The sequence below is a fragment of the Dermochelys coriacea genome, chromosome 9 (assembly GCF_009764565.3).
Source record: "Dermochelys coriacea isolate rDerCor1 chromosome 9, rDerCor1.pri.v4, whole genome shotgun sequence".
Lineage (NCBI taxonomy): Eukaryota > Metazoa > Chordata > Testudines > Dermochelyidae > Dermochelys > Dermochelys coriacea.
In genome coordinates this window covers 64,135,048-64,279,226 of record NC_050076.1, presented here as the reverse complement: position 1 = coordinate 64,279,226, position 144,179 = coordinate 64,135,048, and the positions used below count along the sequence as shown (strand labels likewise).

Here is a 144,179-nt window from a genome sequence, read left to right as displayed (position 1 = left end):
TAACTTATTTGGACCCAGCCCCTTAGGCTGCTGACGACACCTGGGAGAGGGATTATTATATTGAAGACCTGCTGCTAATCCCCAAATAGGACCATCCCCAACATGTGGGAGTGTTTAGATTCTGAAAATGGATTCAGATCCAAGTTCATAATGAGCTCCTATCTTTACAGAGAGTTAAAGCAAAAACCCCAGCTCTGAACACCCCTAGACTTTGGGCTGTTTGAAATCTGGATCCGACTTTGGCACCTTAAGCCGATCTATGATTTTAGATCAAATATTTCCAGCTCTGCCCCATTCCCCAACTCACCAAGAATGAGAAGGATGAAAAAGCAGCTCTAGACCCTCCTGGAAAACATTGCGTGTCTCCAAGCTCAGACAGTGGCCCCAGCAGCACCTATGCGGGAGGAGGATGCTGTGTCACTGATCTCATGATTCAAGCAAATGGCTCTGAAATTTCCCCTGTGCTGAGGAAGGAAGTTGTTACCACTGGGAGATTTAATGTCCTTTAAGCCCGTCCCCTCTTTTAAAACCTGTGAGTGACTGTCTTAACTGCTGGAGAATGTGTGTGAGGTTTTCATGTGTCGATTGAAAAGACTCTCTTATTTCCCTTGAGGTAGAGGTGAATCTCTTTTAGGTGTTGGTAACATAGAGTTGATGTCACACAGGTGAGCTGTTCTAATTCCCATCTGATCCAGAACATACATTTTAACTTAAGCTGCTCTGCTGTGCTACATTTCGCAACACTCTGGCATCCCTCCGTGGGGCTCATGTCTCACGCTCATTCTGTTCCCCTTCACCCAACCACATGGTGAAGCAGGTGTAGAGACAACTTTTTTTTTATTTGCGGGGGCTCGAGTTGAAAAATAATAAAATAATAGTTGTTAAATGTCACTTCATCTAGTAGTTTTGTACCATGACCACATATGTCCACTTTTAATGAAGTGAGATAAATGAGCTTCTCTTCCAAATACTTTCCTTTATTAGTACAATCGCTATTTTTGTTGGTTGGAAGCTAAAGCCCCCCAAGTCTCCAGATGTCTATGCCCATGTGGAGGGGAGCTGTGGTGCTTCACAAAATTTCCCTGTTCTTTACTCTCCACATTGCTTGAGATGAAGTCCAAAGAATCCTCTTATCTTTGCCCAACATTGCTATGGTCCCCAAATGGCAGGGGAAAGAACCCCTCTCTAATCACATTTCTGTGGAGCTTAAAATCTTTCCACCTCCCCCGAAGTGGGAGAGGAAGAAGGCCCAGCATTTCTAATGGTGCATAAATACATTAAACCAAATGCTGCTATACCCAGTACATATCAAAAATGTTGCGATACATCTGTTTTGATCTGCCCTCCACTATCCATTCTCCCTAAATGGAGCATTGGTCTATACTGTACATCAGAGGAGCCCAGAAATGAAGTTTCATAGCTAAAAATAAGTCAAGAGTGAATCTTAGAAATGTATTCACATTGCAGATGTTCAGATGAGCCCCATGTAATTTCTGAATTCCACATTGTCTGGAGGTACAAGACAAAAGGCTAAAGGCTGTCAGGTGATCTTGGCTCTCCCTGTTCACCATCCCCTTCACCCATATAGTTTAGTGCCATCCATCAAGTATCCAAACAGCCTGTGTGGAAGGTAAATCCAGGAAACCAGATACTATTTGCTGTGCACTGAGATGGTGTGCTAAACCACAACAGAAAGAAGGAGGAGACATAGTCCCTACCCTATGGAATGTTCACTCTATGTAGACAGTTCTGTTGCATAATACACCAGGTGCTAAATATTCAAAAGTTACTTAGACAGTGAAGCCCAGATCCTCAAAGGTATTTAAGAGACTAATTCTCATGATTTCAGTGCCTCAATACTTTTGAGAAGCTGGGCTTTAGGGCTAGATTATTAAATGTGTTTAGGTGCCTAAAGTGCAGATAGGTGCCTAGTGGTATTTTCAAAAGCACCTAGGTGCCTAACTTCCACTGAAATCATTGGAGTCAGGTACCTAATCTGCTTAAGGCAGTTTTGAAAACTCCACTAGGCACCTATCTGGATCTTTAGATCCCTAAATAATATCTTTGTAAAACTGGCCCTAGGTCACTTTTGAAAATAGGAATTAGGCTCTTAAGTCATTGAGGTGCTTTTAGAAACTTTAGCCCAGGTGACCAGAAGATGAATCTAGAGCAGTGGTTCCCAAACTGGGGTTCACAAACCCCTGGTGGTTTGCAGAACGTTACGGGGGTTTGCCAGAAAAATTTCACTAATGGTGGCCAGAGGACACCAGGCATTGGAGGCAGCAGGTGGGACCCGGTTTCAGGGTAGACAGCCCAAGCCCCAGGGAGAGCAGGGCCGGGCATTTGGGGCTGGCAGCCCGAGCCCTGCCCCCGTCAACGGGGGAGCCAGACACCTGAACCCCAGTGCTCTGTGCAGGGCTAGCAGCCCAAGCCCCAGGGAGAGTGGGGCTGGGCAGTTGGGGCTGGCAGCCCAAGCCCCGGCGGTCAGCAGGACCTGCAGCCCGAGCTCAGTGGAGCTCAGTTGACTGGGGCGGTCAATGAGGTCCAGAAGCAGGAGCCGCACGGAGTGCAGAGCCGGCAGCCCAGACCCCAGCCCAGGGCCAGTAGCCTGAGCCCTGTGGTGGGCAGGGCGGCAGCTGATACCCCAGGCATGCAGGTGGCAGCTCGGACCCCTGTCCTTGTCAGACAGGGGAAGTTGGCATCGAGGGTAGAGTGAGCAGGGGCCATGCTGTACTTGGGGGGTGGTCCAAGCTAATTTGTTCCTCAGAAGGCACCCTCCTAGGGATGGACCTCATGGTGGAAGTAAAGCTGTTTGCAAGCCAAACCAGCCGGAAGCACGTTGCAGCCAGTATAGCAGTGTTAAGGTGCCTCAGTAATTGTCATTTTTTCTGGAGTGCTGTTTTGCTTCAGTGAGACTTGAATGAATCTTCTCATTTTCTAGTTTGTTGGTTGCTAGCAGTCTCTCTGTGTTATTTTTAGTAGAACTTTTGTACACAAGTTCAATGGATAAGTGGCTGAAAAAGAAAAGTGTAAAGACACAAGAATCAGCTAGTGTTTCCTCAAGTCCGCACTTTGGAAAAACTAAGTCTAATGATCATGAGGGTCCTGGAAAGTCACTTACAAAGAAATGAAAATATGACGATTATTATATAAAATATGGCTTTACATGCATTGGTGATCAAGAACGTCTAAAACCACTGTGGTCATTTCTGGTGATGTTCTAGCAAACAGCAGCCTCTAACCTTCTCTACTTCAGCGCCATTTAGAAACTAGGCATCCTACACAATTCGACAAGCCTGTTGATTTTTTCAAGTGAAAATTAGCTCAGAGGAAAAGTGACATTACCAGTTTTATATCCAAAGCAAGTACTGATAATGAAAATGCACTTGAAGCATCATACCGTGTGAGCTACCGAGTAGCAAAAGCATCAGAAGCCCATACCATAGCAGAGAGCTTGATTGGTCCATGTATAAAAGACATAGTTCATTGCATGGTCAGAGAAAAGGCTGCAAAAAGGATTGACATGGTACCTTTGTCCAATAATACATTGTCACCAAGAATTAATGACATGTCAAATAATGTAGAGACCACAATTGTACATAGAGTGAAAAATAGTCCATATTATGCTATGCAGTTGGATGAATCTAATGTAGCTTGATGTAGCTAATCTAGTTATTTTGCTATTGTTTGTACGTTATATGAATGAAGGTATGGTTGAAGAAGACTTGTTGTTTTGCAGACCATTGAAAGAACGTACAACTGGAGAAGATATCTTCAATCTGACTAATGCATATTTTCAAGAAAAGGAAATAGATTGGTCTCATTGCCTAGGCATTTGCACTGATGGGGCCACATCAATGACAGGGAAGTATACTGAATTTGTAGCTCGAACAAAAAAGGTGCATGAAAAGTCTCTTGGACTCATTGCAGCATCCATAGACAAGCCCTCGCAACAAAATGCATGCCTGAGGGACTGAAGGAAGTGCTGGACAATGCAGTGAAAATGGTGAATTTCATAAAATCACAACCAACAAATTCCAGAATATTTCATGTACTTTGTGAAGAAATGGGTAGTGTACACAATTGTCTGTTGTCCCATACTGAAGTTAGATGGCTCTCATGGGCAAAATCCTTGTGCGCTTGTTTGAGCTTAGAACGGAAATCCTAGTTTTTTTCAACAGCCACCCTTTCCACCTTGCCAGCTGTATGGAAGATGTCTGGCTCCAGAGCCTAGCTTATTTAGCAGATATTTTCTCAAGAATTAATAACCTAAATTTATCTCTTCAAGACCTCAATATAACTGTTTTCAACATGTAAGACCGAGCTGAATCCATGATAAAGTTGCAGTTCTGGGAAAGTTGTTTGAAAAACAATCAAACTGAGTGTTCTAGTAATCTTCATGACTTCCTGGCAGAACATAAACTTAATTTGGATCAGTGCACTAAAACCAATATAGTTTTATATTATATTATATATAGTGTTATACCAACACTGTAACCGGGTGCAGACTCACGGGCAGCGCCTCCTGCTGGTCATCTCTGGGAATTAGCATTTCAGCCTCCAGAGCGCCCTCTTCAGTCCGGTGTCTCGCCTTGCTGCTGGCTCCTGTGTCCCTCCCAGGACCCCGGTGCCCCTTTCACTGGGTACTTCCCCCTGACAGTACCCCACAGTTCTAGGTCTCCCCCTCCCAGGGGAACCTCCCACCCACTATCCCTACCTCGCCTCAGTTTTAGGCTCCTGTCAGTCACCAGCTAGCCCCCGTGCCCTGGGGCAGACAGCAGTATGAGCCACTCATCACTGGCAAGGTTGGGTTTGGACCTGCTGCCTCTCCCTACCCGTGGCTGCCCCTGAAACCCCCATGCCTAATAGGCCTTCCCAGGCCTGCAGCCTGGGGCTTTCCTAGGCCAGAGCTCCTGGGCTCCCTTGGTCTTTCCCCAGCCCTGCTCCAAACTAGGTCCTCTATTCAGGTCTCTGCAGCCAGGTCCCTCCCTCTCAGAGCTAGAGAGAGAGTCTGCTCTTCTGCTCTTGGCTTCCCTGGCTTTTTATAAGGCCCACTGGTTTTGTTTGGGGAGTGGCCCCCATCTGTGGCTGCTCTGCCAACCAGCCCAGCTCTTCCCCTTGCCCCAGCCCTCTCCCAGGGCCATCTTAAACCCCTCTGGGCCCGAGCGCGTGTCCACCCCGCTACACACACCTAAAAAGACTTTGCACAACTTTCAGAGAAGATTTTCTAGCCATGTCAGGCAATAATGACTGGATTCGCAACCCTTTTGATGATACCACTTTCTCAACACAGATATTGAACACTGAGGAAAATGAGAAATTGACTGAGATCTCCTGTGATTACAAACTGAAAAGGAGTTTCAGAAATCTGTCATTGATCAACTTTTGGCTGAGTTTAAGAAATGAGTACCCCCTTCTGGCAGAAAAAACTGCTACAGTTTTGTTACCATTTTCAACAACATACTTATGCGAGAAAGCGTTTTCCTCGTATGCAAATCTGAAAACCAAATACAGAAACAGACTTGATGCCAAATCAGACCTGAGACTTTATCTATCTCAAGTGGTTCCAGACTTCCAGGAGCTATGTAGAGCAAAGCAAGCGCATCCATCACACTGAGGAAATTTAAACTTAAATCCCTGGAAATATTCATTTTTAGGAGAGGGTTCATGAGATTTCACAATATAGTGAAAGGGGTTCGTGGGCTGTTAAAGTTTGGGAACCACTGATTAGAGTAAAGCAGTGCAATTAAACAGCAAAGAATCTGAGCCAGATTCTGGCTGCATTGTGGCCAGAATTCCAGTGGGGGAGCGCACATTGGAGTGGGAAAGTGCACAGTGTATCCACACAAGTCCTCTGGGCAGCATGAAGGGATGATGAGGTCTTGGCCCTTGTTTCACCCTAAATTTTGCTACTGCTTTTGGGGAGACTAACATCCCTGGCCTAGCAGAGTATCTGCATTCCTCAACAGGTCTGTGGCTGCCCCCTTCACAGAATCTGCAGCCTCTCCTTCTCATTGTCCATAAAAGGCCAGCCATAGCCTTCAAGGTGGTAAGCTTTGCACAATAAGTGTGCTTGAGGAGTGATTTAAGTGAGGAGAGGATGGATGCTTAATAACCCAGGAACAAAAGGGAATTCTGCTCTACCGGAGAAAATGTCTCCAAAGAATAACAATTCACTGACAGCTTGATTAACATGAGGCAGTAACTGCCTCAATTACCAAAAGTTAGTCTCATCATATAGAGGGAAAGGCTCAGGTCAAATGGGACCACATAATGGAGTTTGTCCAGTGACTGCAGAGCAAGAGAGAAAGTGCAGTGTCCATGAGCATCTACAGTACTCCAATCACTCAATTATTTTCTCTGATCTGAAATTGTAGGCAAAGCACTACAGCATCTCAGTGCTCTTATGAGGTCCCAAAAGCAGAAGTACTAAACCAAGTTTTTCTTGTCACAAGCTATTTCACAACCAGCTTTCAACTTTCCAGTTCTGTTGGTCATTTCATCCTCGCCTTCCGTTCAGCAATAGAAAAAAGTTCTCTATAACTAGATATGTATTGGTGAACAGAATCTCCTCTTCCTACCATACAGATCTTCAGTTGGTGGGAATTAGTAAGGAATAATGCACAACCCCACCCTTTTGACAAATGGTTGAACATCCGCGACACTGGCTGGTTGGATGTTGATAACCACGTTCTGCTCTCTGTTACGCTGGTGTAGCTAAAGCCAGGATTCACTGCTACAGAAACAGAAGGTCAGGAGGAGGCGGTGGTCTCAATCTAAGAGCACCCATGCAGAAAGTGAGTCAGTTAGGTCAAAGAAGTGTTATTGCTGTGGTTAGCATGGCTCCTTGACTAGCAGTGGCTTAGATCATTCTGAATAGCATGAGGTAACCACATGTATTATGGGGACTTGGGTCATGCACATTCAGAATGTTACAGGAAATGTTTGCTGCCTTGAAACTGTTACACCTTGAATAATATTTCAACCATTTATTCAGGGGTCTTAATTTTACTGAGGCTATATCTCCACTGCAGACCCTACACTGGCATTGCTATGCTGGTATACTCCCATAGTGCACACACAGCAGATGCTGACAGAAGGAAGAGTTTTGCCAGTGTGGGAACACCCCTCCTTCCCCAAATGACTTTAGTTGTGCTGACAAAGGCACGCTGCCGTCAGCATAGCTGTGTCTACACTGGGGGTTTTGTGTTGCTAGGTGGGGGGGAGGGGTTTCACAGCCCTCACTGATGTGGTTGTGCTGGTATAAGTTTTAAATGTAGACCAGGCCTGAGAGTCCCCTTTGGACACTGAAAGCCCTTGCTGCCCCTTCACCAAAGGTATTTACTCTTTGAAAATGAAGGACATTTTTTGCATGTATCTAAAATCACTCACCCAGCCACCTGCCAGGAACATTAAGCAAGTGCTGCACTATAAAGAGCATCCTTTCATTCCTGGGGCAACTTAGCAAAAGGCCTTTGGATTGACTTTCGTGGAGACTGTTTGATGGAAGCACTCCTGGCAGGTTTCAGAGTAGCAGCCGTGTTAGTCTGTATTCGTAAAAAGAAAAGGTGTGGCACCTTAGAGACTAACAAATTTATTTGAGCATAAGCTTTCGTGAGCTACAGCTCACTTTATCGGATGCATTTGGTGGAAAATACAGTGGGGAGATTTATATACACATACAGAGAACATGAAACAACGGGTTTTATCATACACACTGTAAGGAGAGTGATCACTTAAGATGAGCCATCACCAGCAGCGGGGGGGGAAAGGAGGAAAACCTTTCATGGTGACAAGCAAGGTAGGCTATTTCCAGCAGTTAACAAGAACATTTGAGGAACAGTGGGGGTGGGGTGGGGGGGAAAATAACATGGGGAAATAGTTTTACTTTGTGTAATGACTCATCCACTCCCAGTCTCTATTCAAGCCTAAGATAATTGTATCCAGTTTGCAAATTAATTCCAATTCAGCAGTCTCTCGTTGGAGTCTGTTTTTGAAGTTTTTTTGTGGAAGGATAGCCACCCTCAGGTCTGTAATCGAGTGACCGGAGAGATTGAAGTGTTCTCCAACTGGTTTTTGAATGTTATAATTCTTGACCTCTGATTTGTGTCCATTTATTCTTTTACGTAGAGACTGTCCAGTTTGACCAATGTACATGACAGAGGGGCATTGCTGGCACATGATGGCATATATCACATTGGTAGATGCGCAGGTGAACGAGTCTCTGATAGTGTGGCTGATGTGATTAGGCCCTATGATGGTGTCCCCTGAATAGATATGTGGACAGAGTTGGCAACGGGCTTTGTTGCAAGGATAGGTTCCTGAGTTAGTGGTTCTGTTGTGTGGTGTGTGGTTGCTGGTGAGTATTTGCTTCAGGTTGGGGGGCTGTCTGTAAGCAAGGACTGGCCTGTCTCCCAAGGTCTGTGAGAGTGATGGGTCGTCCTTCAGGATAGGTTGTAGATCCTTGATGATGCATTGGAGAGGTTTTAGTTGGGGGCTGAAGGTGATGGCTAGTGGCGTTCTGTTATTTTCTTTGTTGGGCCTGTCCAGTAGTAGGTGACTTCTGGGTACTCTTCTGGCCCTGTCAATCTGTTTCTTCACTTCAGCAGGTGGGTATTGTAGTTGTAAGAATGCATGATAGAGATCTTGTAGGTGTTTGTCTCTGTCTGAGGGGTTGGAGCAAATGCGGTTATATCGTAGAGCTTGGCTGTAGACAATGGATCGTGTGGTATGATCTGGATGAAAGCTAGAGGCATGTAGGTAGGAATAGTGGTCAGCAGGTTTCTGATATAGGGTGGTGTTTATGTGACCATCACATATTAGCCCCATAGTGTCCAGGAGTGGATCTCTTGTGTGGACTGGTCCAGGCTGAGGTTGATGGTGGGATGGAAATTGTTGAAATCATGGTGGAATTCCTCAAGGGCTTCTTTTCCATGGGTCCAGATGATGAAGATGTCATCAATGTAGCACAAGTAGAGTAGGGGCATTAGGGGACGAGAGCTGAGGAAGCGTTGTTCTAAGTCAGCCATAAAAATGTTGGCATACTGTGGGGCCATGCGGGTGCCCATCGCAGTGCCGCTGATTTGAAGGTATACTTTGTCCCCAAATGTGAAATAGTTATGGGTGAGGACAAAGTCACAAAGTTCAGCCACCAGGATAACTGTGACATTACTGGGGATACTGTTCCTGATGACTTGTAGTCCATCTTTGTGTGGAATGTTGGTGTAGAGGGCTTCTACATCCATAGTGGCTAGTATGGTGTTTTTAGGAAGATCACCAAAGGATTGTAGTTTTATCAGGAAGTCAGTGGTGTCTCAAAGATAGCTGGGAGTGCTGGTAATGTAGCACCTGAGGAGGGAGTCTACATAGCCAGACAATCCTGCTGTCAGGGTGCCAATGCCTGAGATGATGGGGCGTCCAGGATTCCAGGTTTATGGATCTTGGGTAGCAGATAGAATACCCCAGGTCTGGGTTCTAGGGGTGAGTCTGTGCGGATTTGTTCTTGTGTTTTTTCAGGGAGTTTCTTGAGCAAATGCTGTAGTTTCTTTTGGTAATTCTCAGTGGGATCAGAGAGTAATGGTTTGTAGAAAGTGGTGATGGAGAGCTGCCTAGTAGCCTCTTGTTCATATTTCGACCTATTCATGATGACGACAGCACCTCCTTTGTCAGCCTTTTTGTTTATGATGTCAGAGTTGTTTCTGAGGCTGTGGATGGCATTGTGTTCTGCATGGCTGAGGTTATGGGGCAAGTGATGCTGCTTTTCCACAATTTCAGCCCGTGCACGTTGGCGGAAGCACTCTATGTAGAAGTCCAGTCTGCTGTTTCGACCTTCAGGAGGAGTCCACCCAGAATCCTTCTTTTTGTAGTGTTGGTAGGAAGGTCTCTGTGGGTTAATTTGTTGGTCAGAGGTGTGTTGGAAATTTTCCTTGAGTTGGAGACGTCGAAAATAGGATTCTAGGTCACCACAGAACTGTTTCATGTTCGTGGGGGTGGAAGGGCAAAAGGAGAGGCCCCGAGATAGGACAGATTCTTCTGCTGGGTTAAGAGTATAGTTGGATAGATTAACAATATTGCTGGGTGGGTTACGGGAACCACTGTTGTGGCCCCTTGTGGCATGTAGTAGTTTAGATAGCTTAGTGTCCTTTTTCTTTTGTAGAGAAGCAAAGTGTGTGTGGTAAATGGCTTGTCTAGTTTTTGTAAAGTCCAGCCACGAGGAAGTTTGTGTGGAAGGTTGGTTCTTTATGAGAGTATCCAGTTTTGAGAGCTCATTCTTAATCTTTCCCTGTTTGCTGTAGAGGATGTTGATCAGGTGGTTCCACAGTTTCTTTGAGAGTGTGTGGCACAAGCTGTCAGCATAGTCTGTGTGGTATGTAGATTGTAATGGATTTTTTACCTTCAGTCCCTTTGGTATGATGTCCATCTGTTTGCATTTGGAGAGGAAGATGATGTCTATCTGTATCTGTACGAGTTTTTTCATGAAGTTGACAGATTTCCACTCTATACGGCTAAATTCAGTGCCTTGCATAATGACAAGTTTCAGAGTAGCAGCCGTGTTAGTCTGTATTCGTAAAAAGAAAAGGAGTACTTGTGGCACCTTAGAGACTAACAAATTTATTTGAGCATAAGCTTTCTTGAGCTGCAGAGTGACATTCCTCTGTGTGAGCATTTCCAGATGACCTGTGTATTTATGATTGTGTGGCAGGCACTTTTTATATTCAGAGTGCAACGATTTTAACACATGCGCTTGTCTTCCTGGTTCTATACACAGTGATTTGTCACTTTCAAACTTGATCATCTATAGCCCTATGTGGATATCTACGGCTGGTTTCCAATGAAGTACTGTCCTTTAGTGACCTTGTTTTACCTTCAGCACTGAAGGCAGCTTTGAGGATTTAGTACCTTTCAAAGGTAACTTCTTTAAACCACAACAACACGCCCTGGGCCAAATTTATCCCTGTGATAAGGAGGAAGAAGCCCACTCTTCTTCTTTGTCAGAATTCCCTGGTACAATTTATTTCAACTCTAAGGATATTGCTCTGTAATGCAATACAGTGTGTAAGTTACAGTGTGTGTTACCAAGTTGGTAGAAACTTACAAAAGGAGGGATTGAATCTCATTTTGTCATTAAATATTTTCTTCAGATCACTTGGTTTGCATTTGAAAAGTCTGCAGTTAGCCTTGCTTTTCCCAAGTGACATAGGCTCCATCAACAGAAACTTCTGAAATGTCTTACATTCGTAATTGTCTGTATCACCGGCAGTGAAGGAAACCACTTGCAAGTTCTATCAAAGGTGAAAGATTGAAGGAAAATCAACCCTCAGAATGAAAGCAACTTCCTTCCTGGGAGGAGAGGGCATTTCAGACATCAGTAATGAGGCAGTCTCCTCCCACATAATTGCTGCCACACTTTGAGTGCAGAGAAACATGAAGTTTCACAGGAGCTGCCAGAGCTTCTCCTCAGTCTTCCTATTTATTGGTAAGTCTGAGAAGGGGAAAAAGCTGAAAACACTTAATAGAAATGTAATAACTGGAGTCTGATAAATCTCAATAACTAACAGGAAGAAAACAGAGGGAAGCATCATGATGTAGAGGAATGGGTACAGGATCAGCAGCCAGGATCTCCTGTGTTCTAATCCCAACACTACCAGTGACTTGCGGTGCAATATTGAACAGGTCATTTCACTTCTGTTTTCCTTAGTGTCCCCAGTTTCAAAATGAGTAGGATACTTACCTCATGGGGATGTAGTGTGCATGCCTTAGCTAATATCTGTACAAAGCTTGAAATGTGTTATTCTATATTTGTAATATGCCTTTTAAAATAGTTTTACAGTGTGTAATTAATTCTTTGTTTCCCTCTAAACACAAAAAAGGGAGCTATCCCCAAATCTTTGTATTAGTATTTAATCTAATGGCCTGTATTGTCTGTTTATATAATGACTGTGTTACAATATTTCACTCTGGCTAGAATTCTGAGATGGGGTTTATAACAAGATTAGCCCTTACACAGTGCTAGAGCACGGCTCTCTGTGTTTGCATGAAAGACACTATAAAGAATAGAGTCGTATTACATGGATGTTACATGGATGATAGCTGGTTAGAGCTGCATAGTAACTATGCGAATCCACCAGCCATTTCCATCTGTCTAGTGGCACAGCCTTTGTGGGAGCCACTGGGCCCTGTGAAAGTGCCTGGGGAGCTGCTATGCCATGGCCAGGAGATGAAGATTATAACTCACATGGAGAACCCCTGTACCAATCCTGTGTTCTTCAGCTTCTTGTGGAGTACAGGTGTTGCTCTTCCATTAATGAAACAGAAAGTCCATTCCCTGAAATGATGAGTTTACTTGTACTTTTCAATATGGACAGACCCAACCCAGGTGTGTTCTACTAAGACCCTAGGACTTGTTCGAGTCTCTAAGGAGCCTCAGGGTATTTGCTGTTATAAATGAACCAGATCAGTAGCCTGTTCTTCTATATATATTGGCTCAGAATTCATTATTCAGGGAATCTCCTAGGAATATTAACGCAGACCCTACATTCCTGGTACTCTGCAAAGGGACTGTATAAGCCGTATGAGATATGAAGTTAGCCTTATCTCATCTGTACTTAGTTTTGTTTTAATGAGACTTATTGTGATGTCTGGAAAATTAGCATTACACATAGTATTAAATTATCATTTTCTCTCCAGAGACAAGGGATTCTCATTATGATGTGTTTGCCACTGGTTTTGACTGCAGGTAATTTTCTGGTTTCTGTGTGTTTATTGCAGGTATTTCTTGGGCTCTTCTTATTGAAGTTCCTCAGGATTCACTCAATGGAACTGTCGGTCAATCTGTCCTTCTCTCTGTCACCTATAAACTCCAGGGATCATTTCCCTCTCCACTGTCAATTCAGTGGACTTTCAGCAATACCACCAATGTGCTTGTCACCTACACAGGGACTAACATCTCTGTCAGTGCTGAGGGGATTCCCACCTGCCATTCTGGAAATGTTTTTATACAACCCTCATATCAAGGTCGTATTATGTTTTTTCCTGAAAATGCTTCTCTGCTTCTTCAGAACCTGAGTCTCATTGATGGTGGAGTCTACACTGTCAACTTTAGACTACTGAAAAAAACTAGAGACATTGCATTAATTGTATCAGCTCCTCATTTTAACGATGGAAACCCAGGTAACCATACAGACGTAATTTATAATATCCATAGCATAAAGGGAGACTGACCTATCGCTGGTGCCATCTAGACAGTCATTTGGAATAGGTAATTTTTCCTGTGGGATGTAGATCCAGGGCAAAGCATGAGAACCCAGATGATGTTAGTCTGTGATATATGTGAATCTTTAAAAGCAGCAGCCCCTTTAACCCTCTTCCTCCAGATAAAACCAAAGATCCCAGACTTGTGGAGTATTTCATGGCTGTAGGTTTATGGCAAAACACAAAGAAAACATTTTGATTCACCCATCATAAAAATGCAAACAGTTTTTTGATACATCACCAGCTTCAAGTGAAACAGACACACGGGACCAGATTCTGCACATGGCATCTTGGTTATACAGCTATTTATTGTGAATCTAATCCTTGGAGCACATTTCAGGAGTGTTGATATTAATACAGAGTCTGTATGATTGATCTTCTTCCTTGGGAAAAGTTAACTATCCCTGAAGTCTTCATAGTTTTTAATCTTTCAGTGTCCATTTGCACTGCTGTGGAGGTATTTCCTGAAGGTTTTTTCCTCTGGGTTTTATACTGATTAGTAATTAGTTTGAGGCAATATGAATATTTTTCTTAGCTGAGCATGAATCTGATAGAGAAGGGGCAGAGACTTTTTTTTTCTTTTTAATTGTAGTTTTGGAGCCTGGTAGATCTTAAAACTTATATTTGTTCTCTTGGTCAGACTGGTGTGTGTCTAAAATGGCTGGCTACATTTCTTTTATGGGTGAGCTGTTGTTTTAAATAGAAAGACCAATTACAATAATTACTATAAACCACAGTATGTCATCTGACAAGATCCGAGTCACCCTAATCATGTCACAGCCATTTATGATTCTTTACTGTCAGATTACGGTGTATAACCTAAATAAAATCTAATGACAAACTCCTCTGAGATCCTGATGTGACCCCTACACTTTGCTAGACACCTACGATAAATGTTTACATAATAATGTAGAGAATGCTAGCTGTCCCTCTAAAACAATTCAGTGATAGATGTCCTGTAACTGTGAGAAAGATAAAGTCAGATTTTACTTTCAATGTACTGTATGCAAAGTACTGTACTATACTGGCCCACCTGATTCAATTACATGGATTCTTCTTATTACTGCTATTTTTTTAAGCATCTAGAATGTGCTTGGTCAAGAGACGTAAAAAGGCAGTGTCTGCCCAGAGGAGCCAACTGTATAAAAGACTGACACATCTGAGACAAGATCCATTGGGAGACCTAGGAGAGGTGTTAGATTAGGATGTGTTCTTCTCTTTTTTTAAAGATATACTTTCCTTCCTGTCTTTCCCTTCCCCTTAAATAACAATGGGATGGAGAAGGAATTTGACTGATGTGAGTGGGCCTTGTAAATTAACCTTTGGACACGGCAATATTACAACAAATGAATGTAAATCATATGTGTATTCACTGGAGAATACTCTACTGCACTGCATTATTCCCTTGGAGTGTGTGGTCTGGCCAGTGATGAGCTGCCAAAAGCTGAAGAACCAGTTCCTTCAGTTGCTCCGGGTCTTCGGTGGCACTCCAGAGGCAGGTCCTTCAGTCGCTTCGGGTCTTCAGCAGCATTGAAGGACGTGCTGCCAAAGTGCTGCTGAAGACCCGGAGCAAGTGAAGGGCCTGCCACTGAAGTGCCGCCGAAGACCCAGAGCGCCGCTGGGTGAGTAAAAATTAAAAAGGGATTCTCAGGGGAGCCTCCCCAGCCAAGAGCTCAGGCGGGCCAGAGTTTGTCCACCCCTTTAACAACTGGTTCTAAACCGGCTTCAAAATTTAACAACTGGTTCGTGTGAACCAGTGTGAACCGGCTCCAGCTCACCACTGGGTCTGGCATCAGCCTACAGCAAAGCCAGGAAACTAGTTCTGAGGCCTGAGATCCACAAAAACAGTTTGCATGGATATTAGGAAAAACTTTTTCACTAGGAGGGTGGTGAAGCACTGGAATCGGTTATCTAGGGAGGTGGTGGAATCTGCTTCCTTAGAGGTTTTTAAGGTCAGGCTTGACAAAGCCCTGGCTGGGATGATTTAGTTGGGGATTGGTCCGGGTTTGAGCAGGAGGTTGGACTAGATGACCTCCTGAGGTCCCTTCCAAACCTGATATTCTATGATTCCATGATTCTATGACTCATAGTGTATCTGAGTTGCCCCAAACATTGCTACCATTTGCTCTCCCCACATGTATGGGTCACACTGTGGAGTCAGAATTCTATAGACACACACATATTGCATCATAAATTATATCAGATCTTAAGGGGAATATGCCATGTAAATTGGCTCCTTCTCCTGTCCAGTGGGCTATGTCTCTTTTCCAACCGTGCAGCAAATCTTCATCATAAATGCTGTGCAGTGAGAGGGGGAGGGGAATAAAACTGCATAGCTGCTTACTCCCTGTGTGCCATCCTTATTGCATGATAATCACGTCCTTCTGCTCCTCTCTGCACTGCATGAAGGCATGAGAGGAGCACAGAGGCCAGTGTAAGAAAGGGAGCTATAAGCCACTCTGTGCAGGTTTTCACAGCTTCTCCCCAACTGCTGAGTACATAACTTTTTAGGGCCAACACTCAATCAATTTCTCCTAACTTCAGAAGAATCACTAACCACTACACTGAGGGGCCTTAGCCAAAAAGCTTCCTGACCTCCCCTATAGTAACTAGCTGCTGCCTATAACGAGAGACTAGACTGTGGCTGACATTTTTCCTGTGAAAAATTTTATGTTGAATGCAAACTCTAGCTACTGCTAGATAAAATACACAGACAGCTCATAATTCTTGTACTTCTCAGAGTCCAGTGAACCTACAGAAGATGACAACCTTGCCATCCCTGGGCACCCAATAGACTACATTGCTGGAGGCTGCTCTACGTTACTCTTTCTTCTGCTGCTGCTGTTGTGCTGCAGGTGGCACCGGGGTGAGTAAATCAGCTCATTGGTTTCACTTGCTAATATTTGTGCTTTAGGTTCTTCAAAGACATTTTTTAAAGCAAATTCAAAGCTGTGTTGGTGGGTTTGGAGGGAGATGGCGTCACTTACAGTTACAGGGCTGGCTGCTCTTCTATCCCCTTCTTGGTTTGTCTGAGTGAACCCTCTCTGCTGTCAAGCCCACTCGCAGACTGGCCCCATGCTACAGCCCCTTGTGCATCAACAGTGCTTACCCAGCAGCTCTGACTGGGCTCACGCCTTGCAGTTCTTGCCTTCTGGAGTCTGTGATCAGTGGTGCTCAGTAACAAAACAGCCTCCTTAAACCAAAGGGATGCTTACTGTAAAAACAAGCAAACAAACAAAACCACCTCGAGCGACATAGTTATGTCGACTTAACCCCCAGCGTAGGCGCAGCTATGTTGACAGAAGAGGCTTCCATCGACATCACTGTCATCGTTCGGGGAGCTGCTGTTTCTACACTGTGGGCTGGTCTGCACCGAAAAGTTGCTTCAGCATAGCTATGTCTCTCGAGTGTGAAAAATCCACACTCCTGAGAGATGGAGTTAAGTTGACCTAAACCCCAATATAGACAGCGCTAGGTGGATGGAAGAATTCTTCCATTGATCTAGCTACCGCCTCTTGGGGAGTTGGATTATCTGCAGCAGTGGGAGAACCCTTCCCGTCACTGTACTAAGTGTCTACACTGAAGGGCTACAGCGGCGCAGCTACAACGCTGTAGCATTTTAAATGTAGACAGCATGACAGAAAAACTTCTTCTATCGCTGTAGGCAACATCTACGCCAGAAGTGGGCAAAATACGGCCTGCAGGCCACATCTGGCCTGCGGGACCCTCCTGCCCGGCCCCTGGGCTCCTGGCCCGGGAGGCTAGCCCCTGGCCCCTCCCCTGCTGTTCCCCTCCCCCACAGCCTCATCTCACTGCGCCGCCAGTGCAATGCTCTGTGAGGCGGGGCCCTTGCAGAGCCGCAGCCTGACCCAGTGCTCTGTGCTGCACAGTGGTGTGGCTGGCTCCAGCCCGGCGGCAGGGTTACCTGTCCTGGTGCTCTGGGCAGCACGGCTGTAGCGTCACCAGCTACCGGTGCTCCAGGCAGCGTGGTAAAGGGGCAGGGAACAGGTGGGGTTGGATAGAGGGCAAGGGAGTTTGGGGGGTGGGCAGGGGGCGGGGGTGTGGATAGGGGGCAGGGCAGTCAGAGGGTGGGAAACAGGGGGGTTGAATGGGGGCAGGGATCCCGGGCGGGCAGTCAGGAAGGAGTGGGGTTGGATGGGGCAGTGGGGGCAGTCAGGGGTGGGAGGTCCGGGGGTGGTCAGAGGACAGGGATGGGTGGATGGGGCAAGGGTCCTGGGGGGGCTGTCAGGGGACAGAGAATGGGGGGGTTCGATGGGGCAGGAGTCCCGGGGGGGCCATCAGAGGGCGAGAAGCAGGGGGTCCAGATAGGGGGTGGGGGCTGGGCCACACCTGGCTGTTTGGAGAGGCACAGCCTCCCCTAACCAGGCCTCCATAAAATTTCGGAAACCTGATGTGGCCCTCAGGTCAAAAAGTGTGCCCGCCCCGATCTACACTATAGGGTTATGCCAGCATAGTTATGGTGATGTAGCTGTGCCTGTATAGTCTCCATAATGTGGACAAGCCCTTTCAATCTGTCTCCCTTCTATCTCTTCCAGCATGTCTCACTCGTAGTCTAAACTTAATAGGGCCAAGCTACTCTCCTTAGACCTGAATCTGCTCTCACTTACATTCATTTTACACTGGTCTAACTCCATTAGAGTTGGTAAAAAAATGAAAAATTCATTTGCACAAAAAAATTTGACATTTCAGAGTTGTTTGCATTTGGAAGGGTTTGAAATGGACCCATTTTTCATTGTTTGGAAAATTTTCACTGATTTTTTTTCAATTTTTTTATTAAAAATATTACTGCAAGTGCTATCACCGTGGTATCTATAATTTTGTTGTTTACTCAAAATCCAACTGCATAAGAAATATGTTGATAGCCGTTTTGAATTTTTTTATTTTAAAATGTTTAAAATGTCACAAAATGTTTCACAAACACCAAAAAAGTCATCAGGTCTGACCAATTATCCCCAAAACACTAATTTTCAAAACAATGCAAAATTTCACCTTTCTTTGTGCCATTGCATGAGGCTTTCATAAGTTACAGGAAGATCATGAGAATCATCAGTAATTGCCATCAGTACAAACATTACTTGTATATGCAGCACTGAGGTCACAAACTAATCATATCTATACAATATGGGCATAATCTAACTTATCTCTACTAACTATTAAAGTGAACTTTACAGGTGCAGCTGGATCACAAACAACCAGAATTATAAAGCAAGAGCAGGTAAGAAATAATAAAACTATGACATGGTAATTTGGGTGGAAAATAAACCCACACCTTGTGAGAAGACAGAAAGTAGGATCTGGTTCTAGCTGAATAGTAACCACATGGGGGAATTTCTTTTTGTGGCAGGAACATTAATGTGTGGTTGTGCTTGGAAAATTAACTTTGTGGAAATGGAGTTGAGGGGTCCCATTTTGATCATGTCCTGAGAATTTCTTTATCAGATGTGCTTAGCTTGCAAGGAAGAAGATAACTTTCCTAACTCCCAGCCCAGCAAACTCACAGCCAGCTCTGAGAATCAAGCTAGGCTCTTTCCATCACAAGCATCATCACCGGTGATACAGGTTTTGTAGGCCAACTTATACTCACAGTGCCACTTTTCAGAGTAGACTCAGGCTTCAATGAAACCTTCTCTTCCATCAGATAGTCTGGTTGGATCTATAGAATAGCATGCGTGCTCATATGGAAAGAGGGAATCTTAATTGATGGCTGGCATTGCACTCATAAGAGAATGTCAGGATTGTATTTATCTGCACCCTGTCCTTTTAATTGTTGAAGGTCTGCTGAGGAGTTTGAAAACTGTCCCTGGTCTGGGAGCAGAATACTGGCACAATGCATTAATGGATAATACTGTACTAATTCTGGGCATCAGTTAAATAGAGCTCATAGACACTAATATCTGAACTATAAGTAATAGGGAATAGTCTGGGGACAAGGTTTCCTTCCTATCACCCTTCCCAAACTCCAAAGCATCACAGCTGTAGACTGAGGTTCTAAAGTGGGCAGAGGCGGGGGAGGGGGAGAGCTTCACTCATTCTCAATGCACTGAAGTGTATTGGTTGAAGCTGTGGATGTTGTGGGCCTCATCATCAAACCCACAGCCTTTCTCTCAGAATCAATGATCAAAGCGAGATGGAGCTCACCAGAGCTGAGCTCCAGCAAATCTATCGTGCTAAACCCAAACCAGAAACTCGGCTTCCTGCGGACGTCATAGGGACGAGAACAAAGAGGCCAAAGGCTGAGAAAAGGAAATAATAGAAATTAATGTAAAAAATTGAAAGTGAGGGGGAAGGAAAGAGGGTCAGATCAGATCTGCTCATTGATGCTGCCTGCTCCTCTGCTTCCCTCTTCTCCTCCCCTCCTCCGCTCCCCTGCATTTCATCACCCACTCTCTGCTCTCCAACTCAGCCCTGTGCTTCAACAGGAAATAGTTTTTGTGCTTCCCCATCTACTCCCTGCACTCTGGACCCTGACTCACCCGCTACAGCATTAGAGACTTCCTCATTCCTCAGCCTGGCTCCACCTGACGGGTCCGGACTCACCCGCTCTGTGAAGCTGCTACTCTCACCCGCTGAAAGTCAGTGTGGTTTTTCTTGCAGCTGTGCGTGGTTTGCAATGCGCTCCATTCTGTGCTCTCATTGTGCTCTCTTTCCCACGCGCTCTGCTGCCAGTATCTGCCTTTAAGAGAACAAGCTGTCTGCTGCTAGGGATGGACAAAGTGCTTCATTTTAAAAAACAAACAGCCCAGCCTGAACCCTCCCCTGTTTGCTAAGCCCTCTGGAATTCTACTCATTCCTTCAGCGCTTTGCAGTTTGAAGAATGGGTACCTCTACCTCCATTGCCTCCACTCATGTCTCCCTGATCTTTGTCCTTCCCTCTTCCCAGTCTGAACCAAGACTCAGAGTCCACAAGGCTGAACTTCATTCTTCCAGATCCTTATTCATTTAGAAATGCATCACTAAACCACCTACTGCTTTACATCATTTAAAGTAATTATTTAAAGATAGCACAATCCATTATAAGCTACTCAGCTTAGTCTCCACGGTAGAACTCCCTTCGTGGTAAGCAAACATCAAATAGCCCACCGTTCCCTACTTTCCATAGGCAGGGCTCAGGTGATCTCCTTTTATCCAGACCGACTCACGGGCCTCAGAGTCTCATCTTGATAATGATTTTCTCTGTAGGTCCAGAATCCTGAGGACTCCCTTGTGGACAGTACTCTGTATTTAGAAGCTCAAGAACATCCTTTGACCAGATCAAAGCCAGAGACTGAGTATGCAACCATCGGCTTCTCTGTACATAACCTAGCCTGACACTGACAGCAGCAGATTTGGGGAGTGAGAAGTACGTGCTCTTCCATGACTGAAACTGTGTGATTGGAGGTTCTGTTGGAAACAAAGGAATTGTTCCTTTTCAGAAACATGGAAACTGGAGGCAGTAAGGAATGACTGAGGTCCCATGATGTCCAGTCCCTGAAATCACCCAGAACTGCCCAGACACTTTCACAGATTTCCCAGGCCAAAGGAAAACGTGTTTTAAATATGTTGAGTTTTAATGGACTAAAACTGAAGAGCTGTCGTGATCTCCAGGAAGAGCTAAATTCCCAATTTTGAGCACAAGAAGTGTTGCATGTTTTTGAGCTTGATAGCTCAGGAGCTAAAGTGACTTCTGCTCCTATACCCCTATGCAGGCATCAGTTCTAGCAGAGCCTGGAATATTCATTATGCATCAAGAATGGCAATCAGTCCATCCTTATAGCATATTCTTTGTTCAGTGGACTGTACACCTGCCATTGTGAAGCATTGGTTAAATATAAAAGAAGGGGTTTCCTTTTTTCAGCTGAAGGGACAGCTTTTTAAGGGACATATCTGTATGTTTCTTTACTGTTGCCAACTCTCATAATTTGATCACAACAGTCACAACATTTGGTGTATATCTTAAAGCCCTAGCTCCTGGAGTCATGTGAATGCAGAAGAATCTCAGCTTTCAGTTGAAAGAAAGAAAGTTTCTAGTTCTCAGGGTTGTGGACAAAAAGTGACCTTAGTGCGACTTAAAGGATAAAAACTCATAAGGTCAATAAAAAGAACTCCAAATGTATTATTATTATTATTTTTAATCTCAAGATCTCTAGCCCCTTTTAGGATTTTTGAATGTTTGGAGCTGGTAATACAGTTCAATTTTAATCTCTTCGTGTTCTTGGGAATGTGGAGGGGGATAGATGGGACAGGGCTGTCTGTGCTAGAGGAGAACAGGAATCAAACAAGAAAATGCAAATTAGGCTCTTTTACAGCAAGGTGCCTTAAACATGTACCTAACTTGAAGCAAATGAATAGTCTGAAGGAACTCACATGTGAAATTGCAGAACTACTAACTGTGGTATGTAACCTATCGCTTAAATCAGTTTCTGTACCAGATGACTGGAGGATAGCGAATGTGATGACAAGTTTTTAAAAAGGGCTCCGGAGGTGATCCTGGCAATTACAGACTGTGAAGGAGCAGAGAGACTGCTGCCGGGCACAGCAGGGGTTAAAGAACACCTGTGGGTTCAGCTAGCCCAGCTCCGTTATACCTGCAGCCAATACCAGGCCTGGAGGGGGAGAAAAGAAAGTCAGGCTCAGGGGCTGACTGGCAAAGAGGCAGGAGCTCTCTGTATGTCTGCCTGAAGTCACAGACCAGCAGCCTACCTGCCAACGCAGCCACTGGAGGCAAGTAAATCTTCCCCTGCCAAGGGGAATCTACAGATAAGCCCCAACTGTGGGGCAACTGGACTAGCGGGGCCATGCCCCAAACCAAAAGGATTTCCATAGGAAAATCAGGAAAACAGACCCTGAACCACCTCCCCCACATGGCTGGGAGAAAGATCCATCTCACCTATTTAGGGGTTGAGCGACACAGGATCCTGGGCCAGGACCTGAGAGAGAAGGAGGGGTCAAGTCCCCCTACAGCCCCCCAACCAATGATCTAGCCACTAGGCTCCCCAGCCACTGATGGCCCTCTCACACAGACCATTAAGTCTAACTTCAGTACCAGGCAAATTGATTGAAACTATAATAAAGAACTGAATGATCAGACACATAGATGAACGCTATTTGTTGGGGAAGAGTCAACATGGCTTTTGTAAAGGGAAATCATGCTTCACCAATCTATTAGAATTCTTTGAGGGGGTCAACAAACGTGGACAAGTGTACTTAGACTTTCAAAAAGCCTTTGACAAGGTCCCTCCCCAAAGGCTCTTAAGCAAAGTAAGCTGTCATGGGATAAGAGGGAAGGTTCTCTCATGGATCAGGTTAAAAGATAGGAAGCAAAGGGTAGGAATAAATGATCAGTTTTCAGAATGGAGAGAGATAAATTAAAGGTAGCCAGCCAGTCAGGCAGCGGCACAGACAGCTGCAGCGGCACAGGAGCTAGCAAACAGAGCTCTAAACAGGGGAGTTTGAGTGGGAGTTTGCAAGGGGAGTTTGGCTTGTGGTGCTTGTTTGGGGTTTGCTTTTGCTGGGGGGTGTGTGGTCTTTTTGGTGTGGCTTGTGTTTCCCAGATTAACAGGATTTAGGTGGGAAGGAGATGACAGATACAGAGGCAGCTGTGGGAGTGACTCCTGCAGTGAAAGACACATTGAGGATGACTGGATGTGGAAGCTGTGGTATGTACATGATCCTGGAGGGGGGAACCGGTAAGAGTTTTGTCTGCATGAAATGCCGTCTGATAGAGCTGACGGAGGAAAAGATCCGAGGTTTGGAGATGCAGGTGGAAAGTCTGGTTGAGTTTAGGAAGGGGTTTGAGCAGATGATGGAGCAAAGATATGAGGTATCTGAAGGGAAAAGCTCAGACTCACGGATGGAAGCAGGGCTGGGGAATTTTGAGGGGAGACTGGATGAGGAAAGTGGTCAGTGGAAACATGTGACTCAAAGAACCAGGCAGAGAAAAAGACGGGCTAGTGAAGGAGAAATAGAGCTTAGGAACAGGTTTGCAGAGTTGGAAAATGAAGAAGGGGCTCAGCAGGTAGTCGCTGAAGGTGGAAGGGTAAGGAAGAAGAGAAGAGAGGCTAGCCCTATAGAAAAAGGGGAAGAGTCAAGGGAGACTACACCAAATATGAGCCCCAGGAGGATACAGGATGGGTTGAAGAAGATTGTAAGGGAAAATAGGAATGGAAAGAACTTGCAGCCTGAGAGAACAGGGGAGACACTGGAGAATAGCACTGTCACCAGGAAAAGGCAGGTCTATGTGATCGGGGACTCTTTATTGAGAAGAATAGACAGGCCTGTAACTAGAGCTGATCCTGAGAATAGAAGGGTGTGCTGTCTTCCGGGTGCTAAGATACGGGATGTAGACCTGAGGTTGAAAAGGATCCTAAAGGGAGCGGGAAAGAATCCCCTAATTATCCTTCATGTGGGAACAAATGATACGGCTAGATTCTCGCTGGAAAGTATTAAGGGAGACTATGCTAGGCTGGGGAAGACGCTTAAGGAAATTGAGGCTCAGGTGATCTTTAGCGGGATCCTTCCTGTTCCTAGAGAAGGGCAACAAAGGTCTGACAAGATTATGACTGTCAACAGATGGCTTAGGCAGTGGTGCTATAAGGAGGGCTTTGGGATGTATGACCACTGGGAGGCATTCATGGACAGAGGTCAGTTCTCTCGGGATGGACTTCATCTCAGTAGGGAAGGAAATAGACTTCTAGGATCGAGGCTGGCACAACTGATAAAGAGAGCTTTAAACTAGGAATTGGGGGGAGATGGATGGGAGATGTCCAGAAAATCTCCACGCCAGATTTTAGCATTGAGAGGGAAGAAGATGAAGTAAGAATGGATACAGCCGTGGGTAGGAGAATGTATATAAGGAGTGAGGGCGGTGTGGATACTAGTCTAATAGGTTATACTGGATGTAGAATGACTGTGCCTAATAGGGTACAAAATGTGAGCGAGGCCAAACAGCAAAAATTAAGATGTTTGTACACCAATGCGAGGAGTCTAGGTAACAAAATGGAGGAACTAGAGCTACTGGTGCAGGAAGTGAAACCAGATATTATAGGGATAACAGAAACATGGTGGAATAGTAGTCATGACTGGACTACAGGTATTGAAGGGTATGTGCTCTTTAGGAAAGACAGAAACAAAGGTAAAGGGGGTGGAGTAGCATTGTATATCAATGATGAGGTAGAATGTAAAGAAATAAGAAGCGATGCAATGGATAAGACAGAGTCTGTCTGGGCAAAAATTACATTGGGGAAGAAAACTAGTAAAGCCTCTCCTACGATAGTGCTTGGGGTGTGCTATAGACCTCCGGGATCTAATTTGGATATGGATACAGCCCTTTTTAATGTCTTTAATAAAGTAAATACTAATGGAAACTGCGTGATCATGGGAGACTTTAACTTCCCAGATATAGACTGGAGGACCAGTGCTAGTAATAATAATAGGGCTCAGATTTTCCTAGATGCGATAGCTGATGGATTCCTTCATCAAGTAGTTGCTGAACCGACTAGAGGGGATGCCATTTTAGATTTAATTTTGGTGAGTAGCGAGGACCTCATAGAAGAAATGGTTGTAGGGGACAATCTTGGCTCAAGTGATCATGAGCTAATTCAGTTCAAACTAAATGGAAGGATTAACAAAAATAAATCTGCAACTAGGGTTTTTGATTTCAAAAGGGCTGACTTTCAAAAATTAAGGAAATTAGTTAGGGAAGTGGATTGGACTGAAGAACTTATGGATCTAAAGGTAGAGGAGGCCTGGGATTACTTTAAATCAAAACTGCAGAAGCTATCGGAAGCCTGTATCCCAAGAAAGGGGAAAAAATTCATAGGAAGGAGTCGTAGACCAAGCTGGATGAGCAAGCATCTTAGAGAGGTGATTAAGAAGAAGCAGAAAGCATACAGGGAGTGGAAGATGGGAGGGATCAGCAAGGAAAGCTACCTAATTGAGGTCAGAACATGTAGGGACCAAGTGAGACAGGCTAAAAGTCGAGTAGAGTTGAACCTTGCAAAGGGAATTAAAACCAATAGTAAAAGGTTCTATAGCCATATAAATAAGAAGAAAACTAAAAAGGAAGAAGTGGGACCGCTTAACACTGAGGATGGAGTGGAGGTTAAAGATAATCTAGGCATGGCCCAATATCTAAACAAATACTTTGCCTCAGTCTTTAATAAGGCTAAAGAGGATCTTGGGGATAATGGTAGCATGACAAATGGGAAGGAGGATATAGAGGTAGATATTACCATATCAGAGGTAGAAGCGAAACTGAAACAGCTTAATGGGACTAAATCAGGGGGCCCAGATAATCTTCATCCAAGAATATTAAAGGAATTGGCACCTGAAATTGCAAGCCCATTAGCAAGAATTTTTAATGAATCTGTAAACTCAGGAATAGTACCGAATGATTGGAGAATTGCTAATATAGTTCCTATTTTTAAGAAAGGAAAAAAAAGTGATCCGGGTAACTACAGGCCAGTTAATTTGACATCTGTAGTATGCAAGGTCCTGGAAAAAATTTTGAAGGAGAAATTAGTTAAGGACATTGAAGTCAATGGTAAATGGGACAAAATACAACATGGCTTTACAAAAGGTAGATCGTGCCAAACCAACCTAATCTCCTTTTTTGAAAAAGTAACAGATTTTTTAGATAAAGGAAATGCAGTGGATCTAATTTACCTAGATTTCAGTAAGGCATTTGATACCGTGCCACATGGGGAATTATTAGTTAAATTGGAGAAGATGGGGATCAATATGAACATCAAAAGGTGGATAAGGAATTGGTTAAAGGGGAGACTGCAACGGGTCCTACTGAAAGGCGAACTGTCAGGTTGGAGGGAGGTTACCAGTGGAGTTCCTCAGGGATCGGTTTTGGGACCAATCTTATTTAATCTTTTTATTACTGACCTTGGCACAAAAAGTGGGAGTGTGCTAATAAAGTTTGCAGATGATACAAAGCTGGGAGGTATTGCCAATTCGGAGAAGGATCGGGATATTATACAGGAGGATCTGGATTACCTTGTAAACTGGAGTAATAGTAATAGGATGAAATTTAATAGTGAGAAGTGTAAGGTTATGCATTTAGGGATTAATAACAAGAATTTTAGCTATAAGTTGGGGGCGCATCAATTAGAAGTAATGGAAGAGGAGAAGGACCTTGGAGTATTGGTTGATCATAGGATGACTATGAGCTGCCAATGTGATATGGCTGTGAAAAAAGCTAGTGCGGTTTTGGGATGCATCAGGAGAGGCATTTCCAGGAGGGATAAGGAGGTTTTAGTACCGTTATACAAGGCACTGGTGAGACCTCACCTAGAATACTGTGTGCAGTTCTGGTCTCCCATGTTTAAAAAGGATGAATTCAAACTGGAGCAGGTACAGAGAAGGGCTACTAGGATGATCCGAGGAATGGAAAACTTGTCTTATGAAAGGAGACTTAAGGAGCTTGGCTTGTTTAGCCTAACTAAAAGAAGGTTGAGGGGAGATATGATTGCTCTCTATAAATATATCAGAGGGATAAATACAGGAGAGGGAGAGGAATTATTTAACCTCAGCACCAATGTGGACACAAGAACAAATGGGTATAAACTGGCCACCAGGAAGTTTAGACTTGAAATCAGACGAAGGTTTTTAACCATCAGAGGAGTGAAGTTTTGGAATAGCCTTCCAAGGGAAGCAGTGAGGGCAAAAGATCTATCTGGCTTTAAGATTCTACTCGATAAGTTTATGGAGGAGATGGTATGATGGGATAATGGGATTTTGGTAAGTAATTGATCTTTAAATATTCAGGGTAAATAGGCCAAATCCCCTGAGATGGGATATTAGATGGATGGGATCTGAGTTACTATAGAAAATTCTTTCCTGGGTATCTGGCTGGTGAATCTTGCCCATATGCTCAGGGTTTAGCTGATTGCCATATTTGGGGTCGGGAGGGAATTTTCCTCCAGGGCAGATTGGAGAGGCCCTGGACGTTTTTCGCCTTCCTCTGTAGCATGGGGCATGGTTGACTTGAGGGAGGCTTCTCTGCTCCTTGAAGTCTTTGAACCATGATTTAAGGACTTCAATAGCTCAGACATGGGTGAGGTTTTTCATAGGAGTGGGTGGGTGTGATTCTGTGCCCTGCGCTGTGCAGGAGGTCAGACTAGATGATCAGAATGGTCCCTTCTGACCTTAGTATCTATGAATCTATAAACTAGTGGTGACCACCATGGGTCTGTACTGGAACCAGTGCTGTTCAACATATTCATAAATGATCTGGAAAAAGCAGGTAACAGTGAGGTGGCAAAATCTGCAGATGATACAAAACTACTCAAGATAGTTAAGTCCAAAGCAGACTGCGAAGAGCTACAAAAGGATCTCACAAAACTGGTTAGCTAGGCAACAAAATGGCAGATGAAATTCAATGTTAATAAATTAAAGTAATGCACATTGAAAAATATAATCCCAACTGTATTTACAAAATGATGGGGTCTAAATTAGCTGTTACCACTCAAGAAAGAGACCATGGAGTCATTGTGGATAGTTCTCTGAAAACGTCTGCTCCATGTGCAATGGCAGTCAAAAAAGCTAAAAGACTGTTAGGGACCATTAGGAAAGGAATAGATAATAAAACATAAAATATCAGAATGCCTGTATAAAAATCTATGGTACGCCCACACCTTGAATACCGCATGCAGTTCGGGTTGCTCCATCTCAAAAAGATTTATTAGAATTGGAAAATATACAGAGAAGGGCAAAAAAATGATGGGGATATGGAACAGCTGCCGTATGAGGAAAGATTAAAAAGCCTGGGACTTTTCAGCCTGGAAAAGAGATGACTAAGGGGGGAATATGATCGAGGTCTATAAAATCTTGACTGGTGTGGAGACAGTGAATACAGAAGAGTTATTAACTCTGTCACATACCACAAAAACCAAGGGTGACCCAATTAAGGCAGGTTTAAAACAAACAAAAGGAAGTTTTTTCCTGCTAGGGGATGTTATAAAGGCCAAAACAATAACTAGATTCAAAAAAGAACTAGATAAGTTCATGGAGGATAGATCCATTAATAGCTATTAGTCAAGATGGTCAGTGATGCAAGACCATGGTCTGAGTGCCATTAGCCTATATTTGCTAGAAGCTCGGAATGGAGAACAGGAATGGATCACTTGATAACTTCCCTGTTCTGTTCTTTCCCTCTGAAGCATCTGGCATTGACCACTGTCAAATGACAGGATTCTGCACTAGATGGACCATTGGTCTGACCCAGTGTAACCGTGCCTCAGTCAGTCACAACTGAGGATGCCAAATTCAGGACAAACTGCTGAGAAACAGGGCAAACACAACCCAAAACTGGTGGTTATTCTTCCATAAGATATACCAAACCAGCAACAAAAGTAAACTTCTATTTCACCACACTGGCTAACAACAACTCATAAAAGTAGTTTCCTTAGGTAATCCAGTCCTTGTATCACCAACAAAAACACTGGATTTAGAAATGCATGTTTCTTTAAAACCAATCTCTTCAAATAAAAGCTTTTTGTGGTACCAAAGGACCAGCCACACACCCAGGTCAATATATAATTCAGATCTTACCCAAAAATCACGCTGATGCCAATTCTTTAGTATCTAAAAACTAAAGGTTTATTCATAGAAAGAAAGAAAGAAAGAAAGAAAGAAAGAAAGAAAGAAAGAAAGAAAGAAAGAAAGAAAGAAAGAAAGAAAGAAAGAAAAGTGAGAGTCAGCTCCCATTAGTATAAATTCATATTCCAGAGGCTTGAGCAGAAAAGAGGATGGAGCAAGATAGAGGCCAAATGGAGGGGTTCCCAGGGCCTTTTATATCTTCTGCCATGTGGAGGGAACCCATTGTTTCAAACAAAGCCCTCAGCACAGCTAATGGAAAATTACAGGTGACAAGATAGTGTTTGGAGTCACATGGGCAAGTCACATGTCCATGCATGAAGGTTTGGACACAGTAGAAGCCATTACCTATACCTCAGACAGCACATCTGCAGAACAGTACATTCAGTGTAGATGGGTGTTTCCCATGGTCCATTGTCTGTTAAGTGTTTCTTGATGAGCCACTTAATTTGAATAGTCCCTCCAAGATGTGCTGGCTAACTACCTTGTTAGTTATCCCAGGAGCAAACATTTGAAATTCAGGTACGTATAGCGCCAATACTCATAACTTCAAATACAAAAATGATACATGCATACAGATAGCATAATCATAACCAGCAAATCATAAACTTTTCGGAGACATCTTAAATGCTACATTTTGTACAAGATTTGTTGCAAATATATAACAGTGGTTGCAACAATGATCTATATGGTCATATTTTAACTAGATAACATCACACTCATTATGGCCGTTCTTATGGTCTAATGTTCTTATGTCCCATATTGGGATGGGGAGAGACTATTTGCTGAATCTGGGCCTCCAAAAGTTAAATGGACATCCACAACTTGAAAGTCATGTGGTCATCTGAATAATTTCAACCTACAATTGTTACAAATAACAACTAAGACAGTTGTCAATGAAAAAGACTGGAAAACATTTTTTATCACTTCTCATTTTTCAGTTTGTGTGTTTGCAGCCTTTTCTGTTGTCGGTTTCACTGGTGTTTTTTGACAGTGGACTGTACTTCCTGTCTCATGCACTAGCATGATGACATGTACTGCTCTGGGGTAACTCACATGTGCTTTCTTCCTCAGGCTTCAAAAGAAAAATCTTTACCAGCAACAACCTCAGCAAAATTGAAACTGTACAGGAGGCAAGCAGCAAACAGCATGCTGAGGGGAAGGAAAGGAAGGGTACCCTAGCTTAACATGTAGCTTTCCGCCACCCCAAAGACAGTTAAAAAGCAGAGCAGCAAAACTCTTTAAACAGTTTTTAAGAGAATTTCAGGACATACTATTTAAAGGGTATGTGACAGATATGACTAGGTCCCTACCAAATTCACAGCTGTAAAAAAAGCTTCATGGACCATGAAATCTGGTCTCACCCATGAAATCTGATCCTTTGTGTAATTTTATCCTATACTATACTGATTTCACAGGGGAGACCAACCTTTCTCAAACTGGGGGTCATGACCCATAAAAGGGTCATGGGAGGGCAATCACAAGGTTATTGTAGCGGGGTCATGGTATTGCCACTCTTACTTCTGTGCTGCCTTCAGAGTTGGGTGGGCACCCAGCTCTGAAGGCAGTGCCACCACCAACAGCAGCACAGAAGTAGGGATAGCAATACCATGACCCCCGCCAAAAACCTTGCAACCCCCCCCACAAACCTCCTTTTGGGTCAGGACCCCTACAGTTACAACACCATGAAATTTCAGATTTAAATATCTGAAATCATGAAATTTACTATTTTTAAAATCCTATGACTGTGAAATTGACCGAAATGCACCGTGAATTTGCTAAGGCACTAGATATGACAATGCCTTGCAATAGCTGTGGGAGTAATCTTACTTTATGACGTTTGTGTATCATTGGTGGCCAGGGACTGTATGTAATGCCATTGGGGAAGATGACCACAGTTCCTCCAGGAACGAAGAACAGTGGGGGGTGACTAGGAAAATTCACTCAGCTTGTAGCACCTCCAGACGAGTACCCCATCTGGAGAGGCTCAAAAATACTGGTTCAAACTGGATTCTCCAGAGACCAACAGACAAAGAAACATTTCTTGGTTAAATACCCTGAGTTTAAATTAACTCAGGGCTGCTTTTCTCATATGGTAAATGGACAGGACCTTCTGTCCAAGGGGAGCCCCACACCTTCCAGGGAAGTGTTGGAAGGATTGTAGCCTACTGAGGCCCCTGTAGCCTACAGAAGACTGAATGGTGACCTCTGGTAAGTTTCTAGTGTGCGTATAGGAACTTTTATTGTTTTAAATGTGTTTTCTGTGTAATGCTTTTACCTTAAGAATAAATGTACTTGCCTATAAAGAGCTGTGTGGTAACTTTTAACTGCTGGCAATCCCACTGTTCAGAGCTCTCAGAGAGAAAGCTAAGTGCAGACACTGATGATTGGGCAGTCTGGCTTGCTGGGGATATTACAGTGTAGGCAGAGAACTGTACACCCTGGAAAAAAAGAGGCCAGGAGGTAGATAGACATGAGTCTATGCCCAAGAAAGGTGACAGCTCAGGAGCCGGGAGCCCAGAGTGGCAGTCCTTGGTGGACCACTGAGGAGGAATACAGATGTAGTTGTACTGAACTGTAGCAGGCTGCTTAGCTGGTGAGTTTTAAAATATATATATTATTATTATTGTTATTAATAATAATTAATATTGTTATAATAATAATAATACTTAGCCCTTGTATAGCTCTTGTCATCAGTAGATTTCAAAACACTTTACAAATTAGTCACTCAAAAATTCAAGTTGAAGGCATCCCTTGAAACTTTTCCATTTAAAATCAGAAGAAGGAACCAAATGGACACAATGAATGGAAATGATCCAGCTGAGCAATGAAACCAGGAGTTGTGTATGGAAACCACTCCTCTTACAATGAGTGCATGGATCCTTGCTAAACACATGGCAAATTCTTTTCAGAGGAATTCTGGCAATATGTAAATGAATCCTTTTCAGAAAAAAATATAATATCCACCTGCAGAACAGGGAGTTTGCTCTGTAATGTTTTTTTATGAAAGACAAAAGTTGGAATCCCACATTAGTTTTTCCTGTCTTGTATAAGCCCATGTACTGCACCTGCAGTTAGGCCAGGAAAGTGGCTGAGAGATACGTACAGAGACTAGCTACTTTTGAAAATTGTGAATCAGCCATGGGATAATCATCGGAGTTTGCAGGGCTACCTTTTGCCATGTTTCTTTCCTGTTTGGTGGCATCAGACAGCTTCTTGGCTGCTGAGTCTTAAAATTTAGACTGTACTCACTGCAATGGGCTTTAAGTTTTTAATTGTCCCAAAAAAGGATAAAATTCCCCTGGAACACATTTGAACAATTGTTTCAGTTAACATGTTCAGATACTAGCACATACATCCATAACTAATAAGTATCCAGAGCAAAACACACAGGAGCAGAGAACCAGAATTTATTTTGTATTGTAAAAAAAATGAAGACTGGTGAAAGAAAAAGTCTTTCAGTCTAAGGGACCAGAGACAGAACAGTGGGAAAGTGAGAATGTGAGTTTGTCTAAAGCTCTGGCTACAATACAGCCTTCCACTATGACAGCTATTTAAGGAATGTGAGCAGGTGTGATCCCTGACCGACGCAGCTGTGCCAGCAGAACCCGTAATGTAGATGCAGTTATAACAGCAAGCTGCCCTTTTACCCATTCTGCTTGTTCTGCTCAAGGATGGGAGGAATAAACTATATAAATAAAAGTACAGTTTTGCCAGAATAAGCTGTGTGTACTCTAGGAGCCCTTTGCTGGCGTAGTATATAGATATAACTATACTGGCAAAGTATTCCTAGTGTAGACATGGCCTAGTCTACATGTAAAAGTTTTATTGGTAAACTATGTCAGTTAGGAGTATGACGTTTTTACTGAAATTGTTAAAGCAGTACAATCCCTTAGTGCTGGGTGCAGTCTTACTGGTGTGAAGGTGACTCAGGGCTTGTCTACACTACAAATGTTCTGCTGGCATAGCTATACCAGTATCATTATGCTGGCCAAGCCCCCTACTGGAGAAGCAGTGTAAGATGACTGAAGGAGTTTTTCTGCCAGCAGAGCTCAATCACTTCCCCAAATGACATTAGCTAAGCCGACAGAAGCACTCTTCTGTCACCATGGTTGTGCCCGTTGGGGATTTTGCCTGCATAGCTATGTTGGCAAAGGGGTGTGATTTTTTCCCCACTGCTAGATGACATAGCTATGCCAGTAAAACTCAGTAGTACCATATAGGCTAAGTCTCATGCCAGTATAGCAATCCCCCTTGTGGCATATTCCCCATATATCAACTCCCCACCTTTATTCAAACATAACTGCATCCACACTAGGGGAAGTGTATTACTCTAATTATATCAATATAGTTAAAGTGATACAATTTCTAGTGTAGACCAAGCTCACACTCATGGAGGGACATTTCTCTCAGAGCTCTTCTACAGGGCTCTAACCTTCAATACTATTTTATCTCACTTTAACCCCTTGTGTTCTGTTCTGCAGAGGCATGGATGATTCAGGCAAACCCATTCCTCCTCTCCACTGCTTCTTTCCCTTTCTTTAGGAAAAAAGAAAATGCTGCAGTAGGCTGCATGTGAGCTACATTCTGCCCCGTGTCCTAGCCCCATCTGTGACTCGCAATCATATCTTGCCTATGTCAGTCTGCACAGTCAAGTAGTAAAGAAAGGTACCTGCAGAGAACAAGTATCACTTGGGAGTCTTTGGTGTCTAGCATGGAAGAGAAGTCAAGGGTCTAGTCTGGTTGGCAGGTTAGCTTTGAGTTCTGTCTGTTCTGTGCAATCAAAAAGGTATCTCTACAGTACCTTCCACAAACATTGTGATGGGATTAGGCAAATTTACCTCTGCTCCAGTTGGAGAGCTCTTCTCATAAACATAGGACTGGAAGGGACCTCCTGGGTCATTGAGTCCCGTCTCCTGCTATCGCAGACAACCCAGTCATATAACCTCATTCAATAAAAAGTTCCTTATTTGTGTATCTTCAGGTTGATCTTTGACCAAATTGAATAATCTGCTCTGGGTCACATTCCTCTGCTTGGGCATTGATGTGAGACTGTAGAACTGAATCAAGTAAAGGTTCATCCAGTTCCCCTGTGTTTACCCTACTATCAGCTACCTGACTAGACACCCTAACTCTTCTGTGCTATCAGTGTGAGAGACTTCATTGATAACATTTGTTCTGTAGAGATTTAGCCAATAAAGTTCACAGGCCGCTCCCCCGGAGATACCTGTGAAAATCAGCCTGGAGGGAGGAAATCTCCACCAAGTTTCAGGGTTTTCACAAATTATTCTTTGGGGGAAGTGGGATTTGCCCCCCTACACATTCTTCACCCATGATCATGCTGTTCTGCTCCCTCCCCATTCCCAGGATCCAGATAGCTAGTAGGCCCTTTGCTTCTGCACTGAGTCTGGAGCCACATGCTTCCCCTCCCTGCTTCCTGTCAGCACTGTTGTTTGAGTCAGTGCAGAGAAACACACAACGCTAAGGCTGGGCGTGGGAAATCAGAGAGCGAGCTACAAGTCTGCAGGGCTAGTGCTCCACTGCAAGTGAAGAGAAAGATGGGAGAGAGGAGAGGAGAAGACAGGAGGAAAACAGTGAGTTATGACTTGGGGGAGGGGTGTGGAAATAGGATAGATCAGTTGGGGTCTGGGGTTATATTTAGGCTGAGATTTTCAAAGACACACAAATTAAGGGGATCTGGCCATCTAAACCCTTTATGTGAGTCTGGAAATCTCACTCTGTGTATAAATTATAGTCCTATTGTTTGCTCCCATCTGTTGTGGTTGCCTTAAAATTTCTTTTGACCTTTGCATGGGTTATTGGGTTTAAAGCCAATGCAGTTTAAACTGTTTTTTCCCCAACAGATACTGATCTGCCTCTTCCCAGAGTTACTCAGGAAAAGCTGCGCATTCTTTGCAGGTAAAGTGTCTCTGCGCTGGGTCATCCTCGGGTGCAGCTCCAATGGGCTCAACATTGCGCCAGACTCTCAGCTGGGGTAAATTAGTGGAATCCCTTTGACATCATTGGAGCTATGCCAATTTGCACCAGTTGAGGATGTGGCCCTCAATTTTATTTTATATGTGTGCTTATTTTAAAAGGCTATTGAAGGGATCAGGCTCCTAGTTACTGGGCCAGCGAATTTATTTGCTGGGACAAGGCAAGGAGAAATAGGTAAGAACTTCTGCTGCTCTGTTCAAGGATAGAATGAGCTGGAGGCACAAGGAGAGTTGGTCTGTACAAAACTATACCCCAATCCTGCAAAGTCTTACAGAAGTGTTCGATTTATATGCATGCGAATTGAATTCAATGGGACTCTTCACATGCCTAAACTTAAACCCAAGCATAAGTCTTTGCAGGATTAGCACCTAAAACAGCAGAGAGGTGTTTCGATATCAGTGTTATGCTTGTGGCTGAAAGCACCTGTTTAAAATGCCACATAGCTAGTGTGCTGTGTATTGGAGTCTATATGATGGATCCTGGATATTACAGCCATAAAAGCTACACATAATTAACCAGTTTGTCTTATCTTGTGTTAAACGGAATACTAATGTTCATTATGTTCAAGTACTATAATAATAATTAATAAATCACTGAGACTATAATAATTAATACTTCTCTTTGAGCCAAAGGATGGCTCTCAACTCAAATATTTTGCTCTTTTTCTATGCACAAATCTCTCATTGCTACCACTAGGAGATCCAGGCATATATGAAGAGCCTGTTAGGTATTTTTAAAAGTTACTAAAATTACTAAAAATAACCCAACGGAAATAATTTACTTGGAATTTCAAAACACTCTTTTTATGTGCCCACCTACTATGCAAGGCTGTTAAGGAGATTAAGTAACCAAGAAGTAAGGGGCAAAGTCTTGTTTTGGTTTAAAAGTTAATCAGGTGCCAGGGAATAGAATGATCATGAACTGATGCCCTTCAGAATAGAAGGACTGTGCATGAAATCAGATGGATTTAAGTGCACTGGGGGATTGGGCAGCACAATCCCATCTTAAATTCAACCTGGATACAGTAAAGTAATGAATCAATTAAAACCAACTGAGGATCTGGCCATCAGTGTCCCACACTTTAAATGTTTAATTTGGGTAGACTACATACCATCTGGATACAAAACAACTGCTGTTTTGGACCATGTGTATTCGGGATGAAAGCATGATATCATCTGTGCCAGGGGATTTGATTTTAGCCATTGTCTCCACAGCCACAGGAGGTTCTACTATTAATCCCCTTCTGCCCTGCTTGAAAATTCCTAGCAAGGCAGACCTTCTGCTGGTCTACACGGACACAGCTCTATTGAAGTCAACGAGATTTCACGCATTTACACCAGCTGAGCATCTGGCTTTATATGTTAAATATCTAAAGTTCTCCTTTCCAGCTCCTTAGTGATCATCCCTACTCAGCATCCTAAAAAATGCCACACCATGAACTGTCACAGCAAACAACATTAACTCTTAAAGCAGAGTAAGAAAAATGTTCCACTTCAAGGCTTTGGCATGTCTTCCATCCTTGCTGGAAATCATGCAAATCTGAATCCCCCCTCCGACCCTCTGCTCACTCTTTTGAAGACCCCAGGACCTCAGCTTCAGCAGGTTAAGGCAACAGCAGCAGCAGCAAGTTTTTCCAGCCTACTGTTGTCACTGGATCCAAACATCTTTTTAAAAAATCAGAATTTTTCATGATTTTTGGACCATTTTTCAACCAAGTCTAACCCTAAATGTGCTACAGGCCATGACGTCAAAGGACTGGGGGCACAGGGAACAACAGGCACCCATTCCGTTCACCAGGGAATGAACAAAAAGAGGTTCCAGCACAAACATATGCCCAGCTGTTGGAATGAGCTGGGAAAACAGGCTCAGGTTGAAAATAAGCCTCTTCTATGTGTGGGAATGGGCTAAAAATGTTTAAAAAAGGAAAGAGACTCATAAATACCCAGGGAAAACATCCTAAGTGTTGATCAAGTGCCTGTCAGTCACTGTGTGGCGTTGGCCAAGTCACTTAAACCATCATTTTCAAATTGCAGTGTGTAAGGCTAGGCATGAGGCTACCTCTGTCTTTAAGCACTGTAACGGGGTGTGCTGAGCTGGGAGCTGACTTGGCTGCCTGTCACTCAAATCCCCACCGATATACATTAACGGGGACCTGACTGGAAGACAGGTAGCTGGCCAAAGGGGCCAATTAACTGAGTAGAGATATAGCTGAGGGCTGATAGGGCAGAAGTAGTCCCAGCAGGACTGTATTAGCAAACCAGACTGCAGTGCTGGGGAGGATAGGAGGGAGCCTGAAGGAAGGCAGGGCTGGCTGGTGTCAGTAATAATGCTGTGCCCTTTTCCCAAAGCAAGGGGGGGGGGAAACAGGCCTGTAACTAGTATGTATATAACACTGCAGGCTGCGGCCTGTGGAAGGGATGTAATAAAGCATGCTGGTGGTGAAATACACCTGGTGGTGTGGTGGTCAGTAACAGAGGCTGGAAAAGACTCTCGGGGGACTTCCCCCCGCCAAGCACATGCATGAAAATGTCTTGGTTTGCGGAGGTGCCGAGTGCCCACAGCTCCCATGGAGGGCATTCCATTTTTGCACACTCTCCCAAGAGGGGAGTATGGGTGACAGCTGGGAATATGTTAGGGGTTATGAACCATTTATAAATGCTCTCAGCTAACAACTTGTACGTCCAGTGGTACAGCATGTCTCCCTGGCATGATCGTTGTATTCCCTGGGGGTCTTTAAACAGCCCTCTCGTACATAAAACTTGCAGGCTTTTTCATCTCTGGCTTCTCTTCCCTTTCTGCCCAGCGCTGTTGCTGATTTTCCAAGGGGCAGCTAAAGCAGAGGGAACCCTAGAGAGAAAAGCTGCAACTGTGGGATCCTCAGTGTTCCTGCCTAAAGAGGATGAAGTTCCTGCACTGGGAATATCTAAATGGCACCGCGTCCCACTTCATTGTGCAGTACCATGAAGGTTCACCGGATCCAACTGCCCATGCATCCTCTGGAGGCAGAATCATTTTCTATCCAGTCAATGGATCCCTCTTGCTGGAAAATGTGCAAGAGACAGACAATGGGATCTATGTAGCAGTGATCAGTGTGGTAGAAAGTGAAGCCAGGAGAACCCTGCTGGAAGTTCTCAGTAAGTGAGCGACACAGAGGAGATGGTTTTAGTCCTCGTACATGTGCTCATGAGTACATTATCAAAGAGGCTACCGATGGAGGGATCAGAGTTCAGAGCAGTGGGAAGAGCCATAATGATTTCAGCCAGACACAAAAGAGACTGGCAGGAGCTAACTCTGTACTGAGACACTCACTTGCAGACTTAGCTATGGCCTGAAAATGGTGGAAGCTGTGTATGATACTGCTCTGCATTACTTCACCGGGTGCCTGAGGTCTGAGTCCCAGAACGGGGTCAACAAGGTGTCAGTGGGGTGCTGTGTTCATTCAGCTCCGGGACTGTGGAAGCCACTGTGCTCTGGTTTCAGAGTGCCCCTTGCTGGCCGCATGGAGAACACCTTTGCCATCGCTTGTATAGGAAAATATTTGAGACATACTACAGTGCACAGGGAGTCAGTTGCAAAAATGCCACCGACAATGATGGAAGTTAAATCCCCGTATTGATTAGTGGGCTGTTTTCTAAGCAGAGACCCCAGCGCTGATGGAGAGAGTTAAAAGAATACAATGTCTCTAACCATTTGCACTGGCCCTAACCGTTGCTCTCCTTTAGTTTGTCTTAGTTTGTAAACTTAGTAGCTGTGTGTCTTTATATAATTGTTTTATACTATATATATATATATATATATCACATCACAGCTTTAAATGATCTGTAAGATAAGTAATTTATTATTTAATTACTTAGAAATCTAAAAATATTATTATTATTATTATAAATCTTATTATTTTCATTTTCTAAATATGGTATAAATGTCCTGCTAGATACTCTGACAATGTAACCCAAGTAATACAAAAACAGCAATTTACCGCTACTGCTACATTAATATGTGCTGAAATTCTGTATTGTTGGGGCTTCTTACAGGACTATTTGAATACGTAAGCAAAGGCAAATGTAGCAATATCATTAGAAACTCAAGATTATCACTCCCATTGTGAGTGTGACCCTAAACCCCCCAAATTGAACATTTAAAAGTGCTATGAGATAAATACTACAGAAGTGTTGTATATTCTGTACATTTCCCAGAGCCTGTGTCCCAGCCTCAGATATGGAGCAATTCTCTTCTGGTACAGTCAACTATTGAGTGTCAGAGGGCAGAGTGGACACTATCGTTTGGAAGAAGGATGGGAAAGAGAGAGATTTCTACCTCTCCAAAAATCTCAGGATTTTGAACATACAAGAAGGACAGAAATCAGACTGTGGCTCCTATTCCTGCAATGTCAGCAATGAGATCAACTGGCAGGAATCCTCAGTGAATTTGACCATTGCAGGTAACTGCTTTTGTTAACCCAGCTCTCCTTGTTGAAAGCTCCCTGGCTGATTTGGATTCTTCTCCCTGTCCTGTCCGCAGAAGTCTGGCAAGTCTTTCAGTGGCTCTTTGTGGCGAAGCTGCCAGTTTAAATTCACTTTCTTTTCTAAAAAACAAAATGTGGACTATTGATCCATTCCTTTGCCACTGGCAAGGGAGTGAATTCAAAGGGGCTGATAGGGCCACAAGCTGCTGCTGAAAGGGCTTCAAATTCCTTAGGACAGCTTAAAACTGTCTCCCCTGACTCCCCTACTGCCTGCCTCTCTGTCTCTGCATCGTCAATGTTCCACCCCTTCTCAATTAAATATAACGTGCATATCATTTTTTATTTGTGCCCCAATGATGAAATCACAGGGGTCCATGATTAGGTGCTGATGCATAGCTGGGCCATCACCAGCAAGACCCAGCTGACTAATCAGAATGTGCCTTTGGACAAGAGGTGTCCACAGCCAGACTAAATGGGTGGTCACATTACGAACAGAGCCTGTCATCTCTGATGACTATGAACTTTATTCTTTCAGTAAAGAGCTGGGAATAAATAGGACTTAATCAAAAAGAAAACCCAAAGCTCCAGCATCTCCAAGTCCTGCTGGGCTGCCCCAACTTGTCAAGAGGTGGTGAGATCTTTTTTTTTTTAGTTTCTTCAGCTTTCCCATTACCTTTGGATTCATTCTCTAGGTATCTTACCTGCATTGCAAGATAGTCTGAGAATTTCTGTGGTTGAACTGGTGTTTGCTGCTGTCTCAGGATGGGGCTTAATTGTCCCGTTTTGTCAACCAGAGAAGCTAAGAAGTAGTAAGTATTCAATCTCTTTGCCTGTGGATTTCAGACAGTATGTCCAGTGAAAGCAAAGTCAAGTCTGTGGCTTATTCTGTGCATCAACATCATTATTATTATTTATTATATTCTTGAAAATATGCCATTTAAATTTTGGAAAATTCCTTTTTCAACAACAAAAAAAATTTTTAAAAAATTCTGCTTTTCTTAAAAAATAAATAAACCTCCAAAAAATGAAAAACTGTTTACAGCAGAAAATCAACATTCTTTCAATTCTCAAGTTTGCAGTATTTTGATTTTTTTCAATTAAAATCCAAAGAATTTCCAAACATTTTTGAAGCAAATAATTTGTTTTCATTTAAACTTTTTTGTGGGAAAATAATAATTTCTCAACCAGCTATTTTAATTATATTATTTAGTTGCAGTAATAATACTGCAGGATCCATTGTGTATAAAAACACATTAAGAGGCAGTCCCTTCCCGAAAGGTTGTGTATAGTAGAAGTGGCAGTTCAGCTAATACCTGGCTGTTGGCCTTACTCTGTAACAAATCTTTCCAAGCACTCTCTAATAGAAATGATGCACCAAAATTATGAATATGTTCTTTCATAAAAAAACTGATAGCATATATTTAACTCAAAAAAAAGATTTGTAAAGGAAAGAACATGAAATGCAATATGTTTCAACTTTTAATTTAGAATCTATTGTGGAAAAACAAACAGGATTGTATTGCCCAAGAAACACCCCCAAAATCCATGGTTCCTTAGTCCCTGTGATTATCTGTAGGGAAAAGGAGCTCCCAGGTCTTTCAAATCCCACTTCATAGTGGGATAATCTGGAGCCATCTCAGGCAGCGACAGGAGTAATACAGCCTAGAGCCATCTCTGTTTGATAGGAATGGGACTGGAAGTCACAAAGTGGCAAGACACCCACTAAAATCCCCTTTCTCAGAGCCAGTTATCAGCTCAGAACCACACCGGTCTGGAGACTCCATCTGCCAGACTGTTATTCCTCCTCCCGCTGCCATGGAAGGTTGGCTTTCACTCCAGAGAGCATGTTCATTCCCCTGGGCAATCTCCCTGTACTGTGAGCTGCTCAATGCCTGCCAGGTTCCTTCCCATACAGTTCAGCAGAGGGAGGGAGGGGGTAACACATGCACAGTAAATAGCCTAGACACAGAGAGGGGGTGTTGTTATCCCCATTTACTGATGGGGAACAGAGCCCATTTCCCAGTCAGTCTCCAGCACAGGGGCTCAGATGGAGCAGCGGCTGGAATTGTTCTGCCTAAGGTACTTCTCTGGCCCCCGAGCCCACCGCTATACACAGACCTCTTTGACCACCCAAGAGCGTGCTTGTTGTTGAGGGGCCCACTTGTCCTGCCCAGATTTCTCTGTATCATCAAAAACTGTCTGCGGCTGACATCAGAAACCAGTCTCTTATAACTGATCCGACCGTACGCGGGCCCAGCTTTGATTTGTCACGCCACTCATGAACCCTTCGGAACTGGTTTTGAATGGGCCAGGGTCAATGTAGAGCCAACCTTCACACTTGGGGCCAACGAGAGGACCCCACCTGTGGCTGTGGCCAAAGACAGACAATCTCACATCACTGACGACTGCCCTCTGGCCAGAGTTGATGGTGGTCTGAGGGCTCTGCACTTGACTGATCAGGCTGCTGCAAACTGGCTTAGCAAGCTCCATTTCCGATAAGAAAATCTGCAGGGAGTTGAACCCAGGTCTCCAAAGTCTGCCCACATCCATCTCGCTCTCTGCCCATCTTCCTCCCACTGCCTGCCCTCTCCCAGGGTGAATCCATCCTGTAGCGCACAGCAGCTCCTGCAGGTGCAGGGCCGTGCCATTTGCACTACCCTGGGCCTGTGTGAGTAAATCTGATCACTCCTATGCTCCTGCAATAAGGTCATGAGGCTGTAGTTGAATGGGATACTTATCAAGATAAAAGTCATGTAATTAAATAAATGCCCTTACTCATGTTATCAGTAGCACCTTAGATGATTAAAGTGCCATGGGGTACATTTGATAGTAGAAGCTTTAGTTGTTTATTCTGGATGTGTCAGTAGTGACTCCACCAAGCTTCCTACAGTTCTGAGCGCTACTAACTCTGGTGGGTTTGCTATTGTCCTAGGGGGAGAGCTGTGGAGATGGCTCAGTGCCTACACTCATGGGCTGGTGTGTGTCTCTTCTATCCTGGCGTATGCTGCTGCTCTGCTCTGGATGCGAGAAGAAGGTGGAAATTATTATTTATTTTGTGTATTATATGTGTATGTATAGGGACCCCGTTGTGCTAGGCGCTATACAAACACAGAACAAAAAGACAGTCCCTGCCCCAAGAAGGTTGTAATCTATGTAAATAACACTGACTCTGAGAGGAACTATAGAGTTGCAGGTTTCAGAGTGTAAGGAAATGAATGAAGCATAATGAATGAGTCTGAAGCGGGGGAGGAAACCCACAACCAAACAAAGGAGCAAGTTCAGCACTGACCAGGACAGAGGGAAATCATCCTATGAATGCCAGACCAGGCAGGCTGGGGAGGTGTAGGTGTGATTGTGGTGTGTAACTCACACCAGGAGAGTGAAGTGAGCTGTAGCTCACGAAAGCTTATGCTCAAATAAATTTGTTAGTCTCTAAGGTGCCACAAGTACTCCTTGTCTTTTTGCAAATACAGACTAACACTGCCGCTACTCTGAAACCAGGAGAGTGTGCATCTCTGTGCCCATCTAGAGGCTCGTCCATAAGAGCAGTTTATGAGCATGATAGTTCTTCCCACTAGAGGGCTGGGTCCTTTAGGTCAAGTTGTAAAGGCTCATGCTTAGACCTGAATTAAAACATCACTGATGGGCCAAGCAGGGTCAGTTACAGGTGACCACAGAGGCCATGTTCAGCCTTCTTATCTATCCAGTTCTGGGCTTTTCTGATGGTCAAACACTCGGTGGGTGAGGTCATCTTTTATTGAACCAACTTCTGTTGGTGAGAAGTTGGTCCAATGAAAGATATGACCTCACCTGCTTGTATTTCTAATATCCTGGGACCGACACAGCTACAGCTACACTGCATACGGTCAAACATAAATCAATTGATTGTGACAGGTTATTTTAGACTTAATGTGCCCTTAGCTAATCAATGGCTTTTGTTGGTAAAATCTACTGGCCATCAAGGAGAAGCAGGAATATAAATTCCTACACACACTAGAAGGCCCAAGCAGAGCAGATGTCTCTTTTGGTGCTCCTCTGGCTTTCTGTTCCTTTAACACCTAGCCCTGAATGATGATCTCTATTAGACATTTGATATTACTAAGCCAGAGGAGCCACTTCTAACACTTCTCATTCTGGTTCAATTCACTCTTTTTCCTAGGTCCCTCTGCTGCCTTTGTATTGTCTGAAATTCTCCTTTCGTATGTGATACTGGTAACATGCCTGCTAACAGCTATAATGACAGTTCAGCTTCAAAAGCTCAATGGGTTTACAAGCAAAGCATGTGAGTCATTTTATTTGAGTAAACTTTCAGAGGACTTTTGGTGAGATGATTATGTCCCCAAATGGAACTTCAGCCAAACTCTTCCCTGTACCTCATTAAACACGTGCTGAGGTTCCATCCAGAGGTCCCCAGTTGTATCAGGCTCCTGTTGTTCTAGGTACTGTGCAGACACATAGGGAGATTATTGCTGGGGTTAGGATGCTCTTCTGGAATCCTCAGGCTTTGTGTTGCCTTGGTGATGCTTAGATGCCCCCCTAGGCTCTGTTCCTGCCTGCTGGCATGCTGGACCCAGAAGTCCAATAGGAAAAATAAGTGGCAGTACTCTACTTCCATCCTTAAACCAAGAGCTACCCAGTCATGACAGCAAAATGAAAGATCACCCCTAGAAGCTGGTGCAACTCTTCACAACAGGATTGTCCTTCTTTCTTGTGTGCTTTAATCAGCAGTAAAATAGTGATCAATCTGACATTTAAACCATTAGCATCTGGCTTCTAGGTTAGCAACCTGCTTATCTGAATGAGGGAAGAGTTTTCTTTCAGGCTGTCTGCAGACATCTAGGTCAGGCATCTATAGGGCCCCTACATTATAGCATCTGAGCACCTCTGAGACTTTAACATCTTTATCCTCACACCAACTCTCGCAGGTGGGGAAGTACCATTATCCCCATTTTACGAAGAGGTAATGGAGGCACAGAGGCTTAGACCATAAGAACGACCACACTGGATCAGACCAAAGGTCCATCTAGCCCAGGATCCTGTCTTCTGATAATGGCCAATGCCAAGTGCTTCAGAGGGAATAAGAACAGGTAATCATCAAGTGATCGAACCCCTGTCATCCATTCCCAGCTTCTTGCAATCAGAGGTTACTAGCCATAGATGGACCTATCCTCATGAATTTATCTAGTTCTTTTTTGAACCCTGTTATAGTCTTGGCCTTCACATCATCCTCTAGCAAAGAGTTCCAGAGGTTACTGTGTGTTGTGTGAAGAAAAACTTCTTTGATTTGTTTTAAACCTTCTGCCTATTAATTTCATTTGGTGATCCCTAGTTCTTACGTTATGAGAAGGAATAAATAACACTTCCTTATTGACTTTCACCACACCCATCATGATTTTATAGCCCCAAAAGTATTTAGGTGCCTAACTCCCACTGAAGTCAGTGAGCATCAGTCTAAGACACTGAGGCCTGGTCTACACTACTAGATCGACATATGCCGCATTAGGTTGAATTTATAATGTGTGTTGCTACGCTACCGAGCCCTTTCCGCGGACCTAAAGGGCTTGTAAAATCAACGCCTGTACTCCACCTCGGTGAGAGGAGTAGTGCTAGAGTCGACCTTCCTGGGTCGAATTAAGGTTAGTGTAGACACAACACTGTGTAATTCAACAGGTTTGGCCTCTGGGAGGTATCCCAGAGTGCTCCAATGTGACTGCTCTGGACAGCACTTTCAACTCCACTGCACTTCAGCCAGGTACACAGGAAAGCCTCGGGAACTTTTGAATCTCATTTCCTGTTTGATCAGCATGGAGAGCTCACCTCCACAGTTGACCATGCCTGCCCAGGGCCGCAAATGCATTCCAGCATGGAGTGTACAGGAGACACTGGATCTGATTTGCTGTGTGGGAAGAAGAGTCTGTCCAGGCAGTGCTCCGAACCACCAGAAGAACGCTGACATCTATGCCAAAATTGCACAGGGCATGGGGGACAAAGGATACACCAGGGACACACAGCAGTGCTGTGTGAAAATAAAGGAGCTCAGGCAAGCCTACAAGAAGACAAGGGAGGTGAATAGTTGCTCTGGTGCTGAGCCACAGACATGCTGGTTCTACAACGAGCTGCATGTGATTCTAGGTGGGGACCCCACCAGTACCCCAACACTCTCCGTGGATACCTCCCAGGGGCCCCAGGAAGCCACGGGCGACAACAAGGAAGACATTGTTGATGAGGAAGAGGAGGAGGAGGAGAATGCACAGTAGGCAAGCGGAGGATCCATTCTCCCCAATAGCTAGGACCTTTTCCTAACTCTGGAGCCAATCCCCTCCCAGGACCTACTGTGATGGCAGGGAAGGAACCTCTGGTGAGTGCACACTTGTAATCACACTATAGGAGTTAAATGAAATTGTAGTTAATGTTTAATTTGAGGTAAACAATTGGGGTACAGTGGCAACCAGTCCAGCTACGCAAAGGCTACTCCCCGGAAAAGCCTGTTTATGTGCCTAGAGTTTCCCCACCAAAAAATGTCCCCAGGTGTGCCCCCACACTGCCTAGCCTTTCTTGTGTGCTTACCATGTCTGCCTGCAAACCGAAATCTGCTACCCAGCGCTCTGCTGTGTGTTGTACCTTAGAGGTAGGCACTTCTTTTAGAAGACAAAATGTGGCCGTGTACCTCAGGGAATGTATTTACTGCTGTGAAGTGTTTCATTCATTGCAAGAGTTAACCTTGTGTTTTCAACAATGTATGTTTTTCCTTGCAGCTACAACATTGTCTGTGGGTGCTTCCTCCACACAAGCACAAAGGCTGTCCCAAATTAGGAGGCAAAAAGAGCGGACAAGGGAAGACATGTTCTGTGATTTGATGCATTCCTCTGAAACTGAAATGGCCCAGTTGAATGCATGAAGGCTCACACTCTCAGAGAGCATGCACACCAACCAAGAGGGCAAGAAAGCATGCAGGGAACAAAGAGTGTAACACTCAAGAGGAGATGTTGCATCTTATGGGGGAGCAAACAGACATATTGTGGCATCTGGTTGAGGTGCAGGAAAGGCAGCTAGACCTTAGAGTCCCACTGCACCCAATGATGAACCAGCTGCCCTCCTCACCAAGTTCCATATCCTCCTCTCCCAGATGTCCTAGAATGCGGGGAGGGCGACAGGGAAGCTCCGTTATCCCTTGAACTCAAGTCCAGGGGATGGTTCATGGAGCAGAAAGCTCTCATTCCCACAACTTTGATTGCTAGACAGTGCAATTGTAGTAAGCTATGTGTCCTTGCGCCTCCCCCCTTTAGACCTGGGTTATCTTTGCTATTCATTGCTGTCTCTGTTCAGTGTTTATTAGCATAATAAAAATGCATGAATTGAGGACAAGAGGCTCTTTATTCACTGTGCACACTGTGATTGGTGGAGGTTTAGTTTACAGGGAAGTACATGCAAAAAAGAGGCAGGTTGGTAAGGAACAACACACAGAACTGTCACATTAGTGTTGGATCATTTATTAAACTGGTTTTCAAAGCCTCTCGGAGACACAGTGCGTCTTGATGTGCTCTTCTTATTGCCCTGGTGTCTGGTTGCTCAAAATGGGCTGCCAGGCAATCTGCCTCAACGCCTCCACCCTGCCAGAAACTTTTCCTTTGTACTTTCACAGCTATTATGGAGCACATAGCAAGCAGCAACAATAATGGGAATATTGCTTTTGCTGAGGTCTAACCTAGTAACTAAACTGCACCAGCGCCCTTTTAAATGTCCAAAGGCACATTCAATCACCATTCTGTACTTGCTCAGCCTAAGGTTGAACTGCTCCTTACTGCTGTCCAGGCTGTCTGTGTATGGCTTCATGAGCCACAGGAGCAAGGGGTAGGCTGGGTCTCCAAAGATAACTATTGGCATTTCAACATCACCAATGGTAATTTTCCGGTCTGGGAAGAAAGTTCCTTCTTGCAGCTTTCTGAAGAGACTGGAGTTCCTAAAGATGCTTGCATCATGTACCTTTTCTGACCATCCCACGTTGATGTTGATGAAACAGCCCTTGTGATCCAATAGTGCTTGCAACACCATTGAGAAATACCCCTTGCAGCTTAAATACTCTTTGGCAAGGTTCTCCAGTGCCAAGATAGGGATATGCATTCCGTCTGTCACCCCACCACAGTTAGGGAACCCCATTGCAGCAAAGCCATCCACTATGTCCTGCACGTTTCCCAGAGTCATCATCCTTCTTAGCAGAAGTGAATTGATTGCCCTGGCTACTTGGATCACAGCAGCCCCCATGGTAGATTTACCCACTCCAAACTGATTCCTGACTGATCAGTAGAAAGCTTCCACAGAACTATCTCCACTCACTTCTCAACTGTCAGTGCAGGTCTCATTTTGGTATTTCTGCACTTCAGGGCTAGGGAAAGCAATTCACAAAATTCAATTAAAGTGGCCTTAAGCATTCGAAAGTTATGTGGCCACTGCTCCTCATCCCATACCTGCATAACTATGCGGTCCCACCAGTCTGCTTGTTTCCCGGGCCCAGAAGTGGCGTTCCACTGTGTCAACAAGCCTGGCTGCTGCTGCCAGTCATGTGCAAATTGCTCCATTCCTTCAGCACAGCTATTTGCATGGCATCACATTCTTCCGCACGGCAGCTTTTGGCTAGGCTCTGCAAATACCGCAGGATAATGCGTGAGGTGTTTGGATGCTCACAACAACAGTGTACAGCCGAGTGGGATCCATGCGTGCCATGCTATGGCATCTGCACAAATAACCCAGGCTTAGGCATGAAAATGATTGTTTGCTGTTGCTTTCAGGGACAGAGGGAGGGAGGGAGGAGGCAAGAGCATCATGGGAGGCTGACGATATGCACCCAAAACAACTCACAAAAATGTTTTTGTTCCATCAGGCAGTGGGAGCCTAATCCAGAATTCCAATTGGCAGCAGGAACTGTGGGATAGCTGCCCACAGTGCATAGCTCAGTGAGTCGATGCTAGCCCTGGTAGCGAGGATGCGCTCCGCCAACAGAATGTGCATAGTGGAGACATGCAGCATCAACTTTGTAAAATCAGAGGCTAAATGTCGACTTAAATAAATTTGACCTAATTTCGTACTGTAGACATGCCCTAAGGCCCAGATCTTCAAAGGTATTTAAGGTGCCTTAGGCCAGGTCTACACGAAAAAGCTAGGTTAAAGAAAGCCCCCTTAAGTCAACCTGTTAATGTATATGTCTACACTACCGGGTCCTTTACACCGACCTAAGTTGCCTCTAATGTTGACTTCTGTAATCCACCTCTGTGAGAGGCATAGCGTGTAATTCGATTTTCATGAGTCGACTGCGAGGTAGTGTAGATGCAGCATTGTGTAATTCAACTTAATTGGCCTCCAAGTGGTGTCTCACAATGCTCTTCTGTGACCGCTCTAGAGATCATTCTCAACTCTGCTGCACTGCAGCCAGGTACACGGGAAACAGCCCCTGCCCTGCTAAAGCCCTGGGAATTTTTGATTTCCCATTTCCTGTTTGATCAGCATTGGGAGCATGCCAGCTTGAGCACAGCTGATCATAGAGACTACACGCCCCAGATGCGCTCCAGCCTGGTCTGCACAGGAGGTAGTGGATCTCATCGCTGGGTGGGGAGAAGAGTCTATGCAGGCAGAGCTCCGATCCAGCAGAAGGAATTCTGACATCTATGCAAAGATTGCTCATGGAATGGGGAGAAGGGCTACACGGGGGACACACAGCAGTGCCATGTGAAAATAAAAGAACTTCGCCAAGTGTACCAGAAGACAAGGGAGGCAAACAGTCGCTGAACACCACACATGCCGATTCTACAACGAGCTGCATGCGATTCACAGGATGACCCTACCCACACCCCCACAAGCAATGTGAACACCTCATAGGTGTGTGAGTCTAGGAAAAACAAGGAGGACAATATGGTGGATGAGGAAGAGGAGGAGGAGGAGGAGAATGGGAGACAGGTGGATCCATTCTCCCTGAGAGCCAGGAAATATTTTTAATCCTAGAGCCCTGTACATCACGGTGACCAACCGTGATGTCGGGGAAGGCACTTCTGGTGAGTATACAGTTACAATCAAAGTCCACTTAAACTTCAGCAGGAGCACACATTCGGTGGTATTGCATGTTTACTGTGAAGAAAAAGTGAGGTGTTGTGGTTCTCTGCTTACAAGAGGCCACTCCAGCTACGCAGAGGGTGGCCTCCAGAAAAGACTATTTATGTGGACTGGGATAGCCCAGGAATCCTTCATGGATATCTCTAGGAAACTTCATGGAGTTACTCACCAATCCTTTGCAGAAAATTTCTGGGCAGGGCAGTCTTATTTCTTTCACCATGATAGGACACTTTCCCATGCAACTCCTGAATTAATTCTGTTGGCATCATTGCAGTACACAGCATAATAGCATAAGGACCAGGTCTATACCCAGACCTTGCAGCATCTCCTTCCTTTCCACCTCTGTTAGCCTCAGGAGACTGATATCACATAGGGTCGCCTAGGAGAAATGAGGGAAGTCTCATTAAAAGTGCTTTTAAAAGAAAAAAAAAGGCATGTAGACCAACCCCGCTCCCACATTCCGGATCGCCAAACCACGTGGCCGCTAATGTGCCTTTACTGTGCTCGGCATGGGTTGGCAAGTAGTTTAAAGTGGCTGATAGGGGACTGCAGCCCCACATGAGAGATTCTGCAATTTGGGAGTGAAAATGTTCCCCCCCTCACCCCCGCCCCATTCATAAACAGCTTCCCGTGGTGCTGTGGGGAAGAAACATTGTTCAACTAGTTACCTCTGCTCCCAACATGAATCTGCCATAAACTTAATTAAAAGTGCAGGCACACATGACCCGGGGGGGCCTACTCACCATGGCTGCAGCAAAATGGCACAGTGAATGGTTACGGATTCTGATTATGTTATAGCTTGCATCTAGTGTAATTTGGGGGTGTTTTTTTATGAAAATGGCCTTGCTATGGAAACATTTTATTCATGTACAATGGCTCCTTTATTTTTTCCCCTGACTGACAGCTGGAAATGTGTCCTTCAGCATATCATCAACACCTGAAAGCAGACCTTCGCTGATTAGAAGGAGGAGAAAGAGAACACGGGAGGACATGTTGACCGAGATAATGAACGCCTCTGGGACAGCTGACCCAGAGATCAGAGCGTGGAGAATTTCACTGTCTGAGAAGTTAGACATGGACATGGAGAGCAAGAAAGCTTCCAATAAGCAAGAGTATATGACACAGGATGAGATGCTTCGGATTATGAGGAACCAAGCAGACATGTTGAGGCATCTGGTTGCACTGCAAGAACAAAAGCAGGAGGGTAGAGTCCATCTGCAGACCCTGGTGGACAGCCAACCAGCCAGCATCGCCTGGCACAGAATCACCCTCCCCCAAGCGTTCCCTGAGGCATGGGAGAAAAGTCCATTATCCCTTTCACTTAACGCAGGAGGAGGGTATAAGGAATAGAAGGTGCCTATTCACAGACCTTTGATGGTCTGGAATGCGGTGTGTTATGTCACACAGCTGAAAATGTTTCTCCCGTTCCAACTTTACAACCCATTTTCCCCAAGGTTACCTTTTCTTTCTGTTCTCCCTCTTTACTTATGTTTGTTAAATAAAGTAAATGGATTCAAGAAATAAATGTTCTTTATTGAGTAGAAGCAGTGGGCTTGGGTGGGGGGGTTGGTTTTACAGGGACAGTGATACAAGGCTGGTGAAGGTTTGGGAAAGCACAATTCAAACAAGCAGCTCACATTACTAAGACTCATTACTGAAATGGCTTTTCAAAGCCTCGCAGATACGCAGCCGCCCCTTGCTGTGCTCTTCTTATTGCGTTGGTGTCTGGCTGCTCAAAAATGGCTGCCATGCAATCTGTCTCAACTGCCCACCCCTGCAGAAAATTTTCCTCCTTTTTTTCCACAGATATTATGGAGCACACAGCAGGCAGCTATAACCATGGGGATGTTCTCTTCACTAAGGTCCAGTCTTGTTACTAAACTTCTCCAGCGCCCTTTTAAATGACCAAAGGCACATTCAATCACCATTCTGCACTTGCTGAGCCTATAGTTGAACCATTCCTTACTGCTGTCCAGATGGCCAGTGTATGGCTTCATGAGCCATGGGAGCAAGGGGTAGGCTGGGTCCCCCAGGATAACTACAGGCATCTCAATGTTGTCAATGTTCATTTTGTGGTCTGGAAAGAAAGTTTCGGATTACAGCTTTTTGAGCAGACCCAAGTTCCTAAAGATGTGTGCGTCATGAACCTTTCCCGACCATCCTATGTTGATGTAGGTGAAACGCCCCCATGTCATCCACCAGCGCTTGCAATACTATTGAAAAGTATCCCTTTTGGTTTATTTGGCAAGGTGGTCTGGTGCCAAGCTGGGGATACGTGTGCCATCTATCGCTCCACTGGAATTAGGGAACTCCATCGCAGCAAAACCATCCACTATGTCCTGCACGTTTCCCAGACTCACTATTCTTCATAGCAGAAGACGATTAATGGCCCTGCACACTTGGAGCATAGTAGCTCCCACAGTTGATTTACCTACTCCAAATTGATTCCCTACTGATCGGTAACTGTTGGGGCCTGCCATTGCAAGCTTCCAAATAGTGATCGCCACTCGCTTCTCCAGTGTCAGAGCAGCCAGCTCTCATTTTTGTGTTGCTGAACTGCAAGGCAGTGGAAAGCTCTGCACAAAGTTCCTGGAAGGTGGCCTTCTACATCTGAAAGTTCTGCAGCCGCTGCATATCATCCCATACCTGCAAAACAATGTGGTCACAGAAATAGTGCTCAACAGAGTGCAGCTGCTCTGTGACTGCCAGCAGCAACTGTGAATTGTTTTCTTCAATGGCTTGCAGCAGGGTTGCTTGCAGGACATCGCTATGTTCTGCGTGGCGAACCCTACTTCAGCTCTGGAAATACTGCAGGAGAAGGCTGAGATGTTTGAGATGCTCACAGCAAGAGTGCACAAGTGAGCAGGCTCCATGCTTCTGGGGTTATGGTGTACAAACAGCGGTTTTAAGGCATGAAAACCACTGGGTTGTTTGGCATTGATATGAGGGAGGAAGCACAGTGCATCATGGGATGCCGACACAATCTTCCCATTCTCCCCTACAAAAATGTTTTGGTCCTATGAGGCATTGCACAGACTTCACAAAACACAATGCGGCAAGTTGCACTTTGGGATAACTACCCACGATGCACTGCTTTGTGCATCAATGCAGGCACAGCTAGTGAGGATACACTCCATCAAGACAATGAGCAAGGTGTGTGGCCACGCACAATTGACTTAGCTAATTCAGAGGCTAAAGGTCGAATTAGATAAAATCAATTTAATTTTGTAGTTTCAGAGTGGTAGCTGTGTTAGTCTGTATCAGCAAAAACAAAAAAGGAGTACTTGTGGCACCTTAGAGACTAATAAATGTATTTGATCATAAGCTTTTGTGGGCTAAACTCCAGGGTTTTAGCCCACGAAAGCTTATGCCCAAATAAATTTGTTTTAATTTTGTAGTGTAGCCAAGCCCTTATAGTGTTCAAACACAACATTGAAATCAATGGGAGATAGGTGCCTAAATACCTTTGAGGAGCTGGGACTAAGTAACTTGGCCAAGGGCCCTCAGGGACTCTGTAGAAGAGCAGGGAATTGAAACAAGGTCTCCGAAGCCCATCAGCACAGGGTAGAGAAGTTAGTTGCATGGTTTATATGAGCTAATGGTTTGCACAAGGCTACCAGGAAATAATTCTGTTGGATTAAAACAATAGCTCCTCTATTGAAATATAGCATTTATTCAGAAGGTAAAAGTATGAGATGGAGAGAAAAATGCTTCCAGATAATATATCGCTGTTTACACTGGGGGCACATCTACACTTAAAATGCTGTAGCACTTCAATGAAGACAATACTATACTGACGGGAGAGCTTCTCCTGTCAGCGTAGTTAATCCACATTCACAAGAGGCAGTAGCTATATCGATGGGAGAAGCTCTCCTGCCGACACAGCCATGTCTTCACAAGTCCTGTACAGATACAAAACTTGTATCTGCATCAGATCTGCGATCCACCAACATAGATATAAAGTGGATATCTGCAGATTTGTAGGGCTCTAGATATAAAATTTGGATCCACATACATCCATGATCCACAAACATGGTCCACGGATATCTGCAGCCGTGGATATCTGCAGATTTGCAGGGCTCTAGGTATAACTAAGTTGTTCTAGGGCATGGATTTTTCACACCCCTGAGCGAGGTAGTTACATCAATGTACGTTTATAGTGTAGAGCTGGCCCTATGATATAAATGTGTGCCAGCATAGGTACATCGCTTAGGGGCATGGACATCAGTAAGCCATGCAGTAACTGCCAAACTCCGGGGCCCGGTCTACACTATAAAAACTTAGGGCAGGGCTACGCTACAAACTTGCATCAGAGCTGCTGCACCAATGCAGCTGTGTCACTGTAGTGCTTCTGGTCAAGACTCTCTAAGCGGATGGAAGAGAGCTCTCGGGCTGGCTTAGTTACTCCACCTTGGCAAGAGGCAGTAGTTATGTCTACACAGGGTTAAGGTCAGTATAACTTCGTCTCAGGGGCAGGGCTGGATTTTTCACACCCTTGAGCGATGTAGTTATACCGAAGTATGTAGTGTATAACTGGCCTTACATGGGTTTAACTGCCTGCTCAGGAGTGTAAAAAACTCCTCCTACCCCCCCCCCCCCATCTAATAGGCCGGGCTTAATGTAGACCTGCCTCTAGAGCCCTGCTAGGGAAGGAGCTTCATAGAGCAAGGCGAGGTCGCGTAGGGAAAGCAGCGGATCTGATTCATCTGGGTCTTTAGCAGCCCTGACCGCCGCCCTAGGGTTGCTATTAAGCGGGGTAAGTCTGTTGCGTCATGTACAATTTAGATTCGGATCCGCTGTTGGCGATCTGGCACCTTGTTGGCCCGGCTCCTAGCGGTTCGCTGGGCATGTCTTTACTTTCGGTTTCACTCGTAGTCCGCAAAAAGAAAAGGAGGACTTGTGGCACCTTGGAGACTAACACATTTATTAGCGCATAAGCTTTCATGGGCTACAGCCCATTTCACCGGATGCTGTAGCTCACGAAAGCTTATGCTCAAATAAATTGTTAGTCTCTAAGGTGCCACAAGTCCTCCTTTTCTCTTTGCGAATACAGACTAACACGGCTGCTGCTCTGAAACTCGTAGTCCGGTCGCCCTGTCCCGGGTTGGGACTTTGCACCCCTGATACAATCTTTTATACCCCACCCCACCCTTCGCATGGGGCCAGCGCTGGGAAGAGGGTTACTAGGAAGGTTTCTTTGGTGCTTTTCTTCTCCTGCCCCCGGCCGTGCAGGAGACCCGCGCTGCCCAGACCAAAGGGAAGAGGAAATCTGCCCTGAGCGCTTCCCTCTGCGGGCCGAGCCTCCGGCCCCTTCACACAATGATCTGCCCCAGCGACCCTTCTGTAGGTAACCGGGCGTTGCACCCCATCCTTGGCAGGCGCAGGCGGCTTACGGTTGTGGCCAGCACTGGGCGATCAGACGCAAAAATCACAGCTTCCCTTCTCCCAGCAGCGCAGCCTGCGAGAGCCCCCATGTTAGGACGTGTGCCGCTTTCTGGACTCTCCGCTTGACATGGCTCGGTGTGGGAGCCGGGCTTGGAGCCGACGGTGCACCCGGGAGAGTTCACAGAAGAAGCCTTTATCTGCAGAAGGCGCCCCAGGGGATGGGAAATGTTTTTAAACTGGGGACAGTCCAGGGGGACGTGTCTGGAAAGTATTCCCTTACCCTGGGACCCTGCACCTGGTTCTCTCAGGCCTCTTGGGAAATAGACAGGGAAATTATTGCTTTATATTCCTGTTTTCTCTCCCAGTATTGAATGGCAACACCCTTTTCTACCCCCTCCCCGGGGACAGGAAATCCAAGAGCCATTCCCCAGGAGTCACAGACTGCTATGAAGCTGGACCGTATAAGCATGTTCAGAAGGGTACTGTCATGTAACACTCACTGCCTACTGATTAAAAGAAAAGGAGTACTTGTGGCACCTTTGCGACTAACAAATTTATTTGAGCATAAACTTCCATGAGCTACAGCTCACTTCATCGGATGTATCCTTATGCTCAAATAAATTTGTTAGTTGCTAAGGTGCCACAAGTACTCCTTTTCCTTTTGCGGATACAGACTAACATGGCTGCTACTCTGAAACCTACTACTGATTGGCATCTCAAGTTATAACCCAAGTTGTCTTCGCATCTTTTTCATTGTTAACAGGGCCCACAGGATTCCACTGCACCTCTAAATGAAGGAGCGCAGTAGGGAATACTAAATGCTGTGACTAACAATGAATGTGTATTGAGTTCTGATCACAAATATTATGGTAGCCCCCAAATGCTTTGATTGGGGTCAGACCCCATTGTACTATGCACCATGCAGTTGTCATAGTCTCTTGCCTCGAAGAGCCTACATCCTACAAAGGTATGTGTGAGTAACTTTACTCACATGAGTAGCCCAACTGGAAGTTAATAGGACTATGTCAGTAAGGTTAGTGTGGTGTATGTGTCTGCAAGATCCAGCTTTGATACAAGATGCAGCAAGTGAGTATATCAACAAAGAACAAGGGAATTGGGAGAGAGTAATGATAACATGGTTACTTCGGTTTAGTTGGGCATGTTGACACATGAAAATTATTCTAGAATAAGGTAAGTTTTAAATTTAAAGCATTCCAGTGTAGCTCCATGTGTAGATGAGCCCTTATCAATGGCATACTGCTGTTTTAACCGCCTAGTTCCTTAAAAAACAGAAGCCAAAATAGCACTTCTGCCCACTTCTAAATATTTGAAAACACTAAAACTTGGCAGATTTCAGAGTAGCAGCCGTGTTAGTCTGTATTCGCAAAAAGAAAAGGAGGACTTGTGGCACCTTAGAGACTAACAAATTTATTTGAGCATTGAGCTCACAAAAGCTTATGCTCAAATAAATTTGTTAGTCTCTAAGGTGCCACAAGCACTCTTTTAATTTTTACTAAAACTTGGCTGGATGAAGCACTAGAAAACTTCCTGCAACAAACTATACGTGACCTAAAGATGTCTTTCATGCACTGATACATAAGGTAAAGAACAAACATTTGTAACCAACAATAAACACATTGGGTGTCCACAGTAGCCCTTACAAACATTTTAAGTACCTCAGGTTAATTGATTTTCAGACAGGAGTCAGTGCTTCCGAATTTTCATCCTGCCGGTAAGCTTAGTTCTGGAGGTGTTGTGTCTTCCCGATTGGTCTGCATACTGATCTTCAGCTAAGTACTCAGCTGATGTAAACTAGTGTTGCTCCAATGAAGTCAATGGAGATGCAACAGTTAACCAACCTAAGCATCTGGCTTCATGTCACAATTGCTGCTACTTTTTGTGTGTCATTATACTTTGGCTTCTTGGGTCAGATAATTTTCTTGGAGACTTGCCTTTACCTTGGTAAAATGAGCTTAAGAAACCAAGGCAGAGAGTAGTCTCTAGATCAGTATATTCAAACAATAAGTAGGAGAGAAGGACTTTTCATCAATTGAGTTAGATCTTTTGTAGTTGTGTCCCTGCCTTAGTCTAGCCTTTTTCTGGTGTGGATGAGTATCTAAGGTCCAGATCCTCAAAGGTATCAATCAATGGCAGTTAGGCACCTTAAAATCTTTGAGGATCTTGGTGTAAACCACCTCCTGTATATCACAGAAAAATAGAATTGTGTTTCTTTCTTGGAAGTTACTTTGTGGTTTCTTTAATATTTGGATTCCAGTTTTAAAGTCACCAGATGGTTAAACAGTTTTCCTTTCACAGATGCTGATCTGTTTCTTCATGGAGACCCTGGGTAAAGGCTGCACATTCATTGCAGGTAATGTGCCTTTGAACTAGGCTCAGTCTGGAAGCAGCTTTAGGGAGCTTTGAACTATATTTTATAAGCGTCTGTGTTTTAAAATGTGTGAATGTGATTAGGCTCTTTGTTCTTGAGTCTGGAAGGCTATTTGCCTAACTAAACAGATTTTTAAAAAAATCTGTATGTAGATTAAAACAGTTGTTAAGAACTATATAGTGACTGCATTGTGTGTATCTGTATTATAATGCATCTTGGATGTTACATTTTGGATGGGAAGTTAAAGCAACATGTAATTAACTATTTTATGTTAATTGTTACCATTCATCATTATATACTATAGCAACAGAGGACAAAGAGATCCTCTGCATACATGTAGGTAGAGCAGAAACCTAAGTTGGGATCCAGGCTGCATCAGAACTTGGCTCAATATTTTGTATTCTCTTTTCCCCTTCCCCAACTACAATGCCTAAAAAACTTCACAAATTACAGTGGACATGCTAATGGTCACTAACAAAAGAACATTATGGTGGAGCTGTAGCTTCTCCAGTTAAACTAAAATCTGTAATGCAAACTTTAAGCATTTATTCTGTAGAAACCTAATTGAAATGGCAACAAACCAACCAATCATAACAACAGAGGATGTAAATTTTGAGAATTAGTTATCAAATAATAAAAAATGTATTGATAAAGAGAGACTCCTAACGTTCAAAACCAACCCTTTTGATGAGAAATCTAAACCGCTCTGGGATGTGTAATTTGTTTACATTGTCGTTCCTCAAGTGCTGATTCTGTCAGTTACACATCGATAGTGTTTGTCTATGGAACGTTTTATAACTTTTTTTTCATGATAGCAAATTTGTGCACCAAGCCAAATCATCCAAAATATCTGCTGTGGGATGAATGCTCTCATTAAATTCTAGGGGGCAACAAAATGACCAACAGATTCCCTCACCAAATGCCTTGTTGCCTAGGGAAAGCATCCCTGAGCTGGGCAAGAGACTAGAAGTTCAACTCTCAACTCTTCTAACTTCTGCTGTCCCATACAATTCGCTGTATTAATAAGGCCATAAACTCCCAACCCTAAAAGACAGGAAAATGCTCCTGAACACCCCTATCTTTTAAAATAAGTAAGAGAGCTTACAGAAGGTCACAGTCAGGAACAGAAACTAGTTTCTGTTTCTAACGTGACACATTCCAATCTTACTGACTAAAACACATGCTTTTTAGACTGAGTAAGCCAGTTTTGGTTCCCCTGTCTCTAATCACTAAAAATAACACTCGTCTTCCAGAGCCAGAGAGAGAATCCAGGATTCCTGATCATCAGTACCCTATTGTTGACTAATAAATAGTTGTATAACCTGGTGGGGAAAGTGTGTGTCAAGTCCTCCTCCAGTGGCTGATGTACTCTACTACCGGTTACTCCTGTAGCTCAAGTAATAAGGGTTTATACTCCAGTTCTGAAGGTCAAGATGTTCATGCTCTGCTGCTCATCTGTGAGTAGGCTCAGAAGGATTCAGTTTTTGTTGATAAACATTGATTCTATTGCACACACAAAAACCAATGGAAAAAATGTCTATTGATGATAATATAAACTTACAGATAGGCAAGATAAGAAATGCTCTGCCTGAGAACTTATTAGAGTTTAAGGATATCTACTTGGTATTTTTTGGCATGTGATGTTGACAGTTTGTGTTTTCATGGTTATAAAGTTTTAACTTTTTGAGTCTCAGCGTCTACTGCCATTAAACCATTATTGTCTAACCCCCCTCACCATAATTTCCTGCTGTTGTGAAAATGTAAATCAATAAAGAAGTTGGAAAAAATGTTTAAAATAGACATTTATATTATCCATCAAAACAATAATAAAGATTAAATTCTTCCAAGTCTGTCTCTGCGGGATAGGATGGTTGTACATGATTTACGCTGTGATTAACCTTCTTTATCATATTTAAGTTCCAAAACTGTTTCAATCTGTAAATTATGGTGACTCGCCAAAATGCATCCATTGCACCATTCAGTAATTTGTTACATTTTGCTGTTGTAACCCATTGATCACTGTGTGGGTTGTCTTGCCCTGTGCCCAATCCACAGAGAATGTGAGGCTGTAGGAGTTCTCCTGAGAGCCCGCCTCTTTAACACAGACTATAAAGGCTTATGCATTTAGCTCTGGTGGTCATCAATTCAGGTCCCTGTGTTGGCCAGAATGGTGGTCATTACTCCTGCAAGTGTCATACATTGGCAGTTGAAAGGTATGTGATGTACTTCCAAGGACTAGAAATCCAGAGAAAAGGGCAGACTTGCTGGTGGAATACAGGCATATGCCATGCTGCTGCAACAGCATCTAGGTGTATTCAGTTTACAGAAGTCCATGAGAGAGTCAATGGAGTGATTTTGGAAGTTATTGATCACACAGACCCCTTGGTGAAGGTTCCCTCCATCTGCCAGGAGATATGTCACTGCTGAACACGGAGTATTGTTCTTCATGTACGTACTCTCAGTAACTTTTAAATGAGAATAAGATATAGACACAAAGAACTGACTGCATCGTGTTACAATCTCACTGTTACAGTCTCACACTCTTCACAAGGGTTGACATTGTGATCTCAGCAGCGTTAAGGCAGAAGAACATCCCAAGTGCACGGAATGTGTAACAAGAAGGTGCTGATCTGTTGATACAAAAGCAGAGGAGGTCTCATTAAGGTTTTGTATTCAAGTGCAAGTTTGAGAACATTGAAGTTTCTCGTTGTGACCTTTCTATATTCTAAATCAGTGGTTCACAAATGAATTTGTGTCTGTAGTAGTTTGTGCCCCTCCAGCTGCCCAGTTCTGAAGAGAGAGCAGAGAGCAGCAGTTGCAGGCCAGGCATCCGGCTCTGAATACAGTGCCATCACCAGCAGCAGTGGAGAAGTCAGGGTGGCATGGATTAAGTAGACCCCTATTCAGCCCAGCACCACACAACTATATCTGGCATCATAGCCCACACAGTACTGCCCACCATCTCCCTGGGGGCAGGACTTGGGCAGATAGAATGCATTGGGAATACACTCCTAGGGTGCTGAACTTCCTCAGACTTATGCTCTTTGGGTTGAAGAACCAGTCCTGCTTTTGCCACCAAGGCTGTGCCTTCACTGCAAAGTTAACTTGAGTTATCGATACTCAAATTACTTCTCTCAAGTTAGCCAAGTCTGAGTGAGAGCAGACACACTGCAAAATAACACTCGTATTGCTGTATCCACACTGGTACTTCACTCATACGTGTGGTGGTAAAACTTTTGGGGGCGCATCCCATGGTTTTATAGATTAAGGCCAGAAGAGATCATTATACCATCCCGTATAACACAAGCCAAAGAATTTCACCTGGTTACTGATGCATGCAGACCAAATACTTATGTTTGGCTAGAGCAGATCTTCCAGAAAAGCATCAGTCTTGATCTGAAGAATGCAAGTGATGGAGAAACAGCCGCTTCCCTTAGTAGTTTGTTCCAGGGTACCAAGGGACCTCTAGGTATCAACTAGCAGAGGGCACAGAGGGTTCATAGGATTTTACAAGGATCCTCTGAGTTGGATATAACCATAATAATTCACTAAAGACTGGCATTTGAGATCTCTACTGGGAGCCAGTAGGCAACTGGTCATCTTAATCATTGCTCTGTGTCTGGATGGGAGAATAATTAAGGAGTTAATGTTTCTATGCTGAAAATTATATTCCTAGGGCAGGTAACCAGCAGGTGACAAACTTCAAATATATTCCTTGCAGGTAGAGGGTAAGAAACACTTATCTCTCTGTTTGGTCATTGTGGATTGTCTGCTTCACAGGGGAGGTCTGTTTACATACTGAACCTGATGCTAATCAAGGGAGTGCAATATCTTCATGAGAGAGAATTTCCAGGAGGAAATAAAGAGAAGGCAGGGAATCCTGTTTACGGGTAAAGACAGTGAATTGTTGGGGTATAACTGGCGGTGCAGGTATACCCTGGATCTTTCAACAAGAAGGCAAATTGACAGCGTGCCTTGTCTCTTAAATGGAAGCTCATAGTCATGCCTGGTGTAAAAACCTGGAAGGATTTTAGGTGAGCATTGCTCCACAGGCCAGGAAAAGAGGAGTTAAGTAAGTCTAGGTTCTAGAATGCTTGTTACAATTTTACTTTATATGTAACCATTTGGTTCCAAATCTTCTTTTGCTATCACTTGAGTCTCTATACTTTGTTAAACAAACTCTTACTTGATTTCACTATAAACATATCTCAATGCTGTCTCTCTAGCAGAGCAGTGATCTGCGTTGAAGCTGGTAAACTGGGGTGTGCTCATGCTTTGGAAACAGTGGATCTGTGACTACTGCGCATGTCTAGTGGAATGCGGGCTGGACACTCCAGGGAGATGCTCAGAGAGCTCGAGGTTTGGAGCGTGCCTATCGCTAACCTATAAAGAGAGAGAGCCCTGCATAGGCTTAGAGGGGAGTGCTTGGGTTGTCAGGGGGCAGTGGAGTTGGGGAGCTGACTCCCAATAGGCACAGACAAGACTTCCTCTCACTAAGGGCAGGTGGTGGTGAGGAGCCTCACAATCCTGGGTACCCACAGGAAGAGTCACAGTGGAGTAGTCGGCAGGATCTACACCTCATTTGCTCTAGGCACTTATATACCAGATAACATTGCTACTGGGAGATTCAAAAGTGAGACGGTAGGAAACAGGGAGAGAAAAAGGATTATGTTTTGTTGTTTTGGGTTTATTTTAGGAAAGAGAAGCAGAAGAAAAGACAATGCAAAATGAGCAAGCAAGAAATCTGAGCCAAGCAGACCAGTGCTCGGTTTGAGCATCTGTGCACAGAACGTAGATTAGTTGCTTTAGGGAAAACCCTTGAGGAAATGAGATCTGTGCTCATGAAACGTAAGTGAAAGGCAGAGAAGCCAGACTCCTCAAAAAGAAATGAGGGTGGGGCAGTGCAGGCTTGGGAACTCTGCCTGGACCACATCCCAGTGAAGCAGCCCTGAAATTAGAACTGGCCAAGATGGAGGTCCAAAAGCTGGTGTTAGCCACGAGGACCAAAAGGCTGGAATTAACAGAAAGAGTTAGACAGAGGGCGGCAGACAAGCATTGGCAGTAGGCAGAGAAAACAGCACAAGTGGAGGCCCACTGGAGACTCATGCAGCTGGACAGTGGGAAGCCGAGAAGCAACAGCAGGAGGCAACAACCCAAGAAAGGGAGATGGAAAGGCAGCATGAGTTTAAAAAGCTGGAAATGCAAGGATGGAACCACTAGCCCATGGATCACGCAGCTGAGACAAACTGCCTGAGTTACAGGGAGCCTGGTTGCATTGGGAAGATTTGACCACCTTCAAAAAGATGTGTGGAGTACACAGAATCCCAGCTGAGCAGAAAATGACTGTCTTACTCCCCAAACTTCCTGGTAGAGCTGTACAAATTTTGAATAATATGGATGTAAATGATGCTATGTTGTTTGATTGGGTTAAGGGGGTTTGTGTTTAAAAGGTTTCAGATTACTCCAAAGGCATATTACCTAAAGTTTAGATGCCTCAGACAATGTGGAAAGTTACGTTATAGGGAACAGGTTTGGAAAATGGGGAATTATTTGATAAAGTGAACAAAAAGTACAGGGGCAGAAACTTATGACAGGTTGGTAGATCTGTTTTGCTCCTGTTCTGTGATGTCTGCTCTGATGAGGTGAGGATAGCAGTGGGGAAAATCCTCAGTATCTGTAGTTGGGAGAGCTGACTCTTACATACAATTGAGACCATTCATAGAGTCCAGGTCCCAAAGGGAAGGGCAGAAGCCTGTAATAAAAGGGAGGGCCTAGCTTGTTTCTGGGAAAAAGGAGGAAGGAGAGGGGACTAAATGCCCGTCCTCCTGGTAACTCTAATTATTGGATCCCAAGAGGAAGCTCCAAGAAGGTGCTTCTCATGTGGGTTGCTTGCTTGAATAAATGGAGAAAAAATGCTATATCTCTCCCGCTTAATGCAGCTACCCTTGAGTCAGAGACTTCAGTGATGGCAGAAGGAGATCTAGTTAATTTGTTAAAGTCTGACCTCCTGGAGGTAGACAAAGAGTTTATTAAAGGGGCCAAAGTAAATGGTAAAGTGGGCTGGAGTGAAGAGACACAGGAGCCTAGGTTTCCCTAGTCAGGAAATATGTGATTAAGGAGAGAGATGGTAAAACTCCTGACCTTGGGCAGTTTAGAACCACGGTGCCTTTCGGCTACATTGAATTAGAGTGAGAAGATTTAATGGGTACTTTAAACATGGGAGAGCTTAAGAATTTACTTGCTGATGTGTTGGTGGAAAGAGACGTAATATCACTGGCCAAAGCCATTAACATTGTGATCCACAGCAAGAGGCAATATGTCCCTCAGTTCCCAGAAGTAAGTTTTGAGGAGGAAGGGGCAGCCGAGGGGCGAGAGGAGCCCTCTGCGTCCTTAGCAGCAGCAAGTTGTGGTGCATCTCCAGGGAAGGGGAGGGGAAGGAAGGGAGGAGTTGGCCCCTTTCCTGAGATAGCTCTCAATGCAAGCAAAAGCCAAATGGATTTTGTTCCAGGACAAAGTGCAGAGACTTCCCTAAAAAGGGGAAGGCTATCCTCACCAATACTGCCGACAGAGAGAATGGGGCAGTTCTTTACTGAAGAGGGAAGAATTTACAGGGAATTCCCAGCTGGGAAAAGTAGAAGTCCCGGGGAACTCAACAAACAACTGATCATGTCCCCAAAGCATCATGCAGTGTTAATGCTGCTAGCCCACAATTGCCTTTTTGCTGGTCCCTTAAGACTGGAGAGGACATATGAAAGGCTAAGGAAAAACTTCTCTTGGCCCAATACTCAGAACAAGGTACATGGATACTGCAGGACTTGCAACTTATGTCAAAAGTGGAACAAGCATGTTGGCACTTTAGGGCTCCTTTGCATCCTTTACTAGTAATCAGAGAAGCATTTTTTAGGGTTGCCATAAATATTACAGGACCCTTACCCAGGCCAACCCACAGAGGGAAAAGATTTTTATTAATTGTGGTGGATTTTGCTGCCAGGTATTCAGAAGCTGTAGCGCCATCAGATGCAGAAGATAGAAGAGTGCCTCGGCAACTGTTTCCTGTATTTAGCAGGGTGGGCTTTCTAAAGGAAATCTTATCAGATCGTGGGTCGCATTTCATGCCCCAGCTATTTGGTGTGTAATGAAGGGTGCGTGAGGGAAAGCAACTGAAATCTGCCCTGTTCCACCTAAAAACCAATGGTTTAGTGGAGAGGGTCAATAGAACCCTAAAATCTATGCTGAAAAGGTATGTAAACAAGAGACCAAGAGACTGGGATATAATGTCCCCATGTCTGCTTATCATGAAGTGCCTCAAGCATCCATGGGGTTCATCTCATTTGAGCTCCTGTTTGGAGAAAAGTCAGATGTCCCCTGGATCTCATCAGAGACTCCTGGGAGGATGGCTCGGAAGCAGAGGGGGGAACCAGTGCCTGAATATGCGCAAAGGTTTAGGAAGAAATTGAAGTCTGTGATGGTGCAGCGAAACCTCCAAAAAGCCAGGCAGCTCACAAAGAATAATATGATTGCAACACCTGTGATTGCTCATTTCATGCAGGGGTTTGTTACTGGTGTTACTCCTTGTCAGAAGCATAGGCATAGTTTGCTATATTTGGCAGGGAGGCGGGGCAAAGTGCAGGCGTGCATGCATGCAGGTGTGCACGCTGAAGCCAGTTCTGTTGCTGGCACAAAATGGCCGAGGCAGGCAACAGCTGGATTCGTTGCCCGGTGTGCATCGCCCAATAATCACAACGGGGTGGAGAAGTAGAAAAGTTTATTTGAAGCTTCAAGTGGTACAGGGAGACAACAATCTCAAGTCCTGCACACCAGTGCAAGCAGTTACACATATTTTATACATTCATTCTTTAGCATGCTTATCCAATAGCAAGCTGTCCTAAGTATCCATATAGCCAATCCGGTATACCGGCCAGTTCCCCTTTTTCCTCTTATCATCTATTCCCCCATATATGGAGTTGTTTGTTCAGCAACATTCCTGTCCTGCTTGACCTAATCTTGCTCCAGCCAGTCTGTGCCTGCAATACACTGTTGCAAATTTCTCAGCTTGAAGGCTGTGAGTATCTCCAGGCAGAAAAGGGAGGGAGTGGGCAATCTGGGCCTAGAGCGAGGGGGCTTCATCGACACTTGTGGTCTTCCATCCCCTTGAGTTACCTAGTGGCCATGCCCGGTGTCCCCAACAGTTCATTCAGCTCAGTCCCGTCCTGCCTGGAGTGGTACCGGGGCTGCCAGTGCTGTGGGAGGATGGGCCGGCTTAACAAGGGAGCCCCATCGGCTGCTGCTGGTGGGACACCACATGCCAGGCTCCTGCTTCCCCCCAACACATGTTACCATATCTCTTTCTCCTCCCCATCCCATCCCCTTTCCCTCCCCACTGCACCCACCCTATCCCCAACCTGGTGCTCCACCATCCCCTTCTCTTCCCCCTGCCCTGTGCTACCCCACCTTCCTCACTGTCTCTTCCACCCTTGCCCTGCCCACCACCCCCATGGGCTCCCACAGTTGTACAAGAGAGGCAGGCACTAGGACCCAGGAGGCGGTGTCCAGCTGCAGAGGTAGTGACCCAGAGCAGTTGCTCCATCCCTCTCCCTGCAGGACCTGACTGCCAGGGACAGGAGCCCAGCAAGCCTGGGGTGGGAGGGGTGCAGCGTGGGAAGGATAGAGCCCCTCCCCCCAACAGGCCGATGAGCAGAGCAAGCCCTGCCAGGCAGTTCAGCACTCACAGAAATCGGGGGGGAGGGGGGAAGTGGCACGTTCCCCCCCTGTACTCCCCATGCCTTGCCTCTCTATGAGAGGGCATTGCTCCCCCTGCCTCACCCCAAACTACGCCCATGATCAAAAGGTACAAGATGCAGAACTCATGGAAAAGGTTTTGAAGTGGTGGAAAGGACTAACGATGTTCCCTACAATGTGCAGAGGCCCCCCCCCCCAGCAGGATTACACCTCAGACTGTGCATGCAAACAGGTGAAAAGCACGTCACAAGTGTGGCACTAATGTAACCGTGGTATGCTGTGTAGCGGAGGACTGTAAGCCCCTCGGAGTGATCTAATTACTGAATGCCCTAGTGACGCCCTGCTAAAGAGCACACGCCCCACAGCAGGCACAGACGAAGCTTCCATAAACAAACTGCAGGTGGAAGCCCGGTGCCCTGCATACCCCCAGGAAGCATCACGATCATCCTTACTGCTTAGGGAGACGGCACTTATTTTTCCTGTTAGAATTCGCCTGACTTTAACTTCCAGCCATCAATTCTTGTTCTCCCTTTCTCCATTGAATTAAAGAACCCATTAGTACCAGTTGTTTCTCACCATGAAGATATATAGAGACTGTAATCAAGTGCCATCTCAGTCTTCTTTGGTTAAGCCAACCAAAGTCTCTCATTGTAAGGTATTTATTCCAACCTTCAAATCATTTTTCTGGCTCTTCTCTGCACCTTCTCCAGATTTTCAACAATCCTTTTTAAAGGCTAGCACTGCAGTAAACTGAATGACTCTATGAAAACCTTTGCAGTATATTGTGAGAGACTCTGTCCTTTCTGAGCATATGTGTGGAAGTGAAAGTAAACCAATTCCAGTTTTGCACACTCCAGATTTCTCTCTGTGGCCTTCATTGCAACTTGTGGCAAGGCATGGGTTCAGCTTGCAGCAATGACTGGGGCCAAATGTTGACAAAAGAAAGAAGATCCAGATCACTAGACGTGGGGAAGGGCAGTTCGGCAACTAAGGAGAGCACACAGGCTACATGCAGAACTGCCAGACTGGAGATGGCTGATGCAATTTTTTATTGTATTTTATTTTATTAACAGATCCATTATTTTAGGCTGATGAATGCTGACTGGTGATCCTGAACCAGGACCACAATCGCAGAATGGTGTGACTACATCTTCACGCAGACCTCAGCCCAGAACTTCTGCATGAGGACAGCCCCATGTCTGGATCAGTGTGTAGTGCAAGCCAGCCCATTAGCACCAGGATATGCAGGTGAAGGGCCATATCAGCCCAAAAATGGGTTGCTATTGCCCTCTAGAAGCTGGCTACTGCAGATGGTTACAGAGCTGTGGGTAATCAGGTCAGCATTGGCAAGTCAGCTGTTAATTTGGTAGTGATGCATGTTTGCCAGGCAACTGTTGTTTTGATTTCACCCCTGCTTGGTGAGGATAGGAAATGTGCCTGAAATAATAGTTGTCTTTCAGTGAATAGATTGCCATCCATCCATGGTACAGGTGTACCTCTTATCATGTCCCCGACCTAGATGACAATGTTTATATAAACAGGAATGGATGAACTTGCTCATTATGGAGGCCTTGGTAGACCATACAGGGAGGTTCATAGACACCTACATGGGATGCACCGGCAAAGTGCATGATGCCAGGGTAATCTGGAGATCCAACATATTCAAATATGGCCAAGCTGGGACCTTATCCACAGCTTTTGGGTGGAAGATCAATGCGGTGTCTGTGCCCACTGTTATAATGGGGGACCTAGCCTATCCTCTAATGCCCTGGCTCATTAAGGCTTATCCTGATGTGGGAACACATGGCAGAAGACAATCTGACTATGCCCTGAGCAGGTGGTGGAATGTGCATTTGGCCATCTGAAGACAGGAGGAAATTGCCTACAAGCCATTTGAACTGCAGTGTATAAAATGCCATTCATGTGATTGAGGCATGCTGTGTACTGCACAAGGATGTGAGGATAAGTGGGAGTACTTGGGCCAGGAATGGGTCACTTATGCTGTTTTATGGCCCTCATCCAGCCAGCCAGAAAGTCCACCTCTGGAAACTGAGACTGGGTTCAGGAGAGCATGGGAAATACCTCTGTGCATCATAACAAGACAGAAATTGCAACTTTATCTCCCTTTGCATCCAATCCATCCCTACACTTCTCTGCTTATTGCCTGTGTGTGCCAGGTTCCTTCTTCCTAACAAGAAAATGGCAATTGCTTTCTGTTTATTGCCACAAATATTTTGGTATCTGTGTGTGGCTTTGGGTCATTAGCTTGATGTGGCAAAGGATGGAGGGCCGTGAGGGGAAGGCCAGGGGGTAGATGGTCTTACAGTTTTTTCAGGCTGTGGTGGCATTGGCTGACGAGAGCTTGCCTGGCTGGAAAAGAGAACAATTCTTCCAGGTCTGTGGTAGAAAACTATCCCTGTGTGCCATGGAACTATTTCATTGTCTGGTGACAGATGGGAAGATTAATTATTTATTAGAGACGACTAGTGAACTACAGGCTGTGGTGCATGGGGAGTTTGTCTTGCCTCAAAATCTGTCTCGCAGGAGTTCCTGTAGAATGAAAAATTCTTCTGCATCATTCCACAAGTGGACAAAAATTTGCACCATCATAAGCAGGATGTTGATTTAGGATGCAACAGCATAGAACCACCATGAATGTGCCTTTGCAACCTTCCCCCCTATCCCCGCTTTCACCTTACTACCACTGAATAGCTCAGCTCGGGCAGTCCTGTAATATCATATGAAAATCTGAGGAGCCCTAGGGGTTTTTGTTTTTTTGTTCCTGTAGCTGTGCAAAAAAGTTATAAAACTCTGAAACTTTTCAAAAGTAGCCCAATTTATTGGAAGCAGGCAGTATTTCAGGAACACCTTGACCAAATGACCTCAAATTTGCTTCAGTCTGCTCAATCCTTCTTATGGCATAATTATCCAAGACACTCTCCCCATGCGGGTGAATTTTGGATATTAAAAGCAGCTCATCTATGGTTTGAGGAGGGGAGAGGCGTGTGGCTAGGGAGCTACTGGGCCAAATCACCCCATACTTTCACCACTTATGCTACCTCTGGTCTTGGTGAGGCATCGCAATCTTAAAGAAACTTTGAAAAATTGCCTCTGAAACAGAAAGCTCTGCTCAGCGTTAACTATGGAGTCATGAGTGCTCCATAATATTTCAAATCACTGTTCAGACAGAACTAGTGAACACTAACAGCAACTGTGTGAGGAAGGTAAATCCTTTCATTCCCATTTTACAGATGAGGAAAATGAAGCATTCAAATAAGCCAACATATTTAGATATGTCAGTAAATAGCCTGTTTTTGTTTTTTCAGATCCGGGGTCTGAATTGCGTAAAAGATAGAAGTAAAATAGCCAACTATGGTGTGTTGGAGAGGAGTTCATAAAACCCTGTTCTGCAGAACAATTATTTTGAGTCATTTTCAGACAATGTCCTTGAATGACAGTGCAGCCCTATTCACCTGCATTGTGATATTATCCCCATACTCAGCATGTTTTTCAGGAGCAAGTTCTACACATTTCCCACGAAGTGCAGTTTCACAGAAATGTGTTTTCCAAGAAATGCTGCTTCCCTTCTTGGCTATGAGACAGCATATTCATTTCAATTGGCAAACACATCAGTATATTCCTTGTCCTTGCCCCAGGGCATGAAGTTTCATCACAAACTGTTGGTGGGATTTCCCCCTTGTTAAAATATAAGCAGCACAGCTTTGCTTACAGTATTATGTTAGCCCTGGTCTACACTAGGCGTTGAGATCGAATTTAGCAGTGTTAAATCGATGTAACCCTGCACCCGTCCACATGACGAAGCCCTTTTTTTCGACTTAAAGGGCTCTTAAAATCGATTTCCTTACTCCACCCCCAACAAGGGGATTAGCGCTGAAATCGGTTTTGCTGGGTCGAATTTGGGGTACTGTGGACGCAATTAGATGGTATTGGCCTCCGGGAGCTATCCCAGAGTGCTCCATTGTGACCACTCTGGACAGCACTCTCAACTCAGATGCACTGACCAGGTAGACAGGAAAAGGCCCACGAACTTTTGAATTTCAATTTCCTGTTAGGCCAGTGTAGCAAGCTGCAGATGACCATGCAGAGCTCATCAGCAGAGGTGACCATGATGGAGTCTCAGAATTGCAAAAGAGCTCCAGCATGGACCGAACGGGAGGTACGGGGGGAGGAATATCATGATCACTGTATGAGGAGAGGAATCCATGCTATCAGAACTACATTCCAGTTTTCGAAATGCCAAAACATTGAAAATCTCCCAGGGCATGAAGGACAGAGGCCATAACAGGGACCCGAAGCAGTGCCGCATGAAACTTAAGGAGCTAAGGCAAGCCTACCAGAAAACCAGAGAGGTGAACGGCCGCTCCGGGTCAGAGCCCCAAACATGCCGCTTCTATGATGAGCTGCATGCCATTTTAGGGGGTTCAGCCACCACTACCCCAGCCGTGTTGTTTGACTCCTTCAAGGGAGATGGAGGCAACACGGAAGCAGGTTTTGGGGACGAGGAAGACGATGATGATGAGGTTGTAGATAGCTCACAGCAAACAAGCGGAGAAACCGGTTTTCCCGACAGCCAGGAACGGTTTCTCACCCTGGACCTGGAGCCAGTACCCCCCGAACCCACCCAAGGCTGCCTCCCGGACCCGCGAGGCAGAGAAGGGACCTCTGGTGAGTGTACCTTTTAAAATACTATACAAGGTTTAAAAGCCAGCATGTTTAATGATTAATTTGCCCTGGCATTCGTGGCTCTCCTGGATATACTCCCAAAGCCTTTGCAAAAGGTTTCTGGGGAGGGCAGCCTTATTCCATCCACCGTGGTAGGACACTTTACCACTCCAGGCCAGTAGCACGTACTCAGGAATCATTGTAGAACAAAGCATTGCAGTGTATGTTAGCTGGCGTTCAAACAACATCCGTTCTTTATCTCTCTGTATTATCCTCAGGAGAATGATATCATTCATGGTCACCTGGTTGAAATAGGGTGCTTTTCTTAAGGGGACATTCAGAGGTGCCCGTTCCTGCTGGGCTGTTTGCCTATGGCTGAACAGAAATGTTCCCCACTGTTAGCCACGTGGTGGGGGGAGGCAAAATGCGACCTTGTAACGAAAGCACATGTGCTATGTATGTAATGTTAACAGCAAGGTTTACTGTGAAAGAGTGTACCCATTGTTCTATAAAATGTGTCTTTTCAAATACCACTGTCCCTTTTTTTTTCTCCACCAGCTGCATGTGTTTCAAGGATCACAGGATCTTCTCCTTTACAGAGGCTAGCGAAGATTAGAAGGCGAAAAAAATGCACTCGTGATGAAATGTTCTCTGAGCTCATGCTGTCCTCCCACACTGACAGAGCACAGACGAATGAATGGAGGCAGACAACGTCAGAGTGCAGGAAAGCACAAAATGATCGGGAGGAGAGGTGGCAGGCTGAAGAGAGTAAGTGGTGGGCTGAAGAGAGGGCTGAAGCTGAAAGGTGGCGGCAGCATGATGAGAGGAGGCAGGATTCAATGCTGAGGCTGCTGGAGGATCAAACTAATATGCTCCAGCATATGGTTGAGCTGCAGGAAAGGCAGCAGGAGCACAGACCACCGCTACAGCCCCTGTGTAATCAACCACCCTCCTCTCCAAGTTCCATAGCCTTCTCACCCAGATGCCCAAGAACGCAGTGGAGGGGTCTCCGGCCACCCAGCCACTCCACCCCAGAGGATTGCCCAAGTAACAGAAGGCTGGCATTCAATAAGTTTTAAACTTTTAAAGTGCTGTGTGGCCTTGTCCTTCCCTCCTTCACCACCCCTCCTGGGCTACCTTGGTAATTACCCCCCTATTTGTGTGATGAATTAATAAAGAATGCATGAATGTGAAGCAACAATGACTTTATTGCCTCTGCGAGCGGTGATCGAAGGGAGGTGGAAAGAGTGGTTAGCTTACAGGGAAGTAGAGTGAACCAAGAGGTGGGGGGTTTCATCAAGGAGAAACAAACAGAACTTTCACACCGTAACCTGGCCAGTCATGAAACTGGTTTTCAAAGCTTCTCTGATGCGCACCGCACCCTCCTGTGCTCTTCTAACTGCCCTGGTGTCTGGCTGTGCATAACCAGCAGCCAGGCGATTTGCCTCAACCTCCCAGCCCGCCATAAACGTCTCCCCCTTACTCTCACAGACATTGTGGAGCGCACAGCAAGCAGTAATAACAGTGGGAATATTGGTTTCGCTGAGGTCTAACCGAGTCAGTAAACTGCGCCAGCGTGCTTTTAAATGTCCAAATGCACATTCTACCACCATTCTGCACTTGCTCAGCCTGTAGTTGAACAGCTCCTGACTACTCTCCAGGCTGCCTATGTATGGCTTCATGAGCCATGGCATTAAGGGGTAGGCTGGGTCCCCAAGGATAACTATAGGCATTTCAGCATCCCCAACGGTTATTTTCTGGTCTGGGAAGAAAGTCCCTTCCTGCAGCTTTTGAAACAGACCAGAGTTCCTGAAGATGCGAGTGTCATGTACCTTTCCCGACCATCCCACGTTGATGTTGGTGAAACGTCCCTTGTGATCCACCAGTGCTTGCAGCACTATTGAAAAGTACCCCTTGCGGTTTATGTACTCGCTAGCTTGGTACTCCAGTGCCAAGATAGGGATATAGGTTCCGTCTATGGCCCCACCACAGTTAGGGAATCCCATTGCAGCAAAGCCGTCCACTATGACCTGCACATTTCCCAGGGCCACTACCCTTGATATCAGCATTTCTTTGATTTCATTGGCTACTTGCATCACAGCAGCCCCCACAGTAGATTTGCCCACTCCAAATTGATTCCCGACTGACCGATAGCTGTCTGGCATTGCAAGCTTCCACAGGGCTATTGCTACTCGCTTCTCAACTGTGAGGGCTGCTCTCATCTTGGTATTCTTGCGCCTCAGGGCAGGGGAAAGCAAGTCACAAAGTTCCATGAAAGTGCCCTTACGCATGCGAAAGTTTCACAGTGACTGGGAGTCGTCCCAGACCTGCAACACTATGTGGTCCCACCAGTCTGTGCTTTTTTCCCAAGCCCAGAATTGGCGTTCCACCGCATGAACCTGCCCCATTAGCACCATAATGCCCACATTGCCAGGGCACATACTTTGAGAGAAGTCTGTGTCCATGTCCTCATCACTCTCGTCACCGCACTGACGTCGCCTACTTGCCCAGTTTAGCTTTGCCAGGTTCTGGTGCTTCATATACTGCTGGATAATGCATGTGGTGTTTAAGGTGCTCCTAATTGCCAAAGTGATCTGAGCGGGCTTCATGGTATGGCGTCACCGCACTGACGTCACCTACTTGCCCAGTTTAGCTTTGCCAGGTTCTGGTGCTTCATATACTGCTGGATAATGCATGTGGTGTTTAAGGTGCTCCTAATTGCCAAAGTGATCTGAGCGGGCTGTGGTATGGCGTCTGCACAGAAAAAAGCTGCGGAACAATTGTCTGCTGTTGCCCTGACGGAGGAAGGGGTGACTGATGACATGGCTCACAGGGTTGGCTTACAGGGAATTAAAATCAACAAAGGGGATGGCTTTGCGAGAAACTGAATGGCTGCCTCAAGGATAGAACTCAAAACCTCAAGGATAGAACTCAAAACTGGGTTTAGCAAGCAGTTGATTTCACAAAGGGAGGGAGGGAGGAGAAAATGAATACAAAACAAATCTGGTCTATTTCTTGTTTTGAGCCACTTCATCTATCTTTATACATCATGCTGGCAGTAGACTGTGCAGTACGACCGCTAGCCATCGTCACCTCCTGGGTGCTCGGCAGAAGACGGTGCACTATGACTATTGGCCATTGTCTTCTGGTAGCTGCAGATTAAAAGACAGTGCACTGCCGGTAGGACTCAATCGCCATGAGACGAAACAAGGGAAAATGACCTGGCTGAGTCATTCCCATGTTTGCCCAGGTGCCCAGTTAAAAGAGCACCCAGGACTATGTTGATAATGGCTACCAGTCATACTGCACTGTCTGCTGCCAAAAGGCAATAAACTGCTGCTGTGTAGCAATGCAGTACCATGTCCGCCAGCACCCAGGAGACATACGGTGATGGTTAGCTGAACGGGTTCCATGCTTGCCATGGTATGGCATCTGCACAGGTAACTCAAGAAAAAAGGCACAAAACGATTGTCTGCCCTTTTACGGAGGGAGGGAGGGAGGAAGGGAACGGGGCCTGACAATATGTACCCAGAACCACCCGCGACAATGTTTTAGCCCCATCAGGCACTGGGAGTTCTACCCAGAATTCAAATGGGTGGTGGAGACTGGAGGAACTGTGGGATAGCTACCCACAGTGCAAAGCTCCGGAAGTCTACTGTTGCCTTGGTACTGTGGACGCCGCCAACTACATGCACTTAGAGCATTTGTGTGGGGGGACACACACCCGACTGTATAAAAACACTTTCTACAAAACCGACTTCTATAAATTCTACCTAATTTGGTAGTGTAGACATACCCTTAGAGGCATAAAACCTCTATACTGGAGCTGTCCACTGCCAGGGTAAAACTTGCCTGTGCAGGAGATGGAGCTTTCGCAGGGGCAATCCAAGACTGTAAGTGAACTCCAACAAGATCTAAGACTTGACTCAAATGTCCTCACTTTCCATTCCAAATGTCAGGCATGCTTCTTTGACATTGCCTTCACTAACACACCTAGCACAGCAGACATAATATTAAAAATAAACAACTATAAAACCCTCAGATAATTTTCTTCAAGAGGAAAAAGAAGTAAGAGGGAAAACCCTTGACAAATGCTAGTCCTCTTGTGCAATGCACTTCTGGAATGTCCTCTTGTGCTAAAATGATGAGGATGGTATAAACCTTTGAATGACCTGGTATGGAAAATGCCCTTTGGACTTTGATTTATGACTGACTCTTTTTTTATGCTTTTCCACTTCTCTCCCCTGTCTGGCTAGTGCTGCTGGTGGCTTTTCAGTGGACTTCAGAAGCAGCAAGGCCTCAGGAAAAAAAAGCTGCAGCTGTGGGATCCTCAGTGCTGCTGTCTCCACCAGACAACATAAAAGACATCAACTTCATCCAGTGGGAATATCTAAATGGCACTACATGGGACTTCATTGTGCAGTACTATGTGGGGTCACAAAAGCCGACACTCTATGCACCCTATGAAGACAGAGTCATCTTCTATTCACTCAACGGCTCCCTCTTGCTAGAAAAACTACAAGAGACAGACAGCAGGCTCTACAAAGCCAGTATCAATCTGATCGAGAACCAAGCCAGGACAACCCTTCTGAAAGTTCTCAGTAAGTGAGAGACACTGAGATATTACTCTTCCACCGTTTACAGATCAGTACATTAGAAGGATCCATTCAATCCAGGGTCTGAATGGGAATAGTCATAATGGAGGGGGATTTTCAGCAAGCCACAAAGGAGTTGGGAAGGCCAAGACTATAATAGGGTTCCAAAAAGAACTAGATAAATTCATGGAGGACAGGTCCGTCAATGGCTATTAGCCAGGATAGGCAGAGATGGTGTCCCTAGCCTCTGTTTGCCAGAAGCAAATGGGCGATGGGGGATGGATCACTTGATTACCTGTTCTGTTCATTCTCTCTGAAGCACCTGGCATTGGCCACTGTTGGCAGACAGGCTACTGGGATAGATGCACCTTTGGTCTGACCCAGTATGGCCATTCTTATGTTCTTATGAGTAGGACAGGGGATGCTGATGGACTCACTTAGAAATGTCAGGGAGATCTGCGAGCCCCAGAATGGGGAAGGCTGTATCTGATCCCGCACTGGGAAACATGTATATGGAAGGTGCATTGAACCCCCAGAATGACGGAGACTTGATGTGTCAGGGAGGTGCTGTATTCAGTCTGAATGTGCTCTGTGAAACTGCTTTCTGCTCTGGTGGCACCATGCCCCTTGCTGCTCATACACAGAACAGCTTTGATGCCCCTTGTAGGGGAAATCACTTGGGAGTGACTGTCCAGCATGCTACACAGGAAAACATCTGAATGACATCTATTGTTAGTAATGCTCCAGGGTTGAATGCCTATGCTCGCTCCTTAATGGCCAGCTCTCTAAGCACAAAGCACCAGTTAGAACAGAGCTGAGGGAGGAAAAAAATGTAGTGGCAGAAAACCCTGGACAGATCTCACCCAAGGATACAATAGCTCAGCACATTGCCCTCTAAACAAAACAATTGCCCTCACCCTGAGCATTGTGCTTCCATCATTTATTTTTTGCTTTGTCTGTGTACGGTAGCTATTCATGACAGGGGGTCAATATAGTGAAATTTCCTTTAAACTGGTCTTAAATCCTTATCATCTACAATGTTAATGCAATATTAATGCATTTGTGGCCCATAAATATGTATATAATATATTTATATTTGTTTTAATTTTTGTAAACATGTTACAAGGGTCAGATTCTCTGTGGGCAATTTGTTTAAAAAAACAGAGCAGTATAAATAAGTTAAAATAAATAACTAAAAATTATAACATCTGGGTATATTAAAAGTCCATCTCAGGAAGTTTTGTTTCAGGACTATTTTGTCTCCAGATACGTTATACAAGAGAAATGGCACAGCAATAACATTGAGAACACAGGAATCCGCATACCAGATCAGACCAGAAACCTGGCTAGCCCAGTATCCTGTCTCTGACAGTGGCCAATACCAGCTGTTTCAGAGGAAGGTGCAAGAAACTCCTTAGTGAACAGTTATGGAATGCCCTGCCCATAGAGGAATTTTCTTCCTAACCTCCTCAGTTAGTGACTGTCAACCTGTGGCCATGAGTATTTATATTCCATCTTTTTAAAAAATGTTTGTTTAAGCCTATCTAATGTCACCGTGAATGTTCTCATTATTAATGTAAATGTCTAATCCTTTTGTGAATCTTACTAGGCTCTTGGCCTAACTGATATCTGGTGGCAGTGAGTTCCATAGGGTAGCAGTGTTTTGGACATTCAGTGCACTGTGCAGCTGCCCTGATTCATCTGCTGCTGCTCTTCTCCTTCCATGGTTAAATTGGGGGCCGCTCTGAATGGCTGGCCTGGGGTTTAATCTGTAAATTGGAAGCTAAATCCTTATAGATTACGTTTGAATTGAATAGCTAGTTCTGTATTTGTTTACTTCATTATTATTTTATTATAAAGAACAACAACAGATTTTATTTGACTTTAACCCACTAACAACGTAAGCCCTTCTCCTGAGTGCTGAACTTCCACCCAGTCCAAACTCCCCAGTGCTCACTCTGGCAGGGACTGATCCCTGCTCATCTTATCTCAAGTGTAGTCCTGAACCCCTGTAACTCCAGGAAAGAAGCACACATGTTGTTAAGACTGGTGCTACACCAGTGTTGTATATTTTTCAGGGCCTGTGTCCCAGCCTCAGATATGGAGCAATTCTAGTCTGGCAGGTTCACCGATTGAGTTATTCTGCAATGTGCCAGAGGGAACAGTGGAGAACACTGACTGGGAGAAGGAAGGAGGCCCTCTCCCGAAGGAAAGATGTTACGTTCCTTCTGAAAATCACAGCATCTTGCACATCAGGGAAGGGGGAAAATTAGACTGTGGCTCCTATTCCTGCAATGTCAGCAATGAGATCAGCTGGCAGGAATCCTCGCTGAACTTGACCATTGTCAGTAAGTGTTGCATTACTCCTGGGCTTCAGTTTATTGTGGGTAATTCTTTAGCTGCCCTGTTTCAGAATAGCTGTTACACACTAAGATCTAGAGCAGTGGTGTGCAACCTGCGGCCCGCAAGCCGCATGCAGCCCAGAGTAATCTGATTGCGGGCCATGAGACGTTTTGCTGATGTTGACTGTACGCATGCATGCTTCCGCCCCTTCCTTCCTCCTCCCCCCGCAGCTCCCAGTGACCGTGGTTCACCATTCCCAGCCAATGGGAGCTGCAGGAAGTGGCGGCCAGCACATCCCTGCGGACCGTTGGTTCCTGCAGCTCCCATTGGCTGGGAACGGCGAACTGCGGCCACTGGGAGCTGTGGGGAGCCATGCCTGTGGACAGTCAATGTCAACAAAATGTCTTGCAACCAGCAATCATATTATCCTGATGGGCCGCAGGTTGCCCACCACTGATATAGAGCCTGTCTGAATACATTTCTACTTTGGCCACTAGACAGCAGAGTAAGAACCAAGTTTGTAGTTTCCCAGTGGTTGGTAGATGTGTTGTATCAGGTCAAAGGTGCGCAGTGTAACATCCAGAACTCTCCTACCTATTGATGTGCTATTTGAGTACATTTACTTGAATGAACACAGTAATGATCTCGCTTTGTCCTGCTATCTGTGCAGCTCTGCAGAAGAGTTTAGATCCCAGCTGGAAAGGTTCGTCTTTGGGACCCGGTGCCATCACTGGCAGGGGGTAGCAATCCTCTCATGCACATCCTCAAGTAGAAAATATCCGGGCTCCCAACAACTTTCTCAGCAGCTCCCAATCTCCCTGGGCTGCCCACAGCCTCTCTGTTCTGTTCTGTTCTGTTCTTTGATTATTTCTGTTCTGCTTCCCCATGAGACTGGGATTTTTTTTCTCCATATACCAGGTATCTCGCCTTCCTTAGAGCATGTTCTGAAAATGTCTGCTGTTGCTTTGGTGTTTGCTCTGGTCTCTGGGATGGGCTTCTTTTTCTTGTGCTGCCAATCAGGAAACCAAAGAACCAGTAAGTATTTTATCTGCCTTTGGCTCTTTGGGTCTGTTGTACACAAAATTAAAGCCTCTTCTCTTCTTTGCTTGAGATCAAATCAGATAATGGTAGGCAGCATTGACTGATTGCTTTCTCCTTAGCCTCTCAGGATATGTCTACACTGCAATACAAGGCCCGCAACATGGCCACGGCTGGCCCGGGTCAGCTGCCTTGGGCTCAAGCTGCAGGGCTATAAAATTGCAGTGTAGACGTTCGGGTGTGGGCCTGATTCAAAGGCTCCTGAAATAAGTAGGAGCCTTTCCACCAACTTCAATAAGCTTTGGGTCAGGCCCAAGATGAGGGTCTCACCAGTGTAGCATGGTCAGTCTATCAGTTCTGATCAACCCCGTGTGGAAACCCTGGGGAGCGTTACCCACTTCTAAACAGCAGCTGCAGATCCCAGCTCCACTCCTCGTACTCAGCATAACAAACAGGATTGCAATTCTTCAACCCCTGTTCTGTCCTGATTCCTAAACATTCCCTCCATTTGGGGCCAGATTCTTCCACCCTCACTCCTGGAGAGTGGTACTTCGCTCTGCACATCAGCACTCACAGACAATGATGCTTAATGAATTATTGTTCACTGTACCAATGGCACAGGCTCTGTTTGCTCTGGTATAAAATGTGTCATGTCCCATGCTCTAGGAGCATGCAGCTTAGAGAAAATACACACATCAAAAATTGTAAGTCAATAATTAACTTACCCCCTGCCCATCCAGACTCCACCCTCCACTTCTTCTGGCACCGGTGGTTGCTCAACCCCCCTCTGCCACTGGCCCTGCCCCGACTGCACCCCTGCCCTGCCCCCTCCTGTCCCCATTCCAACCCCTTCCCCATAGTCCCTGCCCCAACTCTGCCCCCTCCCTGCCCCTATTTGACTCCTTCCCCAAATCCCCACCTTGGCCCTGCCTCTTCCCCACCTCCTCCCCTGAGTGCACCATGTTCCCACTCCTCCCACCCTCTGTCCCAGAGCTTGCTACAGCTGTTTGGCAGCAGCAAGCACTGGGAGGGAGGAGGGGAGACGCAGCGTGCTAGGAGAAGGAGGTGGAGGAGGAGGTGAGGTGGGGCGGGGCAGGGAGTTTGGCTGCCGGTGGGTGCAGAGCACCCACTAATTTTTCCCCGTGGGTGCTCCAGCCCCGGAGCACCCACGGAGTCAGCGCCTATGCCCCCACTTTCCAACCAACACACACTCTAACCCACCTGCACTCTCCTTATCCCATCTTTAAAAGCAATTGAGAATAGCTATGCCTTGCAGCCTGCCTGTTTAGTCAACAGACTCAAACTCTGTCTGACCAAGGACGGAGTTGGCAGCCCTGTACTGAAAACACCCTGGCACCAAGTCCTGCCTCTTTTAAGCCAAGAAGCTGCCAGCTGCTGAGAAAGGACGGAGAGAACAGCTGTCTAAGGTAGACAGGGCTGTAGCCATGTAGGGCTTCACAGGTGAAAACTGATTCTGTGAATGACACCCAGGATTTGCAGTGGGTGCAAAGTGCTCCCGAACTGGAGCACCGCTAAGCAAGGGAACAGATGCATTCTGCACCTGCAAGGTGTTGCTGCGGCTCCTGTAGACATACGCAAGCTAGCCTTAATCTAGCTAGCTCAGGTAGTGCAGCAGTGAAGCCGCAGCACCGTGCTTCAACGTGGGCTAGCCCCAGGATTAATTTCCCAGAGTTGTGTGGAGGCTTTTGTAGCTGAAGTGCACAATGGTGTGGCTTCACTGTTCCAGGATCCGAGCTAGCTAATTTAAAGCTAGCACGGGAGTATCTGCTTGAGTTGCAGTCACACTCTGTGACTGCAGTGTAGACACACCCAGGGTTGCTCCAGGTGCAGCCCCCTCCCCCCAGCCCCCATCTATACAGAGCCTGTTACAGCAATGCAGTCTAAATGTGAGAAAGGCCTGGGTAACCAAGGTGAGGTCTCACAAGTGAATGGAAAGGTCTTCAGTGTGTGACTGTCTTTTAACTATTGCGGTGGGAGGCTGGAAGTGTTGCAGTATTAACTCTTGGTATTGAAGCTTCTCTGTTCTCCCCTTTGAGTCTTCCTAGTCTGCTGTTTGTGGAGAAACTCTAGAGCTGTGTGAAACTTTCATAACAAAACAATGGGTTTTCATAACAAAACATGGGTTTCCCCTGGATTGCAGGTTCTGTTACAAACCCAACATTTGGGCCAGGTTTCTGAACCTGGCCTGAGTTTGGAACAAACCTTCATTGTTGTCTGGTTCAGGAGGAAATCAGGTGGTTTCTCATGTTTTCACCTAAAATCTTTGTGGCTTTGGCTAAGTTTCACTTTGAGTTTGGGGTTTTGTTTGAAGCTCAGGGGGAATAAACCTCAAGCAAATCAAAGCTGAGAATAAGTTTGCATCACCCCTTGCAAACAGAATCTGCGGAGCCTGAGGTCTCATGCAGCTCTGGGCACTCACTGTTGGTTGTCTGTTGTTTTCCTAGTGTGGGAGACCTGGAGATGGATGAACATATTCCTTCAGGGGCTGATGTGTATCTCTTCCTTCTTGCTGTTCACTGCTACTGTCCTCTGGATGCAGCGGGAAGGTAGAGTCTCCCTGGCTCTGATACTAACAAATGTGTCTGCTTCAGATTGTAAGGAGATGAATGAGGTGAATTGAATGAGTCTACAAAGAGAGAAGAAACATACAGTTAATCAAAGGAAAGGTGACCAGATTCAGAGTCACATCTGAAGCTAGTGTAAATTGACCTAGTTCCAGTGAAGCCAGTGGAACTAGACAGATTTACTCCAGCTGAAGATCTGGTCCTCAGTGAAATACCAGGACAACTGTAGCATGCAGGGGGAAGGAAAGGTAGCACCAGCAGTGATTTTGGTGGGTTTCAAAGAGGAGTGCACAAGAGGCTTTGGGCATTTGCGGATGGTGAAGGACTCATACCGGGGGAAGGTGGCTCACAGGAAGGCCTCATTTCAGGGCAAGGAGGGTAGTGCAACTACACCTTGCAGGCTTAGCTGAGGTGGACCTTCATGTGCATGTGCACTCAGCCACCCTGTTGTCAGTTTCAATGGCTGACCTAGCTAGTGGCCTGATCAGGTGGCCTGGGTCAGCAGGGCGACAAAAGCTAGGATATTACACCATATTTCAGAAACTTTCCAGAGACATGCGTGAATGCCAAATCTGGCCGACTGAGAAATAGCTTGTGTGAAAAATGAAGGAAAGCTTTAATTTTCCTATGCAACCAGAACTGGACACCTACAATGGCCCCACGCAATCCAGACCACCGATACAAGGTCATGGAAGTAACACTCTTTTAGCAGCAAGGTCTTGGAAACTGGTATCCAAGATTGTAGATACTGGTTGCCACAGTTGAGCAGGAAACGGGCACATCTTGTAGATGTTGCAGAGTAGCTTAGGATGGGAGAAGAGGGAGCAGCAGGGGTAGTTGACGTATAGTAAAGGTGCGATCTATATGTTGACTGAAGATTTTGTTTTATAGTGAATTCTACCCAGTGTTGCCTCTTGGGATGAAACTGCAACCTCCTTTAAGCTGTAATGCCTCAGCCTGCAGCACTCAGCACTATCCCTTTGCCAGTCACTTTTCCAGTCCACAGGTGCAACAGCTTACCCACTGTAAACTTCGCCCCCAGCCAGGGAGCCAAACTCTGCCATCTGCTATGTCCCTGCACCCCATTGACTTCACTGACCACAATGGGGTGTCACTGGTGTAATTGAGGCCAGACTGTAGCCTGTATAGTGCCCAGACCCAAATAATGATCTCTCGCTGCCATTCGCCTTTACTAAGCCCGATTAACCATATCAGTCTCTCTAATTCTGGTTTAATTCTTCCAGGTCCCTTTGCTGCCTTCATATTGCTTGAGTTTTTGCTTGTATATGTGATCATAGTAACGGCCCTGATATCAGCAACGTTGGTGTGTCAGCCTGCAAAGCTCAGTGGATTTAAGACCAAAGCATGTGAGTCATTCTATTTATGATTTAACTATTAGGGGACAGGTGGTGAACTGATTTATTTCCTAAATGGGACTGAGGAAAGTCCCTTGATAGGCCTGACTAAGTTAGAGGAAAGAGCTATATAGGGGGCTTTTACTGGTACTAATATTGACACACACACACGCACACACATTCTGCAGCCCATTTCCTTCACATTCACTGCAAGGCCTATCCGACATCTAATTCTTAACCTGCCCTGTCCCAAACACATGACTTTAAAAGGTGGAAATATGGGCCGAGGAGCAGGCAGCATGAAAGGACGTGGGATTCACTTCTGAAACCTTTGGCTCATGAATCAGCATTTTGGATGTGTCAGTGACTTTACTGTAATGAGCAGTGAGATAACACCAGGTATGCAGAAGGGATGACTGAGAGACTGAAGTTATAATCAGGTGGAGCTCAGCAGCTTGATGGTGACCAGCATAGCAGTAGGATGGCTTGTCTGTCTGCTTAGCTGTTGAATTTGCACTGGCTTTTTAAAATATCAGCTGCCACTAGAAGAGACTTGATTCCCAAACTTCCTGTCCATTTCTTTCCATAACTCTGGTTTGTAATAGAATGCAAAGCCCCAGGATCTGACCCGTTTACTGCATGAGGCACTCCTTGGAATTATGCTCTTGTACATAGCAGAAATGTCCTCACACAGGAACTTTTATAATACATTTGTCCATCTGCCTTCACATGCTTCTCTCCCTGTCCCAGGGCAGCGTGTCATCCTGGACTCAGCAGCCCCTGGAGCAGTGATATTAGTGGTCCTGTTTGCCAGCCTCCTACTCCAGAAAATCTCCCAGCTCCAAGGTGAGAACAGACCCTCTAGTGACCTATGTATACGCTGCATGTTTCCCTGAGAACAAACCCTCACTTCTGAGAGCTGGAGACTCTGCATGGGCAGTTCTTGCTGCAGAGCCTGGTGTAGTGACCCCCCATCACTGGAGCCGCTTGTACCAAAACATGGGGACATTGCACATGAACTCGGAACGTGTCTGTGCTGCATGAGTATCCACACACAGCACTGACTAAACCCCCAAAGTCCCATCCTTGGCTCAGCAGAAAACCGAGGAAGGGTTTTCAGGAGGTCTGTCTCACCTTTGGTCACTCAAAAGTCCTGGTCAGGGATCTTGGGTGGACGTCCCCAGGACAGCACATTTGAATCTTTTGTATTATTATAAAATATAGATGTTCTGGTTCTCTCCTCCCACAGACATGTCTTAGTCCTATAGAGGTCTGGATTAAATGCAAGTTTATGCCCTACATTTGAGCTTCCCTATGATTTCTTTGAGCAAATAAGCAAGCTACTGAGAAGCTGTAACTTTTTCTCTCTTTTTTTTAAAAAAAACATATAGAGAGAGGCTGCTCACAGACTGTAGATCTGACAGGCTATGCAGTCACCTCAGCTGTAATCTCTCTCCTTGGCCTTCTAACCCTCTTCATTTGGTGTGAGTATCCTTCTGGTTTCATTCCAGTTGTTGTGTGGTCATAATTTACTGCCTCTCTCTTTCCTGGGTAACTTAGTAAATGGCTCTTTCACTTCCCTCTGCTCCAACTGACCTGGCTACAGTCAATGCCCTCGGAGATGTCTTTGACTAGGGGACAGGTTTTTAAAGGTATTTAGGCACCTAAGAGTTCAGATAGACTCAATTTGCTTCCTTTCCTACCCCATCTACCAACTCTTTTGGGATACTGTTCTCGAGATATGCAACTTCTTGTGCCCTTTTCTCTTTTTTTGCCTGGTTATCTCCGAGCACTTTGTAACATGGGTATTAATTTCTGGGAGTTCTTCCAAAAGCCATCACTGCCCTGGGGAAGAGACTCTGGGAGTATGTTCTTTTCTTGAAGTTAATCTGTAGCTCTTCCTCCTGCAGTGTCTGAAATACCAGCAAGAGCAAATGCCGCTGGAGATACGAGTAAATCAGGTTAGAACCAGGTAATTAACAGAGGGTGAAGTGCAGGTGATGGGGAGTATTAGGAAATTTCGTTTTCCTGCTCACATTCCTGCCCTCGACTCTGAAATCCCAACATTTCCACCTTGTGGTGGAAAGGGAAGATCTGACAACTTGTGCTCTCCAAAAGACTCTGATTTGCACTCCTTTCTATAGCTGGACTCCCTTAAAATGCCACACAGAGATGCAGTCACCCTCTACACAAAGCGTGACTTGTACAAAACACAACACAGGAGCTAACCAGCCTCTTGCTGCTTTGCAGATCACAGGAGACAAGGAGACCAAAGAAAAAATAAATTACATGCCAAAGAAGAAGCAGACCAGGAGGTAGCAGGCCTTGTAACTCACTTTTTATTGTCTATATTTTGAGTTTCCTCTGCCCGTTCAGTTGTAAATTAATATTATGATTATTATTTAACTTACAACTTATACCACGCAGGGGAGGGGCCTGGCTTTAACCCACAGAAGGCAGGAGACTTGGAGCCAGAGCTGAAAAGCCTGGCAGTTGTGGTTCTGAATAATTATATAATCCATACCAGGGTTTTAGTTGGGCTTTCTTTCCCTCCCGCCCAAGAACATGAAGAGTGCTGAACCTTAATTTACTTTCAGCTTTGAGTTGATCCCCATTGTCACCCACAGCTACAGGGCTTCTGTACACCCCAAAAACTAACAGAACTTGGGTATTTTAAGCTTGGAATGTTATTTTCCCCCAGTAAAATAGCCATGGTAACAGGGTACAAGCCGAGCATTGTAACATCTGGTTGCCCTGGCTGTTCTGAAACAGAATGTGTCTGTCCACAAGCTGACTCTAGACCTTTATCAACAAGCTGGAAGCTGAAATAGCCACCCATTTAATAGGACTGCCACCTATTCAAGCACAATGCCAACACTCAAATGCAGATCTGCATATCCTTTTATAAACGTAAATCATGCCCCATGGGGTAGAGGCATACATTTTATATTCTCACCTTAGCGAGGGAGAGCACACATGAATTCACTGGTGGGGGAAGTCTGATTTTAGGGAGTCTTTAGGCTGTCAAATTTATTTAAAAATAGTGATCGCAATCCCATTATTTGCAGTGATGCTGTAGCCATGCCAGTCCCAGGATATTAAAGAGACAAGATGAGGGAGGTAACATCTTTTATTGGGCCAAATTCAGTTGGGGAGAGACACAAGCTTTGCAATGTACTCAGAGCTCTTCTTTGGGTCACTGTGTAGCTTGAAAGTTTGTCTTTCACCAACAGAAGCTAGTCCAGTAAAAGACGTTCCCTCACTCACCCTGTCTTTCATACTCCTGTTAACATGCCTACTGCAGTGGCTACTGAAGGGCCTCAACCATGGTCAGGGTCCCATCATGCTAGGCTTTGTACGTACACACAGAAAGACAGTCCTAGCCCTGTAAAGCTTACAGTCAAAGTGGATGCAGATCTACACTCTCCCCACAGGATTTCCGTGCTGCTCTTGTTTTCCAGCAGAGATAACCACACCCCACCAAGTTCTCCAAAATGCCAGTTTTATTCACAAGTTCTCTCAGTGAGTTATACCATTGCCAGGAGTTGCAGGCATCCAAGTAGCAATAAGGGGGGTTGAAATCCTTTCCGCTGTCTGTACAGGGCCTTGCCACTGTTCTGAATGTTTTATGGAAGTTCTGAGTTCCCCTGCGCCCCATGACTAGGCTGGCATTGAGCCCTACCAATGGGATGCAGTAGGGCACACTTCATGCACATACATGTGTTGTGCAGATGCAGCAGGAGCCTGAGGAAGACACGCTGCAGCAGCCGTAAAGAGCATTCCCTAGTCTCATGCCACCAAGAATGATCCGGAAGAAGCTACAATCAAATTTGGAAACCCTGTCATCATTATGGCAGCTCTCGGTAACACCCATACCTAAGTCTGGCCAAGGCTTCCTCTTGCAAGCCTGTGTGATTAGTTGCTTATAAACTTTGCCAAACTTTAACCACCTAGGCTGAAATTTTCACTGCCAGGACTCTTCCTCGGGCTCAGTCCCCCCTCCCACCCCAGAATTTCAGTTAAAAACTATTCCATTGTTGCTGAAAGCACGGTTAGGGGAAAATAGGTACTTTTTGGCTAATGTTTAGCTGAATTTTTTTCCCCCTTGTTTCTTTGAAGCGCTCTAGTTCCTCCATGTTTATGAAGCAGGAATTTGAAGTTGGGCAAAGCGATGGGCTGGGGACAGAGGTGCCTTTTACGGTTCTCATGAAAACACACTTAGGGCTAGTCTACACTATAAGCACTACAGCAGTGCAGCTGCGCCGCAGCGGGGCTGGTGGAGAAAGCCCTCCTGTCAGCATAGCGCTGTTCACAGCAGCACTTAGGTCAGTGGAACTTACATTGGTCACTGGGGTGGCTTATTCACTCTGCTTTTCCATTGACTTGGGTTAACAATTCTCTGCACATCAGAGCTTTTATTAGCAGGAGAGGCCTCTTACGGGGGAAGTATCAGTCTAACTTGCCCCCTCCCCGCCCCCATTCATTTGCAGATGTCTGTAACTAAGAGGTTACACAAGGTCACTCCTACCAGGACTGGTTGTAGAATCCAGCCCTGTAGGGTAACAAAGTGACTGGGAGTTGGGTTGCCATCTTAGTTTTGTGGGTGATGGAAGAAACACAAGGAGGTAGCATGACTAGCCATTAGCCCCAGGGCCGGCCTTAGGGCCAGGCAAACGGGACCCATGCCCAGGGCGCCAGGGGGGCACCACAAGGCTGGCTATGGCCGGACTCCTCTCTTCTGCATCCCCTCCCCTGCGCTGGGCCGGCGGGCTTCTCCCTGCCCCCTGGCCCCTTCCTCCTCTGCCTCAGCCCCGGGGAGCCCAGAGCAGCGCGGCCGGGTGGGTCGCTGGCGGCCCAGCCCAGCCCTCGCTGCCCGGAGCGGAGCCGAGTCCCTCCCTGCCTGCAGCCCTGAGCTGCTGCTTGGTGTCCGGCAGGGGTGGGCCAGGCCGGGGCCAGGGGGAGCGAAATTTCTGCGCGAGTGGGAAGTGGGGGAGGGGTCGGGCTGAGCTGGTGGGAGGGGGGACTTAAAGTGACAATGCGCCCACTGACTCTCAAACTTCTCTGACACACACACACACACACACACACACACACACACACACTGCCTCTCATAGTCCCCCAGCACAGATTGTCTCTCTCACACACAGTCTCACGCTCCCCAACACACACTCTGTCTGTGAAAAGGTTCTGATTTGCTGAATATGTTTATGCTATTTGTATGCTTGTATCCTTTTTGTATCTGAAGTTGAGTATTGGCTCTATTCCTGGATTTCAAATGTTTGCTCCTGGGGTAACACCCACAAGGTAGTTAGCCAGCACATCTTAAAGGGACTAGTCAAAGTAAGTGGCTCACCAAGGGACACTTAACTCACAGTGGACCATTTACATTGAATGGACTTTCCTGTGGACATTCCATATGAAGTATAGGTAATGTCCTGGAAGTGATGGGGGTGGGGGCAGGGAGCCCATAGGAACCTGGGGTAATGGGGGTGGGGGGGCACCAAAACACAAGTTCACTCAGGGCACTATTTTCACTAAGGCCAGCCCTGATTAACCCTCAATGCACAAACCAGGAATAGCACCTGATAGTATCTGTACTAGCTAGCAAATAGTCATGTAAGCCATTCCACTGTACTGCTGTTACTATTAAATAGTTTTATGTTGTACTGGTTCAAACCCTAGCATTAGTTCACCTGGCTGTCACTATAGCTCAATAGGATGTCAGAACTGTGTTTGTTTTAGACGCTAGAAAATTACTTCTAGAAAGCTACATTAGAAGATTATTAAGGTTGCAAAGTCAGGCACTCAAATTAATAAATACCAGTAGGAAAGATTGCCTGTGTAATCACAAATCTGCACCTCAGGCATAGGTTTTTAATGATGTAGTTTTTAATTGCATCCTCACCTACAGTTTAGTCTACGGGACCCCTGCCTCAGTCAATGCTCAGGGTGGACGCTACATGAGGTGATGGGTGGCAAGAAAAGAACTGTTGTCTTGTATTGGAGGCCTGAGGCTGAGACAGATTCTATTTCAGACTCTGTCACAGACTTCCTGTGGTTTATTGGGCGTATACAGAAGTGTGTGCGGGAAGGGCAGGAGTGGACAATCTCTGTTTGGGCATTTCCTAACTTTTCAGGGCTGGATTCTGCAACTTTAATGTCGCTTCTACAGAGCATAATTCCAATTTCATTCAGCTCTTGCACATATCTGTCAGCCATGTTCTCATGTTTTTTGGTCACTGTTACCTTAGTGTTAGAATTTTCTTTTAGAGAATTCCTTTGTCTGTGTTAGGAGTAATACAAATAAAAATGTATTGAGAGAAATATTACCTCATACTGTCTTGTGTCTAATCTGATCTCCCCCTCCCCCTGCACTCTCAGCAGCGAGGTGAGGGCTCCTTACCTTACCCAAGCTGTACCCACCTGGCCAGTTTCTGGCTTCTTCACTCACATGTCCTTGCTGATTAGGGCAGACTCAAACCCAGCTCCTTCAGACTGCCATCCGAACCCTTCTGAGCCCTGTTTCCTTTCCATCCAGAGATAAATGGCATCCTCTTTCTCATGTTCTCTCCTGAAAAGTTGATTGACCAAAGACAGAGGCAAAAGATAGATGATTTAGGTGCAAACCTCAAAGGTACTTGACTGCCTAAACCCCAGATTTAGGCATCTAAATGCCAGTTTTGGCTCCATAAAACTCCCACCAAACCCTGTAGGTGTCTAAATTCACTGACCACCCAAGTTCTCAGGGTAAAAGTTCCCTCAGCACCTGTTTTTGTCACTGGGCTGCCTCCCTGTATGCAACGGGGGAGGTGGGACCAGTCTTCCACATAAGCTCAGGAGTGATTCATGAACTGTGGGGAGAAAGGTGGGGGCCTGATCCAGTCGGTAGCCTCTGAGTATGCCTACTGGATCAAGGCCCATTTAGAATCTGGCAGCCAGGTGGTGGCTACCTTATAACTTAACATCTAGCCCAGAAGTTACAACACTTACTTGGGATGTGGGACACTGCACCATGGTGGATAAATACTTAAATAGAGCTAGCAAGCAAGAATGATGCTGTAGACCAGGAATTTGGGCACCCATGTGGAAGGTAGGAGACCCAAGGTCCAGTCCCCCTGCTCCAATCACTTGCATTATTTTTCCAACCTGGAACAACTTCAACAGCAAAGGTAGAGGGAGCCCCACATCTGCATGGCCTGTAACTCAGTGACTAGAGCACTCTCCTGAGAGGGTTCACACCCCTGTTCAAATCATTGTCCCCCCAGCAGAGGGAAGTGAACCCGAGACTCCCACATTGCAGCTGAGTGCTCTAACCACTGAACTAATATTGGTACAGGTAGACACCACTACCTACTCCTCAGGAGCTGGTGCCTGAATTGTGTGACTGCAGGTGGCTGGTTCCCATTCATGCTTCACAATGCAGAGCTAAGTCCCTAAATTTCGGTTGCAGGGAGGGCTTACCTTCAAGAGAAGGGCAAGGCGTAGGACACATTGTCAGTATTGCCCATTAGCTAGCTTAAGCAGCTCCCCAAGTATGGCCTGCACCTGGACTTCAGCCAGGGTACGGTTTTTGCATATCCATGGACTGTGATCCTTGTTCTCACCCCAGCCTGTCCAAATATCTCGGTTCCACAGCTCTCCCTTGGGTCCAGTCCATACCTGACATCCGGTTTCAACCTGAGCCTCATCCACTATGCCTGACTCTTGGGAGGCACGCCTGACCGAAACTACTTTCTGAGAGTGGTCTTTCAACCAATTTTGCACCCACCTGACCATAATTTCATCTAAACCACCTTTCCTTAATTTGCCTTATTAAAAAATAAGATATATCATGTCTACTGCTCCCCCACACTCCCTGTCAAAGAAGGAAATTAGGTTGGTTTAGCCATGCTGGCTATTCCTTGTCATCCTCTGTCTTTTGTTGTATCTGTAGTTATTGAGTACAATATAGCAATGAGACTCCACACCTAGCATGCTGGCTTGTGTGGCACGCATTCTTGGGCTCCAGTCTCTGCCCATGCAGTATGTCGAGAGCCAAGGCACCTACCAAGGCTGTATGGAGCACAGTGTGTTGCTGTGATTTTTCTAGGTAGCTAAAAGTTGGGCAGTGTGCTGCTCAGCCTTGCGAGGCCTAAATCTCTTTGTGAATCTCACTTCCCACACCAGTAGGCCCTGAATTTTCAGGGTCGCAACCCCTTTATCCCTGTCTGCAGGCCCACTCCCCCAGGAGCCAGGGTCAGGAGCGGGGCCACAGCTTCTCCTGGGGGTGGGAGGCGAACAGGGATAAGGGGGCTGCCACTGCGGTTGGATCTGGGGCTGGGGGTGGATCTGGACACAGGACTGGGAGCCAGGGCCGTGGCAGGGAGTAGGGCTGGACGTTGGGCTGGGAGCCAGGGCTGCGGCAGGGGATGGGGTCAAAGCAGAGCTGGGATTGGATGGCGTTCCCGCCCCACCCCCTGTGGGGGCTGGCCTTGGCACTGCTGCCCCCCCCCGAATGTTCCTTCACACCCCCTAGGGGACTTCACCCTGAAGTTTGGGGACCTCTGCCTTACACAATGTTTCTTGGGCATTACTAAAAAAGAAAAGGAGTACTTGTGGCACCTTAGAGACTAACAAATTTATTAGAGCATAAGCTTTCATGAGCTACAGCTCACTTCATCGGATGCATTCCGATGAAGTGAGCTGTAGCTCACGAAAGCTTATGCTCTAATAAATTTGTTAGTCTCTAAGGTGCCACAAGTACTCCTTTTCTTTTTGCGAATACAGACTAACAGGGCTGCTACTCTGAAAATTGGGCATTACTGTAACCCACGATAGGAGAGTGTGGATTATTAGTGCCCGCTACTGGCTGGTTCCCCACAGGTTTGAGTTTGTTACTATTTCCCACTAAAGGATTTAGGGACAGATTTTTCATTGTAATCAGGTGCCTACAGATTGAAAAATCCCACTATCGGCATCTTTAGGTACCAAAATGCCTTTACAAATTTGGCTCTTTGCCTTTTCATTTAAGCAGCAGAGGCTTATGGTTTAGCTCTGGAGCCCCACCTTTGTCATCTAAGTGTGACTGCCCCATTTTGGTAGGACATTCCTTAGGAAAGTTAGCTCAGTCTTTTTTCAAGCCCTTCAGAGCTGTTGCGACTTCCAAGCACTCACTTTTCTTTCTTCTTTGCCCTTGTCACCAGCAAAAAGGTTTCTGGCTTGCTCTGACTTCTCCAGCCACACTTCTGGACCCCACCCCCCACCTGCCGATCACTACTGCCCATCCCCTTTCTCTGATTAAACTAGTGCCACTCCAGGTGGAAAACTCCTTAAACATTGATATCATTTTCTCATGTACCACGAGAAGGCACCATGGATTAGTATTTGGGATGCCACAGGCAACTAGTTCACATAGTACTGTGCTGCTCAAACTAGGGCCGCCGCTGGTTCAGGGAAAGCCCCTGGCAGCGCAGGCCAGTTTGTTTACCTGTCGCGTCCGCAGGTTCGGCCGATTGCAGCTCCCACTGGCCGCGGTTCACCGCTCCAGGCCAATGGTGTCTGCGGGAAGTGGCACGGGCTGAGGGATGTGCTGGCCGCCCTTCCTGCAGCCCCCACTGGCCTGGAGCGGCGAACCGCAGCCAGTGGGAGCCGCGATCAAATGAACCTGCGGACGCGGCAGGTAAACAAACCAGCCCAGCCCACCAGGGGCTTTCCCTGAACAAGCGGCGGCCCTAGTTTGAGAACCACTGCTGTACATAACTGTATTATACATGACCCCAACCTTTTTTTTTCTCCTAAAAATGAAAAAGAAAGGACATTCCATTCACCCTGATGTGTTGGGGTGGTGGTGGTGAGGGAGGGAAGGGGCAGGAAGGGGGGATAAAGCCAGCTGTCTGTGGTCTGATTTTTTTAATTGGGTTTTCATTCACAGTATGTACAAATTACAATGATATGCAGTGTTAGCATGACATTTTATTTGAATATTGGTTAAAAAAAAGTACATAGATTTGAAAAAAACTAAAGTATTTACATGGGAATCACATTGTCAAAGCTAAAATATAGAAGTGCTGAGTGCCACATTGTTTCCACCTATTAGTAAAACTGGACAGTGGTTACTTTGCATTTTTAAGTGATTTGGGGACATTTAGCATCTTGTGTGAGCAAATGCTATAACACCATAGCTGCAAACTTTCATGTGTTTGCTTTATGCGTTATTGTGACAATATTAAGTCCCAAGCAGAGCTATTGTACCACAAGTATTAAAATTTAAATATTTTTATTTTCTTTGCGAATACAGCAATGGCCTGTATCTGTTCTTTCTTTGGTGTGAATAAGGAGTAACTCCAAAGTTACCAGAGCTGCACTGCTGTAACGTTGGGGAGATCAGAATCAGGGCTTAACATTTTGCTCTTTGGAAAGGAAGAAAAGTACATCTACATTTTCTTGCGATTGCATTTATTAAAAACAACTAATGCTGTGTGGATTTTTTGGGAGCTTTTTAAAGTCTGAGCTCTCTACAAATGACCCAGGGACTTTTGCCATTGACATCAGAGCAACAGCAACAGGACTGGTGCAATAATGGCTGGTCTTTAATGTTTACATTTCAGCCTCGCCCCAGTATTTAGGTTTTTTATTCTATCGAGACATGAACAGTCTGCAACAGGAATCACATCATGTTAATTTTGGGGTTGTATTTTCCAGCCACGAATGGCACATGGCACAAGGAGGAGTGAAGGCTGCCAGTGTAGGGGTGAAATTCTTAAATTAGATCTGATGAATGTGACTCTTGTATGTGTATTACAGAGTCTTATTCATCAGATATAGTTTAAGATTTTACCCCTACTAACAGCCTTCACTCCTCCTTAGGCCATATTCCATTCATAGCTGGAAAATATATTCTATGAGTGCTTTTTCCAGCCCATTAAAACAAGGGAGGTCCAGGTGGGAGAGAAACTTCGTGCCTTTGGCTTCGACAGTGAAAGTTGGGGCTGATGCTTGAACTACTCACAGATCAAACAGAGAAAAGTTTTCCCCAAGTTTTGTTTTTTCAAACAGACACAGAATGTTTTTTGCAGTTGGAGAGCAGCTGTTGGCCACCTCAAGGTGCAAACGCACCCAACAGAGATTTACAAAGTCTGGGAATGTTTTGATTTCTCAGAGAATAGGTTCCTAGGGCTGTGCAGTATGCAGACTGAAAAGCTGCTTTCAGGAAGAGGTTGGGGAAGGGCTCACAATATCCCAAGACCTTACACAATAGACCTGCTGTGACACTGAGCACAAGCCTTCTAGATCCCCATTTGAGTAGGAACAGATGAACTACACACTAGTCTCCTCCTGCAGGTTCTGCAACACATGTTCTCCAGCAGATGAAGCGTTAGACTGGGTTTAAATGTGAATTTGTTATATCCTTCTCCAATACATAGAGCCAAATTCCCCACCACCACACTCCACAGGCATGAAAAGCCTATGCAGGGGACTGTGACAGGCACCTGAGTAGCTGGAAGGAGGCCACTATATGCCATAACGAAGGGATTTGCAGTGATTCTTGCGGCATCACCAGGTGATGGAATATTCCCCCAGTTGTCAGGAACTTCCTGGAACCCTCTTCTTGCAGGCTCCTGTTTGCAGCACTCCCTTTGACTCTGGGAGGCCAGAAGCAGTTATTTCCAAACAAAGCTGTTAATTCTGCTAGGGCATTAAGAAAAAACATATTTCAGTTCAGTCCAGGGTCAACTTTTGTTTCAAAATGTTCTTAAGTGCGCTTAACCTGGCACTCTGCACAGAGGTGAGCTTTGCTCACATGGCTTTCAAAGCAACTGGGCTGCCAGGGTTAAGGACTCATGTAGATTCAAGTTTCCCTAGCAACCACACTTTGTAAACATAACCTGGCCAAAATACACACAGCACAATTGCTTTTTCCCTATGCTATGATTTTCAGCCTCAGTGTTTCCCACTGTAACATGGAGATAGATTTTTAATAACTTTAAGTGCCCGTGTACTATGCAAATAGACCACATATTTAGCGAGAGAATATAAATCTGAGAATTTATAATCTTAAAGCAGGGGTGGCCAAACTGCGGCTCGTGAGCTACATGCAGCTCTTTTACAGTTAAAGTGTGGCTCACAGAGCCCCCTGAACTTCTCCCATTCTCCCCCTACCAGACTGGGAGCGGAGAACTCGGGGCTTCTGCCTTGCAGTGGGGCTAGGGGCTTTGCAGAGACAATGGTCCTGGCTGAGGGGGCTGGGCCCAATTTAAAGATTTGTCTCCCTCCCCTCCCCCAGAATGCCCCCCTCACCCTCAGGGGCCTTTCCCTGCAGCTCCCAGGTGTTAGTTCCACATGGTGAGACAGCAGCAAACAGGTGGGAGATGCAGAGAGGGGCTGCTGCTTTAGCTCTCCCTGCAGCTCCCAGCTGTTTGCTACTGCCTCTCCCCACGGCTGCAGGTTCTAGCTTGCCAGCTCCAGCAGCTGCCGGGAAGAGAGAGGGCCTGGTGGCACCATGAGACTGAGTTGGACCAGCAAACCCTGGAGAAAATATGGGGAGGCACATGACCCCACATGCCTCCCCCCACACACCGCCTCTGGCAGCGGGGAGGGGAGGCCTTGGGGCTTCAGCCCCGTGGGACGCACCTGCTCTCCAACTTCTGAAGTTTGTCATAGGCGGCTCGGAGGATCAATAAGTTTGGCCACCCCATTATAAAGCACACTATGAGTATCCAGCCAGCCTCAATAAACCAGGAGTCATCAAGTAATAAATTAATCCCACGCATCCCAGCTCACCATCCAGTCTCAAAAGTTCAAACAAATAGCTACACCTTCCAGTATGCTGCAGAACACATTAATCTGGAAGCAAGAGAGTGAGTTCCAAAAATCAAGTGGCCTGATGGAACATGCACTGCTTGCCTGTCTCTCTCCATTAACAGAGGAAAAGCCAGCTGAAGCTGCTCTGAGTGACCACATCTGTGGCATGGCTACACTGGGAGAGCGAAAGGCTCTCATGTCAGCAGGTTCAAGACCATTTCGAACTTTGGTGTCAAAGCCAGCACTATAAATTCTATGCAGAAGCCAACCAGCGCCTATGGAGTCCCTGATGCAACAGTCTATATAGATTTCAGCAAGGCACGTAAAACTATGGTTTGCTGAATTGGAGCCTGAGTCAGCTTCTTAACAGCCTTAAGAAATAGGTGTATTTCAGTGGTTAGATCTGAGGTGACAAAGGCAGGGATGCTGGTGGCAGCAAGGTGGCACATGCAGGGCAGTGGGTATCAAAGGCCAGGGAGGCTAAGCCTCCCCTAACCCAGGCCCATGTTCCGCGTCTAAGCCCCGTCCTCACTCGCCCTTGAAGCTGGCAGGGGTTCAGCTCCAGCCAGCAGCCTGGAGCTTGGGCGGCCAGGGGCGGCTCAGGCCAGCCTGGGGGTTGGGCCAACGGCCTTGGGCAGAAGGGCCAGGGCCAGCAGGTGGGGCCTCAGGTGGAAGGGGCAGAGCCAGCGAGCTAGCCTGCCCAAAGGCAGGGGTTCACCTACCGCCCATGTCCACAAGTGAAAGAAAAGGTGGTGCTCTTCCTGACTTCACCCGCTGCTTCATAATTTAAACACAATTGTTGGCTCAACCAATGTCCCCCTCCGCCCCCACCCCCTATTTCTATACTTAGGTAACAAATAAGGATGGTGACCATAAAGGCTAGAAAGTTCTACCACAGCTGCTGGTTGTTTTCCCAGTCAATCAAGGTCAACACAATGTCTAGCAAATACTCACCAGCAACTACACACCACACCACAGAAACACTAACCCAGGAACCAATCCCTGTAACAAATCCTGTTGCCAGCTCTGTCCCCATAGTTACTCTAGCCACACCATCACAGGACCCAACCACACCAGCCACATCATCAGGGACTCATTCACCTGCACATCTACTAATGTGATATATGCCATCATGTGCCAGCAATGCCCCTCTGCCATGTACATTCGCCAAACCGGACAGTCTGTACGCAAAAGAATAAATGGACATAAATCAGACATCAGGAATGCTAACATACAAAAGCCACTAGGAAAAAAACTTCAATTTCCCTGGACATTCTATAACAGATTTAAAAGTAGCCATCCTTCAACAACAAAAACTTCAAAAACAGACTTCAAAGAGAAACTGCAGAGCTACAATTCGTTTGCAGATTTAACACCATTAATTTGGGCTTGAATAGGGACTGGGAGTGGCTAGCTCACTACAAAAGCAATTTTCCCTCGCTTGGTATTGACACCTCCTCATCAATTATTGGGAGTGGACCACATCCACTGTGACTGAATTGACCCTGTCAGCACTGGTTCTCTACTTGCAAGGTAACTCCTTTCTCTTCATGTGCCAGTATATTTATGCCTGTATCTGTAATTTTCACTCCACGCATCTGAAGAAGTGGGTTTTTTTGCCCACGAAAGCTTATGCCCAAATAAATCTGTTAGTCTTTAAGGTGCTGCCGGACTCCTCGTTGTTTTTGCGGATACAGACTAACACGGCTACCCCCTGATAAGTAGCATAATAGCACGTGTACAATTAGTACAGCCAATAAAGTAGCTCAACACTGCAGCCCTTGCCCAGCTCAAAAACCTCATATACTCAGTCCTGCCTGTACAGCGTAGCAAATTGATCATGTGTGCCCTTAAAGGCCAACAGCCTGGTTCTGGATGTGATTGCTTCCTCTTGGGCCAAAGGAGCCCCATCTTTACTGAAAAAAGCCAGCTGGCTAAAAAATGTTCACATCAAAAAACAAAATTGTTGCAAAAAATGATGGGACAAAGAATGCAAACTGCATCATGAACCATCATGAGTTTTTCAACATTCTCATTTTTGTCAAATAAAAAAATGAAAACCAGTGGCACGTTGATATGTTGAGTTTTCCTTCCCTCCTCCCCCCACCAGTGAAAGCTCTGACATATTGCTTGAGCACTGAACTGATTCTTTTTCATAGTCACCTTACTGGTTGGTGTGGATTTAGTGATGAGGAGAGGTGCGCATTTATACTGTCATGTATGGAGCAAGTTTATGCTCCAGGAACCCAATGTAAATGGCATGCCACAATCCCGCCCAAAATATGCAGAGCCCTATATTTTATTTTTAAATGTGTTTTTACTCAGCCAAAAAGACAAAAATCTCAAGAAATTAGTCTACCAGATTTTGGATGTGATTAAGAAACTGTATCAACAAATGAGTCAGTTAAACACACGGCCATTGTTCTAACTAGTAGCCCTACATCACTGAATTTGTTCTAGCTACTTTGTGGTCACTATAAGTGTAGAATCATCATACAGCCCACCAATATACTGTACCAATATGAGTACCTCTCGTTAGCATTTCTATCATGTTTATAGTCTCCCCACAGCAGCTCCTTTATTTGGTTCCTTGGCCAAAATTTGTACCTGCCTGGGTATGACTCGAGTAGCAGCTTAAAATACCCAGAAGGGACTTGTTTAATGCAGTGCTGCGGATTCTCTTAGCTAATGGCATATTCAGAGTGATAGCGAGCGTTCTTGAGCTTAAAAAGTAAAAAGCCCCCCACCCCCCTCCCCGAGCCTGCTGCTTCCAGTGGGAAACAATGCAGAAGCATGTGTCCACACATGAGTTCAAAAAGCTGTGAAACAAATGTTCATATGGGATAATTAGAATTCAGTTTGTAGAGCAGTTGCTCAAGGGTAAGTACAGGCGAGAGAAGGGATTTCCATTGTCATGCCTGCTGTTCCCAAATGTGTGGGCCTTGCTGCCACCCTTGGAAGATGAGACGGGGCCCAATACAACAGTCCTTTGCTACCCAATGCCCCATCTCCATCCCCACTTAGAGGCTAGACCCTGGGCTTGCCTTAGTCAGGCCCTATGTTCCAGCAAACTGGAGTCTGCCAGTGCTGCACTAGGCATGCCCCACTGCTGTTCTAGACTCCTCAGAAGACGCAGATGTAGGATTCAATATGTTTTTAAAAAGCCTTTGGATTAGATTTGCAAATCACACAGTTGAAGATGGGGAAAGGGTAGGTTTTTCTGCATGGAGGGCTCCAGAATCATCACGTGTACACACATGGGGAATTCTTCCCTGCAGCAGCACTAGGGCTTCTGCAGAGACAGGGGAGGTAGCTTGCACCTCTCCTATTAAAGTATTGCTGGGACCAGACTTAGCTCCTGGGCTACATTTATTTGCTTGCCCTGGTGCTATAGCTTCTCGGGGCCTTTGGCAGTGGCAAGATACTGGGGAGTTGGACCAGCCAAGCCATGGTTCTTGCTACCTCCATCCTCTCTTACCCTCCTTCAGACTGCCCTGGAAGGTTGCATGAGCCAGAGCATCTGACAGGTAGATGCAGTGCCAACTCTGTGCCAGGTAGGGGGGTTCACTAATGGGGGCCCCAGGGGCCACTTTGCACCAGTAAAATCCGTGTGAAGTGACTACGGCACAGGGATAAATCTTCCCTGGCAGGCTTGAGAATCCCAATGCACCTGCAAGGAACCCCTTGTCTGCCTGATTTAGGCCCAGATCTTGGAATTAACACTGCACCTGCAGGTCCCTGGTACCCATGCAGGATGTAGGAGACCCTGAGTTTGTCACCCCTCTGCTTGAGGGGAAAAGAGGATTTAAACAGGGATCTGCCACTTCTCAGGTGTGTCCTAGCCACTGCTATGGGCAGATCCCTACACCTATTGACATTGAGGCACAATAATGCTGCTGCCACATGGAGGTCATTGCAGGCTGTGGTCCTAAATGTGGGGCAGGTAATCCCCATCACATGGTGAGCAAAATTGTCCGTTTGTGTCTACAATACAAGGAGAATACTACACAAAGTTTGACACGCTCACACAATTGTCTTTTATTCTGAACTTTTATCATCACTTTATCATGTAGCTAAGCAAGAAACTGCTTCCCCAGGAGCAGAACTATGCAGCCATAGAGAAAGTATGTCTGGCCATGGTGTGGGCTCTTAAAAAGCTGCAGCCGTATTGATATCAGTGGTGTATTACTGTGTATATAGGCCACTCTCCTCTGACATGGCTAATGCCAAGCTGCTGAGATGGTGTCCGATCCTCCAGGATTATGATATGGAGACGGTTCGTGTTAATGGGAGTTCAAATGTTATAGCTGATGCACTGTTATGGAAAGGGGCACTTGAACTTCTACCTGAAGTGACCCTGCTCAGTTCAGATGCGAAGGGGTGAGAGATGTGACAAAGCAGGGGGATTTTCTTAATGGTTTGCAAGACTACTGTGTGCTGCATTGTTAACGAGGTGGTAGGAGAGGGTGTTTGTTGTTGCAGAGGATCAGGTTGACCTAACCTAGCAGCTGGGATCCCGGTCAATGGCCTGGAGATTGGGTACCCTAGCAACTGGTGACCGGGAGGGTTACCCCAAGTTGGAAGTAAGTCAGTTCTGGCCAGTGGGAGTACAAGGGGCTGAGCACAGTGACCACTGCGGGAACAAAGGATGGATGAGAGAGGACGCAGGGATCAGAGACAAATATCTTCCTGCCTGTTACTAAACTGCTGCTTTATCAGTAGAGGGCACAACACACCCTTTCTCATCTAGTTATGTTAGAATGCATTGAGCTATGTCCCCTGGTAGAACCCATACAGTTGGATAGACATGGGCGGCGCATGGCATGACACCCCCCCCTTTAGGGAGGTTAGCCTCTCCTTCTGCCTGAGGCCCCGCTAGGGTGACCAGCTAGAAGTGTGAAAAATCAAGACGGGGGTGGGGGGTAATAGAAGCCCATATTAAAAAAAACCCAAATATCAGGACTGTCCCTATAAAATCAGGACATCTGATCACCCTAGGCCCCACCCCAACCCAACCCTTCTGACCCCCTGCCCACCAGAGCTCCAAGCACCCCCCACACTCCTCCTGAGACTTACAAGCCCTGTGAGGTTAACCAATTAAACTGGCACGATCAGTATGTTTCTGAGACACGGAGCGTATCATTTTAATCTGAACTGCCTTGTATTTCATTAATAGCAAAGCAGAAGGGTATTTCCCTCCCACTGAGAACAACATCCTGGAATTGTCTTTAGAAGTACAAGGATGGGCTGTGATCTGGAAATAAGCTGCTAAATATGCACCATAGAAAATAACCACCCAGATGATTTAGGTAGATTTTAGAGCAATTTCTAATCTTCACACACGATTTCCACCCTCTCCAAACCCCAGGTAATCGATGATAGAACAAGAAATGTCATATTAAAGCTGGGATAGTTATTTAGTGGTTGTTATGATGTCTTTGGTCACTAAGTGTTAAAGCACTTGAAAGCCCATCTCCAACTCTTATTTCTCAGGCAGTAGTGGGTGCTATTGACACACTGGGGTATAGCTCAGTGGTTTCAGCATTGGCCTGCTAAACCCAGGGTTGTGAAATCAATCCTTGAGGGGGCCATTTAGGGATCTGGAGCAAAAATTGGGGATTGGTCCTGCTTTGAGCAGAGGGTTGGACTAGATGACCTCCTGAGGTCCCTTCCAACCCTGATATTCTATGATCAGCAGTACCTGGGGAAACAAGAGAGATAATCAACCTCTTTATTGATTAATAACCAAGTTGGTCTCACTGGGCATTTCTATGGGGTGCACAGAAGGAGAAAGGGAGTTCCCCAGCATGGATGGGTCCATGGAACAAGCTGCCTCAGAACAAATCTGCAGGATGGATAGAGGAAATGCGCATATGTCCAGCCCCTCTCTCCCCAGCACACTCGCTCCTAGCCTGGGCTGCCCACACAGCCTGCTCTCTCCCTGCTCTGAGGTCAGAAAAATGCATGGAAATCTGGTCAGGGGAGAAAGAGGCAAAATCAGGCTCTAAGTCTAATATTAATACATCTAAAACCAGTCTCTAACCTGTTCAGCCTGACAGTTAGCTTAGTCTGGCATAAGACTTCAGTATTGGAAAGCTGCTACACAAAGTTCAGCCCCCTGACTCCACGCAAGCTCCAGGGAATTAGCTTATCCCAAACACTCACTCATATTTGGAATCCTATGGCACCTAGCTCATTTACCAGCCTTTATATTACAGATCAAAACTGAGTTTTATAAAATATATTCTATTGACTTATGGGGTCATACTGCATCTTTGTTACTGGGTGTATGGGTATAGAACAGTCAATAAAGTATTTTAAAATGAAAGCCAAAAAATTATAACACAACAAAACATTTCTATATTACATAATCATAAACCAGGTTTGCTTTAGATGTTCCTCACAGAACCTGCCTGGAACCTGCCACAGGTTCATGATACTTGAGAGTTGCATGGGTTTTCAGTCACAGATCACAATCATAAAGCATTTAATTTGAGGATTAGTAAAATGGTCAATAGTTTTAATACAACACTTTCCCAAACTTATTTACAGAAGGTACAGTATATTTACAATATACAAGCTGAGATATTTGGCTACAGTTTCTATCTATAACCTAACTAAGACAGCAGGCAATTTGTTAGTTTATTAGTTGATTTAAAACATTCTGGAACCTTTTGAGTTTGCGAGTAGCAACACAATGAACATGGCTTGTTTTATTACATTTTTTGCCATGAAGTTAGGTAGCTCCAGGAAGAGTGAGAGTCCGCTGCTCAATGGAAAAGTTGAGCTTGTAACAACTGATAGGAAGGCAGAGCTGCTCAATGCTTACTTTCCTTCAGTCTTCCCACAAAAAATAACATGTGACCAGACACTAGCAAAGTTACAACAGACAATAAAGGGAAACGGGTATAGATCGGGATAAATAAGGAACACATAGATTCATAGATACTAAGGTCAGAAGGGACCATTCTGATCATCTAGTCTGACCTCCTGCACAACGCAGGCCACAGAATCTCACCCACCCACTCCTACGAAAAACCTCACCTATGTCTGAGCTATTGAAGTCCTCAAATCATGGTTTAAAGACTTCAAGGAGCAGAGAAACCTCCCTCAAGTGACCCGTGCCCCATGCTACAGAGGAAGGCGAAAAACCTCCAGGGCCTCTTCCAATCTGCCCTGGAGGAAAATTCCTTCCCGACCCCAAATATGGCGATCAGCTAAACCCTAAGCATATGGGCAAGGTTCACCAGCCAGATACTACAAAAAATTCTTTCCTGGATAACTCAGATCCCATCCATCTAATATCCCATCTCAGGGGATTTGGCCTATTTACCCTGAATATTTAAAGATCAATTAATTACCAAAATCACATTATCCCATCATACCATCTCCTCCATAAACTTATCGAGTAGAATCTTAAAGCCAGATAGATCTTTTGCCCCCACTGCTTCCCTTGGAAGGCTATTCCAAAACTTCACTCCTCTGATGGTTAAAAACCTTCATCTGATTTCAAGTCTAAACTTCCTGGTGGCCAGTTTATACCCATTTATTCTTGTGTCCACATTGGTGCTGAGCTTAAATAATTCCTCTCCCTCTCCTGTATTTATCCCTCTGATATATTTATAGAGAACAATCATATCTCCCCTCAACCTTCTTTTAGTTAGGCTAAACAAGCCAAGCTCTTTAAGTCTCCTTTCACAAGACAAGTTTTCCATTCCTCGCATCATCCTAGTAGCCCTTCTCTGTACCTGCTCCAGTTTGAATTCATCCTTTTTAAACATGGGAGACCAGAACTGCACACAGCATTCCAGGTGAGGTCTCACTAGTGCCTTGTATAATGGTACTAAAACCTCCTTATCCCTACTGGAAATGCCTCTCCTGATGCATCCCAAAACCGCATTAGCTTTTTTCACAGCCATATCACATTGGCAGCTCATCGTCATCCTATGATCAACCAATACTCCAAGGTCCTTCTCCTCTTCCATTACTTCTAATTAGAGATCTTCTGACCAATTTGAATGAATTGAAATCAGCAGGGCCAGACACTATTCACCCGCGGGTACTGAAGGAATTAGCTGAAGATTCTTATAATTCTTCTTATAATTCTTGACGTCTGATTTGTGTCAGACCAGTCCTTGCTTACAGACAGCCCCCCAATCTGAAGCAAATACTCACCAGCAACCACACACCACACAACAGAACCACTAACCCAGGAACCTATCCTTGCAACAAAGCCCGTTGCCAACTCTGTCCACATATCTATTCAGGGGACACCATCATAGGGCCTAATCACATCAGCCACACTATCAGAGGCTCGTTCACCTGCGCATCTACCAATGTGATATATGCCATCATGTGCCAGCAATGCCCCTCTGCCATGTACATTGGCCAAACTGGACAGTCTCTACGTAAAAGAATGAATGGACACAAATCAGACGTCAAGAATTATAACATTCAAAAACCAGTTGGAGAACACTTCAATCTCTCTGGTCACTCGATCACAGACCTAAGAGTGGCTATACTTCAACAAAAAAGCTTCAAAAACAGACTCCAAGGAGAGACTGCTGAATTGGAATTAATTTGCAAACTGGATACAATTAACTTAGGCTTGAATAGAGACTGGGAATGGATGAGTCATTACACAAAGTAAAACTATTTCCCCATGGTATTTCTCCCCCCCACCCCACCCCCCACTGTTCCTCTGATATTCTTGTTAACTGCTGGAATTAGCCTACCTGCTTGTCACCATGGAAGGTTTTCCTCCTTTCCCCCCCCCTGCTGTTGGTGATGGCTTATCTTAAGTGATCACTCTCCTTACAGTGTGTATGATAAACCCATTGTTTCATGTTCTCTGTGTGTGTGTATATAAATCTCTCCTCTGTTTTTTCCACCAAATGCATCCGATGAAGTGAGCTGTAGCTCACGAAAGCTTATGCTCTAGTAAATTTGTTAGTCTCTAAGGTGCCACAAGTACTCCTTTTCTTTCTGTATAGAAAGAATGTAGAGAAACTGGAAAGAGTCCCGGGACAAATGACAAAGATGAACAAAGGGATGGAATGCAAAGGCTGAAGGACCTGGGTATGTTTAGTTTGGAAATAAAGGAGATTAAGGAGGACGGACATTATAGCGGTATTCATATACTTGAATAGCTGCCATAAAAAAGGTGGAGAGAATTTGTTCTGTCTTGCCACAGAGGGCAGGGCGAGAGGCAATGGGTTCAAACTACATCAGATTTAGATCAAATCTCATCGCAGATTTAGATCAAATCTCAGGAAAACTTCCTAACTGTAAGAACACTAGGACAATGGAACAGATATCTAGGGAGGTTATGGAAGCTCCTTCACTGGAGGTTCTCAAAGGGAGGCTGGATACCAATCTATCTGGGATGGTTTAGACACAACAAATCCTGTATCTTGGCAGGGGGTTAGGCTGGATGACCTTTGCAGTCTGTTCTAACTAGGGTTGTCGATTAATCACAGTTAACTCACACGATTAACTCAAAAAAATTAATTGTGATTAAAAAAATTAATCATGATTAATTGCACTGTTAAACAATAGAACACCAATTGAAATTTATTAAATATTTTTGGATTTTTTCTACATTTTCAAATGTACTGATTTCTATTACAATCCAGAATGCAAAGTGTACAGTGCTCACTTTATATAATTTTTATTAGAAGTATTTGCACTGTAAAAATGATAAACAATATTAGTATTTTTCAATTCACCTCATAAGTACTGTCGTGCAATCTCTTTATTGTGAAAGTGCAATTTACAAATATAGATTTTTTTTGTTACATTACTGCACTGAAAAAGAAAACAATGTAAAACTTTAGAGCCTACAAGTCCATTCAGTCCTACTCCTTGTTCTTAGCCAATTCCTAAGACAAACAAATTTGTTTACATTCACAGGAGATACTGCTGCCTTCTTCTTATTTACAATGTCACCTGAAAGTGAGAACAGGCATTTGCCTGGCACTCTTGTAGCCGGCATTGCAAGGTATTCACGTGCCAGATATGTTAAACATTCATTTGCCCCTTCATGCTTCAGCCACCATTCCAGAGGACATGCTTCCATGCGGATGATGCTCATTAAAAAAATAATGCTGTCATAAATATAAAGGGAAGGGTAAACACCTTTAAATCCCTCCTGGCCAGAGGAAAAATCCTTTCACCTGTAAAGGGTTAAGAAGCTAAGATAACCTTGCTGGCACCTGACCAAAATGACCAATGAGGAGACAAGATACTTTCAAAGCGGGGGGCGGGGGACACAAAGGGTCCTCTCTCTGTCTGTGTGATGCTTTTGCCAGGACCAGAGCAGGAATGCAGGTCAAAACTCCTGTAAAGAGTTAGTAAGCAATCTAATTAGATATGCATTAGATTCTGTTTTGTTTAAATGGCTGATAAAATAAGTTGTGCTGAATGGGATGTATATTCCTGTTTTTGTGTCTTTTTGTAACTTAAGGTTTTGCCTAGAGGGATTCTCTATGTTTTGAATCTGACTACTCTGTAAGGTATTTCCCTTCCTGATTTTACAGAGGTTTTTCTTTTACTTTTTAATTAAAATTCTTCTTTTAAGAACCTGATTACTTTTTCATTGTTCTTAAGATCCAAGGGTTTGAATCTGTGTTCACCTATGCAAATTGGTGAGGATTTTTATCAAGCCTTCCTCAGGAAAGGGGGTGTACTGCTTGGGGGGATATTTTCAGGGGGGAGACACTTCCAAGTGGGCACTTCCCCTGTTATTTTTGTTAGACACTTTGGTGGTGCCAGCATAAAGGTTCAAGGACAAAAGGTAAAACAGTTTGTACCTTGGGGAAGCTTTTAACCTAAGCTGGTAAGAATAAGCTTAGGGGGTCTTTCATGCAGATCCCCACATCTGTACCCTAGTGTTCAGAGTGAGGAAGGAACCTTGACAAATGCGTTAATTAAATTTGTGACTGAACTTCTTGGGGGAGAATTGTCTGTCTCCTGTTCTGTTTTACCCACATTCTGCCATATATTTCATGTTATAGCAGTCTCGGATGATGACCCAGCACATGTTCATTTTTAAGAACACTTTCACAGCAGATTTGACAAAAAGCAAAGAAGGTACCAATGTGAGATTTTTAAGGATAGACAGAGCACTCAACCCAAGGTTTAAGAATCTGACGTGCCTTACAAAATCTGAGGGGGACTATGTGTGGAGAATGCTTTCAGATGTCTTAAAAGAGCAACACTCCGACAGAGAAACTACAGAACCCAAACCACCAAAAAAGAAAATCAGCCTTCTGCTCGTGGCATCTGACTCAGATGATGAAAATGAACATGCATCGGTCTGCTCTGCTTTGAATTATTATAAAGCAGAACCCATCATCAGCATGGACGTATGTATTGTGAATGGTGGTTGAAGCATGAAGGGACATATGAATCTTTAGTGCATTTGGCACGTAAATATCTTGCAATGCCGGCTACAACAGTGCCACACGAATGCCTGTTCTCACTTTCAGGTGACATTGTAAACAAGAAATGGGCAGCATTGTCTCCTGCAAATTGTAACCAAACTTGTTTGTCTGAGCCAGGGGTGGGCAAACTTTTTGGTCCTAGGGCCACATTGGGTACAGAAATTGTACAGAGGGCCAGGTAGAGAAGGCTGGGGGAGGCTATGCCTTCCAAAACAGTGAGGGGTGCCTGGCTCCTGCCTTCATTCCAGCCCCCCAGAACTCCCACCCCCATCCAACACCCCCCCGCTCCCCACCCCTGACTGCCCCCGGGACTCCTGCATCCTATCCAATCTCCCCTGCTCCCCACCCACTGACCGCCGCCCTGGGCCCCTCCACCCCTATCCAACCCTCCCTGCTCTCTCCTCCCCACATTACCTGTGGAGTGGGGGAAAGGGGGGCTCAGTCCTTTCTCTGTGCATTTCCCCTGCTCATTTGGCTGCTCTCCCTGGCAGTCGGACAGGGCTTGCTCCCTGTCTGGGCTTGACTGCTGGAGACAGGGGCCAAGCATGCTGGAGGTGGAGAGGGGCCCTGGCTTCCCCTGCCCCTGTCCCCTGCAGCAGGGCTCAGGCCCCTTGATCGCCCCCCGCCCTGCCCCCCCAACTCCCCCTGACTGTGCTGCCCTGGAACACCAAGTCTGGCAGCACTATAGCTGTGCTGCCTGGGCAGAGCTGCAGCCACGCTGCCCAGGTGCTGGGGGAACTGTGACTGCAAGGGAGGGAGGGAGGGGAGCAGAAGGGGAGGGGCCAGGGGCTAGCCTCCACCCCGCTCACTGTGCTTCCAGGGAGTTGGGTTGGCTCCTCTGCAAGCCTGTCCTGACCCCGCTCCCTGGCAGGAGCTCGGGGGCCAAAGGGAAGGGTGCTGAAGGCCTGATGTGGCCCGCGGGCTGTAGTTTGTCCCCTCTGGTCTGAGCAATTGGCTAAAGTAGGACTGAGTAGACTTGTAGGTTCTAAAAGTTTTACATTGTTTTATTTTTGAATGCAGTTATTTTTTGTACATAATTCTATATTTGTAAGTTCAACTTTCATTATAAAGAGATTGCACTAGAGTACTTGTATTAGGTGAATTGATATATACTATTTCTTTTGTTTTTTACAGTGCAAATATTTGTAATAAAAATAAATATAAAGTGAGCACTGTACATTTTGTATCCTGCGTTGTAATTAAAATATATTTGAAAATTTAGAAAGCATCCAAAAATATTTAAATAAATATTCTATTGTTTAACAGTGCAATTAATCACTTATTAATTTTTTTAATCATGCGATTAATCACCATTAATTTTTTTAATTGCTTGTCAGTCCTAATTCTAACCCTATGGTTCTATGAGTCCTTGTACCTTAATTACCAGCATTTAAACGCATGCTTTATTTTCCTGTACTGAAAAGAACAACTAAGCACCTGATGCTGTTTTATCTTACTCCATGTTAATAACGAGCTAGTGGGATTACAGTGGTTTGTAATTTAAAAAAATTTACAAAAATCAGACAGATCAGAATCAGGCCCAAAACTGTCAAGTTTTTAAAAGGTGCCAACACATTTTCTCACATTTTCTTGTCATTTCAAAGAGATTAAATTCTAAAACAGAGTTTTAAACTGGATTTTTAAATGATTGCTCTATTACAACGCACTGAAATTGATGGGACTTTTACCATTATTGATGTACATTTAACTACTACTGCCTCCCCACCCCAGATCATAATTTCAGCCTCTCCAGCTGTGCTTGTTTCATATCAGGTCAAAACATGAATAATCCTGGAATAGAAAAGGGAATTCAGGTAATTTTTTTTTCCCCATAGAAGTGAATGATCAATACCCATGATTCTAAACCCTTCATTCTTTATGAGATTTTTTTTTTAAACTCCAATATCTTGGCAGCTTGCAGCTGTCCCCCATGCAGTGATACGGTACTGATCTGGATGGTGTGTTTCATCGCGGATTGCTGCCAGCCATGAAAGCAATGGAGGAGTGGTTAAAAGATGCACAAGCCCAAGGCAACTCATTTAAATTGTGTTCAGTGCTGAAAGAAAGGGCATGACTTCACTGGAAAAACAGGTGTATTTTTACATTGAGATGCTACATCTCACTGTAAAATCTGGGAGAGACAAAGGGCTGTACTTTTTACCAGGTGTAGGGACAGAGGATTAATCTTGACTAGCTACCCTGGTGCGGAGGAGGAACCCCCCCCCCCCCAACCTGAGAAGATATGGCCAGAGTTTACAAACCAGCAGGTGGCAGTGTGAAACCCTCAAACGTAGCATGCAAACAATATATACTCTCTTGTATGATGGAGATTCTACAAGAACCTGGGCTATTGAAGAGCACAGAGATAAGTCCTGAGGATCCTATGCAATTACCAGCACTAGGTGCCTGAGCACCTTAGCTTGTGGATATTTGTAGTAACAGAAAAGTGCGAGAGGATTAAAACTGTCACTGGGACTCCCACTGGCTCCCTCTCAGATACTTAATGCAACCCACCTTTACATGTGCACAAAGTTTGACATTCCGAGGCCAGCTGCTGGTGTCCTTAGGATAGAAATGCACCCAAAGTAGTGTAGAATTATTAGCACAGTGTTTTGTTTTCACTGGGGATACAGCCCCAGTGCTATGTATATTCAGATGAAAACCTGTAACTTCTTTCCCAGTTAGTATTTTATTTTAAACCATCCTTTCTATAAATAGAACAAAGAAAACATTCCAAGGGAAAGAGCTGGCGTCTAGAGACAAGACAGAAGCATGGGGTTGGAAAACCAGAGTTCTACATTCTATTCCCAGTTCTGACACTGTCTTGTTCGGCTAACCCCTTCACTGCTCTCTCAATAGAATAGAAAAAAGAAAGCAACAAACTGAATATACTAGTTTCCTCCTGCAAATTCTCCTTCTTCGAAAGGTGTTCAATTAGCCCTAAATATGACTAGGGTAGCTGTGCCTTTGCCCAATACATTTTAAAGATCAAATCCTACCCTCTCCTCCATGCTATAGAAAGCCCTGACTGCACCAGAACTGCCATGGTTGGGCCATGAACTGAGCAGTAACAGAAGGTTATTGTGAAACTGCTTGAAGGACCATAAAGTGCATAGCTGAACTTCCTGGTGAGGTGGCCAGCACATTTGATAAAACAATCTGTTCCATTATACTCCTGTTGGCATTTACTTCATGCTCTCCATGAAGACAAGGCTGGATCAGTCAGTGCCAAAATAGTTTCAGATTTGCTATCTACCAGAAGGAAAGTTTCCTATAGCTTCAAAAGCCAGAAGTAAACATTCTGATTATCTTCTGACCTCCTGCCAGCTACAGAAAAATCTCCAAAATTTCTAGTATTCTCCAAGTAACAATTAGTAGAACAACAAAGTTATTCATTGCCCTTTGTTCTGGTGGTGGCTGGCAGCCTGTAAAAGATTAACTAGCAAAAGCTGGCACTGCACAAGCATATTCATGCTACAAAGGGTCTGCTATTTGGATTATTATGAAGGAAGATTTGGACTCAAAACATATACTGGAATAGGGCTGAAATGAACTACAAAGGGCAGGGGAATGAAAGCAGAAGTGGGAAGAGAGGTTTTTATTATTATGGGGGTCCAGTCACATGATGGGAGAAACACTTGGACCACCTGGCCTATCAGGATACAAGATCCATCCGAAACATAAAAGCAAGAGGAGATACTTTCATTTAGTATGTGGCATTGTGTTGAAAAGGGGCTAAAATATTAAGGAAACCTTCGTTGACTGTTAAACATTCATTGGAATACCACCACTAAGAAGCTCTTTAACCTTTCCTTAGAGACACAGAAAAAAGGAAAAACAGTATTTGGAATAAAAAGCATTAATTAACACTTTCCTTGTAACACTATCCCTTATTTCCTTTAGCTGTGTAGAATTCTTTTTCAAGGGAGAAACCCATGTTTGACAGTTGTTTAAATGGCATTAAAGGTGGTTTACATTGTCCTTTAGGGGGAAGAGAAAAAGGTAGTTGAGGTGGTTCAGAATGTTCTTGTTAAAGTCTGATCCTGTTTTCCTGAAGACAAAACAAAATACACACGAAGACAGGAATAAAAGAAGAGCAAAGGGAGAAGATTCAGCTTCAGCCTTTAGTGCTTAATTCTTAGGCTAGGTCCACACTACACACTTACTGTGGCATAACAACATCATTCGGGGGGTGGGGGGGAAGTGTGAAAATCCACACCCCTGAGCAACACAGTTATACCAACCTAAACTCCCATGTAGGCAGCGCTATATCGACGAGAGAGCTTCTGCCGCAGACATAGCTACTGCCTCTCCCGCAGGTGGAGTACGGCCACGTCTACATTACAAAATTAAGTCGACATAAAGCCACTGCAGTAATTGAAGCAGTGTTTCAGGTCCACGCTATGCTCCTCCTGGAGGCAGTGCGCACCCTCACCAGGAGCACTTCCACCAACTTAAGTGGGACATTGTGGGGCACTGCCAGCCACCAGGCTGCTAACAGGCCATGTAAGTAACACACTGTCTACATGGACACTGGGCCCTAATTACACTGACCAAAGAACTATGCCTCTTGTGAAGATGGAGTTAAGTCAATGTAGTGGACGACTTACATTGGTGGGTGCCTTACGTCGGTGCCCTACATTGACCTAACTCTGTAGCGTAGACCAGCCCTCACTAAGCTGACAGGAGAGCTCTCTATATTGGTTTAGAGCATCTTCATCAAAGGTTTTTAGGCTAGACCTGACCTTAGGGATCTCTTCACTTTATAGCAGTGGTTGTCCAACTTATGTATTGACGACCCCTTTCATAGAGCAAGTCTCTGAGTGCAACCCCTCTTATAAATTAAAAACACATTTTTTAACATTTAACATTATTATAAACGCTGGAGGCAAAGCAGTGTTTGGGGTGGAGGCTGACAGCTTGTGACCCCCCCCCCCGCATAATAACCTCATGACCCCCAGTTTAAGAACCCCTGCCTTACAGAAACCTGAGCTCTTCATGGGCTTTAGCCTAAATCCCCTACCATCCACAAAGAAAAATCTCTGATCCAGGCTTGGAGGTACTTTAAGCCCACGCTAGCTGACCTGGCTGGGTGGGGTGAATTAGAACTAGGGGTACCAACCCTCCAGGGTTGTCCTGGAGTCTCCAGGAATTAAAGATTAATCTTTCAATAAAGATTATGTCATGTGATGAAATCTCCAGGAATTTGTCCAACCAAACTTGGCAACCATAATTAGAACCCAGTCTTCTGTGTCACTCAGGCTGGAACCCACACACTTTGCAGTGAGGACCCAGGCTAAAATCACTTCAGTGCTGGCAGTCCTCCAATGCCTTTCCACAACTCCCCCTAAAAGACACACAAGTTCTCCCACGATTGACACGGTTGCTCAGGAAAGAGTCCTAGAGCGTCTCAGCACCAAGAACCATGGACTATGCCCCCAGACATGCACAGACAAATGCAGAAACAGTAAGGACACAATCACATGAGTAGGGCTTTGCTGTGGGGAGGCTTGCAACTGGGCTCAGCTAACCTGGCTGGCAATTACTGGGTCTAACTGTGCAGACATACCTTTACTCACAATCTTGCTGCTGGAGAAACAAGCACTGCCCTCATTAGGCACCCCAAAACTTGGCAAATGTGTACCAGCACTGGGCTGTAGAGGGCATTGCTTTTAGCTGCTGCTGGTCATGGGCTCACAGCTGTGTTGCAACAACAACAACAAATGCCGTCTTGGCCAGCTAAGCCAAACTCTTCTTAAACAGATGGCCCAAAGGAGAATGACAGGAAAGTGACAAAATAAGGTGGGGGAAGGAAAAAGGACACGAGAGGGTGTGATAGCAGGAACCCAGGTGTTGTTCAGGACTCAGCTGAAGCCTGATTAGGAGGCCTTTCAGAATCAAGAGGATTAAGGTCCAAGAGTGCCGCAGTGGTTTCTGGGGTCCCAGAAGATGGTGATATTTGTTCCTTACAGTCCACGTGTCCCCCTGGTCCACTTGAGCAACCGCCAGACAAACAGTGTCTAAGAGCTTTAAAATAAACCAATTGAAAAATAAACTCTTTGGTCAATTTCTATGATAAACATGTCTGCACTATTTCAGCTCATTGTCACGCCAGCCCATGACTTTATCAGAAGCCCTGCAGCCCCTTCACAGGTTTTGTTTCTTTATTGTTTAGGTTAAAAAACAATCCAGCTTGTCCCAGTCTATTTGTCTTTAACTTCTGCTGCCAACAGCTGCACAGAACCAGCTGTGTTGGACTCTTGTTACCTTGGGCCCTGGAGAGACAGGTCTTGGCTCAGCAGTGCCCATCTCCCCCTCAGCCTCACTTCACAGCTAGCACAGCCCCGTTACAAAAGCCAGAGAGGCCAATTCTCCCTCATCTCGTGGAACCCATGCCTGCTTGGAGTGGTGTTCTGTCCCCCTCTAGTGGCACCCAGCCCAGCTAGCGACTGATGAGACTGTTACAGCTTTGGCTGAGAGCCGCATGGCTTCTACCTCATGCAGCGGAGGCTCCTACACTGAGCTTCAGAGGTCCCATGTTTGATCCTGCCCGCAGACGACCGGGGTCTGTCAGCATAACACTCACACTTTGTGCAACCAGTTGCACCCGTGCAAAGTGGAGATAATACTAGGGGCTTATACTTCTCAGCTTATATAGGCCAACCTCCGTTCCACCTGCACAAGCCCCCTGCGTGCCACCCTCCCATACCCCTCCATTTAAGGGACTCTCTGTCACTCCCCACAATTTCCCCCCTGCCAGGGGCTCTATGCCCCTCATTCCCTCCTCCTGCATGCCAAGAAGCTCTGTGTTTCCCCTCAATCCCACTTCTTTCCATGCCCTCCATCCCCATTCCCCCAATGTTTGAGGCTTGTGTGCATCCAATACCACCACTCATTTGACATCTACTTGGCACAGGTATACATGCTGGCAGAAAGTTCCAGGCAGTGGAGAACCGGGCCCTTTCCCTCCGTCTCCCATGCCAATACAGACCACCAACAGATTTTGTAGCAAGATTTCAATCATTTTTCCCACATTATGAAAATTTCTCAACCATGACCAAATAGCGGATGTGTTTATCCAGGAGCAGCAAACTCCTCTGAGCCACACAGCACACGTAACAAAGGGCTTGTCCATACCAGGAAGTTATTCCAGAATAAGGTACAGTTTGAGTTTAGAGTACTAGAGCTATCCTGGAATAACTACCTGTGTGGATGCTCTTATTCCAGAGTAAGAGTGCCTTTTTCTGGGTTAGCTTAATCCAAAAGTGGATTAATTTAAATTCAGGAATTCCCGAATAAGAGTGTCCACACAGGGAGTTATTCCAAAATAGTTTATTCTACTATAGTTATTCTGGTCTATTTCCCCAAGTTCTAAAACCCCAAATGGCGTTAAGAAGCTAAAGCGAGCCACTCATTTTTTGGAATACTTTAGCAGGCTTGGAAGTCTCTTGTAACAATGATCCTTTGTTTCTGTGAAGGCATTCCAATATCAACGAACCAAATATTTTCTGGTTTTTATAAATGTCTCTCAATCAGGCCAAAAGTTATGCTGTGCAGCAGCTTTCCTTTTCAATCCCTCATCTCCATTAAGAAAAAAAATGGAAGGTATACCATCAACTTAGAGAGAGAGAGAGATTGAGCTCACACTCTGCTGGAAGTTGTGTGGGTTGTTTTTTTTCCTAAACATACTATTGTCAAAGTAACGACTAAAAAGTCATAGCAAAATCATTTCTCTGTTTCCAATGTGTTTTCTTTGTGTAACTGTCAGAACTCTTCATCTAGCCAGTTTCACCCTTTTCCTGTATAGTCAGCAGTAGTCATTGGTGTCGGTGTATCACAAAGGAACAGATGAGGAAAAGGAAATATATACACATGCACACAGAGGAAAATGTGATTCTAAAAAAAAAAAAAAAGAAGAAGATTGGCAGGGGACTCAGAGCAAAAGTAGGCACTCTGAACTCATCTTTTGGGATGCAGTAGATTCCAAATGGACAGTTTTCCTTGGAAGAACATCTGATTTAATAATAAGGGGGGAAAAACACACACACACAAAATGGAGCAAAGGGATTATTTTAGGATACTTAAATACAGCTTACCAGAATCTCCACAGAAACACTGTGTTGGACACCCGAGATGTTTCCTTGAAACATATAAAACAGCAACTAAAAAACCAAAACAAAAGTAGTTGTAATTTTCCTGAAAGATGACACTTGATACTTCAGGTCAGCACAGCCCAGAAAACCCAAGGTTCCTCTTTCTGTTGCAATTTGAAGTGGTGAGTGTGGAAAGTGGAGAAACTATATAAGTAAAGGAGTTAAAAGCAATCACTCGCTTACACTTGCAAAAAGGGGATTTGATTGATTTGTTGTGTATCTTGTTTTCCCACATGAACATGTCAATGGTGAAACTTTCCCATCACTTTGCAGCAGCCACCTCCTGACTGGACCTGCAAGCCTTTCTAAGGCTCAAAACTCAGTAGAAATACTACAGCCCTGATGCGTGGAGGGCCAGCAGGTGAGAACGTGCACATGGACACTCCCCATGCCACAGAGCCACGCAGCAGCTCTGAGCACAGCACCACAGAGAGGGCAAACAAGTGGCAGCGGGGCTCAGTGGATTAAAGCAATGGTTAGCATTGAAAGCGCAGGTAACAGAAAATGCTAGGAGTCTCCCTGACAGTCCCAGAGTTGCCAGCTCTTGTGATTTCATGGTCACTCTTATGATATTATTGTTTTCCTTAGAGCCCAGCTTCTGGAGTTGAGAATCTCAGCTTTCATCTCTCACTCTCTCACACACACACACGTTTCTGTGCCTCTGGTTGCAGAGAAAAGCCAGAAAACAGGATACAAAATTAAGACTCATAACAAGAAATTAAAAACAATAATAATCAAAAGAACCCCTCATTCACATTTATTATTGTTTAAAACTCTTGATTTTTTGGTCCTGACTCCTGGGTTTTGAACTCTTGGGGCTGGTAATACCACAATCTGCTGTCAGGCCTTCCATCTGGGAAAGCAGCTGCACTTCAACATGGCTGCTCTTGCATAAGACAGCATACCGTGGGTGGCTCTAGAGAGTTCCCTTGTGGTCTCTGGTTTGGGGCATGGAAAACATAACAGCTGGGAACGTGCATAGGCAAGATGCACGGTACTGAGATGGCTTCCGCTTCAATTAAATCCCACTGGACACATTCTGCAGGACTCACCCCTGCTAACTCCTGGGTGAAACTCCCAATGAAGGCCCACAAATAAAGATTGCCGGATTAGGTCCCATGACCCCAAATTCTCTCTCCCTGATCTGGGCACACAGGGGACCTACTGTGTGATACCACCCGCCCTCAGCTCTGATTCACAGAGGCCTCTCCGTGGGTCCAGCATCCACAATGGGAGGGAGAGAGACTGGTCCAGCCAATGTGGGCACACAACAGCCCTCCTTCAGAGGATAAACAGAGGGGATCAGAGAGTCCAGGGGCTTTTTCCTAGAGACCCTCAACCCAGCTCTTCTATGTGGCTGCTGCAGCTTCCCCAGACAGAGGGGCTGCAGTTGTACCTGTCCATTATTCAGGGAGTGCAAGTGACGGTGAGGGGAGGCAGCTGGTGCCCTGCCCACACACCACCATGACAGGGGTTAGGCATTATCTATCCCTCAAAGATCATCACTGCTTTTGCTGCAAAGATTTGGCCATACGTGGAGTCAGTGGCAAAGTCCCATCAACTTCAGCTGGTGCCTGGGTTTGGCCTTAACATGTACAAATATGTAACAATCAGAAACTGATACATGCAGCTGTGACTTCCATGTTTCCGTGTGTGAGATTTGGCAGTGTAAAGACGACTTGCATTTATTTCTGGGTCACTTATCCCATCTCTATTTGGCGAGCCTCCTGGAATTGATCTGCCATGTGAACTGCCAGTGGCACAATCGCAAAGAGGAAGCCACAAAAAAAGAAAAAACATATTACTTACCTAGTACAAAAACGACAATCACCACAACAACTCCCACAACCACATTTGAAGGATCTGTGAAAAATATATTACAAGATCAGCCTCACTTGGGACATTGCCAGAAAAAACATCTTCTTCCCTACCTCCAGCCCCCACCCCCAAGCAAATCTTTGCAACCTGACTCTTAGAGATTTCAATATTAAATGTTGGTCTATAAAGGGTTTTGGAAACTAGAGTTGCAACCACCTCTCACGCACTCAGAAGTCCAGCTGCTCCCATCACTCAACCCTCCACGTTGAGATGACCTGCTGTTCTGGGGCTGTCTGGCTGTCCCAGACACTTGATTAGATCAAAGCTTTGAAATCATTTCAGTAGAACCACTCGGGAGAGTTACTAGCCATCCACCTCCCATCAAGGTTCCTCCAGTGCTTCCTCAACCACTGCTTCCCACCACCCCTCTTTATTGCTAAAGCCAGGCCCAGCTGCTAGCCTTGTGCTGGGTCCTTCTGGGTGTCCACACTCACCAGCCCACAACTCCTGCCCCCACCTCCTCCTTCTGCCACCACACTTCAACTTGTACTCCAGAGTCCTTCAAAGAAGAGGTGTCAGCAGCTGACAAAAAGGAACAAGAAGAAGAAGCTGTTGTGGTCAGCTTTGATCAATAAAGTAGGAGGAGGTACGTATAGAAGCAGAAAGCAAATGAACCCAAGAGGAAGCTGGAAGGCACTGGTGACTGATGGGAACAGGCCACATGTCCATCCCCCTAAATGTTACCTTCCCAAACCACACACTATGTCTCCTGGCTTCACCCTCTTCTAAAGCTCCTCTCAATTTACCAAACTTTCTAGCTCAGCACGTGCTTGTCCCTCTCCAGCCTTTTGGCTTGTCATTCCCAGAAAAACATCCCAGATCTGAAACCCCTGCTTGGTCTGGGAATTAATGTACATGGAGGAGAAAAGCTGTGTATATGTTATGAACTGATTATTTCATCAAGACCCTACAGTGAAAGTTCAATAGCCATTAAACATACAAAAACCAGAACTTGAGACACCCAGGCTTAATTATGATTCCTCCCACCCACTCCCAAAAACCCACATATGGCCAAATCATTCAAGAAATAAAATAAGCCATGTAATGCACCAAAACACTTGGGGCTGTTTTTTTTTTCAAATGTGGGTGCCAAGAGTTAAATTTAGACACCTAAATCCTGTAGTAATTTGATTAGTAAGAAACCATGAACAAAATATTGCAAAGTGATATCAGACAAAAACCTCAAGCTCAAAGTCTGGGATGGGTCCCAAATTCTCTCAGATTCTGGGTATATTTAGATTTGGACAGGTTAGTTCAGGCTTATTTAAATACATCCTCATTACTTCTGAGTGCAAATATATCATCTAAGCACAGATACTTGGTTTAGGTGTTAGATTATTTCAAGGTGCATCTACATCTTTAAATTAATGTCCACAAGTGAAGATAACCCACTTAAAATAAAAGAGGCACTTAGGCATGTGCTTATCTTCAAAATGCAAGTAATCCTATTGTCAGACTACTCAAATGCTTAAAGTTAGGTACCTGCTTAAGTGCTTTGCTGAGTGTTTTGATAATTCAGGGCCATAATAAGTGTTATGCTCTGAAGCACTGAATTACATGTATGTGCAATTGTGCATCAACAGATAAACAGTAGAGCTGATTGGTGGAAAAAAATCCTGCAGAAAATTTTGACTTTTCGTCAAAACAACACATATGTGCACATGCGCGCATGTGCACACACACACACACACACACACCCCTCAAAACTTTTCAGATTGTCTTGTGGGGGTTGGGGGGAATTAAAAATTTTCAAGCAAAAATTTTCATTTAGCCTAAAAAGAGTTGATGGTAAGTTTTCAACCAGCACTAGTGCACAGCTCCAACATATCCACAATGTAATGGTAACAGGTTTCAGAGTAGCAGCCGTGTTAGTCTGTATTCGCAAAAAAGAAAAGGAGTACTTGTGGCACCTTAGAGACTAACAAATTTATTAGAGCATAAGCTTTCGTGAGCTACAGCTCCGATGAAGTGAGCTGTAGCTCACGAAAGCTTATCCTCTAATAAATTTGTTAGTCTCTAAGGTGCCACAAGTACTCCTTTTCTTTTTACTGCAAGGAGAGTGATCACTTAAGATGAGCCATCACCAGCAGGAAGGGGGGGGGGAGGAAAACCTTTTGTGGTGCTAATCAAGGTGGGCCGTGACATTATCGGGGATACTATTCCTGACGGCTTGTAGTCCATCTTTGTGTGGAATGTTGGTGTAGAGGGCTTCTATATCCATAGTGGCTAGGATGGTGTTTTTAGGAAGATCACCGATAGATTGTAGTTTCCTCAGGAAGTCAGTGGTGTCTCAAAGATAGCTGGGAGTGCTGGTAGCATAGGGCCTGAGGAGGGAGTCTACATAGCCAGACAATCCTGCTGTCAGGGTGTCAATGCCTGAGATGATGGGGCTTCCAGGATTTTCAGGTTTATGGATCTTGGGTAGCAGATAGAATACCCCAGGTCGGGGTTCCAGGGGTGTGTCTGTACGGATTTGTTCTTGTGCTTTTTCAGGGAGTTTCTTGAGCAAATGCTGTAGTTTCTTTTGGTAACCCTCAGTGGGATCAGAGGGTAATGGCTTGTAGAAAGTGGTGTTGGAGAGCGGCCTAGTAGCCTCTTGTTCATATTCCGACCTATTCATGATGACGACAGCACCTCCTTTGTCAGCCTTTTTGTTTATGATGTCAGAGTTGTTTCTGAGGCTGTGGATGGCATTGTGTTCTGCACGGCTGAGGTTATGGGGCAAGTGATGCTGCTTTTCCACAATTTCAGCCTCTAACCAACATATTAACCCACAGGGACCTTCCTACCAACACTACAAAAAGAAGGATTCTGGGTGGACTCCTCCTGAAAGTCGAAATAACAGACTGGACTTCTACATAGAGTGCTTCCGCCGATGTGCACGGTCTGAAATTGTAGAAAAGCAGCATCACTTGCCCCATAACCTCAGCCGTCCAGAACACAATGCCATCCACAACCCTCTACACCAACATTCCACACAAAGATGGACTACAAGCCAGCAGGAACAGTATCCCCAATAATGTCATGGCTAACCTGGTGGCTGAACTTTGTGACTTTGTCCTCACCCATAACTGTTTCACATTTGGGGACAATGTATACCTTCAAATCAGTGGCACTGCGATGGGTACCCACATGGTTCCCACAGTATGCCAACATTTTTATGGCTGACTTAGAACAACGCTTCCTCAGCTCTCATCTCCTAATGCCCCTACTCTACTTGTGCTACATTGATGACATCTTCATCATCTGGGACCCATGAAAAAGAAACCCTTGAGGAATTCCACCATGATTTCAACAATTTCTATCCCACCATCAACCTCAGCCTGGACCAGTCCACACAAGAGATCCACTTCCTGGACACTACGGGGCTAATAAGCAATGGTCACATAAACACCACCCTATATCGGAAACCTACTGACCACTATTCCTACCTACATGCCTCTAGCTTTCATCCAGATCACACCACACGATCCATTATCTATAGCCAAGCTCTATGATATAACCGCATTTGCTCCAACCCTTCAGACAGAGACAAACACCTACAAGGTCTGTATCATGCATTCTTACAACTACAATACCCACCTGCTGAAGTGAAGAAACAGATTGACAGAGCCAGAAGAGTACCCAGAAGTCACCTACTTCAGGACAGGCCCAACAAAGAAAATAACAGAACACCACTAGCCATCACCTTCAGCCCCCAACTAAAACTTCTCCAACGCATCATCAAGGATCTACAACCTATCCTGAAGGACGACCCATCACTCTCACAGACCTTGGGAGACAGGCCAGTCCTTGCTTACAGACAGCCCCCCAACCTGAAGCAAATACTCACCAGCAACCACACACCTTTTTAATTGGCTTCACTAAAATAAACCATGGTTGTTCATATCTGAGAGCAGAATTTGACCGCCATCTGCAAAAGGATCCCTTCAGCATTGCTGTGGGAACCATGACCTACATTTTCAAGTTACTACTGATTTTGGGTGCTGGCTCTCCGAAAAGCAGATCCCTTTAAGGTGTCTCCTGTCAAGTACCCCAGGTCAGGGACACCTAAAAATATTAAGTTGATTTTGGAGATTTAGGGCCTTATCTTTTAGAATTTCCTGACTGTGGTGCTTATATTCTCAACCCGAACACTGCAATGAACAAGAACTGTGATGTGGCATTTTGCAGTAGTTTTCAAGCACTGCTATGTACTCTTGTCTATTTGCATGCTGACAGCTCGAATTACTTTTTACCTGTAACGTGTGTAGAAGTTTACTGCTGGAATTTCATGGATCCAGATCAACACCATGAGGAGAAAACAAACCAGCAACTATGAGGAAGAAACAAAGTTGTTTTAGTGAAAAATTAGTAAAATATTTAAAGGCTTGTATGTAGAACCAGATATTTACACAGTGCTGCCTGAAGATTAAGATAAACTACTTGCTCCATGAAAACAGAAAACTCCAAAAGTCTGCAAAGCCCTTCTATAATGTCATTGTCAGAGTAACGTGTGAATGCAGTATGTCAAAATGATAGCTATAATATGTATAATACTTGTGCATATACAAATTCATTGGCTAGGCAAACTTATAAACTAAGGTGAAAATGGTGTTATATCTCAACGCACAATCCTGCAAAGACAGTTAGGCATGTGGTCAGCTATATGAATGGAGTAATTCCACTGAAACAAATAGGAACACTTGCAGCATGTAAAGTTAAGCGGGTTGATCTCAGTGGGGTTCATTGCAGGATTGGTGCAGTTTGGTCCCTCCTCTCCTCTGTCTATGGCACACAATAGCCGAGCGTCCCTTGGTCTAATTACCATTGTTGGGTTTGATAGGGATAGTATCAATGAGGCGGGTGGTGCTGGTGACCCCTTCTGGCCTTAAACCAATGTTTCTCGAACTGTGGGTCACAATCCTACATGGGGTCATACCACCAGCAAATGGGGTTGTGGCTGGGCAGAGGATACTATGCAGCACAATCGCTCATGTACATGCGTGTGAGGCCACGATGCACGGAAGATGTGATTTTGCTCTACAAAATGGCATCCTGCATGATGTCCGGGGTCCTGGGAGGATATAATTAATTAAAATGGGGTCGTGTTGGCAAAAAGTTCGGCAAACCCTGCCTTAAACTCTCTGAGTAAGATCTAAATAATCCTTCACTCTACATCCCTCCCTCAAAACTAATCAAAGAGAACCCAATTTCCAGGCCCATCAGGACGAAACACATGGCATGGCTTGGCCAAGATGCTTTGGATATTGTATGAGGCAAGGAAGAGAGAAGTTTCAGACAGAAGCGCCACCATGCTTTTGCACCCCCCGTCTCTTCACACTAACGAGTAAAATTTGCCCTGAGCTTTAAAAAAGTAAGTTCTACCGTGGACTAAGATGTGGCATGTGACATTTCCAATGGACCAGTTTGATTTTGGAGAAATTGGGCTAGGGAAGTACATAAAGACTTTTCTTATAACAGGAATCTAATGCCCATCTTAAGCACAGAGAGAGGACATTTCTCCATAACACAATGACAGATTGTTTGCACATTTAAAATACCATATTATGCAAAGCGTAATTTCTTATTTATTTTAATGCTTGCACAACAGTTTATTTTTCTCTTTAAAACCAGGAATTTTAGCCAGGCCTCAGGCTGATTGCAGAGGCCACACTGAGCCTACCATTTTGAGTGTGTGTGCAAGTGCATTTCTTTGCACCTTACATTCACATGGCTCACACACAGTTAGAAACCTAACCATATGACTCATTGATGCAAACAGACAGACATTAGGGGCAAAACTCTGTCCTGAAATAGTCACAAAAAAACTTTGATTGCAGCACAAATAAATATGCCTGAAGTTTTGTATCATCCACTTTTTAAAAAAAACTTGCAACACTCATTTCCTGCTTTCAAAGCACTTCACTTTTTAACCCTTGGGCCAAATCCTGCTAACACCTGAATACATAAATACATAGTTAATTTTACTCACATAAGTAAAAGTGCTTAAATGTTTGCAGCCATTCTTAAATATGAAGTGTGGGTACAAGGGTTGCAGTTTTACTAAATCCAGCAAGCACTTATTTACATGCTTAACTTTATGCATGCAGGAAATGCCAGCTACACATGCAGGATCTGGCCCTAAAGTTCCACAAAGAAGTATTTTGGGGAAAAAAACAAAACAAAACAAAACAGAAAATGAGAAGACAGTACAAGGATGTTGTAATTATTATAGCTTCAAGACACGCCTGCACAGATGAAGAGCAGCTGCTAGCAGAACTCATTTTCAAAGCATACTGCATGATTTATTTGCTCTGTAATTGGCACATACCCAACCTGCAGAATGCCGAAGATGCCATTCCATTCTGAAACCTGCTTATTTCTGGTGTGATATGAAAGGAGTTCTGTGCTGTTCCCAGCCTCAGACTTTGGGGCATGGACTTTGTGTATAAACAGAGGCAGGGTGATTAAGATAACAAAGGTCTTATCATTAAATTAAATTAGGATCCTTAGATGATCCTGAAAACATTGCCAGGCACTCCATTTAAAAAATAGGAAACAAAGGGTAGGAATAAATGGTGAGAATGGAGAGAGGTAAATAGTGGTGTCCCCCAAGGGTCTGTACTGGGACCAGTCCTATTCAACATATTCATAAGTGATCTGGAGAAAGGGGTAAACAGTGAGGTGGCAAAATTTGGAGAGGATACAAAATTACTCAAGATAGTTAAATCCAAAGCTAACTGTAAAAAGTTATAAAGAAACCTCACAAAACTGGGTGACTGGGCAACACAATGGCAGGTGAAATTCAATGTTGATAAATGCAAAATAATACAACATGACAAAACATAATCCCAACTATTCATACAAAATAATGGGGTCTAAATTAGCTGTTACCCATCAAGAAAGAGATTTTGGAGTCATTGTGGATAGTTCTCTGAAAACATCTGCTCAATGTGAAGTGGCAATCAAAAAAGCTAACAGAATACTGGGAATCATTAGGTAAGGGATAGATAATTTGACAGAAAATATCATATTGCCTCTATATAAATCCATGGTATGCCCACATCTTGAATACGGCGTACAGATTTGGTTGCCCCATCTCAAAAAAGATATATTGAATTGGAAAATGTACAGAGAAGGGCAGCAGAAATTATTAGGGGTCTGGAACAGCTTCCATATGAGGAGAGACTAAAAAGACTGGGACTTTTCAGCTTGGACAAGAGATGACTAAGGGGGGGATATGATGGAGGTCCATAAAATCATGACTGGTGTGGAAAAATTGAATAAGGAAGTGTTATTTATTCCTTCACATAATTCAAGAACTGGGGGGGAAGGAGTCACCCAATGAAATTAATAGGCAGCAGATTTAAAACAAACAAAAGAAAGTATTTCTTCACAGTCAACCTGTGGAACTCTTTTCCAGAGGATGTTGTGAAGGCCAAAACTATAACAGAGTTCCAACAAGAACTAGATAAGTTCATGGAGAATAGATCCATCAATGGCTATATTAGGCAGGGTGGGCAGGGATGCAACACCATGTTCTGCATGTCCCTAAACTCTGTTTGCCAGAAGCTGGGAGTGGGCGACGGGATGGATCATGTGAGGATTACCTGTTCTGTTCATTCCCTCTGAAGCGTCTGGTATTCGCCACGGTTGGAAAACAGGATTCTGGGGTAGATGGACCATTAATATTACCCAGTATGGCCATTCTGATGTTCTTATATAAAACCCAGATGTATCTGCCCCCTGCTGTAATCCACCAGATCCCATCCCCCTCCCAGAGCTGAGATCGAACCCAGGAGTCCTGATGAGGTCTCTCTCTCCGCAGAGTTAGTAACAAAGTAAGGTTAAAAATGTTAATGTATATCCCTACAGCCTCCTGAAAAAGCGAGATCCCACCTGCCTGGTCCTCGCCACGCTCTTCAACCAGTGCAAGCGATTCTGCCGGACTTCCAACTCCTGGAAGAAGGCCATGACGGTGCTGGTGTACAAGAAGGGTGAGCGGGACAACCCCAGCAATTGGAGGCCCATCTCCCTCTAATCCATGATGTACAAGCTCTATGCCAGCTGCCTGGTGTTGAGGATCACGGAGTGGTCGGTGAGCGGGGGAGCCATCAGCTCCATCCAGAAAGGCTTCATGTCCTGTGAGGGCTGCTATGAACACAATTTTGTCCACCATCGAAATGGCCAGAAGGGCACGGAGGCAGTGCGCAGTAGTGTGGTTCGACCTGGCTATCGCCTTTGAGTCCATGCCCCACCACCACATCTTTGCCACGCTCCAGGAGCTTGGGATGCCAGAGAACTTCCTTCGTGTGATCCAAGGTGTACAAGGGATGCAGCACCACCATTTGTTCGGTCGAAGGGGAGACCACCGAGATCCCGATCCGGAGCGGAGTTAAGCAGGGCTGTCCCCTCAGCCCCATCATCTTTAACCTCACTATGGAGCCGTTGCTGTGAGCGATCTCCAATGGCACAGATGGCTTCAACCTCCACGGTGCGAGGGTGAGCATCCTGGCTTATGCAGATGACCTGGTCCTGACCACAGATGACCCAGAGAACCTTCAACATATGCTAGATGCCACCAGTCGAGCTGCAGATTGGATGGGGCTCTGCTTCAATGCAAAGAAGTGCGCAGCTCTCCACATCGATGGCAGCAAAAGGGACTCAGTGCAGATGACGGGGTTACAGATCCAGGGCGAGCCCATCATCCCCCTGGCAGAGGGGCAGGCGTACCAGCACCTTGGCATGCCGACGGGTTTCCGTGTCCGGCAGACACCCAAGGACACCATCCAGGAGATCTTGCAGGATGCCGCCAAAATCGACGCCTCTCTGCTAACATCATGGCAGAAGATAAATGCCCTGAACACCTTCCTGATCTCCTGCATCTCATTCGTCCTAAGGGGATCTGCCGTGGCGAAGGTACCCCTCAATAAGGCAGACAAGATCCGGCAGCTGGTGAAGAAGTGGCTGTTCCTTCCCCAGAGAGCCAGCAACGAGCTGGTCTATATCGCCCACAGGCATGGCGGTGCCAATGTCCCCCGCATGGGCGACCTGTGTGACATCGCGGTGACCACCCACGCCTTCCGCCTGCTGACGTGTCCCGACACCATGATAAAGAATATCGCAGCAAACGCCCTCCATGACACAACAAAGAAGCGGATCGACAGAGCCCCCTCCAACCAAGACATCGCCACCTTCCTAAGCGGTTCCCTGGATGGTGAATTTGGACGGGACGGGTGCGACATCGCTTCACTGTGGTCCCACGCTCGCAATGTCACGTGTTGCCTGTGAAAGCGCATCGGCTGCCACTGAGAGTGGTGCGAGGAGCGCCAGGAGCTGGGAGTCCTGGTGCCACAGATCAGCTCTGACAACAACACCATCGTCACCTCAAGTGCAAGGGGCATGCTGGAGAGGACCCTGAAGGCAGCCATCCACTCACTGCACATGGAAACCCTGAAGCGTAAACCGGACCAGGGTAAAGCCTTTGAACTGACCAGCAAGTGGGACGCCAGCAACTACTTCCTCGCTGGGGATGGCTTCACCTGTTTCACCGACTGGCGGTTCATCCACCGTGCCCGGCTCAACTGCGTCTCGCTCAATGGAGCCGTCCACCACGGGAACCGAGACAAGCGTTGCAGGAAGTGCGACTACTCCAACGAGACCCTGCCCCACGTCCTGTGCAGCTGCAAGCCCCACTCCAGAGCCTGGCAGCTGCACCACAACACATCCAGAACCACCTGGTGAAAGCCATCGCACCGCGCCTGGGGGAGGTCGCCATGAACTGCACCATCCCCGGTACTGACAGCCAGTTGCAACCTGACGTGGTAGTCACCGACGAGGCCCAGAAAAAGATCATCCTCATCGACATCACTGTCTCCTTTGAGAACAGGACCCCAGCCTTCCGCGAAGCCCGAGCTCATTGGATGCCCTCATCGTTGGAGCCCTGGGCGCTTGGGACCCCTGCAATGAGCACGTGCTGTAGACCTGAGGGATCGGTCGACACTATGCACGGCTCATGCGGTGCCTCATGGTCTCGGACACCATCCGATGGTCCGGGGACATCTACATCGAACACATCACCGGCCACCGACAGTACCAGGAGGTGTCAGCTGGAATGACATCGTGCAGCAACTATGGGAAAGGGACTGAGAGACTTTTTCCATTGGACCGTATGAACTGGAACCATAAACTCACTGAACATTAAATCTCACCAAATGAGGGTAAATCCATCCTCATCATCGTATCCACTCATTATACTCCACACCTGAACATAGCCATTACATGAACAATATACCCCCATATCTCAGTGTCTGTACTTTGACCCGTTAACCTTTTACCCCAAATCGGGGAGATTGCAGATTATGTATTCCTTACGCCACCCGATCCTAAACTGACTTTCGCACCCCTTGATAATCTGCACCTTATTCCCTGATAACCAGAAGCTTCTATGCTTAAACTCTGTACCGTTTTCTTTATACTTCAACATCATCTTAATACAATTATTAAATCTAACCAGTATCCCTTCAGTGACTTGCCACAAATTTTCAGAACATGTTAGAATTAGAGTAGAGTGGGTCTAATATTCATTTAATTTTCTTTCTTTTGTATAGGAATTAGATGCAGTGTTCCTGTCAGCTAATTGCTAAATTATCTGCCAGAAAACTAGAGTTTTCAAGTGCCTAACTAGCCCCTGGAATCATGCCTCAATTCCCTCCCCCCCCAAAATGATTTATTTCTCCCGTAACTATTCCACTCGGAGACTGCCATGGCCTCAGCAGGAACCGGGGCGAGGTTACAGTTTACCCACCTTCAAGCCAGGAACTGCTATTCCCCCCCAGGGAGAGAGCTGCTCCTCCTGGAAAGTCACAGCCCGGGAACGCAAGGGCTGGGGGAAGGACAACGGACCAGAGACCAGGTTTTGCTTCGCAGCTACTTCTCGCAGCCGTGGTCACCGCACGCGCTGGGCCCCGGATCCCCGCCCGCGAGGGCTCAGCCCGGCAGGGGTTTCAGGGCGCTGGCGATCGGCCCTGCCCCAGCTCCGTGCTGACCAGCGGCGACTCGCAGCCAGCCCCGGAGCCCAGCGAGCCAGGCGCGGGGGTGGGGGTGAGGGTCTCACCGGAGCGCTCCATGCTGCCTGACCTCGCCGTGCTCAGCTCCTCGGCACTCCCGCCGGCGCCACGCGCGGTCGTCTGCTCCCCAGCTCGCACCTCCCAGGTGCAGCCGCCTACGAACTTCCCCCAGCCCGCAGCGGAACCTGCCCTGCTCCGGTGGAGTCGAGAGCCAAGCCGCGGTACCTCCCTGAACTCCGAGCTCGCTGGCCAAAATGACCAATGAGGAGACATGTTACTTTGAAATCTGGAGTAGGGGAGGAGCAAAGGGTCTGTCTGGCTGTGTGATGCTTTTGCCGGGAACAGATCAGGAATGCAGTCTCAGAAACTCTATTAAGTTAGTAAGTAATCTAGCTAGAGATGCCTTAGATTTCCTTTTGTTTAATGGCTGGTAAAATAAGCTGTGCTGAATGGAATGTATATTCCTGCTTTTGTGTCTTTTTGTAACTTAAGGTTTTGCCTAGAGGGATTCTCTATGTTTTGAATCTGATTACCCTATAAGGTATTTATCAGCCTGATTTTACAGAGGTGATTCTTTTATCTTTTCTTTAATTAAAATTCTTCTTTTAAGAACCTGATTGATTTTTCATTGTTCTTAAGATCCAAAGGGTTTGGGTCTGTGTTCACCTGTACAAATTGGTGAGGATTTTTATCAAACCTTCCCCAAGAAAGGGGGTGTAGGGCTTGGGGAATATTTTGGGGGAAAGACGTCTCCAAGTGGGCTCTTTCCCTGTTCTTTGTTAACACGCTTGGTGGTGGCAGCACAGGGTTCAAGGACAAGGCAAAGTTTATACCTTGGGGAAGTTTTTAACCTAAGCTGCTAAGAATAAGCTTAGGGGGTCTTTCATGCAGGTCCCCACATCTGTACCCTAGAGTTCAGAGTGGGGAAGGAACCTTGACAGAAGCTTTGAAAAAAACCCACACAAAATGCATTTATGGAAAGTTTGCAAATTAACTTTTCTTAACGAGAGCTCAGCTCTGTCTCTCTCACTTTTTACATGATCCGTGGCAGGTCATCTAAACTCTTTGGTCAAAATTTTCACACTAGAAAATGGCTGAGTTAGGCCACGAAATAAGTAGCCTTGTTTTTAGGAGGTGCTAAGCACATGCAGCTCCAGTGAAGTCAACTTTATGCATAGAAAAATGATTATTTTGGTCTTAATGTGATGCTGTATTTTAATTTTGAGCCCAGTCTGCCACTAAATTAGGAGAGGTGCTTAGAAGGGAAAAAAAATCTTAGTTGCAAAATTAAGTTAAAATATTTTATTGAACAATTTTACAGGCACTTTTGCAGCTTTTTAAAAAAGACACAATAAATTAGGTTAATAGCTAACACTATACTGACAATGAAATGTCTTTTTTTAAAAAAAGCATATAGGTGAGATTAAGTACAAGTTTAAATAAACGCTAACAGCAAATCATTGATTGTATTGTTTCATGGGACAATAACAACAGAAGCAAACAGTGGAAGGAAGTGATAAAATATTTTCTTTATTTAGATTTAAATCTACCAATCCAAAGCTGTAGGTGCTCTTACATAATTAATTACACAATAAATACCATTGAGTCTCAGCAGCATTAAAATTAGTTCCACAGGAACTTGGCTAGCGGGTCACCTCTCCACATTGTTTCCAGAGCCCTTATCAGAGAGATGTCTTTTGCAGCATGCCTAGGAAGTTACCAAATGTGGGCTATTTCAAACCAAGAGGAGCAGGTTCCAGAGCCTTCACAGAGAATGCACTGCCAGCTGCCGCCTCTCTTTTATAATGAGGGGGATCCAGCCTGAATGGCCCTACTGACTGCAGCTCCGGCAGCATGGCACAGCGAGAGAAGCAATCCCTCAAGCAGGCCAGCGCCAAGACAGTTAGCCCTTTGTAGGTCATAACCAACACTTTAAATTCCATCCAGAGACCAAGAGGCAGTCAGTGCCACTCTCCTGCTGACATAGCTACTGCCACTTGTTGGGAATAGTTAATTATGTCGATCGGAGAGCTCTCTCTTGCCAGCATAGGACGGCTACATGGGAGACCTTCCGGCAGTGCAGCTGCATCAGTTCAGCTGTGCTGCTGTAAAGTCTCTAGTGTAGACACAGCCTCGGTCTCTGACTGGTTTTAAAGTGTAGCCACCTGCGGAGCGTGCTGCAGTAGTCTAATTTCGAGATGACAAAAACCTGGATAACAGTAGCAAGGTCTGCATTCAACAGGCAAGGTCACAGCCTCCTACCCTGTGACGTGCCTGGTTTATAAAAACCCCATAAAAACAAAAAACCTGACACTGACTGGGTTACCACTGTCATATGATCAAACAACAGTTTGGGGTCTAAAAATCATCCCTAAGTAGCAAACTCTAAATAGATGAATTCCCCCAGAATCAATTACATACAGTAATGGCAAAATTCTTGCTTCAGGCTTGTAGCAGTAGTGTAATAAACTGCATGTTCAAATCAAGTCTCTGGAGTACATCCATAGCTGCGATGGGTCATTCAGTCCTTTGCTCAGAGCTTCAGTTTGTAGCAAGATTCCTCACGAGGTCAGAAGCAGGATTGAAGACAAGATGGAGGGGTTTCCAGGGCCTTTTATATTCTCTGCCCGTGGAAGGACATCCCTTTGTTCTTACTGTGGAAAAATCACAGCAGCAAGATGGAGTCTGGAGTCCCATGGACAAGTTACATGTCCATTCATGACTCAATTTGCAGGCCGACACCATTGTTTACATGTTAGTTTGAACGTTCCCAGGAAAGCTCAGATATGGATTGGCGTCTCCTCAAATCCATTGTCAGTTAACTGTTTCTTGACTGGGCACTTAATCTGCAAATTCCTTTCTCAAGAAGCTGACCAAATGCTTCACTGAGGCTACTTAGAATCAAAACACATTGAGATACAAATACATAGCCAATTTTCATAACTTCAACTACAAAAATGATACACACATACAGAGAGCATAACCTCTTTATAGACACCTCACACGACAACGGTTGTACCTATATTTGCTGCAAATATATAACAGTGGTTGCAACAATGATCTATACAGTCACAGTTTATGTCAATAACGCCACAGAAAGTTCAGAGACCTCCTTGGGAATGGATTGTTCTGTAACTGCTTACTGAATGGTTTCGTGCATCTTTCTCTGAAGCATCTGGTTCTGCTCACCATAAAGTGCTTCATTAATTAGTCCAGAAATTGACTAGGACATCACACAAGACATTCAAGGAAGTTCTGTTGCAAGCTCTTTTCCCCCAAAAGATCCTTCTTCTGATAAAAGTCAGAATTAAAAAAAACATAGTCATGAGCTGGATTTAAAAATGAAGACACCTGGAGAGAGAGAGATTGCAACAAAATGGATGATTGCATGTTAGAGTTAAATGAAATGACGTAAGAAAACCTAACCCCCAGTTTTAATTAGTTAAAAACCTGCTTACCAGTGATAACATAGGCAATCATACATATTCCAACTGGGAGCAGCATCCATATTCTCTTTCTGTATTCTGCAAATAGAAGTTTTAAAAATGTTTCAGATTCAGCAATAGATTTTTACTGAAAAATGTGAGATGTAAAATATTAGACTGTTTTGGTAACACTCTCTGGGCCAAGCCAGGAAAGGTATCTAGTGGCTTCTGGAGGGGACAGAACACACTTAACTCTTATTACAGTTAGACCTTAGATAAGTAAGAAATTCTCACCACAAATCTTTAAGTATCTCTGGGCAGAGATAGAACCAGACCTAATGCATCTATTTCCTCTGCCCCGCCCCTTCCACGAGGCCCCGCCCTTGCTCACTCCACTCCCCCATCGCTCACTCTCCCCCACCCTCACTCACTTTCACCAGGCTGGGGCAGAGGTGCAGGAGGGGGGTGAGCGCTTCAGCTGGGGGTGCAAGCTCTGGGGTGGGGCCGGGCATGTATATTTATACATGTAAATCAGGTCCTTACAAAAAGTCAAGTAGTGTAAAATGTATTTTTGGAAAAGTTTATGCGCTTTCTGCATGCAAAGATCAATAATTTTGTTGTAAACTGGGACCAAAAGTCCATTGTTAACAATTTATTGATAGCCTTGCTACCAGAGCTTCACAATTTCAGTTTAAAAAGTATATATATGTCTGCCTGTTTATGCATATGGATGTAAAAATAAGCTAGAGAGCACTGCACAAGAATCTGGACATATTTGCAAAAGCCCCTCTCACAGGAGACCAGGGTGAGAGCTCATATATACTTAGTGATATTTTCTCCACACCTCCAAATATTTTTTAAAAAGTTCTTTGAAGTTTTCCTGCTTGCACAGCTTTCTATTTTAGTAATGTAAGTTGTAGATTTTGCAAATGCTTTCTCCATTCATTATTTTAAGAGGGTAATTATGAATAGTAAAAGAGTAATAATACAACTGTGACATTGCACTCCATATGTTTTATGGAAATATGCTTATGAGTGTGAATATGATGTAACTGGAATATGCTTTATGCAAAAGGTCTCTTGTAAGGTATCATAACAAAAAGTCTAAAACCTACTGAATATATTCCTCCTATTTCTATGTATGTATCATTCTTGTATCTGAAGCTAGAATTATGAAGTATAATTCTGAGGTCCTATTGTAATTATACAAAGTATGGGCCATTAATGGTGGCTTAGAATCTTGATAGCTCCAACTGACTAGGAAAACTGGTTATGAATGGGTTTATTTACCTGCAAGCCTTCCTGTGTACTGTTGTAGGAGCAGCAGTGATCTGTATGATTATGCTATGTATAACCTCTATGCTCAAAAGGTCTGTTACACTTCCCCCCACTTTTGTCTCCTCTCCCTCTTTGAATACCTGTGAAGTGGCTTTCCCCCTCCCCCTCCCACTCCCCTTCCTCTCCATCCTCCCATGCTTGTGGGATGAATGGGCTGCTTCAGAAGAGCTCCAAAGTATACAAGGTGTCTGGGACTCTAATTAGGCAGTAATCACACACCCAATGCATGGACACTGCCTGAGGTGGAGTGTGACCAACCGGATGCGGCCAAGCCATCTCTAGTTGCAGGCCATGAGAAGCAGGTCCTTAAAAGGGGAAGTGGCCATGTGCTCAGGAGTGCACTCATAAACTAGTACCTCCCGTGAAGGCCCTTCGCCCAGACCACCTGGCCAGTGTTCTGCTGCATTGCATTCCATCATGCCTTGGGCAGACTTACTTTCCCATTGAATTCAAGTGGGTCAGTGAACACAAGTAACTACTCACAAGTGTTTCCAGGAGGGGGACCAATGAATTATCCTTATTATTTATATTTGAATAGTGCCTAGCACTACTGCAACACAGAAGAGAAAGACAGACCCTGTCCCAAAGAGGTTAAAACCTAAATATCCTCTCCCCCCACCATTTGTGGCATTCAGAACATTGAAAAGAGGCTCAGACAGATGTCAAAGCCCAAAGAAAGGCTCAGTGAAAATCTCTGCTCACTGTCAAGGCAGAAGAGCAAACTGTCACTATGGGTAAGGAATAGGATAGAAAATAATACTGAAAATTTCATAATGCCACTACAGGGGGCAACGCCTAACTGCACAGCAGTTAAGGCTACAGCAACAGTTTTTATAAACCTCTCTGAGCCCCCTCATTAAGCCATAGCTGTTTTGAGATAGGATGACTAGAACACACTGATCCAGGGGAGGGAAGGACTGAAAAAACTGTAATGATTATAGGAGAGAGGAAGTGTATTGGAATGATTTATACAAGAGAGGCAGTGTTTTTTTCCTAATTTACAGTTTTGTAAATACAAAGTTGCAATGTCTAATATAGGACTTATAACTGTCTCACAATATCTCCAGTAAAGTTTTGGTTAAAACGGGAGGAAGGGGAGGGGAAAATCAGTTTTTCCATATGTCAACCCCAGAGCAGAGAGGCAAAGAGAGAAATCTCTGCTCCCTCTCTACAGGAGAAAACAGCATTGGTTAGTCTTATTTACATTTAATTGGATCTGTATGTTCTGATGGTATAAGTGATAATAGGTGATTGCTGTGACTGTACTCAGGAAAGGGCTTAGGAATTGCACATGATATTCTCTGGAGTAAGTGTGTCACCGTGAATTTACAGAGAGTAGACTTTGACTTGGGAATGGAATTCAAGTTCACAGGGGCGGCGAGTTATATCTCCATGTGCTGCCCTAGTACCAGCAATATTCAGAACCCAGGGGCCCAGCTCCATCAATATTTGGGGCCGGGTGTCCTTCCCAGCCCTACCTGCTGCCCCCCACGCGCCTCCCCGGGCCCTGGAGCAGAGCGTCCCTGCCTCTGCATCTTCTGTGCAGCTCCATGCTGCCTCCCTGCTTCTGCCGCAGGGTCCTAGTGCCTCCCACCTCGATTGCCAGGACAGACTGACTGAGCCTGCCCTTTCACCTCAGACCCTTCCCTTTTCCGGCGGCACCCTCCACCAGCACAGGGGGCCCCCCGCCCACAGTACCGCTCCTGTCCCATGCTGGGCAAGGAGGCAGCCCCATCCCTCACCCCCAGTGAGGCTACAGTCAGGGGCAGGAGGCGCACGCAGCACACCCTGGCAGATTCCTGGACCTGAGAGGGGCTCTAGGAGCACGTGCAGTGACAGTGGTGGGGGTGAGTGTCCTGCTGGGGGGGCAGGAAAGGGGGGCTCCTCCCCAGAGCTCGCTGCTGCCGGCAGGGAAAGGGCTGTGGGGAGTCCTCCTCTCTGGCCCCTGTCCTGGAGCAGACTGCCTGAACCCCAAACTCATCCCCAGGCCTGCCTCACCCCAGAGCCCACACCCCCAACCAGAGCTTTCATCCTCCCACAGCACCCTCTACCCTAGCCCTGAGCCCCTTCCATACCCCAAACCCCTCATCTGCAGCCACACCCCACAGCTCTCACCCCTACACCCCCTCCCACCCCCAAACTCCCTCCCAGAGCCTACACCCTGCACCCCAATCCTCTGCCCCAGCCCAGGGCCTGCACCCCAGACCTCCTCTCCCACCCAAACTCCCTCCCAGAGCCTTGGGTAGTGGGGGGTAGAGTTTGGGCGGGGGCGGGTTCTGGGCACCACCAAAATTTCTACAAACCTGCCGCCCCTGCAAGTTCCCCTAGGAGAAGGCAGAGGGCTCTGTCCTAGACAGCAGGAGCTCTATCCCAGGGAGCAAGGACTCCGACCATGGGTTTGTTATTCTGGATTCCTCACCTGGGAATTCTGCAGTCTTGGAATAGGCTGGACTTGCAGCAGCAGCACTGAGTTGCTTCACAGCAAGGCCGGACCAGACTAGCAAAGTCACACACAACAGGACCATATAGCTGCAAATCTCAGCAGAACCTGCGGTGCTGACTCCTACTTGTTGCAGGTCTTGCTGAAGCCCTAGGCATAACTAGCAGCGTGAACCAGAGCAGGCCCGGCCTTAGCAAAACACCACCACACTTGATGTTAGTTAACACCAAGGAAGCATATTCCTGAGTGCAGAGGATGGTACAAAAAAAAGCCACAGATCTCTCAAGTAACTATGTAAACACATTCCTAAGAGATGGTACAAGAACACACCAATCCCTCATATGATAAGGAGGGGATGACAGCATAAGGGTGTTTTGTTCACACTAGTGGGTACAAGGATAAGGGTGGTAACTAACACCATCTGGGGAGTAATACATAACTTGTTTGTATCAGTGTATAAGGAGAAGTCATAGGAGGGGCATCTTTGCCCAGCCGAGGGGACAGCATCCTGGTGAGCTGACTGAGCAGGTACCATTATTGCAGGATACATGATGTTAGTGTACCTGTAGCTCCTATGGGGGACTATGAACCTGACTGAATGCCTTCACCACTGAACTGAGCCTGTGGTCTTTCTTATGAACAACACTGAGGTCTGCTGAATCAGCAAGCTGTGTCCTCTGCTGGTGAAGCTCCAAGAACAGCAGCACTGAGCAATCGTAACAACTTAGCAGCCTTAACAACATTCCTCAACACTTGCCACCACCCACCTGCTCTAGTCCAGAGAGGAAAGCACCCCTTCCCCTTTGGGTGTATAATTTGGACTATGCGTGAGGCAGTTCCATATATCACAGGACTCTATTGCAAGTAAGGAAGAGCCAACTGCCAAGGTGACCAGGCCTCCCTTACACTTTAGTGTCCTATTGCTGGAAGTAGGAATCTGGCTAGGGGCTTGAGCCATGGTTTTATTTATTTTATAAACTAGACTGAACCTAGCTATTCTAGGTGCCAGTGGCAGCAACGAGAGTGTTACACTTTACATGATCCTTAATGGTACAACCATGAAAGCAAATGTCACCGGTCTGCCTGGGAATGTAATTCATGTCATGGTAGTTCTAATCTAATCTACTTGCTTTATTGATGGTGAAATCCATTTGTTCCACTGTAAATAGTGCAAGATACATTAAATAAATCCTAAATAACAGACAGAACACACTAAAAATGCAACAGTGAGACAAGGAACTTACGTTGAACAGGCAGCTCCAGGGAAACTTCATGCCAGTTGACCTCACTACTGACATTACAACTATAGGAGCCTTTGTCAGACCAGGTAGTGTTTAGTATGAGTAACACACTGTTATTCTGAGAGAGCTGGTAATGGCTTTCTTTAGGGAGGGGCTTCCCATCCTTCTTCCACTGATATTTAGCCACTTTCTCAACTGATGTGTTGCACACCAGCTCAGTGGTAAGGCCGATCAAGGACAAGTTGCTCCAGAGTTCCGGCTGGGACACAGGCTCTAGATTAAAAGAAGCAATTATTTCACTGCCCTTCTGATAAGACTTCATTCACTTCCCCTTTAAATCAATAGAACTCTTACAGTGGGATTTGGATTAGGACCAGCATGAGTTTTACAATTAAGATTTTGGATAAAAATCTTAAAAGTGCCTAAGTGATTTGGCAATTCTAAGATATGTCTACACTGCAATTGGGTGTATAACTGCAGCACATATAGATGTAACAAGGTAGGTCAGGTACTGATAGCAGGGAAACCATAGCAGCATGGGCTTCAGTACAGGCAAGCCACCTGAGTAATTACCCAGGCAGGTTTGTAAAGCCCACACTGAAGTCAGCTTCACTGCTATCAGTATCTGAGCTAGCTACGGTATAGCTATATATGCTGCAGTCACACACCCTGATTGTTGGGTAGACATATCCTTGACTGAAAGTCAAATGGAGAGTCCCACTGAAAGTCAAACTTTTAGAAAATTGAACAATTTTAACTTTTTTTTTTTTAAAAAAAGGGAAGCTGTTGTACTCCTGGTGCAAGTGAAAACTCCTAGAGTAGCTGCAGCTTTATGGTACCATTCCTCAGTGAATTGCAAGCGACAACAATATTCTGCCAGGAATGTTTTTCAGTCTTGCCAGTACTGAAGAACAGCACTAACAAGAGGCCGAGTTCTTGCAGGGCACTGATTCTGAAAGGTGCTGTCTATACAGACTAAAATAGAACCAGAAGAGTTCAGATGAGACCAATAATAGAGTAATAGGAGTTCCATTTTATCATCATCTTCTCTGACTTACCAACAACTTCTAGTTGGATGGATCTCTCATTTTGCTTCTTCATGTTTATTATTAGGGTATAGATCCCACTGTCATTCACTTTTAATCTACAGATCTGGAGAGATCCATTTGACTTCTGGAAAAGAAATCGGTCTTGGTCCACAATGTCAGGAAAACTGGAGTTATTGACATGATAAATCACGAGGTACTGCTCAGAAAATTTCCACTGCATGAGGCTAACACCCTCCAACTGATCCAGTCCAGGGAGCACAATGCAGGATCCTGCAGCAGCAGTCATCTTCTCTCCTGGGGGCTCAGCTATGACGGAACACCATGAAATCAACCATGCTACTGCAAGAGAAAAAAACCAAGCAGCTCTTGTTTGTTGCCCTTGAACTATTTGACAGTACCCCTTGTGTAACATGATCTACTTCATTCACTTTTGTAGGCATTTGTACCACACCAAGGACTGACCTTCATTTCTACTCCCTGGTCAGCAACTACTCAAATGCTCAGAGTTAAGCACATATGTGACCAGGGTCCTAGTGGGGAGCCAACTATGGGCACTCAATTAGGGTGAACTGCAAAGAATGGGGCAGACAATCCCCATAAAGCTGGTGGATATTCCAATACTTAGATTTACCAAGCCAGCATAAAACAGCTTCTTTATTACCTTACTAGTTACTACCTTACTCAGAAGTCCAAACAACACAGTTCCCTTAAGGTGATCCAACCTCAGGCCTCCATCCAGGTACCCACGTCAAATATGATGAACATTTCTGTAAATCTTATTTCATCATATAAAAGAAAAGGTTCTACCAATGCCAAAGGATCGGACATATTACCTCTCAGGTTAATGAATGTTTCAGATCTTACCCAAATACACGCTACAGCCAATTCTTATTAACTAAACTAAAATTTATTTAAAAACAAAAAAGTACAGTTAAAAGATCAAGAACTCATGTCTGTATGTATAAACTCATTTAGGTGAAGATTCATAGCAGAGATGGTGAGCTTCGTAGTTGCAAAGAGTTCTTAGATTATAGTCCAATGTCCAAATATCATGTTCAGGGCGTACCAGCACAACTGGGACCTCACTCTTGCGACTCAAAGTTCCCCTGATGAAGCCTAAGCAGATCTGAGATGACAGAATCAGGACCAAAGGATCTTCCATACAATTTCATGTCCTCTTTGACAAGTTGGGATTTCCTCGGGGAACAAAAGGTAATTAGGATGACCATCACCGGTACTTAGCTATAGGAATTAACATAAGGCCATTTGCTTGTTCCTCCACCATTCGCAGTATATTTCAAAGAGAGATGAATACCGAGATATCCCATGTTTACAATTCATTTAAATGCTAGGATGTTCTTTTGATCTCTGAATTATTAGAACACAGCATAGACAGGGACTGTTGATTACTCCAGCATTCAGCCATGAAGACTGTGAAGTATTGTACCTCAGTTTCCCTTTTTGCACAGCAGTTCAAGCTTGTAGTAGTTTCTGCTGTGTACAGTTTCAAGATTAGATACAGGCATTAACTGTGCAATATCAGTATCACCAGGTCTTTTAACATAAAGTGTGTTGTCATATAATGAAACAGCATAGCCATGAAGGCTTTTACAACATAATAAATTCTTACACATCATTCCCAACATGTTCAAGGGTTTTTCCAAAAAACCCTGCACATTATACATTTTTACAGTTCTTGGTATCAGTACCACAGTCACAAAAGTTAACATTAGCATCAAATTTATTACAAGTGTACATTCACAATAATTTTTGTTACGCCATGCTTTGGCTCAATACCATTGGGGTTTTGGCACTTTAGGGTTAACCTCTGGCTTTCATTAGCATGATGAACTTTTTCCCTTCCTTCCTGTTCTGGAGGGTCAAAATCTGAGCTCTTTTGCTTAACTGAATCCATTGACTGGCTGGGTGTGTCCTTTTTGCTAACAGCTACCAGCAAGTCTGTTTCCCATCAGTCAGGTAATTTCCATCAAACATAGACAACAGCCTGTTTACTGGTTTTCAGATCCTCAACCTTTACTAATTCCAAGGCTGAACTCTGTCTTAAAGAGATACCATTCATTTGCACTAGCATGTTAGATTCAAGATTCTTTTGTCCTTCCATTACCAACCTCTACTTCCACATGGAATCAGATGTCAAGTCCACTAAGAGATTACAAGTCAAATCCAAAATATCTAGAGATGAGAGTTTGCCTACTCTTCCCGCATCCTTGTGGGTTTAGTTATAAGGCTGTTCTGCTCTGAAAAACCAGTAACCCGATCTTTCCTCAGTACCTAAATCACAGACAGCTTACTTAAAGAATCAACATGGAGACATTCGTCTTCCAATAACATTGTCTCCCCAACAAGCTGTTTAAACTCCCAAACAATTTTTATTTCATCTGAAATCTTTTCAAAGCTATCCACACTGGGTCTTTCTGAAGCAAGGTCAGTGAATTCATACACATTTGAAAGACTTCAGCCATTAGGCACCAACACACTTTCCTCACAAGAGAGGCTGTTTACTATCAGCAATGGCCCATTTAGAGTCAATGGAAACAAACAATTTCTTTCCACAGACTTCAAAGACTTCACCAAGAAATTTATTTTCTTTTGCAATATCATGCACTGCAACAGATTCTTTCTGAGCTTTATTTATGTCCAGAACCGACTTTGGCACAGACAAATCACCAAACTCCTTCTGAGTTTCACATATACCCAGAATCACCTCTGGCCCCTCAGGAGGATCTTCACACAACCCCCTTTCAGGTAAACTGCTAGACTTCATAGTCAAAAGATTAGAAGCATTCTCTTCCTTGTTACAAGTTTCCACACTATCGGTGGGTAACATACTCAAATCACCTTTATGCTTTCCTTGTGCCCTGGCTCTTATATTACCCTGAACAGACTAGGTTGACATATCTTTACCCAGCAACATACTAGCAACAGGCAAAATAAAAGCACCAGAAATGTCTGGTCTCTGGGGTCTAGTTTAGGAATGACACCAACTGGAAGCAACCTAGTCACAATGTCCTTCTCTCTAACAGACACAAACTTAGGAACATTCCCTTCCTGGGCTTTAGTTAAATCCAGATCCAACTCTGGGACAACTGGTAAATTTTTAGCTAGCATAAATTGAGAAGCACTTTCTGTCTGCTCCACAGACAAAGGACTGGACGTACATTCTCCTTTATTAGGCACACTGCTGTTTGCAACAATTTGAGATTTCGTCTCCCTTGTCCCAGCACACATGGCTATTCACAGACAACGGCTGAGAGATTGGGGTAGCTCCCTCTATGGGCAAGTCATTACCCCTAACAGACACAGGAACATTTCCTTCACTGTCACAATTCTCCACACTGGTAACAGGTAAGGTATACAGATACTCATGTTCTACTAACCTTGCCAACAATCCATCACTTACCGAGACTGTACCCTTTCCTTCCTCAGTTAGGGCTTTAACCTGATCACCAACTTTAATCTGCTTTAGAGAAACATTTCCCTGAGCCCTATCTAATGCCAGATTCACTTCTGAGATACCAGACAGACAGTTAGGAATTTTTTCCATATATGCACTGCTTCTTTGCATAGATAAACAGCCATCTTCCTCAGATAAACATTTGGAGAAACCCTCCATAGCCAAATCCTTGCCCCAATAGACACAGGTTCAGGATTATTTCTTTCCTGTGACTGGTTAACCTGACTAAATAAAGCTTTAATATCATCCCCAATCGAAAGATCCTTAGGCAATAACTTTCTTATACCAGCTATAACTTCATATTTAACACCATTCCATTCAAGATGGATTCTGGCTAAAGGCACACTTATAGTAAACTCAGAGGATTACAATAGCCACACTCTGATTTGGTAAATAATCTTCCTCTTTGACAAAAATCTGCTTTAACAAGGGAGACGTTAGAAACTGTAACTTGCCCTTAATAACTCTATTTACTTTTGCACTCTCTGCACAAGTTATGGGATTACCTTCACCTGAGCTCACAATAAAAGTATTTACATAAAAGGTGGCAGTGTTGGGATAGATTTGGCTACCTTCTTTTTGGTCATAGCAAAACTGAGAACTGCTTAGAGTCAAACACATACCAACATTGTTACAAACTGGATAGAGAAGAGCTGGCTTTTCAGGATGATACAATTCCTGTTGTTCCTTTATTCTCTCGAGTTAGAGCTTAAGTTTTTCCACTTTAGCCTTAGCTCGGGGCGGGCAAACTTTTTGGCCTGAGGGCCACATCGGGTTTCTAAAACTGTACGGAGGGCCAGTTAGGGAGGCTGTGTCTCCCCAAACAGCCAGGCATGGCCCAGCCCCTGCCTCCTATCTGACCCCACCTCTGCTTTTCGCCCCCTGGCGGCTCCCCCAGGACTCCTGCACCATCCAACTCCCCCTGTCCCCTGAGGGTCCCCTGGGACTCCTGCCACATCTACCACCCCCTGCTCCCTGACCATACCCGGACCCCCCACCCCTGACTGCCCCTTGCCCCATCCAATTCCCCTGTTCCCCGCCCTCTGACCACCCCGACCTCTACCCACACCCCCGATGCCTGACCACAGCCCCCGAACTCCCCTGCCCTCTATCCAACTCCCTCTGCCCCCTTACCGCGCTGCCTGGAGCACTGGTGGCTGGCGGCGCTACAGCCACGCTGCCCAGAGCACCGGGTCAGGCCACAGCTCTGCAACTGCGCTGCCCGGCCGCCCAGAGCGTTGCACCGGCAGTGCGGCGCACTGAGGCTGTGGGGGTGGGGGGACAGCGGGGGAGGGTCTGGGGCTAGCCTCCCGGGCCAGGAGCTATGGGGCCGGGCAGGACAGTTGCACGGGCCGGATGTGGCCCGTAGGCTGTAGTTTTCCCACCTCTGCCTTAGCTTCTAGTTCCTGCAATCAAATATATGCCATTCTTTGTTCATGTTCAAACACAGGTATTCTCTTTCAGCAGCTTCTCCTTCCATATCAGCTGTTGTTTGCTTTTCTAGCTGCTGGTTTCTCACTGCAAGCATTTTTGCTGGGTCTGCTTCTTTATCACTGGCAATTAACAGATTTTTCAGTTCCTGCTCTGGGGCCTTTTTCTTAAAAGACAACCCCCTCTGTGAGCACAATTTTTCCAGGCTTTTTCTGTCAGGATCTTGTTCATGGGTCACTCACTGTTACTAATTTTTAACCCTTAAACTCTCCAATATCAAAAATAAATTTTGACAAGCATGTGGTTCTAATCCAAAAACCCAATTAACCTGCGGTAATGTGTATCTGAGCACGATTACGCCACTGTGACCGGTGTCGTAGTGGAGAGCCAGCTGTGGTCACTCAATTAGGGTGAACTACAAAGAATGGGGCAGATAATCCCCAGCATAGACAGGGACTGTTGATTACATTGTTGACCCTACTCCTACATATGTAAATACACAAACACAAACTTTATCTCCCCACTTGTCTTTTGAGGATTATTTATTTTGCTGGATGTTTAACCCTTTCTGGGCATACTGGATTGGGGCCAGAGTGAGCCACATCTTGTAAGATCCGGGCCTTGGAGTCTATCTCTGTAAGCATAAGGCAGCAGGAACAATCCTCTAGGTCCTGAAGATGCTTCCTACATTCTCAGGAGGCTATCTAGCGTGGCCTAGTTGATAGAGTACTATACTAGGACTCAGGAGACCTGCATTCTCTTCCTAGCTCTGCCGTTTGCCCGCTGGGTGACCTTGGACAAGTCACTTCCCCGTCTGTACCTCAATTTTCCTCATCTGTAAAATGGGGATAATGATCTTGATCTCCTTTTCGAAGCACTTTGAGCCCCATGGATGAAATGTGCTAAATAAGAGCTAGGAGGTGGTATTAGCAGCCTTAGGAGGATAAGACAGATGATGGGAATGGTCAGTGGGCCCTGAAAATTCCCACTGCATTTACCCAACTGAGTGCGGTAATGGTAGTAGGGATGGAAGAGAAGAGTTAGGGGCAACCTTAAAAAGGAATCCATGGAGAAAACAGTGGAAGCCAAAACAAAATTTTGAATCTCATACCAGCAAGCAGAATTGTTTGCAAGATTTAAGAGTAACTGGTTCAGTTATTGCAGGCAACATCCTGTCTGCACCTGCCACTCCTCAGCCAACCTCTTTGGGCCCTGCAACTGGGCAGTCCCCTGCCCAAGCCACTGCTGCTTTTAGGGTTGCCAATTTTGGTCTGATGTATTCCTGAAGGATTCATCACATGACAATCTTTAAATTAAAAAGATTCATCTTTATTTCCTGGAGGGTTGGCAACCCAAGCAGCTACCCTGGACTTGCACTTAAAAGAGCAAGCATCAGTACTTCCTCTCTCCCCCTGCAGCCTTTTTACGTACTACCTATCAGACAGTAGTCTCTCATATCCAGCTCTTATAACAGAATAATGTATTTGTTTCACACTACACCCCCTCATGTCCCTCCATCTGTAAAACCATGCTCCCTTACTGTGACTCTGTGGTGAGGAATTCAGCTGTATTAGAAAGCTCTACAAATATCTGAAATAACTTTTCCTAAATACAAGCACTAATTCAGGAAGTCACCTTGTTCAGCATAAGCACATACTGAAAATTAAGCATGTGCTTTCCTGAGTCAAGGCATCATTTCTTTATTTATCCTAAGCAAGATTGTATAGGTGGCAAAGTCTAATATATGACCTGGGACTCTACTATAATATCCACAGATCAGATTGGTTAAAAATAGTTTCTCCACTCATAGCTGGACTGTATTTTAAGGTAAAATAACTCAAAGTCTCCCAGAGGTAGACACCAATGCTTAGTACCTTTAGGATGGTCCCATTTTTAACCCTGATGGGGAGTGAGATATCTGGCTTTAAACTACTCACCAGATCATCTA

General features: G+C 45.2%; 3 protein-coding genes and 3 long non-coding RNA genes across 10 annotated transcripts in view; 3 read left to right on the top strand and 3 right to left on the bottom strand.

The window, feature by feature from the left end:
* The first annotated feature begins 11,385 nt into the window (after positions 1–11,385).
* Positions 11,386–22,339, top strand: LOC119861910. Its single transcript, XM_043492269.1, has 5 exons — positions 11,386–11,476; positions 12,769–13,170; positions 15,992–16,117; positions 18,444–18,487; positions 20,452–22,339. The coding sequence occupies exons 1-5, from the start codon at positions 11,425–11,427 to the stop codon at positions 20,578–20,580; spliced, it is 753 nt and encodes a 250-aa protein (XP_043348204.1). The 5' UTR covers positions 11,386–11,424; the 3' UTR covers positions 20,581–22,339.
* Positions 22,340–54,026: 31,687 nt separating this feature from the next.
* On the top strand, positions 54,027–88,855 carry LOC119861744. Of its 5 annotated transcripts, none has more exons than XM_038417244.2 (11): positions 54,027–54,170; positions 57,116–57,170; positions 74,867–75,211; positions 77,284–77,553; positions 78,467–78,583; positions 81,052–81,153; positions 82,416–82,538; positions 83,277–83,372; positions 83,918–84,010; positions 84,777–84,841; positions 86,258–88,855. In XM_038417244.2, exons 2-11 carry the CDS (start codon positions 57,116–57,118, stop codon positions 86,297–86,299), a joined length of 1,308 nt encoding a protein of 435 aa, XP_038273172.1. In that variant the 5' UTR covers positions 54,027–54,170; the 3' UTR covers positions 86,300–88,855. The 5 variants fall into 5 exon arrangements, with proteins under 5 accessions (XP_038273172.1, XP_038273174.1, XP_043348201.1 ...); XM_043492266.1 differs by lacking the exon at positions 54,027–54,170 and adding an exon at positions 55,857–55,990; XM_038417246.2 differs by lacking the exon at positions 78,467–78,583 and having other exon boundaries at positions 54,046–54,170.
* LOC119861745 lies at positions 59,038–89,247 on the bottom strand. The gene is made up of 3 exons (XR_005295013.2): positions 88,950–89,247; positions 81,027–81,233; positions 59,038–59,818 (listed from the first exon to the last, which is right to left on the bottom strand). It is a non-coding gene; the product is annotated as an uncharacterized LOC119861745 (long non-coding RNA).
* A 2,076-nt stretch (positions 89,248–91,323) lies between these two features.
* Positions 91,324–102,128, top strand: LOC122455747. Its single transcript, XR_006274198.1, has 3 exons — positions 91,324–91,924; positions 101,862–101,866; positions 102,115–102,128. It is a non-coding gene; the product is annotated as an uncharacterized LOC122455747 (long non-coding RNA).
* An 8,548-nt stretch (positions 102,129–110,676) lies between these two features.
* On the bottom strand, positions 110,677–116,801 carry LOC122455746. The gene is made up of 3 exons (XR_006274197.1): positions 116,713–116,801; positions 114,847–114,912; positions 110,677–112,777 (listed from the first exon to the last, which is right to left on the bottom strand). It is a non-coding gene; the product is annotated as an uncharacterized LOC122455746 (long non-coding RNA).
* Positions 116,802–130,238: 13,437 nt separating this feature from the next.
* LOC119861466 (HEPACAM family member 2-like) overlaps positions 130,239–144,179 on the bottom strand; it is a 17,022-nt gene continuing 3,081 nt past the window's right edge. The window contains exons 2-5 of the mRNA XM_038416626.2: positions 137,335–137,664; positions 136,280–136,549; positions 131,291–131,356; positions 130,239–131,183 (exon numbers count right to left, since the gene is read on the bottom strand). Of these exons, the coding sequence (XP_038272554.1) occupies positions 131,155–131,183; positions 131,291–131,356; positions 136,280–136,549; positions 137,335–137,664 (695 nt within the window). The 3' untranslated portion in view covers positions 130,239–131,154. The remainder of the gene's footprint in view (positions 131,184–131,290; positions 131,357–136,279; positions 136,550–137,334; positions 137,665–144,179) is intronic.

Excerpts from the sequence above, each read along its gene's own strand:
- LOC119861910 (XM_043492269.1), top strand. The coding sequence starts at position 11,425 with ATGAAGTTTCACAGGAGCTGCCAGAGCTTCTCCTCAGTCTTCCTATTT. Across the intron at positions 11,477-12,768 it reads CTCAGTCTTCCTATTTATTG|GTATTTCTTGGGCTCTTCTT; the intron begins GTAAGTCTGAGA and ends TGTTTATTGCAG. Across the intron at positions 16,118-18,443 it reads GTGCTGCAGGTGGCACCGGG|GTGCAGCTGGATCACAAACA; the intron begins GTGAGTAAATCA and ends TGAACTTTACAG.
- LOC119861744 (XM_038417244.2), top strand. The coding sequence starts at position 57,116 with ATGCTGATCTGTTTCTTCATGGAGACCCTGGGTAAAGGCTGCACATTC. Across the intron at positions 78,584-81,051 it reads ATCAGGAAACCAAAGAACCA|TGTGGGAGACCTGGAGATGG; the intron begins GTAAGTATTTTA and ends TTGTTTTCCTAG. Across the intron at positions 84,011-84,776 it reads TCTAACCCTCTTCATTTGGT|ATCACAGGAGACAAGGAGAC; the intron begins GTGAGTATCCTT and ends GCTGCTTTGCAG.